This window comes from Camelus dromedarius, chromosome 3 (assembly GCF_036321535.1).
Source record: "Camelus dromedarius isolate mCamDro1 chromosome 3, mCamDro1.pat, whole genome shotgun sequence".
In the NCBI taxonomy this organism is placed as follows: domain Eukaryota; kingdom Metazoa; phylum Chordata; class Mammalia; order Artiodactyla; family Camelidae; genus Camelus; species Camelus dromedarius.
The window spans coordinates 39924158-40067407 of record NC_087438.1 but is presented as its reverse complement, the minus strand read 5'-3'; the positions used below and the strand labels follow the sequence as shown (position 1 = coordinate 40067407).

Genomic DNA, 143250 nt, shown 5'->3' with positions numbered 1-143250 from the left:
TTATATATATGAATATAGCTTATATACATGACAAGGAATATAATTTATATATATGAAAAGAAATATATATACTTTTTTTCATTATAGGTTATTATAAGATGTTGAATATAGTTTCCTGTGCTGTATAGCGGGAACTTGCTGCTTATCTATCTTATATATAGTAGTTAGTATCTGCAAATCCTGAACGCCCAAGTTTATCCCTCTGCACTCCCTTTCCCCCAGTAACCATAAGTTTGTTTTGTATGTCTGTGAGTCTGTTCCTGTTTTGTAAATAAGTTCATTTGTGTCTTTTCTTTTTTTTTTAGATTCCACGTATAAGTGATATCATATAGTATTTTTCTTTCTCTTTCTGGCTTACTTAGTATGATAATCTCTAGGTCCATCTGTGTTGCTGTGAAGGCATTTAAATTTGAGTCATGTGCTTAAGATACACAGAATATCAAAGTGGGTGATGGATTAGTGGGCAAGTGGTCTAAGTGGAAATAAATAATAAATTGAAGCCCAGGGGAAGCCTTGCTTTAGGAGTGTTTAGAGAATGGCCAACAGACCAAATGAAAGTGAGGCATCCTGTAGGTGATACAGAGAGATGAGACCAGGAAGGGAGGAGGGCTCTAACAAGGGGACGTGCTGCTGCTGCATCCAGCCTTGATTCCCCAGGCAAATGGGAGCATTCAAAGGTTTGGGGGAGAGGAGAGGTATGACCAAAGTGGTACCTGAAGAAGAGTCACCTGGTGGGGTGGGGTGGGGTGGGATGGGGGCATGAGACCCTAAAGGCAGAGATAAATGAGTTAATTAGTGAGGTGAAGGGAGCCAGAGTGTGTGACTGACTGGAAAGAAAGAGGCTGATGTGCGAGAGCTTCTGATGGAAGGGTCCAATCTGGCTACTGATTGACCAAGGATGAGATGTGTTGCAGGATTCAGAGAAGCAGTGTGCTGGGGTGTGTAGGGGGAGAGGGGGGCATGGAAAGGAGGCTGAATCTGAAGCAGTGAGGCATGGATATTAGATGCCAGGTGACCTTGGACAAGCCAGGTAACTTCTCTCAGAGTTGGTTTCTTCATCTATAAAATGAGAGTAAGAGTACAAGTTCTCCTTGCTGGATTGTTGTATGGCTTAAATGAGGTAACGTATTTAAAAGCCTTTTGTAGTAACTGGTTAAAATGTGAAATAACATAAGCACAGAGAATACAGACATCAGATTGGAGTAGGGTGGAAAAGAAGGTGGCTCCCTAGTCCAAGAGAGAGAGAAAGGGCTGTTTCTTTCTACTTTACATGGAGTAAGGTATGTGTTGATTGGGAAGGGGGTGGGGACAAAAGCTCCTGTAGACGTTTGCAGCAGGTGCAATCACAATGGAACAGGCTCACCACATCCTGTTATACCAGGCTGCCCCAGAGAGAGGGCCAGAGGACTCTTATTTTTATGCGGCTAGCTGAGTGTGGCCATGGCTTTCACTGACAGCTGGGACTGGTTCAGGCAGTACATGCACATATAACCCATCATCTTTACAAACTGCAACACCCTTAAAGAGTATTTGTACCTAGAGTCAAGCTGTAGCATTTTGAAAATATCGCCGTACCTTGTGTCAGCAGGTAAAGCCAATAGGATTCAGTTAATTTAGGTGAGGGTCTGATTGCTAAAGAGAAAAGACTTAGTGCAAGATAGTATTGGCTTCCAGTGCCCAGGGGACGTTATGTACTCAGTACTTATAATTTCAAGAGGCATGATGTAAGCATTTGACTACCAGATCGTGAAAGCCGGGGGCTCGGATCTGCTGCCTTCTCTCTTAAAAGCTGCACGAATCCTTGTCAGCATGTCCCGTGCCTCCTTTGTGTTATCTTGCCCATGAATCCGCTCCTTTCTTATTTTTCTTGTGCCAAACATTCTACTTCAAGGCCAAATAGTTTTGGCCCAGCTTAGAGAATTATTCTTGGTCTTCTCACATTTTTACCTAATGTTAAGAACCTTTTATCCACGACGCTGCTCTAATGGAGGGAAGCTTGGTGCAGTGGTTGACAGCACCGACTCCGGAACCAGCCAGCCTGGTTGGGTCCTGGCTCTGTCACTTATGAGCTGGATGACCCGGACAACCTCTCTGAGTCTTAATGTCCCCACTGAAAGTGGGAACAAAGGCACTACATCCCTCCTCAGTTTAGTGTAGAGATTTGATGACTTAATACAGGGAAGTCTTTTAGGGCAGCGCCTTCCTTCCAGTTCAGGCCCCAAACCATCGACTCATCCCCAACTCCTCTCTCTCACTCAGCATCAAAGTCTTCCTCTGAAAGTATCACCGGAATCTGACCACTTCTGGGCCCTCATGTCAGCCTGGATTTCTGGAATCACTTTCTATAGGACTCCCTGTTTCTGCCCTTGCCTCCTACAAGGCATTGTCTATGTAGTACCCAAAGTCATCTCTTAACACAAGTTGATCACATCACATTTTGACTCAAAACCCACCAATGGCATGTGACTTCACCCAGAGAAAAAGCCAGAATCTCTATCATAATCTCCAAAGCCTCCCATGGCCTGTCTCCACCTGCCATTGCCCCTCTGTCCTCATCTCCTAAGACTCCCCATGTGGCTTCCTCTGCCCCAGCCACACTGGCCTCCTTGTGTTGTGTTCATTGGACCATGCAAAGCACATGCCCATCTTAGGCCCCATGGTTTAGCTTTTGCCTCTGCCTGGGTGGGGCTCTTCCCCAAGTAACTGCTTATCTAAACCCCTCATTTCCCTCCAGTCTTTGCTCAGATCTCACTTTCATAATGAGAACAACCCTGTCCACCCCCTTCACTACTGCAACCTTTTCCTCTCTTTGCTTTGCTCTTTCTTTTTTCCATACAGCTCTTACTACCTTCTAACATGCTATACAATGTACTTAGTTATTCTTTATGTTGTTTATTGTTTATATTGTTTATTTATTATCTTTCTCATTAGAAAGTAACCTTCTCAGGGGTATACATTTTGTCTGTTTTGTTCACTGCTGTTGCCTGAAAATTGCTGGCATATTGCGGGAGCTCAGTAAATACGTGTTGAATGAATTCGTGAAGCACCATATAGATATTTGCTATTGTTACAGGTTCTGTTCCTCTGCTCATTCTTTTACTGATTTAGTCATTCATTAAACAACAGTTTGTTAAACACCTACTATGTCCCAGATTCTGTGCTGGACCCCGAGTATAAAAAACAAGTCAAATCATAGCAATCCCCACAGAAATTTACACTTCGATGGACGGAGACAAACATGTAAACAAGTCAAGTGTTCCAGCTGTTAAAACGGTGATTTTTAATCTGCATACTGCAGGGATACAAAGGAAAAATAGTTTCCCTGGCGGAGGGCAGGACTTCACAAAAGCTTGAAAGAAGAGGTAATACCAGCTGACTCATGAGACATGAGGGCCTGTTTGTCAGGCAAAAAATGAAGACAGAGTGTGCCCAACAGATAATTCCAGGTGAGAAAAGGAAAGGAACATCCTGGCATGAGCTTGAGGGAAATGTGTAAGGTGGACGCAGTGTTTCACAGTCAGGGGTGCAGGCTGGGGACCAGGACTGACTGGGATGCAGGAGGGAGGAACACATGGTGTGCAGGTTTTGAACATGCTGATTTTGATGGTCATCCCTCCAACAAATCTGCTCCTTTCCCTTAGGCAGTAGTGTGATGACTATTCTTTTAAGGAGCTGGGACGAGAAGAGAAGGATTAAGGGTACTAGGTAAAGAAATAATGGGACTGAGGGAAAATTTTTTTTTTCTTTTAAAGAAGCAGCAGCATAAGCATGTTTATTTACTCTAGGGATGGCTTGAGGAGAAGAGTGAAAAGTTGCATAAACACAGGGGGAATGGATGTGCCCAGGGACAGACACAGATTTCAAATATTTCCCAGCCTCCAGCAGGGTCCTACTGAGGCTGGAGACCATACATTTGTAATGGTCCCTATGTACATAATTGTGTTCATCCATGATTGTGTGGGCATGGAAAAGACTTGCATTGACCAAGGTGGGGATTTGCAAGAAAGACAAAGCAGCAGGACAAGGAAACGAGGATGCTGAGAATGAGGATGCCAGTTAGAATGGGTGAAGTGATGCATTATGGGAGCTGAAATCAAGACTCTCAAAGGACAGTAATGCTTACTAAATTCCTTATATATCTCATGCAGTAAAATCCTCACAACATCCCATAAGGTAGGTACAATGAGGAAGGTATAGATAAGGAAATTAATGCTTATAGCATTTAGGTAAATTGCCCGAGATTAGGCAGTTATTAGGTGGTAGAGGTAGATATTGAATCAAATCTCTCTAATGTCAAACCTCTTACTCTTTAACCATTTTGCTATACTGCTGGTATAGTGAGGGGTTGATGGAATCAGGGAGTGAACTGATTTGTAAGTTCAACTAGGAATGATGAAAACCCAAAATAAGTTATTTAAACAAGACTGAAATTCTTTCTCATGTAAAGTTCCAGAGAGATGCAGTCAGACCTGGGTTGGTTACACTTTAGTATTAAGACCTAGGAACTTTCTATCTTGTACCTCTGCCATATATCACTTCCATTCCCATAGTTACCTCATGATCCAAAATGGGTGTTGGAACTCCAGCCATTGCATACATGTTTCAACAAGCATGAAGGAGGAAGAGGACAAGACAAGGACTTGATCTGTCCATTAAGGATACATAACAAAAGTGATAAATCATTGGCCAGAATTTAGTCATATGGGCCACATGTAGCAGAAAGTAATCTGGGAAGTGTAGTCTTTGTTTTAGGTCACTCTGTATTAAGCTAAAACCAGGGATTCTATGACTATGGAAGAAGGAGGTGAATGGGGATATTAGAGGGTATAGGCTGTGGTCAGAAATTCAAACTATGGATATAGCACTGTATGGCTCTGGAAGCGAGAGGCTGATGTAGAAATTGCACTATGGTCATTAGAATTAAACATGTTGAGGAAGTGTTAGGCATGGTGTTGGATTTGCGGGGTTGTCCCCGTAAATGTTGAAGATCCTTAAGGTGATGAAGAATCTTGGAATGAAGACTAGCCAGGTGAGAGAGTGCTCTGAATAGGGGTGTGTGGCCAAGAAGACAGTAGATGACAATAATGAGAAATGCAAAGTAACACAAGCCTCAAAGGCTGGGATGTGCTTTTTAAAAATAAACTTTACTTTTGAACAGTTTTAGATTTACCAAGTGAGTACAGAGAGCGCCATAAATGCATACCCAGTTTTCCCTATTATTAACATCTTATATAAGTATGGTACATTTGTTATAATTAATGAGCCAATATTGACACATTATTATTAACTAAAGTCCATACTTTATTCAGACAGCTTTCCTTAGTTTTTGCCTAATGTTCTTTTCTGTTCCAGGATCCCATCCAAGATACCACTACATTTAGTTGCCATGTCTCCCTAGGCTCCTCTTGGCTGTGATAGTATCTCAGACTTTCTTTGATGACTTTGACTGTTTTGAAGAGTACTGATCAGGTTTGTAGAAGGTCCCTCAATTAGAATTTGTCTGATGGTTTTCCCATGATTAGGTGGGTTATTAGTTTTCAGGAGGAAGACAATAGAGGTAAAGTATCATTGTTACAGCAAATCAAGGGTATGTGCTGTCAATGTGACTTTTCTCTGCTGATATTAACCCTGATCACCTGGTTGAGATAATGTTACTCTTTTTTTTTCCTTTTATACTTTATTCTTTGGAAGGGAGTCACTACATACAGTCACACGTAAGGATACCCCCTTGGGGGCAAAGTTATCTACGTAAATTATTTGGAATTCTTCTGCTTGGGTAAGTTGCCTGTTCTCTCTCATTTATTCATTTTCTCATTTATGTATACTAGTATGGACTCATGAATATCTATTTTATATGTTGAGTTAAAATCTAATACCACCTCATTCATTTTGCTGCTCAAATTCTTCCAACTTCTGTCATTGGGAGCTCTTCCAGAGGGCCTCTGTGTCACTCTGACATGTCTCAACTTACTGACTTTTTGGCACTGCAAGATGCTCCAGACTCATCTTCATATTCAGCCCTAGAATCAATGAATTCTCCAAGAGGATTTGACTGGAGAATGGTGTTAGAGACCAAAAGCTGGCGCTAGGTGTGCTCATTGCTACTGGGGTGTTATTGGATATAGGCCTTCTCAGCTGGCAGAGCAAGGAAGTATATGTTTGTATACTATCCAGTATATATGCATACGTCTATCAATGTTTCTATGTGTAACCATCTGCAGCTATATTAAGATAAACATAAGTTCACGTTGATTTATTCAATTTTAATCCATTAGTAAATGGATCATTTTAGCCTTTGCCCCTTGCTTATCTGTAACTCCATGAGAAACCTGGCCCCGGCATCTGCCGTCTATTTACTTAGCAGTTCAATTCTCATACACATGAATAGTAGTTTCAGAACTGTTAACCCACATCCCACTTGGTCAACTAGTGTTGCTTTTGTTTTTCATTTACAGACTCCACCCATTTCCACAACCACTTAGGCCAGCACCTTCCCCCTTCATTGTCTTCAACGAGGTTGTTTCACGTATTTGTAATGCAGTTAGACTGTTTTGTCACATTCTACCTTCCATCCTGGGACCCTCGCCACTGCTGAAAATTTTTTTTTAATTTGCATCCTTTAAGCTTAACTTTTTGTGCTTTAAAAGCTCTTTGAGTTTTGCCAAACGTGTGATGTCATATATCCATCATTACACTCCCACACAGGATAGTTTCACTGCCCTAAAAAATCCTCTGTGTTTCAGTGGTTCAACCCTTCCCCATCCTGAACCCCTGGCTTCAACTGATCTATTTACTATCTCTATAGTTTTGCTTTTTCCAGAATGTCATATAAATGGAATTATGCAGTGTGTAGCCTTTTTAGATTAGATAGTTTCATTTAGAAAGATGCATTTAGGATACTCTGTGTCTTTGTGTGGTTTAATAGCTCATTCCTTTTTATTGCTCAATAATAATCCATTGTCTGGATGTACCAAAGTTCTTTACTCATTCACCTATTGAAGGACATCTTGGTTGCTTCCAGTGTGGGAGGATTATGAATAAAACTGCTATAAACATTGACATGCTGGTTTTTGTGAGGACATAGGCTTTCAAATCAGATAGATAAATACCTGGAAGCACAACTGTATGGTAAGACTATGTGTAGCTTTTTTAAAACTGCCAAAATGTCTTCCAAAGTGACTGTACCACTTTGCATTTCCACCAGCAAGGAAGGAGAGTTTCCTGTTGCTCCACATTCTCACCAGAATTTGATATTTTCAGATTTCTGGATTTTAGACATTCTAATAGATACATAGTATCATCTCAGTATTGCTATAGTTTGCAGTTTCCTCATGTCAGATGATATTTAGTATAGTTAAGTTCTTTTTATTCCTCACATGGGATGCCTTTTATTTTCTGATCTTTGCAAATTTCCACACGTTATCCAGCCTTTGTTCAAGTGCTTTATCCTCGTGAAATCTCTATAAATCTTATGAGACCTTAGCAGCACCTTCCTCTTTTGACTTTCTATTGCACTGTAGTGGAGTTACATCATACTTATATCTAATTTGCTCAAATTCAACTGCAGAGCCACAATCTTTTCCTGTGATTATGAAACCCAAAGTTTTAAGTTTGCAGCACGTGTATCTGGTGGCCAAACCTGACTTGGGCATTGAGAGACTATCCCTTTATTCATCCACATAGGGTCAATATTCATATATTTTACTGCAGAAACATTAATGTGTTTGCCCAAACCTCTACTGCGATGTTAAATAAATACACTGTATATGTGCAACATATTCCCCTGAAAATCATCCTAGGTTTAGTAATCCTTAGGGAAGTGGCAGTATTTTAATTTTCTAGGGACAGGGAGGAAATGGCTCTGAAGAGGTTGAGAGATCTCTTTGCCTTCTGAGAGCAGAGGGGACTTTCACCTTCCTTTGATAGTGTCTCTGGAGAGAAACGGCTTCAGGGGGCATTTGGTTAGACAGGTTCAGAAAGAGCCTAGTAAAGATTTCTGGGCCTTGAGGCTGGTCCTAATGTAGAAAGGAGCTGTTGTATCTATGGGGAGAGGGAGGGAAGGTCAGTGAGCATCACAAGGGTCATCTCTTAGGTAAGGAGACAAAAGTCATGCTCCCTCACCCACTCCTTCCCAGACCTTGAGAAAACCGTGGAAAGAACTGAGGGTATATTTTTATCTGTTAAATGGGACCAAACAAGTAAGAATAAAGGTCAGGTTAGAAATCAAGTTGGACTATGAAAAACAGAAGAGGCTCTATTTCTTAGAGTCGTGAGTTTGGGGGCTAAGAGTCCTACCTGGCACACAGAGGTAAAATGACACCTAGTCTTCACACAGAGGACTAGATATCCATATTATTGAAATAAACTGCCCAACGCACATCTGGGAGGTCTTTGAATCAGCAATCAAACCTGACTAGTGATTCACAGGTCAATGTAGTTTCCTCTGGTTTTCATTTGTTGATAGCCCTGTGGTGTCCTGTGGACTGATTGCTTACATTATGGTATTTATCCATATATTTCCCCCACCTGTGTGCTCCATCACTTTCCAGCTTTCTTCCTGGTACCATTTTGTGAAGTGAATCAAGATAAATGCTTTTCACAATTCCCCTACGCATCGTAAGAGTAATCACAGTTGCCAAGAGAGAAGTTTTAAGACTGTGATTTGTAAGAATATAAATCAGTTTTATACCTACAGGCAAAGCAGCCTAGCATGGCAATTCCTCATTTAAAATACATTACCTTTGTCATTATTTACTTCTTTCACTGGAGAGCACTTTTGTATGAATGTGCCGTATATTTTGTCCTAGTTGAATCAAACAAAGAGTTAATTTAAAGGAGTAGTATCTAATTTCTTGTCCCTGGCTATAAGAGGGAAGGGAGCATCTGTTTCTTCTTGATGGTGGTGGTGATAGTGGTAGTGGTGGTGCTGGGTGATTGTGGTGGTGATGGTGGTGGTAGTGATGGTGCTGGGTGATACTGATGGTGATGGTGGTGGTGATGGTGGTGGTGATGATGGGTGGTGGTGTGGTATGTGTAAAGCATTTTGTTTTTTAAGCCATTAGTGTAAGTAATTTAATTCATACTATCCAGTTATAAGTTTTTAAAAAAAACAATTCTTGAAAGGAAGCTGATTCCCTTTGTTTGACATCATATAGTAACTATCTACCCAATGTTTTCTTTTTGTTCAGTTTGACAGGTAAAATAAACAAAATCCATTTTTCTCTAGGCAGAAAGAAAACTTCAGACATTTGTTATCAAATAAACAATATAGATACATTTAAGTATTTCTAGCTACTTTGCTCTGAACTTTTAATAAAAAGTCATGTCTCTGACACAGAGATTGTAAAATGGAAGAATAAAAGCTGCTAGTGTAAAACATTTCAGTAACATCAGATTACGGTATGTTTTCTGACACTAATTTTTTCAAATGTGCCCTTGTTGGAGCTGTGTTTTAATGGCAGTACATATCCAGTTGGCAAACACATAAAAGACACAGCTTTTTTACAGTCGAAGACAATCTGGGATAATATATGGAAAAAGACATGGACTGTGTTGATAAATAACTTTTTATACTGATATATAAAATAAGAAAATGGGGCAGAGTATTACCATGGCTTATTAACAGACAGATGGTGGGGTGCTTCAATATTGCAAGAGCTACATTTCAATTCTTTCCCCCTAATTAGTTGGTAATTGAATAACATATTGATTCTTTAGTTTCTCCTTCCCTTATTTTTATAATTAAAAAAAGGGAAAGGTTTGTTAGAATAAGGTAGAAGTGTTTGGTTCATGTGTTTAGAGGCCGTGGAGGAAAGAAGGTCTGTGCATCTGTGTTCATTAGGGAGGCCTTCCAGGAGAAGAGCACCAACACAAGCCCATAATGATTTTGTTGTTAAGAAGTCATATTTTTTTTTACAATGCTTACAATGTGAAACTTTCAATGCTTAGTTGATTGTAACCTTAAATGCACTGCAGAAGAGAAACAATTTTATTCCAGTTTAAGTATAAAGTTAGGAAGAAGAAACAACTTCATTATTTCTATTGTTTTTGTTTTCTCTCCTAATTCTTCTTTTCAAATATGTTCGTTTTCTCCCTCTAATTTAAAAGATAGTATAGGTTAAAAGTAAAAATGTGGAAAACACAAAAAGTAGAGTTGGAAAATGAAAAATCTACCATATTCCTGCCATCCAAAGAGATCCACTGTTAACATTTTGTTACAGGTTTCAGGTAACTCTTGGCAAATAATACTGCTTAACTAACAACCTCAAAACTTTCTGTGGTTTACAACAACAAATATTTATTTTCCATTCATGGGTCTATGGGTCTGTGGGTTGGTTAGGTTGATTTTGGCTAGACTTAGTTTGGTTTGGCTCTAAGTAACAGGTCCCGGTTGAGCCCATGTCATGTGACTTATTTGGGGCCCCCAGTTTAAGAGACAGAACTACAACTGTCCAGTGAAATGACATGAAGGGGGTATAAGCTAGGCTGGGAAAGAGTGGGTGAGACTGTAGATGAAATAGCGTTGGCCATTGATTGCTAATTACTAACATTATGGATTTGCTATACTATTCTTTCCACTCTTATGTTTAAATTTTTACGTAGTGGGGAAGGTTATAGCTCAGTAGTAGAGTGCCTACTTAGCATGCATGAGGTCCTGGGTTCAATCCCCAGTACCTCCATTAAATAAATAAATAAACAAACCTAATTACTACCTCCCACAAAACAAAATTTTACATAATAAAGAGGTAAATTTGTAGCTAGAATAGTGCTCTTACGATTAGAAAAATTCTTTAATACCTGTCCTTTAATATCTACATACTACATTATTATTAATTTATTTGGTAGCGAATTCTGCACATTCAGTGTCTAACCTGTGATCTGGTAATGGTCATGAGCTAGTCTTAAGATCCTTCCAAAGGCCCATTAATTTTTATTACTCCTGACTTCTTATTTGATTTACTATGTTTTCAATAACAGATCCAGACAAAACTGGAAAATGTTTTAATAATGGATCCACCAGGATTACCATCCCCTCCTTCCATCCCTGGCCAGGAATAGTCATATCCAAAGTACTTATAAAGTTTGTTTATCCATAGACCATCTGACACCCTATGTATTTGCTGTAGGTTCCCAGGGTTTATCAGCTGCATTCCTCCATTAAACTGTGAGAGGGCTCCTTTCAGTGGGGACTGAGCAGAAGGGCTCTCTATTCTGACCCCACCCAGCTTCGTCTACCCCTGCATTTAAGAAGGTAAGACATCCTCAATGAGGGGCTAGCTCATCATACTCTCCTTCAGACTGAGGTCGAGGAAGCTCACAGCCACTAGGACCAAATCTCCTTTTCCCACAGGGGGACTAATACAGGACATCCTCTCTGTCATCAAATGCAACTGTAAACCCCCCACAGTCATAGGACACGTCCACTGATGGGAAACTGAGAATGATCTATCTGCACAGCCCTATCAGGAGTTTCACCTATAAGAATAATCTATCTGTGGAATAAGGACAGCATTCCCAGGAAGTCATCACTTGCTGAATATTCTGAGTTCTTTGATTTTTAAGCACCTATAATGCCACTAATTCTTCTACTAGACACAGGTGAATCAACAGTCTTAACTGGTAGTTGGAGTTACTTTCTTTGTAGTGCTAGGAATTTCACTATTTGATTTCGTTATCTACTGTTGCACAACAAATCACCCCAACAAATCAAACTTAGTGGTATTTAAAAGACCAACAACTGCAGGTTCTGTGAATCAGGAATTCAGATAGGACACAGCACATATGTTGGTCTCTGTTCCATGATGCCTGGGGCCTCTTATTCTGAAGATTCAAAAGGCTGGGAATGTCTTGAAAGGCTGAGGGCTGAAATCACCTGGAGGCATCTTTATTCACATGTCTGGCAGCTGGGCTGGGATGGCTCCAAGGCTGGGCTCAGCTGGGCTGTCAGCCACACTAACACTTGGCCTCTTCCAAGCTTGGCTTTTCACAGCATGATCGCTGGGTTCCTAGAGCGAGGACCCAGTGAAGCAACTCCTGTAGAGTGAGCAGTCCAAGAAAACTGGGGGGAAGCTGCATGGCCTTTCAGGACCAATTTCCAGAAACCACAAAGCATCACTTCTGCCAGACTCTATCAGCCGAAAACAGTTACAAGACCACTGGATTCATCAGGGAGACAGAGCCCACCTCTTAACGGGAGGTATTTCAAAGCATTTGGGGGGCATGTTTTAAAACCGTCACACAGCTCCAGATTCCAGGGGGAGCTGCCGTGCCTTCAGAATCCCCAGGTGAGGGGCTTTGCTGTCGGCATGATAACCAACATGAGTGCAGGGTAAGTGCTGTCTGGCTTTGCAGTCTGAACAGAGTGCTTTCATATTCTTGCTTCTTTTCCAAAATGCTTTCCCAGCATTCTTATCTCTGAAACAAACTGTGTAAGTTTGACTGTTTCACTTGTGTTTTTAGAGCTTTTTAAAGGCTCAATTCTTTTCTGTATCTTCTGAGGAGCTTTCCAAATAGATCATTGGTTTTGGTGTTAGGGAAAGAAATGTTTCCTCTGGCTGTGCAGCCTCTGGTTTCTTGAATTCAATGGATAAACCAGTTGAGGTCACAGTCCTTGCAGGGCAGGGTGTTTTTGACACCCCTCCAGCTGTAGTAGCTGCAAGAGGCCCCTTCACCCTGTGTCCTCACCAGTTGGAAGTTGCGAGAGAATTAGGCAGGCTTCCACCCTTATCTCCTCAACACCCGATACCAACCGTTTCACATAATTATTGGCTACTTGTTTTATCCCTGGCAAAATTCATGTGCTGTCCTTTGCTCATTTTTCTATTAATTAATCTCTTTGCATTTTTGAAACAAGTTTTTTTTATGTTTACAGAGCAACCCTATGCTTTTTCATTTTAAAATGAAACATTTAAAGATAGTTTTATTTTTGCTTTTTCTTTCATTTCTTTTTATTCTGTACTCTAATTACTGCAACAAACATATGTCCTTAAAAAAAACCGAAACACAAACACCCCTTAGGATGGCTACCATTTAAAAAAACAAACAGGGATTACCAAAGGTTGGTAAATTGGAGAAATCGAAATCCTTTTGCAGCTGCAATGGAGAAAAGTTTGGTAGTTCTGCAAAAAAAAAAAAAAAAATTAAAAATACAATTACCATATGAACCAGCAATCCCACCTTTGGGTATATATGCAAAAGAATTGAAGCAGGGGCTCAAAGAGCTATTTGTACATGCATGTTCATAGCATTCTTCACATTAGCCAAAAAGTGGAAGTAACTCAAGTGTCCATTAAGGACAAATGGATAGGCAAACAGACAATGGAATATTATTCAGCCTTAAAAAGGAAGGATATTCTGACCTATGGTACACCATGGATGGACCTTAAAGACATTATGGTAAATAAAAGAAGCCAGATACAAAAAGACAAATACAGTATGATTCCACTTACATGAGGTACTTAGAGTAGTCGAAGTAGAGGGGTGGTTGCCAGGGGCTGGAGGAAGAGAGGGGTGGGGAGTGGTTTAATGGGTACAGAGTTTCAGTTTCACAAGATGGAAAGAGTTCTGGAGATTGGTTATACAACAATGTACATGTGCTTAGCACTACTTGAACTGTACACTTGAAAATAGTTAAGATGGTAACTTTTATGTTACTCCTTCCTCTTTCCATTTACTGTGTCTGTCAGACTTGGTGTCAGTTTTGCTAACATTGTAAAAGGGATTGGGAAGCTTTAACTTTTTTTTTTTTAGAATACTTTCACTTGGCTTACAAATTGTATGCAGCTTTAAGGAGTCACTGAGGTTATTCTTTGGACTGCCTTCCTCCCAGCTATCACTGCTAAAATTCTCCACCTCTCCATGGCTGGCACAGACCAGGTTTTTGGTGGTGCTACCTCTTATGAGGGCAAAAGGTCAGATCTTCTGGAGTAAAGGGAGGGCGAAGGTCAGCTCTGTGCTCACACACTTCCCTCCCTTAAGGTCTCGCCCATCCTTTCTTCCTTCCTGGCAAAGATCCAAACAAATTTCCAGCTCTTATCCCATCTCTTGCTCTTGCTCCAAAGACCTCCACCCTGCCTTTGAAGGCTTTTGAAGCATGTTTGTCTGTTGGTCTTGTGTACCCATGTGTTCCTAAACTCTCACCATTATCAACTCCCATCTCACTTTTATGTTTCCCTTCTTAATATCAAAGAAAAAAGGGGAAGAGAGCATGGGAGTTGAGGGCGGAGGGTGGGGGAATTCAGAGAGGAGCCCATTAACTAGGCTTCTTGTTGTCTGTAGCAGTTTTTAGAGAGCCACAAAATGGGTGGGTGCTAGCTTCAGCAACAGGAAGTGACAGTGATATTTCACAGCCCCTACCCTAGGACGTTTTTCTTGCCTGCTCTCTGTGCACTACTGCAAAGGCCTTCCAGCTGGAGTGTTATCATGCACACTTATCCCAGCCAATCTTGTCTACCTTCGTCAATATTCATTTTAAAATATAGATCTTATTCTGCCTCTCTCCTGCTTAAGCCCTTTAAGGGCTTCCCATGACTTGGATGATGAAGACTAAAACCCTTGACATTCTCTTAAGGACCTATGGAGTCAGCATATGCCCAGCTTTCCAGCTACCCCATCCATAGTCCCTCACCCTAGCTTATGACTGAATAAAGAACTCACGTTCTTTTGCTTTCTCAAATGTTCCAAGTTCCTCTCCAAGTTCCTGTCTAGAACCTGCCAGACTCACTACTCCCATACTCTCTGCCACCACCACCACTTCCCCCAACACACACAAACCCCTTCCCCTTGACCTGAGTAATTCCTATCCATTTTTCAGATCTTAGATCTCAGTTCCTCTTTTAAGGAAATCTTTCCCAACCCGGAGTATATCACACTGCCTGTTGTATGCCTAGAATTCAGTGTGCATATTTTTAGACCACTTACAGTATTTTTGTTAAATATTGTATGGTCATCTGATTCATATTTGCCCTCTCCACTAGACTGGAAGCACAGGAAGGCCATGGCTATGCTTGTCTTGCTTCAAATCTTATCCGGGTTGTTTAGCAGAGTAAGCATTCAAAAAATATTTGTTAATCCCACATATAAGTGATATGATATTTGTCTTTCTCTGTCTGACTTATTTCGCTTAATATGATAATCTCTAGGTCCATCTATGTTGCTGCAAACTGCATTATTTCATTCTTTTTTATGGCTGAGTGGTATTCCATTGCTGAATAAGAATATATATGCATAATTGAATCATGTGTCCACCAGAAACTAACACAACATTGTAAATCAACTATGATTCAATAAATTTTCTTTTAATTTGTTGGGTCAATATAGATATGTAAAGATGTAACCCTATTCTATATTATGCTGGGTCAGGTATTGAAGAGTAGAGGGGTTAATACCTAAGACCTTATTTTTCACCTGCCCAAGTTTGGAACGAACTTGGAGATAGATTCAGGAGTCAGGCAGATAAAGATAAAAAGCTTCACTGTTAAGTTTTGAAGAGAAATGATGTGACAAATACCATCTGCAATTAAAAGGAATGGGTACTCCTTGGAGAAATTGTTGATTCCAGGTCTTGAGAAGGAAATATATTAGATGAGCTTAAACCATCTTGTAGCAGAAATAAACACACTATTTAAAGACTAATGGGGATATATGGAAACAACACAAGAGCTGGTTTCAAGAAGACAAATGACAGTAATGGGCCATAATTCATTAAATAAAGGAATCCATGAGTCCATAATGATATTCAAAAAAAGCAGGCAGTGAGGGGAAGGGAGGAAAGCTCTTCTTTACAAAAGAATTCCAGATTAAAAATGCAGAAGGAATAATAGAATTAGAAAATCACTTTTTGCAAGCATCATTGTAATAACTGATTTTCCATAGATGCTAAAACCAATGAGTGTAAGTTTGTTGGGGAACAGGATATTCATATAAGCTCACAGTGTCAGCTGACAGGTTATGTATTAAGTACAAAGGGAAAAGATACCTTTAAAATGAAGAGATCTGGTGGGCACTACCTTAACCCAAGTGGTTAAATCTGGCATCAGAGATAATGGAACAAGCTGACATTATGTTCTTCCTGATGTGATGCAATTGGAAGCACATAACATCATGGACATGGTATTCTTGCTTAATATCCAACATGAATTAATCATAAGGAAGCATCATTATGGCATATTCTATGATACAGATGGTCTGGCCTCTTCAAACTTGTCATGTCTTCTTAAAAGGAGGGAGATTATTCTAGATTATGGTGAGTAAAGAGACAAGACAGTTAAACGCAGTGTATGGTTCTAAAACAGGTGCTGAAAGAGTAAGAAAACTAACAAAATTGCTCTTTGAGTTGTTCAGGCTTGTACTTCTAGCTAAACTGATCTTATGATGAACAGGCCCCCCTCCCTGTGTACTGTTTTCTTAGAATAACTTATCCTTTTACCCCAGAGGTCTTGAAAGAAGGTCATGGACTGAACCTCAAGAAAATAGGCAGACCCCCCTCAATTCCTCCATAACAACAGCAAGTTCTTATCAAGATGTAGAGAATGTAACACCCTGTAAAATGCCCTGATTGTTATCACCTTTTCTGTTCCATCCAGTTTTTCTATAAAACCTCAAGACCCCAACTCCAAGACTGGCTCACCATCTCTAAGGCATCAGCCTGCTGTGACTCCCTTTACCAGGCAAAGCAAGAAAGGTGTTCTTTTATATCCTCCCAAAACTCTACCTGTAATTCTCAATTTGGCTCTCGGAGTACAGAGGCTGATATTTTTGGTGACAATACAAAAGAAATTTTGAGATAAATGGGAGAAAGTTAAATATGGATTGTATATTAGATAGTAATGTATCAATGTTAAATTTCCTGAGGGTAAAAATTATATTGTGGTTAAGTGAAAAATGCCCTTGTTCTTGAGATACCTATTGAACTATATACGTTCAGCCAAAAAAAAAAAAAAAAGAAAAGAAAAGAAAAGAAAAAAGAGAAAGATGGCAAACGAAGTACAATGCTAACAAGTGATGAATGTATTGAATGTATGTGGCAAGTATATAGGTGTCACTATTCTTTGAACTCTTTCCAAATAAAAGTTGGGGAAGTAGGTAGTTCAGAGTAGGTGGCTTTAAGTCTGTTGACTAAGTGGACTTGCTGATACTCCCCTGTATCTAAATTAGCTAGACTCACCTTGTTATAATCACTCCTGGAAAACCATAGGCTTCTCCCACCTCCTGCTGCCTCTGCCCCTTGCCACAGGGCCTGCTATCACACAATTTATGGCTCAGAGTAGCAGAACAGAATTGGTAAACTTTGGAGGTAGGGAGATCCCACAGAAAATCCAGTAAAGCCTGAGTCATGCTTGCCCAGTTTTACCTTCTAAACTCACTATTCAGAGAAGTTACCAGGCCAGAAATATTCCTATAGGGCAATGGTTCTCACAGTAGGTTGTGCATTAGAATTGGAAATCCTATACCCAGGCCATACCCCAATGCAATTAAATCACAATCTGTGAAGGTGGAACCCAGGCATCAGTAGTTTTTGAAGCTCCTCAAGTGGCTCCAATGTGCAGTTTGAGAACCGCTACTCTAAGGAAGTCTCTCCTTGCAGAAATATGATTAAACAAGGTATCAGTATTTACTTCCAGTATGAGCCAGGGAAGACCCCAGGGTGTGAGAGGATGCAGACCCAGAAGTGAAAAAGGCTCCTAGAGGCTTTACAGAATAAAGATACAGAGTCCTTCCACACAGCATCCAGCTCCTTCCCAGCTGTAGTGTCTAGTCTTGCCCACAGCACTGCAGAAATTTCTTATTAGTTCTAGGTATTTTGTAGACCTCATAGGAGTTTTTACATAGGCTATCATGTTGTCTGCAAATAAAGGCAGTTTTACTTACTCTTTCCAACCTAGGTTCTTTTTCTTGCCTCATTGTGCTAGCTAGATCCTCCAGTACGACGTCAAATAGAAATGGTGAGAGCAGATATCCTTGTCTTGTTGCTGATCTTAGGAAGAAAGCATTCAGGCTTGCACCATTAAGTATGCTGTTACCTGAGGATTTTCATAGATCCTTATTATTAGGGTGAGGAAGCTACCTTGCATTCTCTAGTTTGTTGAGAGACTTTTTCTTTTGTAATAAGGAATGGATATTGGATAATGACAAATGCTTTTTCTATTTTTTCTTTTCCCTTATCCTAAAAAAACTTTAAAAAGTGGGAATTTCAAACATAACAAAAAAAGAGAATAGTAAGAAAGAACCCTCGTGCACCCATCATGTAGCTTGTTAGAAATGGAAATTTTCAATCTCCAACAAAGTTGTACAGATTAGACACTCTTAGTGTAAGGCATAGCAATCTGTGTTTTAACAAGTTCTCCAGGTGACTCTGAAGCAGGCTAAATTTCTAAAACCCCTGCCCTCAAAGATTGAGTCTTTTAAAAGATAACTAGAATACAACTTTTAAGCTGTAATTCTTGATTATCATCAAATATCTGTTCAGTATTCCAACTTCCAATTGTCTCCCAATTGCTTTTTAAAATGTTTAGATTTTATAATTTTTACAGAATGGTGATCCAGGTAATGTTTACATGCTGTGATTAGTTGATTTGTCTCTCAAATCTCTTTCTCTCCATCCTCCACTATCACCATCCTTCCTTGTAATTGCAAATACCTGGTCATTTATAGATGCTCCCACATTCCAGGTGTTGCTGGTTGCAAACCCGTATTTTTCCATCCTCTGCATTTCTTGTACATTGGTAGTTGCATCATAAAAATAAGTATGGTCAAGTTTAGTTTCAATTTGGGGGCAAGAATCCTTAGTAGATGGAGCTGAGGTCTTTACCTCTTTAAAAGCTCCTGGCTAAAATTGGTTCTAGCTATTTGCGCTGCAGCTCTCTGCTTACTCCAGGTTCTGCCTCAAGCCTCCTGTCTCATTGTTCCTCCCCTGTTCCCATCTTCTTGGGCTCTGTACTTTTCCTGGCCCAGTTTGGAGACCTGACTTTACTCTCCTCATGGCCTTTAATTAACATTCCTTCAGATGCTATTTTTGGTAACTTCATCATCAAGCAAAGAGGAACTGGTAAGAGGCGCTCTCTCCCAGGATGCTGCCCAGGTCCTCAGGACACATCCTGGCAGGGCCTGCAGAACCCCACCTCTAGCCCTTAGCTTGTCTGATCAGATAATACTAGCTTTCCGTGGTCACTCCTCTGTGCCCCTACACTCCAAAGGAGCTACCTTCAGGAGACCTGGAGTCAGGTCTGGCATCTGTTTTTAAATAAGCGTCTCTGAGGTCCTGGTATGTAAACAGGCTTCACTTCAAATAGAACTCTGAGGAGCTACTCTCCCTCCTAATCCCTTATTGGAGCTGGACTCAAAGCACTGCTCTGTCATTAATTCCAGGAGCAACCCAATCGGAGACTTTTCAGAGACAGCTGGATAAGAAAATGCAGTCAAGCAGGTTTGAATGTCAAGAAAGTCTCTCTAATATTAAATGAAAGGGGAAAATCCACCAATGGTATATCTGATCAAGCTTGAAACCGAATGCTCTATGTGTTTTGTCCACTAAATATAATCCTTTTATCCCCTCCCCTCCACTTTTTACAGTTGGTTTTTGGGTTACAATGTAGATGGACTAAATTCCCAGTAATTTGTGAGTCGGCTCTTGTTCCCTCTTGGTCTGGGGTAAACTCTTTCTTGTTTCTTTTTTAATCTTACATGGTAGAAGATCTGCACCAGTCATCTTTGCGGGGGTGGAGACTGGAGGTCTGCTCAGGTGCTGGTCATATTTTGTTTCTTGATCTACGTGCCGGTTACAAGGATATGTTCAGTCAGTGAAAATTCTCAAACTCTATAGAGATAATCTGTATGCTTTTCTCCATATATTATAATCCACTAAAAAATTGAAAGAAAAGAAAAAGAAAGGAAAAAGATCTGTGTGAGAAATAAACAAAAGGAAAATACAAGATGTAAAGGAATCAGCAGTCAGGACAAATGCTTAAAATAACTTTGTTTTTTATGTCCAAGCCAGTTTCAGCTACTTGGCTCTGAAAGAAAAATAAGAGTGGCCGTGTTGTAAGCGAACACAATAACCATTGTTGCCTTTGTTAGCCCTTCAAGAGAGCCCAACACGTACAGACACCCTGCCCCAAGCCCGGCGCACAAACCTTCCTTGTTCCCCAACTGCTTCCGCCTCACAATCTCATTTTTATCCTGCTCTGGCTTGGTGCTGCCCACCACTGTCTCACTTCTGACTCTCTGGGATCCAGTATTTGTTTGTAGTCCATGGGTCTTGACTCCCAGGATCCTCTGCTGCTGTGACCAAGAGTAAGAAATTGCCTGTTAAATATCTTGCCTCTCAGGATGCAACCCCAGCCCGGGGCACCTTACTACCTACCAGTATCTGGCTGTGAGACCTGGCAGCAGTGCTTTCTAAAAGTTCTACACATTACTCCTCTCCCCCATTTCTTTTTCTTTCTTTCTTTTCTTTCTTTCTTCTTCTTTTTTTTTTTTTTGTAAATTGAATTCCTTTGGGCTGTATTAAGTATATTTGCTATTTCAGGAACCATTCGTGATGAATCTTTTGAAAGTGCAGATAATTTTATCCTACCTTTTAGATTTTTCTTAAAACTGAGCTTAGGGGCTATGGGTCAGACAGCTGGTGTACTAATACTGGAGCTTATCATCTGACTATTTGCTACCTGAGAGTTCTGTACCATGTAATGATCTGTAATTCTGATGAGGTGAAAACTTGACTCTTAAGCCCTTGATAGTGAAATAGGAGAGAAAGTCTTTAATGGATGCCCAGAGTTTAAGCCTCCAGGAAGGGAAACAAGAGAGTGGGATAATCCCCTAACTGAGCTACCCCCAGCCCAGGACAGGCTGAGGAATTGCAGTAGGTGGAGAGCCAGGAGAGGGCAGATAAGCCAAGACTCAGGTATGAAGCAACAGGATTGAGGGCCAGAGAAACAGGTCAGTCAGGGTAATAAGCTAAAGCACTGAAATGGGACAGTAAGGGCCTCTGTTCGTCTGTCTATATTCCTCCTTCCTCAAAGTCCTCATTTATCTGTGCAACTTCAACTTCCCCAAATCCACCCTGACCTCATGATCTAATATTTTCAACCATGGGTCATCTCTATTTGGATGTTTCACTGTGAATCAAATGCTGCATGTCCAAATCCCAACTTCTTTTGTCTTTTGGCATTTATGAGGACTAATTCCACTGACCTGGGTAATTCTGAAACATGAGTATAGCATAATATTGTCCCCATAAGATGCATAAACATGAGGAGTAGAGACTATCAAAGCCATATTGAGCAGGAAATCCTAGGGGCTGGCCAGGCTCATGTACAAGCTGGATGACTTCTCTTGCATACCAGCCTCATCAAAATTTGAGAAATATGTACATGGATCTTTGGAGTTGCTGGTAAGGAGTCAAAACCATAAATCACCAGTGGAACCTAGGCACCTCTGTGTGGAATCCACAAAACTGAATTTTAGACAAGCTACCTTGGTGGTTCTTGTGTATAATAAAGTCCGTTCTCTATGCTCCTTCCTGCCTGCCCAGACAGTTCCTGTTTCATTGTGGCTTATGGTGCAAGCTGTCTGCCAGCCTTCCAGACACATTTGGAGTCATCTTTGGCTATTTTTTCTCTCTCATCCTTTACAGTTACCCATTCACTAAATGTTGATATTCCTTCTATCTCTTCTACTGCCATGTAGTGGCTAGATCTTAAACAGATTTTTAAGCATCACTCTCGTCACTGTGTGGATAACGGACTGGGATGGGTGTAGGTGTGAAGTGGAAGCAGGAAAACCTGTGAGGGATACTGTTGCAATACTCTAGCAGGAAAAAAATAAGAATTTATTGATGGCTTATATATGCAAGATGTATCAGTTTTCTATTGTCACATAAGAAGTTACTATAAACTTAGTGTTTAAAAACAGCATGCATTTATTAGCTCACACTGGTCAAAAGTCTGGCACAGGGTGGCTGTGTGCTCGGCTCAGTATACCAGGTGTCAGAAGGCAGAAATCAAGGCAGCAGCCAGGCTGTGTTCCTCTGTGGAGGCTCTGGTGAAAAATCTGCTTCCAAGCTCATGCAGGGTGGCAGAATTCAGTTCCTCTTTGAATCTCTGACATCTACAGCCAGCTGGAGAAAACACTCTCCTCTTAAAAAGCTCATGTGATTAAGTCAGAAAAATCTCCCCATTCCAAGGTCAACTGGTTTTGAGTCCTTAAATACAGGTGCAAAATCCCTTTAGTAGATTTACTCAATTAGTGTTTGACTGAATAAGTGGAGAAAAATGTATGTACAGCCAGGCTGGAATCTTACAGACAAATTCAGAATACCGCCTATCATATAAAAGAAGCAGAATTATAAGAAATTTGCATGTATTTCCCTCAGTTAAGTTTTTCAGTAACCCTATGAAGTGGATATCATCATTATTTCCATTTTATTGATTAGGAAACTGAGACACAAGAGAAGTTAAGGGTCTTGTCCAAGGTTACACAGGTATTTTCATAACACTTCATTGATCTTAGAATTCCATGTCTGTATTAATTCAACTACCTTCTGAATGGCTTTCCTATCTCCAGGATTTTCCTCCTCCAATCCACCCTATGTTCCTTGGTCAGACCAATGTTATTTAAAAATTTTTTCTTCCCATCAGGTCACTTTCCTAGATAGAAAGAATTATACTTAGATATAGTAACACAGAGGCATGGCTATTATATGCCAGAAACTGAACTTATACCCAAATATGAGAATTCATTCAGCGAGACCCTTGGTAAAGATTTTCTTATGCTAACTTGTAATAGTGTGATTGTGAGGTGGCAGGAAGTGTGTGTGTGTGTTTGTGTGTGAGCGATTATAACACAAGGCATGGGGTGTGGATTATATGTTTCCAAACTCAAAAGGGCGGAGCAAGTACAGATAATCTTTTAACAATAAGTAGTAGGTTCGGAAGCAAATTTTATAGGTTAACCTGAAAATATAAAAGTTGGATATTATATTGTAGAATACATGCATTTAAGAAATACACATTTAGAGAAGATGAATTGAATTGATTTTAGGAGATGCATAACTTTTGAAGCTTAGTTTCACTTGCTCATTCACTCCACAAATATTTGTTGAATGTCATTATATGCCAATGAAATGTATTTATTTTTTCCTACTAGAGTATTGCAACAGTATCCCTAACTGGTTTTCCTGCTTCCACTCCACACCTACACCCATCCCAGTCCATTATCCTTTTTTTTTTTTTTCAGATTTCAGTCTATGTTTTACTATGATTTAGATTTTTTTCCAAAAAGGACAAAATTATATAGCATAAAAATTCAGGTATCAGAAAGACTCAATAGGCTGTTTTTCACTTTGTTCAAGTTTTGCTTCCAGGCATTAAGTGTGTCATAGAGCTGTTGCCACTGTTGTTTTCCAAATGTCCGGTGTGTGCTATGGCTGACAACTACTTTTCTCTGGGTCTGATCAATTTTGCAATAGACCATTTTAGTTCTTACCGCATCAGTAACAAATGCCTCAACATCATCAGCTCCGATCTGTAGTTCCTGCTGCATTGTGTCAAAAGAAATTTCTTTGTTTTCCACTGCCATTCCCATAAAAGTAAGTAGTCTCATTTTTGCCATATTCTGTTCATGTAGGAGACCAAGTGAATCAATGAAGTCCTTATTATTCTGATAAAACTTGACATATGATGCCAATTTAGCACTCACAAAAATGGTTAAAAGATCATGAATAAGCTCGCCTTCCAAAAAGTTGACTGGTTTTAAAGTAAGAAGATGGTCAAAGAGAAATGCATTTGGATTGCTTAAAAATCTGTTTAAGATCTTGACACTTTCAGAACTTTCTAATACATTTTCAACTAATTCGGAATAAAACCCATATCCCATGGCCCATAATGTGGCCTAGAAAGCCCCTCTTCACTCTGTATCCAACCCCATCTCCTCCACTCTCCCTTTCACTCACTCCACTCCAGCAACTATGGCTCCCTTCCCATTTTCCCTGGATGTGGTAAGTATATGTCCACCTCAGGCTTTCACATGGGCCGGTACTCCATCAGCTTGGAAGGTCTTCCTTTAGACAGTTACACCTTGGTTCCACTCAGATTGTCTCCTCCAATGTAACTTTATCAGAGAGTCCTTTCCTGACTTCCTGAGCCATAATAGCACTCACCTCCTCCACCACCCTCCCCTCTTTTTCCTCCTTTTCTTGCCAGCACTCAATTACCACCTAATATATTACTTAATTTTATGTATTATAGTTGGCTTGCCATCCCCTCCCCCATGAGGACGTCAGCTTCTGGAGATGGGGACTTTGTTTAATCTACTGCAGTATTCCAGTGATTGGCACAGTGCCTGGCACATAGTAGGTCTTCATACATGCTTGTTGAATAAACGAATGAATGAATGTAAATCCTCTATTTCTTTGGGGCATTTATTTTTTTTTAAATACTGAAATACAAATATTATTCCACAATTTCAATGAAACAGTATGGTTTTATATTTTTAGCCTTTCTTCTTTATCCATACCCCAAGAACATGATACCCCTGTTAGTGAACAGTACTAACACAGCTCCAGGGGATAACTAACAGGAAAGCGATAGTGCAGACTTATAGCAGCGGAAATAAAGTCACAGATTTTACAACTTTTAAGAACCTTGGCAAATGGACAGTCTTGTTGGCTTAGGTGCCAAAAAACACCACTACTGAACGCAGTTGCAGTACAATCTGAAAGGCTGTAGTTGAATGTAAGCTTTGAGTGGCTTGGGTTTCAGCAGACTTGGTTTTCAGCAGTTCTTTCAAAATGACCCATCCAACCGGCTCGGAGACCTCTCAGGCAGGATCAGGACTGCATATAGCAGTCAGGAATCCCCTAGGGACTGAAGGCATGGCTCCCAACCGCTCCCTACTCAGCATGATTGAGAAGCACAGTTTCCAACCCCACAACATACTTGATGCCTATGTTGCTTTTTACTCCACAGCTTGTAATTTCCTGATCTGAGTGACAAGTTAGGTGGTGATGGTGAAACTGCCCGTTCTGAATGTGCTAATGCCCCCTTATAAAGATGTTCTGAGGGTGAGTCAAAGCTTCTACAGGATTTGATGGCCTCACACTTAAATATGCCAAGAAGAGTATGCACAGCAATATATTAAAAGTGGAACATGGACATGAATTTTAATTTTTGGAGGCATAATTGAGAGTTCAGCTTTTTTAGGGGGTAGTAATCTGATTAAGTATATATTTCATATGCAATCAATCCCAATTAATACAAACATAATAACAAGCCAAGCCATAATCAGAGGGTTGAAAAGAACTCAAGTGTGTTAACATTTATGGAACTCATTCCTAGGAAGGGTTGTTTGGATAAACTTATGAAATGTTTTTATCCTTTCCCCTCTTCCGAAATATGTCTGCATAAATATGTATGTGAAATTCTACTTCATATTTGAAAATTATCCTTTTTGATTCCCAAAAGCATTAGTAAAAACCAACCAACCAAGCAACCAAACCAAAGCAAACCAAACTCCACAGCAGAAGGTCTGGGTTCAAATCCAAATCCTGTCAATTACTGGCTATGGAACACTTAACCTCTTTGGTTAAGCAAATCACTTAGCCTCTCTGAAGCTTATTTCTCTCAACAGTAAGGAGGAATTATTCATATTTACATATCTGAATAGTTCTGAGGATCTAACAAGATGGTGTGACAAAGCCTTGAAAGCAGCTTTACAAATATAAGGATTGTAATTTATTTCTTATAAGTAGTGGGTAACTCTTTCCAAAAAGGAATTGAGCTAGCTTATGATATATTTATATAATATTATAGAATAAGTAGAAAATAAAGGTAGAAAAATAACTCACTGTTACATTCTTTATAGTTGTTAGGAATTAGCCACAAATTTGGATAACTTTCCTAGTTGATAAGTCAGAGATAATTATTCAGTTACAATAGTCATAAGTCTATTGGACAAAAAAAATAAACTGGCATTTTTTGTGCTCATTCAACTGGCGTACCTATGGATCTGGAGCAAAGACTGTGGTATGCTCAGGCATGGAAAGACAGGATAAACTTTAGAATCTCTCTCCTGCTTCAATTTTACATGAGTAAGTTAAAACATTTTTACATTAAAACAAAGATATATCATATATTAAAAAAATTTTTTTTGAGGATTTACTGTGTATCAGATACTGTTCTAGGAACTGGGGTACAGCAGGAAACAAGAGGTCCTTGATCTCATGGAGTTTATGTTCTAGACCAGAGCAGTGGTTCACAACTAAGTCAGAGCCAACACTCTTTTTACTCTGCTGAAATGAAATTCACAGATAATCAACCTACAGATAATTAAAATGAACATAATATTCTTTTGTATAAAGGTGAAATAAAAGGAAGTAATTTATATTAAAGCAATATTCATTTTAAAATTTAAATAAATACCTAAGCATGATTACATCAGAAAGATATAATGAAAAAGGTAAATACTTGCATCTACTTACAAAAATTAGTTTGGATTAAAGAGAGGTAAAGACAAAGTCATCTGAGTATTGTAATTTTTCTTTTATATTGGACATCTTGAAATAAGAACTAAAGTGTATAGCATCTTTATGTATAATTCCCAAGAATTCAACAAAGATACAGAATGATACAGATATGTATTTCAAACATCACGAACTGTGTAGCTATTACTGATGATTTTCTGACATGGTGAGTAACTTTTGGTACTGTATCAAACAAGACAGAGTATAATATTCCTGGAAACTTCAGTGTGTATTCAAACTGGCCAAAAGTATTTATTTTATATGTAAAATAGAGTTAGGTTTTAGGCTCTAATAATTACAAATAGGTTTTTCATTTACCTGAAAGTCCAGTGGACACTAAAAAGTCATGCAGAACATGGGCTGAATGTTGGCTGTGTGGCCTGTCGTAAGTATTGCAGGACATCTAGCTCCCCTGCCCACAAAATACCAGTAGTGGCCCTCCTATCTTTTTGAAAACCTCACAGATGCCCAAAATGCTCCCAGAAAGTGGAACCTCTTTATTTGATAATCATTTTTGTAGAAGTAGAAGATAAAAAAATTCTAGATACAGGTAAGCTAAGAAGAAAATAAATCAGTGCAAAAGTGGGGTAGGTGTGTGAGGCTTCTCTGCAAGAAGGGTTTTCTAAGGTTGGCAGCATATGAACTGAGATCTGAATGATGAGATGGAGATGGCCTTGCAAAGAGCTGGGGCAAGAACATTTCTGGTAGGAGAATGTTGCAAAGACTGTGAGGTGTTAACAGAAAGAAGGAACAGAAAGAGGACCATCGTGGCTGGAGCATAAGTCAGAAAGATAGAAAGCATTGGCATTTTAGGGCAGAGAGACAGAAGCTTCTCAACTGTTTTATGTGATGCTGAAAGACTGGTAGATGATCAGCTGCCCAATTTAAACTAAATTTACAAAAACTGTCTCTGATATGTAGATCATTGGGAGATACACCTATCCAGGAAAAGGAACTATCTTGTCTATGACTCATGATGGATTCTTGGGAAGATGCTCGGGAAGCAGGGCATGATGTTTTGTATCTGATCCCAGTTCCACCATCGATGGCAGTTCTCAGATAGACAATGCTCTGAAATTAATTCCTTTTCTCCTTCTGTCTCTTGTGCCCCATTGGTGGCCCTTGCCAAGGACAAGCAATCTATCTTCCAAGGAGTTTGGAGATACCAAAATGTTTTGTTTGTCAAACAAAACAAAACAAAACAAAACAAAAACACCAAAAAAGTTCTCATAAGGATTGGAAGTAAAAATTATCTTTAATGCTCTTTTCTGTTTACAAAAGCAATACATACGTATCATCCCAGGAATTTTCTGGACTTTATAAAATGCAGCTAAATACAGACCTAAAGCAGCAAATAGAGGAAGGATGTTAATGGAGGGTGGAAGTCTGATCCTTTGCTCATCTCTTTCTTATTATATCTCATCCTGAATACTCACTGAGGGGACCAGATTTGAACTTCGAACTTGAGTCATAGGTATAGAGTGCTGACGTCATTTCTCCCTTTGAACAATTGCAAATCAGACAACCAATTCCTAGGGCGAAATTCTGAGCAGCAAAAAAGAACACAAAGCCCTGTGGCAAAACTCTGAAAATTTAAGTCTTATTCAAAACAAAACTCAAATTCCAGGGAAAGACTACCAAAAGAACAATATAGGAAGCTGAGTCAGGCTCTTTTCCAGCTCTTTATTGTTCTTACACGCTGACGACACGCCCTGTGACCAAGTGCTCTTATCTAGTTTTTAAACGTCCCTCCACTTGAAGAGGCTGTCCACTCGCTGCATTTCACCACCCACTTCTCCCAAGCTTAGCCGCACCGCCAGGCTCACGGCGCACTTGGAGGGGCGGACAGGGATTTATCTATGTAGTCCAGCCGTGCTTCCGTCACCGAATCACACACGTTCATCGACCTTTCTGCAGAGACAGCTTGCGTGTGAGCGGGCGGGCGAGGGTGGGCTATGCACTCGAGGCCGGGCGACTGTGAGCCTGGGCTCCCTGGGCTGCGGGGGGCCTGGGAGGAGGCGCCCACCGCCCTCTCCTCGCTGAGCGCGCGGCTCCGGCCTCAGTTCCCGTCACGTGCCTCCGCGCCACCCAATCAGCGCCTGCAGCGCGCGGGCTCGGGATTCAAACTGCGGCGTCTCGAGCTCTCGGGGCTCAGCTCTGGGGCGGCCGCAGCCGCCGCTGCGTGCGGGCGATGGAGCACCGCATCGTGGGGCCCGGGCCATACCGGGCCACCAGGCTGGTGAGTGTGCGTGCGGGGGTCCGCGCTAAGTCACCGGCTCCGCGATTCCGGGTCTGAACGCCGACCGCATCTACTCAGTCCTTCCTTCTCCAGGGCAGGCCGGGTCTGGAAGCCGGATGTGTTTCTGCTCCGGTGGCCGTATTGTGGACGACGCTCAAAGAAAGGCCAACGCGGCCGGGGGCCCAGAGCGTCGGGGGGTGGGCGCAGCTTCAATCCTGAGACGTTTGCTGGGTTCTCGCCAATCAACTGCGCCTCCGGATTTAAAGCGCCGGGAAGACCAGGGTGACACCCGCCTCTCTCTCCTCCTTACCCTCGGGAATCCAGCGCCAGCAGCTGGCAGAGGAAAGACCCAGTCCCTAACTGTAGGGCCGCACACCGCCTGTAACGCTCACCCTTCGCCGCCGTCCGGGCAGGGCGTGTCTTCGTCCTGAGTGTCACTTGTGGTGACACTTGAGGTTCTTTCTAACGGTGCCCAGAGCAGAGGTGGGTGGCCCTGGCTACGTTTCCTCCTTCTGGCGTTTCTGTTTCTGCCAGCACCGACCTAGATGAGAAGGGTGGGCCCGGAAGGAAGGTTTGAAAGAGCCTTTGCAGACCCTGATGGTCCAGAGTGCGGCCTTTTCTCCTGGGAGAAGAGTTTGGTGATCAGAGTGCGGAGGCGTACTTGATTTCTTTGTGACCTGGAGCAAGTGATTTCAGTGATTTCTGTTTCAAAGGATTAGCGTAATGGAATTAGTGGTGATGATTTGGTAATGTCCTTGGCAAGTTTTAAACGACTTTTTATGAAAGCCTAATGGTGATTTGGGAGGAAGGGATCGCTTTCCTTGGTCTGTCACCACTTCTGGTCACAGCTAACTTGGGAATTAGTCTCATTGTTCTGTGCACCCTAATGGATATCTAGGAAAAGATGAGAACAGGATAGGAGGAGTTATTGCATCTTTGGAAACAATCTATTACAGATACCCACAATGATTCATTAAAAAAAATCAGCACATGTAAATTTAGGTTTTCCTTTGGGCTAGCCTCTAAAAGGTAAGGTGGTGGCAGGGAACAAATCGGGTTTTTAAAAATAGTCTGCTTCCACTTCACAGTTGCCTCTAACCATTTGAAACCATCTGGGGTCAAGGCTACTGGTAGGTCCATCCTTAGGGATCAGATACAGATTGTGCTTTATCAGGTACTTTGAAAAAATTTACTCTCCTTTGTGCAGGGAAAAGAACACTCCCCTACCCCCAATTTATTCACAGCACTTATGCAAGGGAAACAGAGAGAGGCTCTGGATCTTGGGGTAACTAGTTCTCATTCTTCCTGCTTTAGACTAAAAAAAAAATCAATTACATCATAGTTGGAAATGTTTTTTAATCTCATAGTCACAGAATTGTATAAAGTACCACTTTTCATAGATGCAGAGTGCCTGTGTGAAAGACACTGTTGATTCTGAGTCACATTAAAATATTATCGAAGGAATTTACAAAGAAAAGTACTCTGTTCTTCAGAAGTCTTCAGTCCCCAAGAAGTGATACTCAAGTCAAATTTAGCCAAGACTAGCCAAGTTAAGCAGGAAGTTAAATTATGTGAATAATGAATGAAAACACCTCAATTTCACCAGAATTTCCCAGGTAGTCAATTCATCTCTCAGCTTTATTCTATTTGAGAACCTTGATCTTAAACTAAGATCTTTGACAACACAGAAAACAATAGCTAGTTTTTTTTGTTTTTTGTTTTTAAAGTGAGACTTCCTGATTTATAGTGATCTCAGTCATCAGTATAGGTGCTTTTCCTCCACTGTGAAATCTGTTTGCCCGAGCATAATTCAGTTGTGCTTTAAAGCTTTTATCAGGTAAATCATGAAGTTTGTGATTAGTTTTCTCTTTACTTATCTGTCCCAGCTTGTGTTTCGTCCCCCAACCCCTACCTTCCAGTTTACCTTTTCCCTCTTCTCCTAACATCACCCTCAACCTGATCTTCAGAAAGAGCTTGGGAAAAAATCTGTTGGCATGCAAAGAGCTCCATTTACTAAAGCACCAAAGTCTAATCTGAAAATAACATTTTATGGACTGGGTAAATTTCTGTACCCAAAATCAAATTACAGACTCTGTAAGTCAATTCATTCTGAATATAGAAGCTAATTAGCAACTTAGTCATCTTCACTGAAATAGCTTTCATTTTTGTAACCCACATGTAAATAGATCATTATTTAAAAAGAAATAATGAGAAAGAAAATGGCTTTTTCTGAAAACTACTTAAATCTGCTGAACTTTTCTATGACTTAATTCTGAGTTAGTGGTATCATCTGAGACAACTGGTAAACTTTAGAAGACATAGCCATTCTTGTGTCTGAGAGCTTGAATGGACTCTAAAGATGATCTAGTCCAGTTCCCTTATTTTATCAAGTTCACACTGCTAGTATGTGGCAAGTACATCTAGATCTCGTGTTTATTTGTCTCTGAACTCCCTGGCCACATGCTATATTACAGCACCACTATCATAATATTTTTAATACTAAGAAGTAAGGAAATGGAATAAATATTCAGGACAAAAGAGCAGGAAGCACATGTCAACACTCAGTGTTGTATTTTGTAGTTTGGCTCATGATGTTAAGCAAAAGCAGTTGTGTTGTTTGATTCTTTATCCCTTAACTAGGGGCCTGAAATAAATAAAACAAAAAATGTTGTTTTAATCACAAAGCAAATCTTTCCTGTCCCCTTGGCTGTTAAAATTGCCCCTTAATATGACACGGAAAAAATCACGTTCTCAAGCTCTATCTTGTTCTTTGTTGACATAGGATATTTTCTTTCCAAATGTGACTGAGAATGATGGATATTTTAAAGGTAACTCTTTTTCTTTCTTGGCAGAGTATCCAATAGCCACTGAATTATATTTGGAAATACCTGGGAGCAGAGACCGTAATCCTTGCTAGGTTTTGAAAATCTAAAATGTCTCATGGATTGAGTAAATATAATCCTAATGGTAAATGCCACTACCAATCAAAATAAATAAACTCAAAATTCTTTCTATAAATTTTTTGAAAAGGACTATGAGTCTGATAAGGATATCTTCTTAGAAAATTTCTAGCGTAAATGAAAACCAGATGTCAACAGAATAGCTAAAAAATCAATCAGAATCCTAATAGGTTTTTCCCCCCCTTCTATGTGGGGATACATTGAGTAGAAAGCTTTTACAGAAGAGCAAAAGTGAGGGAATTCAAAGGTTTTTTAAAAAGATGACCATAGATGACCTTGAAATACCAGAGATTTAAATTTAGTATTAATTGCCTAATTACAACAGTATAGTATTGCACAAGAATAAACAGATAGCTTAGTGGATAAAAAAGAGTTTAGAAACAGAATCAAGAAAGGTAATATGTAAGGTATATGTAAAATAGCATAATTGGCTTTCCATTTGGGAGAAAGTGAAGTTAGAGATCTCCCTCATATCATAAAAATTCCAGTTGAAGATTCAAATTTTAAATTTCTCTAAAATAGTAAAAGCAAAATATGATAAATATTTTTAATACCTAAGGATGGGGAAACTTTCTTAATTGAGGGAGTAAACACGGGAGCTATAAAGAAAAAAAGATGTATTTGTTTCCTTACAGCGATATCATAATCAACAACAAAACTTTGTATAGCTAGAGACCACCTAAAAATTGGTAAATCAGGAGAAAAGATTTCTAATATATTTGAAAAAGGATTAATATTCCATATTTATTCATTCAATCCTTATTTATTAAACACATGGACTGTATGGCAGGCACTGTTCTTGGTTGTGGGGATACTAAACTAAGCAAAATAGAGTAACTTTTCTGACTTCTATGCACTAAGATTCAAATTCTAGATTTAAACAGTTCTTGACATTGATTAAAAAAAAAAGAGAGAAAGACAACCCAGAAAAAAAATGGCGGGTCTCAAATGAAGAAACGAAAATGACTAAAGATAACAGCAGGAAAATGCAAACAAAATATGGAGATATCATTTCTTACACATAGATTGACAGGCACAAGGAAAACGATAATATCTAGGAATGGCCAAAGATAAGGCAGTAGGCTCATACAGCGAGGGTGGGAGTAGGATGGCTACAACTGGTTTAAATACACTGATATTCTTTAGAAATCTCTTCTATCAAAAATAAATAAATAAAGTATTGGTACCTTAGGAAATAAATAAATAAAAGCATTGGTATGTTAGGTTATATAAACAAGGATGTGCTTGTGAAACAACGAACTGGAAACAGCTGCATGCCCATCAATTAGAAAATGGCTGGATAAATTATGTTCATTTGTTTTTTGTGGGGGGAGATAATGAGGTTTATTTTTAGAGGAGGTCCTGGACTGAAGTCAGGGCCTCCTGCATGCTAGCCATCTGCTCTACCACTTGAGCTATACCCTCCCCCTTGAATAAATCATGGAATTCATTCATTCATACAAATGGGCATATATTTGGAGGAAACTCTAGTTTGAAAAGATACATGCACCCCAGTGTTCATAGCAGGACTTTTTACAATAGCCAAGACATGGAAACAATCTAAATGTCCATTGACAGATGACTGGATAAAGAAGTTGTGATATATATACAATAGAATACTACTCTGCCATAAAAAGTATAATTTAATGCCATTTGCAGCAACATGGATGAACCTGGAGATTGTTGGTCTAAGTGAAGTAAGCCAGAAAGAGGAAGAAAAATACCATATGATATCACTCATATGTGGAATCTTAAAAAAAAGACACAAATGAACTTATTTACAAAACAGAAACCGACTCACAAGACATAGAAAACAAACTTACAGTTACCAGAGGGAAAAAAGGGTAGGAGGTGAAGGGATAAATTGGGAATTCGGGATTTGCAGAGGCTAACTACTATATAGATAAACAACAATGTCCTACTGTATAGCACAGGGAACTATAGTCAATATCTTCTAATAGCGTATAATGAAAAAGAATATGAAAAGGAATATATATGTGTGTGTGTATTATATATATATATAAACACAGTCATTATGCTATATACCAATAATTAACACATTGTAAACTGACTATACTTCAATCAAAAAAAAAAAATAGAATGGGCTAGGTCGACAGGTATTGACACAGATATCCTGGTATGTTCAGAGCAAAAGCAACTTGTAGGATAATGTGTATAATATGGTTGATCTCATTTCTTAAAAAAGGAAGCAAGCAGCAACAGTAATAATAAACAACACATACATACAAAGGAAAGAATTCTATGTATGTGTGTATATGAGTGACAGCTGTGTGAGATTGGAGAGAGACAGGGCAGATTGTTGTATGTACTTTTGCATTTAATATGTTACAGTGTACATTATTCTGTAATTAAAGGTACAAATAGAGGAACTGCTAACCAGCCTGAGTCAAATAATACTCGTATTTACTTATATTTTGAAATACTGAGCCCCAGAGAGCCATGTCTTCATTCTTTTATAAAGTAATGCATAAAGTACTATGTATTAAGTTTACTGGATAATGATTATGATAACCCAATCAACATAAAATAAATAAAAATCTTTTTTTATTACCTCTTTTTTCTTCTTCACCTCTCAACATACGTAGTCAAGACTGAAATGAAAGCTAAGTGTTAACAGAGAATTTTTAAAAAGCCCAAACAACCAATGATTAAAAATAGGTGGAAATTGTTTAAATCCATGTTAATGTTCATAGGCTCTTGGTCTAATGAAATGACCATTTGACAAGGAGAGCTTAGAACAGGATTCCAGATCTTATTCTAACACTAAGTACCTGACTTGTGCGAACTTGCGAGTCCTCCTTGGATCTTGATTTTGACCCCGCACTTCCTTCCAGCTCCAGAATAGACTGAAACCATAATTTGTTTTAAGAGCTTATGCTGGAAATTTTATATATATTATCCTTTATGTTTGAGGAATGCTTTATCTTTTACAAAGGGCTTTTGTATTCATGGTCTTGTGAAACTTCATCGTAACCTGGTGAGGGAGAAGGGTGGAGAGTGAAGTTAAATCAACGTTCATGGACTCTTCATGGGCTCTCTTTCTACTGTTCATCATTTCATTCTAGCCCATTTGCCCTGCTTTTCTTCTGTTTACATTCAGTCCCTCTTTCATCAACTCTTCTGATTTCTTCTCCAGCTTCCCTCCCCACTCTCTTCCACATTTATCAGCACCATCAGCTAGTTCATACTTCCCAACTTTCAGGTTGGTAATTAGAATTGTGGATTGCTCCCATGGAGGATTTCAATATATGAGCATATGAGTGTATATGTGTTTGTGTGTTTTGGTTTTAGCCCTTTATTCAGCATAACATGTACAGAAAAGTGCACAAATTATGTGTATGACTCAGTGAGTTTTCAGTGTGACCACCCCATGTAACAAAGCCCAGATCAAGAAAGATGCCATTACTGCACCCTAGAAGTACCTCCTTGCCCCTCCCGGTCTCTAATTCCTTACAGATCAACCACTATTATGATTTCTAATGCCATGATTAGTTTTGCCTGCTTTTAACCTGTATGTAAATATAATCATATAGTGTTTTTTTTGTATCTGGCCTTCTTACATCAATATTACATTTTATCTTTGTTGTTCATCTGTGTTATTGCATGTAGCAATAGTTCATTCATTCTCATTTCTGCACAGCATTCCATTGCATGAATAAATCACAGTTTGTTTATCTGTCTTCATGTTGGTTGACTTGGGTTGTTTTTGTCTGTTAAGAAGTGCTATTGTGAACAGTGTGGTTTTTTGGTGCACATCTTTCTGTTGGATATATACCTAAGAATGGAATTGCTGGGTTATATGGTGCTCATATAGTTAGCTTTTGTAGGTACTGCTAACCTGTGTTGCAAAGTGGTTGTACCGATTTATATCCTTTCCAGCAATGTATGAGATTCCCAGTTGCTCCGCATACCCACTAGCTCGTAGTGTTGCCTATCTTTTCATTTTAGCCATTCTGTAGACATGGAGTGGTAGTGCACTGTAGATTCCTTTTGCATTTCATTGCTAATTAATGAGATTGAACATCTTTGCATATGTTGTGGTAAATTTGGAGATCCATTTATGTGAAGTGCCTGTTTAAGTCTTTTTCCATTTTTCTTTTGGAATGTCTGTCCTTTGTTTCTTGATTTGAATTTTTTGTATTGTTTTAGAAATTCTGTTTATATGTTATCCTACTGTATGGTTTCTTTTGTTTTTGTAGGTGGTTTCAAGAAGTTAAAAAAGAAAAACCTTTTAATTCTAGACCAGCTCAATTTGGAGCATGGCTTATTACAGTGTCAAATGAAGTAGAAAGGGTTATATGCGTAAGGCAAAAAGGTATTTGAATTTGTCCAGGAAGAAGACATGATTGGGAGTCAGACCAGGGTTAAATTGCATGAAGTGAGAACGTGGTTAAGAAAAGTAGGAAAAGTGAAAGACCAGGTCAGCATTTGCTTATTGAGCACCTCCTGTGTGTTGTGCCTGGTGCCGCCTATCCAGGGTGCATACCCTACGTGGGCCCTTGAAGCACCTGGTGTTGTATACTCAGGGATGATCACTGTGGCTGAGAAAGTTAGCCATCGAAAGTAGGAGAGAACTGCAGAGGTGGTCGGGCAGTAGAGAGTATGAAGAGAAACCTGAAAGAAGAAGCCTGATCAGAGGAGAAAACAAGGAACTAGTGTTGGGCAAAATAAAAAGAAAATGGTGAGGTCAGAACTATCGTGGAAAGAAAAAGGTGAAATCTGAAGAGCTGATTGCAGTAGGAAGGGAAGTGAAAAATAAAAGATGTAGAGTCTGTCAAGTGATGCCCTTGAAAGAGAAGCGTGAGAGAGACAAAGGTTATAAGAGTGAGTCTGAGTTTTCAGGACTTCTAGGAGGACTGGCGGGAAGCCAAGGGTCCTAAGAAGAGGTTGGGTAATTATGTAGGAAGAACACCATCTGTGAACCTTTCCTTTCATGCAGGGATGGCTGATGATGACGTGGGTGTCTAGTTTTGTTTGTTTGTTTTTTTCAATAGGAAAAAATTCTGTAGAATTTTTAAACATGCTTTGACATGAGGCACTATATCTTATGCTTCACTCATTTCCTCTCCCCATACAGTGCCTTTCATGTAATAAACAGTAAAACATTGCTGAATGAAGTTAAGTCACATTAAATGTAAGGCTCCAAGAAATGAATTTTGCACATTGGGCTCAGTTTTATTCAGTTTTATTTTTGATCATGTGTTTCTCATTAATGTAAAATTCCATTTAGTTCCCATAATAGGACAACCTGATGGCAGTATCTCCAGTAAATATTTACTGGATGAATAAATGCATTTTTGAAAGTTACTTCAGAGTGTAAAATTTGTAAATAAAAAAAGATTCAAGCCTTCGTCTTTTAAGTGGAAAAATTGCATTCATCGTCGTCAATATTTGGGTTGTAATAACCTTTAAAAAAATCTCCATTGATTACTCAATGCCTTTGTCTCTTTTTTTCCCCTAGTGGAATGAAACAGTTGAGCTTTTTCGCACTAGGATGCCATTACGGAAACATCGCTGTCGTTTCAAAAGTTACGAACATTGCTTCACAGCGGCCGAAGCTGTGGACTGGCTGCACGAGCTGCTGAGGTGCAGCCAAAACTTTGGCCCCGAAGTGACCCGCAAACAAACAGTCCAGCTGCTAAAAAAATTCCTGAAGAATCACGTTATCGAAGACATCAAGGGAAAATGGGGCCAGGAAGACTTTGAAGACAACCGTCACCTGTACCGGTAATGACAGCAAGTCAGCCCTGAAGGGGAGGAGAATAGGGAGGATGCGTGGGCTGGCTCAGTCTTTTGAAGGTTCCACCTGTGCAAGACTTGACCTTGTCCCTTGGAGCAATGCTTCTACTTGAGAGTTGTTGAGTGGGGAGAGAACTGAATCTGTTGTTACAGTAAAACTGATTGCAGTGTTTCTTGGCTTCATAGAGTACCCCATTAGTAGGCACCTGTTGCAGTGACTTTTCAGTAAGGAAACTTTTTTGTGCCTTTTGCTACTACTTTGGCTGTAATAGTTCTGTACCTGTCCTGGAGAATCTGGAAGGGTGAAACAGAAGAGAAGCTCTGACTTGCAGCTCTCTGAACAATGTGAAGGTGTGTACTCAGGGGGTTAGTGACAGAGACGTCTCATCTTTAAGCGGAGCTCAGGGCCTGTAACGAATTGTACTAGAATTCGCTGATGTCTCCGATCAACCCTGCAATGCACGTCTGCTTTCCCGCAAACGTTTTTGCTCATGTTTCTGTGCTGTTTTATGATTGATCACTCACTACCAGATAATTTGAGGGCAAGGATGTCTCTCTGCTGACACTGCCCTTCTCCCTGGGTCTAGGCTGTTTTATTTCTGGAGATGAAGGGGACCTGCCTCAGGTTCAGGGAATGGGAGGAGACAAAAGAGGAATGAAATCACACAGGTCCAGAAAAGAATTGCTGAGTTATCTGCCAAGAGGCCTACCAAAGTGTCATGAACACATATATATGCACTCTTAATATTTGCTGTCTTTCACTCCAACAGAAGAATAAGGAATGCTCTTACCACCTATTTTGTGAGGGCATTTGGAGGCTGCCAGAATACCTAGCCTTGAGCAGAGAAAACCCGACTACTTCCTACCTGAATCATTCCTTTCTTCGTGGAAGGAACCCCCCCCCCGCCTTTTTCTATATTGAAACTTTATTACAAAATGATAAAGCAGAGCTCTGTAACAAAAAATACACATTTGGGTTTGGTTTAACACCCAAGTAAGTCTGAGAAAATCCTAACTTAAGCCACTTAAAATAACACATTCACATCCAAAAGATTTCAGCAGATTTATACAGTATCTGTGGAGCACCAATTCCTGTATGGCTTATCCTGACTGGTTTGGATCCAGCTATTCCAATGTGTTGGTTCCTTTGTGGACTAGCTGCTAAGAATGGTTGCAGAGCCCGGGGAGGGGGTCACCAGCACCGAGGCTGAGACCAGGTGAGGCTGGACGTCTAGGATCTGACTTCCTCCTGAATTTCATCAGCAGCCTTCATCTTCTAGATAGTAAGATTGTCTTTCCCTTTGGCAGTTATTTCTGGCTTGCTGATCCAACTTTAAATTAGGATCTTGGGTGATTTTAGTCTATTCTGAGACCATAGTGCTTGTTAGTATCAGGCAGTGGAAATGCTAGCTCTTGTTCCACACACCACACATTATTGGAGATTCTTGGTTTTTTTTTTAATTGAATTGTAGTCAGTTACAATGTGTCAGTTTCTGGTGTACAGCACAATGTCCCAGACATGCATATAGATACATATATTTGTTTTCATATTCTTTCACTGGGGATTCTTAAGTGATTATTTCTTCTGGGAAACTAATTGCTTGTACCCCATCAAGATTTAGCTAGTACTCTTCTAAAAGACTATCTGGATGAGTAACTTGCAATCTGTTCTGTTGTGACCTTAAACTGGGTACCATCCACTGAGTCCTACGAGGCTTTAGGAGTTGTCAGGAGAGTTAAATAGCAGCCTGCTCCGGGAGCCAACCACCCAGGCCTGACTGTCAGAGCCTGTTTCACTTCAATATGAAGAGTTCATCACTCGTCCCCCTTTAAAAAAATAAAGTTCACAGATAGATGAAATTCATCCATGAAATAACAATTTTTTTTCACCCCCATTTTCTCTTATAAAGAGATCTCTTACTTGTGAGTCGGAAAGGGAGCTGTATTTTCCTTGATTGTTTTACCACCTGAAAACTCACAGCTTTTCATTTTCCTGAGTGCAAGTTCTGTAAGTAAACAACCGATGTTTGATGTCCTCAGTTTAATCTGGGATGAAATCTGTTTAGATACCTGAGTTGTTTGTCAGGGAGCGTGTGCCTTGAGCTGAGAGTAAGCTAGTGAGTGTGGAGGCCGCTGCTGCAATGTGGGCAGCTTCGGGGATGGAGCGTACTGCTCGGGATCAGCCAGTTCCCTGCCAGCGCCCTTGGGGAAGTGTGGGGGCAGGTTGCCCTACCTGCTCCACATCCACCTGTTTTTCGTACTGGAGTAGTACCACTGCCAAATTATGAAGAAAGCAGATGAGGGAGATGAGGAGCTAGAGGCAGATTACTTTTGAAAATAGATGGAGAGTCAATAAGGTGGAGAAACTCCCGAAATGCTTCTAAATATCAAGCTTCCTGGAAGAGGAACCTTTATAAGTAGTGTCAAAGAGGTTGGAATGGACAGCTGAGAGTTCTTGCTGGGAAAGGAGGAACTAAAATTTTCTAGCACCTGTGATGCACCTGACACTGCATAATCATCACTTTACTCAACACTTGCAGATGTGGGTGTGGGTGGTAATATCCTAATCTTAAAGATTAGGAAATTGATGGGGCCAAAGTTACTGACTTGTCCGAAGTCACTCAGCTAGTAGTAAAAGGGTCAGGATTCAAACAGAGATCTCTCTCTCTGAAGCCTGTGTTCTTGTGGTATGTCAGAATGCCTCCATTTCCACAGCGTGAGGTTGATGTAGTTTATTAAATTAGTGACTGAATGATTAAACATACGATAATAAGCAAGAAACTTTTGGTGTAGTCAGATTCACAGAATTCTTGTAATGTATTAAGTATTATCTAGTACATATTAAGTGATGAGCTGTCTTCTCAAATAAAGGAGGTAAGTTAAACATAATCAGCTTAAATACTTATAAATATAGCAGGGGCTAGGTGGTTTTCTGGGACTATGAGTTACAGAAAGGCATAGTTAGAGAAAGCAACATGAAATATAAAGACTCAGTATTTTTTAACAACGGGAATTATACAAACACACATGCACACACACACTCACGCACACAAACACACATGCACACACAGGAGAATTTTATAACAGAAATGATGAGTTAAGCTTTTATTTTGGAATGTGTCCAATCTTATTTCTTTTTCTTTCTTTTTTTTTTTTTTAAAGTCAACAACATAATTTTTACTGGCTGCCTAGTATTCCTTTGCATGTCTGTATTAGTCTTTTTTTTTTGAAGTTGCATCTGGGTCTTTATTATCCTTCCAAATGGTTTCCTTAGGGAGCTGTGCTCTTAGGTCAATGATGTGGCCGTTGTTTACATGTTTGTCTTTCTTTGGGATTACCTTCAGAAAACATTTAGGAGCCACAGAAGTCAGTCCTATTTCTTTTTTTTTTTTAACTTTTTTTTATTGAGTTATAGTCATTTTACAATGTTGTGTTAAATTCCAGTGTACAGCACAAATTTTCAGTTATAAATGAACATATATATATATTCATTGTCACATTGTTTTTCACTGTGAGCTACCATAAGATCTTGTATATATTTCCCTATGCTATACAGTATAGTCTTGTTTATCTATTCTGCATTTTAAACTCCCAGTCTGTCCCTTCCCACCCCCCGCCCCCTTGGCAACCACAAATTTGTATTCTATGTCTATGAGTCTGTTTCTCTTTTGTATGTATGTATGTATGTATGTATGTATGTATGTATTTATTTATTTATTTATTTAAGATTCCACATATGAGCGATCTCATATGGTATTTTTCTTTCTCTTTCTGGCTTACTTCACTTAGAATGACATTCTCCAGGAGCATCCATGTTGCTGCAAATGGTGTTGCTGGTAGTGAAGACAGTTTTAGATTTCACTTTGAAAGGGTCCTCATAGCCCAGCCAGATGCTGTCATCTGTGTCTAACAAAGCTTCCTGGCCCTAGACTTCTAATAAAGAGAACCAGTTGCACTTCCTTGTGTTTTGGTAAGAAATTTCGGTTTATGAAGCATGTTCCCTTTATGATCTCATTTGATCTTTTTTTTTTTCATTTTTATTGAAGTATAGTCCGTTTACAATGTTGTGTCAATTTCTGGTGTACAGCACAATGCTTCAGTCATACATGAATTACATAGATTTGTTTTCATATTCTTTTTCACCATAGGTTGCTACAAGATAATGAATATAGTTCTCTGTGCTATACAGTATGAACTTGTTGTTTATCTATTTTATATATTTGTATCTGCAAATCTCAAACTCCCAATTTATCCCTTCCCCATCCCTAGTAACAATAAGTTTGTTTTCTGTCTGTGAGTCTGTGTCTGTTTTGTAAATAAGTTCATTTGTCTTTTTTTTTTCTCAAGATTCCACATATCAGTGATATCATATGGTATTTTACTGGTTTGATAATTTTCTTTTGTATTAGCTTGGTATCTTTTTGGTTTTTGTGACTGTATTGTATGCTTTTGACTTGTGGTTACCTTGTTTTTCAAGTATGTTAATCTGTTACTATATCTGTTTGCTTTAGACTGGTAGTCATGTAGGCTCAAACACATCCTAAAAAGAATGAAGAAAGAAAACAAAAAAAAAGTGAGAGGAAAAGAAATCTATATTTTCTTGCTCCCCTTTCCCACCTTTTAGGATTTTGATGTCCTTTTTTTTTTTCTAAACATCTTTATGTTTATTCTCTTGCAGCTCATTGTAGTTATTACATTTCCAATTATGTTTTTCTCATTTCTATGTCTTCCTGCTTCTTTTCTATTTAGAATAGACCTTCCAACATTTCTTTTAGCATAGGTTTAATATTGCTGAACTCTTAGTTTCTGCTTGTCTGTGAAATTCTTTATCTCTCTTTCTACTCTAAAGGATAGCCTTGCCGGATAGAGTATCCTAGGTTGCAGCTTTTTCTCATTCAGGACTTTGAATATATCTTGCCAATCCTTTCTGGCCTGCAGTGTTTGTGTAGAGAAATCAGCTGAAAGCCTTATGGGTGTTCGCCTGGAACTAACTCTTTGTTTTTCTCTTGCTGCCTTTAGAATCATTTCTTTATCTTTAACTTTGGCCATCTTAATTATAATATATCTTGGTGTAGGTCTATTAGGGTTCTTCTTGTTTGGGACCCTCTGTGCTTTCTGTGCTTGAATATCTATTTCCTTTAAGTTTGGAAAGTTTTCAGTCATGATTTCTTCAAATACCTTTTCAGTTCCCTTTTCTCTTCTCCTTCTGGGACCCCTATTATGCATAGGTTGGCATGCTTTATATTATCCCATAGGTCCCTCATGTTGCTTTCATTGGTTTTTACTTGCTTTTCTGTCTGCTTTTGTGATTGGGTGACTTCTCTTATCCTGTCTTCTAAGTTATGTATTCGCTCTTCTGCATTATCTGGTCTCTTTTTGACTGCCCTTAGCTTGGCTATTGTCTCAGCCATTGACTTTTCCATTCTTAATTGGCCCTCTTTATAGTTTCTACTTCCTTTTTAAAGTATTCTCTGCTGCTATTTACAGCCTCAGTTATTTTCTTCTGTAGTCTTTTTACCTCTTTTTGGAAGTCATGATCTAGTAGATTGTCGAGGTCTATCTCATTGTTCATTCTTCCAGGGGATTGCTCTTGTTCCTTTAATTGGGAGTGGTTGCTCTGCATCTTCATTTTACTTGTATTTCTCTGGCTGTATGATTTAGGAATATCAGTTATCTACTGTGGTCTTGAAAGGCTGTTTTTTGTTTGTTTTTATTTAAAGTGGGAGGCTTCCTGTGTAGACTGTTTGTCTAATAGTTTTGTTGCAAGGCCTTTTCTTAGTATGGATGGTTGCCACGTCTTTCTTCCGTGTGTGTTGGCTGTTATCCCTTTGATTGGGGTGCGGCTGGTGTTGGGATCAGAGCATGCCCTGATTGTTGTTGTTGACCGTGGCCTCCTTTTTTGTTCTGTGGTTGTCACAGCCCTGACAGGTTCCAGGTCTGTTCCCTTGTTGCTGGAAGAGAGGCTTCTAGACCCGTTTTTGAGCTGTGGTGTGTGGTAGGCAGGGTTGGAGTGCTTCAACTGGGAAGAAGAGTCACTGAGTGTACTTCTGCAGGAGATGTCCACTGGAAAGTGTTCTCATAGCTAACTGGTTTAAAACTAGGTCCAATGGCAGGAATAAGTAAGACGTCCCACAGCTCTGGATGTTGAAGAACAGGAAAACTTAATCCATTAAACTGCTTCTGAAATTCATCAAATAACATTTTTCACACACTGTACTGAGGCTAGATGAGTATTTACTCTGATAGCTGTGAATGATGGAGGGCGTGACAAGGGACGAAACAGTTTCAAACTTCCTTTCTGCTTGTTTACTTTAGCGCTGGCTCGGGGTCATCTCTGCCAGCTGTCATGCCAGCAGTCACTCTGCCCCAGAGCTCCGCCCACTCGCTGGCTGGAGCCTGGGAGGTGGGAGAGCGCTGGCGCCCTGGGTCTCCCTGAACGGGACATTCTCCGCTGGCGGCTGGACGCTTACAAGTGGCTCAGGGCTCTGGTCCCACAGGCGGAGTGGGGCTGAGCCAGGGGAGGCGGAGTGCGAGCCAGCCAGGCGCTGCAGGTCGGCCAGGCGCGGAGCCAGGCAGGGCGGTATGGTGAGTCGCGAAGGAGCCCGGAACGTCGCGGGGCCGCGGGCCGCCGGCCGGCCCTCGCAGCAGGTGCGGCGGGCAGGTGCGGGGGTGGGGGTGGGGGTGGGGCAGGGGCTTTCCAGCCCTCGGGCCTGCGTGGCTGGCCCTGGAGCAGCCTGGTGGCGGCAGCCGATCTCATTTGATCTTCATGACAACCCTGTGAGGTTCACAGGATGAGTAGTTCATCCTCAGAGAACTAGACACCTATCTGAAACATCTCAACAGAGCACGAAGAATGCTCTAAAGAAGTGCCGTACTGACCACTGAATCAGCCCTTTTATGTATGTGAACAGACAGTTGTGATGGATTGTTTAAACCTAATGTCATGGGTTATATAAAGATTGAAGTATGGATTATGATCACTGCTTATTTTGGACTATTTACTGAAGAAAGTGTTTGGCCTATTTATTTATTTAATTTTATTTTTTAAATTGCAGTATAGTCAGTTTATAATGCTGTGTCAATTTCTGGTGTACAGCATAATGTTTCAATCTTACATCTACATACATATAATCCTTTTCATAGTCTTTGTCATAATAGGTTACTATAAGATCTTGAATATAATTCCTTGTGCTATACAATATAAACTTTCAAAAAAATCTGTCTTATGTATAGTAGTTAATATCTGCAAATCTCAAACTCCCAATTTATCCCTTCCCTCCCCATTTCCCCTCTGGTAACCATACATTTATTTTCTATGTCTGTGAGTCTGTTTCTGTTTTGTAAATAAGTTCATTTGTGTTCTTTTTTTAGATTCCACATGCAAGTGATATCATATGGTATTTTTCTTTCTGTTTCTGCTAACTTCACTTAGAACAGCGATGTCCACGTCCATCCATGTTGCTGCAAATTGTTTGGCCTAGTTTAGATCTTTAGCAGATGGGTCCCTGGGTCTGGAGCCTTGACCTGGTCATTGACCTGGCCCTTGACCTGTTCTCATTACTGACGCCCGCTCTGGTATGTTGTTGTAACCAGGAAGGCGTGCAAGGTTTACAGAGAAGAGTTCACGGGCCCGGAGGTAGTGGTTGAGATCTAATTGCAGGGAACCATTTTCTTTCTATTCTTCTGCTTCTCCCTGTTCCTTTTTTCTCTCCTTCTTTTTCTGTCTGTCTTTCTACCTCTCGTGTGCACCACTCTCATGTTCCCACTTCCTTCCCTTTTTGTTTTTCTTCTACTTCATTTCTCTCTTCTTTCTCTCTTCTCCTGCATATTTGCTTTTTTTATTCTGACTTATTTCCAAAATGTTTATTTTAATTTGAGCCTAAAATTTGTTATATAGATTTTGTCAGCTTTATTGAATGTTATTTTCACAGTTCTTAATTTAAAAACCGGGAATCATGCTACTTACACAATTTTAAGACTTTCTGTGTAAAGCCGCAGTAATGTAGACTGTGGTATTTGTGAAGGGAAAGATGAATACTCGGAGCAGTGGAACAGAGTCCACAAACACAAGTATGGCCAATTGATTTTTGACAAAGATGTAAAAGCAATTTAAAGGAAAAAGGTGAGGCAATTGTTAGAACAATTGGGCATCCATTCATCTACATGCAAAGAAATGAACCTCAACCTAAACCTAATTCTTTATACAAAAATAGGTTAATTAAAAGTGAATCATAGATTTAAATGTAAAACTATACAAATTTTAGAAAAATGGGAGAAAACTTTACTCGCTGCGGGTAGGCAAAGAGTTTTTAGATGTGACACCAAAAGCATGATATAAAAGAAAAAAACATGATGAATTAGACTTCATCACAATTAAAAACTTTGGCTGTGTGAAAGACACTATTAAGAGGATGAGAAGACAAGCTGCAGGTGGGGAGAAAATATTTGTAAACCACATATGTGACAATGTACTGGCTGGCATCAAGAATATGTAAAGAACTCATAAAGCTCAACTGTAGGAAAACAAACAACTCAATTAAAAAATGGTAGATTTGAATAGGCACTTAATCAGAGGCTTACAGATAGCAAATAAGCACTTGAAAAGATGTTTAATATCATTAAGACTAGAGAAATGCAAATTAAAACCATGATGAGATACCACTACGTATCTGGTAGAATGACTAAAATAAGAACACTGGTAATGCCAAAATCAAGTAAGGATGCAGAGCAATTGAAAAATCCCATCCACTGATGGTGGGAAGCCTAGATTGGTAGTCACATTGGCAAACAGTTCGGCAGTTTCTTTTAAAGTTAAACATGTACTTACATTATGACTCCGTATTCCTGTTCCTGGAAATTTACCCCAGAGAAATGAAAACTTACGTTCACACAAAAACTTGTACATAAATATTTATAGCAGCTCTATTCATAATTGCCAGTAGCTGAAAACAACTCAGTGTTTCTCTTTGAGGGAATGGATAAACACTGAACATCTATATGGAATGCTTCTGTGTGTAGGGGAAGGTGTGATTATAAAATCAGAGCAGCAGGGAGGTTTTTTTTGAATAGCAGAACTATTCTATTTCCTGATTGTGATGGTGTCTATACAAGTGTATCTGTGTGTTAAAGTTGACACACACACACAAAAAGAGAAAGATCAATTTTACTAGAGGCTAATAACATTTTTTTAAGGCCAGAGATTTGCAAAGTCTCTGTTGGTACCTCTAGTGAAAGAAACCCCAATTTATGTTGTTTGAGGTACATGGCCCTTGAGTCATTTTCTGTGACCCTGGGAAGAATTTCTTCATTATTACCCTATAGGTCTTTTTTTTTTTTTTTTTTTAATTTTATTGAGTTATAGTCAGTATACAATGTTGTGTCAATTTCCAGTGTAGCACACAATTTTTCAGTCATACATGAGCATACATATATTCATTGTCACATTTTTTTTTCCGCTGTGAGCTATCACATCTTGTGGTAACCTTATAGGTCTTTTGAAGGGGATGATTTTTAGGAACTTCTTCAAGCTAATGGACTATTGGCTCCCTCTAGTGGATGTCTTTTGTTTTATAGTAAAGCTCAGAATTGTGATTGTGATTTTGCTTTTCTTTTGTTTTTACGTTTCCTCAGGTCCTGAGTTCTTGTCCTGTGATAGTTGGATACATTTCTTACTCTTCCTATGCATCAGTTTTTTCATCTATAAAATGACAGGGATAGACTAGATCTTTAAGGTCTTTTTTTCATTCTTAGCTTTTATGATTCCAAATATTGAGTACTTACCAAAAGTGTTTCCCAAGTTCAAGGCAATGAAGGAGATAAAGAACTACAACATGATTCTTTTCTTCTTTAACTTTGCAGTCTCTCTTGAGAGCTAGAGTATATCTATATGAAAAAGATAAGTAGCAGAACCAAGGCAGCATTGAATTAATTAACCTAAATGAACCTGTGACACTGGCAGCCCTTGGGTTGATACAGCTGTTTTGTTTGACTGGCATAGTGTTTTTAGTCACTGAATTTTTTCTTTCTGTTTCATTTTTATTTTTCAATTTTGTGTATTCTGTGAAGGTAATACATTCATGTGGTTCAAAATTCGCAAAGTACAAAAGAGTATATATAGTGAAGAATCTCCCTTCCACCTTGCCGCCCTGGTGGAGTTCAGGCCTTGAATTGAATCTTTTTTTTAAAATTACATTTATTCTAAGGTTATGTTAATTTTTTTATACCTTAAATGCCAGTTTGTCCTGGCTGAGAAGAAGATAAATAACTTCCAAATGCACAATAAAAATAGAGTGGGAAGTTACAGGGGGAGGAGCAGGATAGAAAATACTGTATTTTTACTTTTTCCCATGTAAAGTCTTAACCAGAAAAAAAAAAAAAAGAAATGTAATTACTTGTGGATAGAGTGTTTAAAGACAGTGTAAATTATTTTCTCTCGTGTTAATTTTACACATTGAATATATATTGCTTTTATTTTCAGATTTTTAAATCATTTCAGTAAGAAGAGGGTAAGTGTATTGTTTGAAGGTTTACAGTGGCAGGATGAGTCCTTTTCGGCACCTCTATCCCATACCACTGTCCCCCTCGCTTTCTGGGTACCAAAAATTCATACAGAAGAGAGAAGGCACAAAAGTAGCCAAAAAATCTTGGACAATGATTTCTTTTGCTTTATCAGAAACTAAAAGACCATAGGGCTATAATTTGATCAGTGTGATAATAGACCTAGAATAAGTAAATGTGGAACTGGATAGAGTATAGAAAAAGCAAGCAAACTCTCTACCCAGTTCCCTTCCCCACAGGCACCTAATATTATGAGCCTCTAACACAGAGTCTGAAAAATTTGGGAACCTGAAAGTCTTTTGATGGAACAAATCCCTCCAGTTGCCACACCTGCCACCACTTCCCTACATTCTACCAGACTGTGTCACCAGTATGCTGTCTGTCTGGCAGGTGTAGAAACTGTTTGTGACCCAGTTGGTGTGGACTAGAGTGCTGTGAGACCTCCTGGAGGAGGAGGTAGAGGACGTCCCTCTGAGTCCTGAGAATAGGGTAGGATCTGGATAAGATGGGATGGGAAGGGAGAGGACATTTTGTGTAACCAGGATGGCAAGACCCTGGCTCTCAGTCAGAAATGCAGAAGTCAGCTTTGCTGAGAAGAGGGGGAGACTGACCTGGCTGGAGAGGAAGTTTTAGGTCAGGAAGTCATAGGGAAAGGAAAAGGCAACCAAAGTCCGTGTTTTGAGTAGGAATGAAGTCTGTGTTCTAGGGTAGAGTTCACTGAATAGTAGTCATAGAATAGATTTTAAGGCTGAGAAACTGGTGAGGTATTTAAGGTAACTGGTGGGGGTGATACTGGCGGGGGTGATGCTGCCTGGGAGCGAATGCCAGCCAGGAGGTCGAAACAGAGGGAAGGGCCTGCATTGTATAGCCAGATTCCAGGCTAGGCCCTAACTGCTCTGTAGGCCTCAAGGTTTGTCTGAAGTCTGGTATTTTTTAAATGTATTATTCATTAATCTGCAATTACTATTTCCATTTAGAATCTTTGTTACTGTTTAGAATTTTTGTTGTTGTTGAAGCCTGGAATGTAACTGAAGGCTTTTTTGAGTCGACTGTCCATCCATAAGACCTTGCTGTTCTTCAAAAACATCTGTAGCGTCTAATGGGTGTCTGTCTTGGGAATGGCTTTGTTCCTATTGAATGTCTCAAGGAGTTTAGAGCCTTCGAGGTAGGAGAGTGTCACAGGGTGTCTGCCCCAATACCTCCCACGAGGGTCAAGAATGAGCGTCCAGGTTGCAGCGTCGTAGTGGTGGGGTACTGATGGAAAAGTATATAGAATGCTGCCACGCATTCTAAACTTTTCTACTTGGTGCGATTCCTTGTTTGAGTGAGCCCTGGTGGGAGGCGCCGCCCCTCCTCTAAGCCCCCCAGAAGCCTAATAAGGGGAGCTGCTCTCTTCCTACCCGGAGCCATTTGAGTTCTTAGGGTGCAGGCAGAGGTCTACCCTTTGGCTGTTGGGTTGGAAAGTTCCTACCTAGGATTTTGAATCTTAAGTGAGGGAGGCAAAGAGGAAGGGATGGCTTAGAATTTCTTGTGATAGCCGTGGGGCCTGCAGCCTGCGGGAGTGAGGCGAGGACGCAAAGACAGAGGCATTGGGAGGCCGTGGAGTCGGCTTGTGGGTCCGGCTGTGGGTGCTGCCCTGGCTTCCTTTTTTCCCTTGTCCTAGCTTTTTTTTTTTTTTTTTTTTTTAAACTTTCTTTTCTGATTCTGGTTCTCCAGCTCTCTCCTACTGATTTTGTGACCTACTTGGATATCTTCAAATTCCTTTCTGGTCAAATTAGCCAGAATTTGTTATTGCAACCAAGAACTCAGACTGCTATAACCAGCAATGCCTGTAGAGGGAGCAAAATTCAGGCAACTTTTTGGGGCCTAGGAGCTAGTGCTGCAATTTCTCTGTATATTTGAACTTCAAGAAAGGTAGGTGACAGATCAGACTGGCCCGGAGCAATCAGAGATATGGGGATGGATTTGAACTCAGGACCCCTGAGGCACAGGAACAGAGTCCTTAAGAATAATGGTCTCACATGGCTCCGGGGCTGAAAGTCTGATTGAGGTTGCTTATCACTGCCTTACTGCTGTCTTTGGCTGTAAAAGATGCCACTAGGTGTAGGTGTGTTAACCAAAAGTTGTTAAGTAAACTGTCCTGACTCACAAAAGGCAGTTCCTGATTACTGATAAACTTCTTTAACATCCATTTTTAGGCTTTTTGGTGGTTAACTCGTGAAAATTTCAAACCCACGACTTACCTTTCTATCTTGGCCCTTCATTTGTGGCCATAGTTCCTGGGTTTCTTGTTCCCTGTCAGGTTCCTTTATCCCTTCTCTTTATATTTGTTTGTTTTATTCACTTGGTCTTCACTAGCTTGCACTTGGAATTCATTTTCCCCTTAATCCTTACCAAGGTTTCTTTCCTATGAATTCATGATGCCTGGTTATTATTATTAATAGGGAATGGCATGTCATCAGTAGGGAATGGAACGGTGGAATTCAGGAAAATCAAAGGAGCACGACTTGCTTAATGCTCCCATTTTAGACGGAGAGAAAGCTCTTTTGGCCAGAGACGGTGGACTGAGCAGGAATAGTTCTCAAATACTGTTGACCTTGAAACAAAATATAGTTGACCCCTGAGCAACGCAGGGAATAGGAGCACCAACCCTCTGCATTGTCAAAAATCTGAGTATAGCTTTTGGCTCTCACCCAAATTTAAGTGCTGATAGTCTACTGTTGACTGGAAGCCTTATCAAAAAGTCGATTAACACATATGATTAATAGTTAAAAACACATTTTGTATGTTATATGTATCATATACTGTATATACTTCATATTGCAATGAAGTAAGTTAGAAAAAGAAGAATAATAAAATCATAAGGAAAAGAAAGTACATTTACAGTACTATACTATATTTATTTATTTGTTGTATTCATTTTTTTTTTAAGATTCCACATGTAAGTGATAATAAACAGTATTTGCCTTTCTCTGTCTGATTTATTTCACTAAGCATAATACCCTACAGGTCCCTGCATGTTGCTGCAGATGGCAAAATTTCATTCTTTTTATGGCTGAGTAATATTCCATTGTATATTTCTACTGTGTCTTCTTTATCCATTCATCTGTTGATGGACACTTAGATTGCTTCCATATCTTGGCTATTGTAAATAATGCTGCTATGTACATTTGGGTGCATGTGTCTTTTCAAATTAGTGTTTTTCTTTTTTTTTTTTGGATATATACACTGGAGTAGAATTGCTGGGTTATATGGTAGTTCCATTTTTAGTTTTCTGAGGACCCTCCATACTGTTTTCCATAGTGGCTGCACCACTTTACATTCCCACCAACAGTTTGCTAGGGTTCCTTTTTCTCCACATCCTCACCAGCATTTATTGTTTGTTGCCTTTTTGACGATAGCCATTTTGATAGGTGTGAGATGATATCTCATTGTGGTTTTGATTTGCCATTTCCCTGATGATTAGCAACGTTGAGCATCTCTTCATGTGCTTGTTGGCCATAAAACTCTTAGAAGAAAACATAGGTAGTCCGCTCTTTGACACAAGTTTTAGCATTATTTTTTTGGATCTGTCTCCTCAGGCAAGGGAAACAAAATAAGAAATAAACAAATGGGACCTAATTAAGCTTTTGCACAGCAAAAGAAACCACTAAAATGAAAAGATATCCTATTGAATGGGAGAAAATATTTGCAAGTGATATGTATGATAAAGTGTTAATATACAAAATATATAAACAGTTCACACAACCCAATATCAAAAAAAGAAAACCTGATTTAAAAATAGACAGAAGACCTGAATAGCCATTTTCCAAAGAAGACACACAAATGTATTTATTGATACTATAAATTATGGTATCTGTTTGCAAGATGAATCAATTGTAGATGAGTTACTGTCAGTACCTACATCAATATTGTCTTATATGATACAAACCACTGTAGATGTTATATGCATCACTAACACTAGACATCAAAAATGAAAATGTAAGGTGAAAAAGAAATTCACATTTATCTGCATGTATAACGATTCACGCATTGATGACAAAGAAGCAGCAACGTGATTGCTTCACCGTAGCTTAGTGCAGTTGATACTGTTTCTTCACTGTGGCCTAGCCTATACACTAATGAATGAAATATGACAACATTTTTATGGCGTACAGTATTACAGCTATAGTCTTAATACAGTATTGGAAACACTGTAATGTTTCTTTAAAAAACCACTTACCTGTGATGATAGGCTGATATGCAGTTTCTCCAATGATGAGAGAGAGACCCATACTGTGTACAGTAATATAACTCTTTGAAAGCAAAGTTATAAAACAGTAAGAGAACTAATACATTATTAGTTTGAGATTAAATATCCCTCACCTTACGCCTGAGTGGGGATAGGGTATCCACTCTATGGAAGTCTTGCACACAGTGTTCTACATGATGAAGACTTAGGTGATGATGATGGTGACATGAGAGTGTCTCCTACAGTTCCTCCTGTACAGTTACTAGATTTTCACAAGAGACACTCACACACGTATACATTAGGTAAGTTGATTAACTATACCATACGATGATTATCTACTGTTCACCAAGTGCAAGCAAAGGATTATGAAGGTCTTTGTCCTCATCGTCTTCACACTGAATAGGCTGAAGAGGAAGAGGACGAGGGAGTGAGTGCTGCTGTCTCAGGTGGCAGAGGTGGGGGAGGTGGGGGAGCTGGCAGGGGAGGCGGGCACTCTCAGTGAACTTCACAGAAATGCATCATAATTTCTGTTTGACTTTTTTGCTTTTCCATTTCTCTGAAAATGTTTCTATGTGATACCAGTCCTTCTTCCACCATTTGCTTTAGTTTTAGTGCCTGTATCATGGGAGGGCCCATGTCATAAAAGAAGTCAAAAAGCAGTCTTTGAATAATCAGAACTTTTCTGCCAGATTGTCTGATTTCAGTTTGTTTCCTGGCACTGCTGCTTCTGTGTCTTCTTCCTTGTGGTCTGGCACTGGTTCAGAAGGACTCATCTCCAGCAAGTAATCTTATGTTATCTCTGGCGTGGTGTCTATATTAGCGTCTGGGTTTCTCCAAGAGCCATATCTTGAAACCCTTCAGTCTCCACCTTTTTTTGGGGGGAGGGGGTCATATCCATAATCTCTTTCATGATTTCCTTGCTGGCTCTGTTGTAAATCATTTGAAGTCACGCACAATATCTGGACACAGTTTTCTCCAGCAGGAATTTATTGTTTTGGGCTTGATGGCTCTCACAGCCTTTTCTGTGACAACGATGGCATCTTCAGTGGCGTAATCCTTCCAGACTTTCATGATGTTGTACCGGGGTTCTCTTCCAGAGCACTGACAGTCCTTTTAATAAAAGTCCTCTGTGGCATTTTTAAAATCCAGAATAGGGCACTTTCGTCTGCATTAAAAACCTGCTCAAAAAACCCCCCAAACAAACAAACAAACAAAAAAACCTGCTCAAGCAGATATCTAAGTTTCTCCTCAACGATTTTCCTAATGCTGTTGGGGAAGTTGTCTGGTGCCTCTTGGTCAGCAGAAGCTGTTTCTCCTGTTATCTTGGAATTTTTTAAACCGAACTTTTTTCTAAAATTATCAAACCACCCTTTGCTGGCATTAAATTCTCCAGCTTGAGATCCTTCACTTTCCTTTTGCTTTGAGTTGTCATAAAATGGCTTTGCTTTTCCTCAAATCATATCAGGGTCTGCAAGTATGCCTTTCTTATAGCAATCCTGCACCCACATAAAAGCTGCATTGTCAATATGAGATAAAAGGTATTTTGTAGAACGTGCAAGGTTTTTGTGCCTGCGAGATAGCTGCAGCAACAGCTTCATGAATTTCCTTTCGCTTTTCACCCTGGTCCTTACACTGGGTTCATTTATCCTGAAATGGTGGGCAACCATAGCTGCAGACTCCAATCTACGGTACACATCAAGCAGTTCGGCTTTTTCTTGTCATGTCATGACTTTTCCCTGCTTCTTGGGATCACGTCCAGCATCACTAGTGGTACTTCGTATGGGACCTGTGGTGTTATGCCAGGTTTACGGCACTAAAAACGATGAAAAATACATGAGAACTGTGAGAGATCACTTTTTACTTTGAAACACAATTGACTGAAGAGACAAACTGCTCGTGCAGAGATGATTAGCATCACGGGGCATTTTCAGCAGATACTGGCAACACTTGAGTTCACTGTTATAGCAACAGGAAGTAGCTATGAAATTATTACAGTAGGACAGTGTGTATGAGTTAGTTTTATGCAGTTTTGGTTTAATTCTGCATCTTTGTTTCTTCATGTTTCTCTCAACTGCAAACAACATCATGTACAGTCTATAAGAGTGCGTGTGTAAGTTTGGATAAATTTTAACTTTTTATAATAGATTTGTGTATATTTTATGGTAGTCAGTGATAAAATAGACTATTTTCTGCATATATTTTATGCATTCAAGATACACCTGACTTTTTCTTAAATTTTTTTGATATTTCTAGGCTACATGGTTCGTCTGCAAGTTTTTTCCAAATTGTTGCAAATCTCCAAAAAATGTTTCCAATGTATTTGTTGAAAAAAATCCACGTATATGTGGATGCACGCAGTTCAAACCTGTGTTTTGCAAGGATCAACTGTGATAAAGATCGTGTGGGGACAAGTCAGTTCTTGTCAGTTAATCCTAAAACTGTAACTTTCTGAGGAAAGTGGGAACTTGCCTTGAGATGCATGTTATTGTTATTATTTTTTATTGAAATATATCTGCAAATCTCAAACTCCCAATTTATCCCTTCCTAGCCCACTTCTCCCCTAATAAGTTTGTTTTCTATGTCTGTGAGTCTGTTTCTGTTTTGTAAATAAGTTCATTTGTCTTTTTTTTAGATTCCACATATGAGTGATACCATACGTTATTTTTCTTTCTCTGTCTGGCTTGTTTCACTTAGAATGACAATCTCCAGGGCCGCCCATGTTGCTGCAAGTGGCATTATTTTATTCTTTTTTATGGCTGAGTAGTATTACTTTGTATGAATATACCACCACTTCTTTATCCAGTTGAGACGCATGTTATAAGACTAGATTTATAAAAGTCTTTGAAAGCGGGGTGTACCATCTCTCTGATCTCAGATACGCTTGCACACAAGGAGAGGGAGAGGCCAGACAAATGCTTTATTTTTTAATTAAAACAATTTTTGTGGCTTTATTTATTTGCTTATTTATTGAAGTAGTCAGTTGACAATGTTGTGTCAGTTTCTACTGTACAGCACAATGCTTCAGTCATACATGTACATACATATACTCGTTTTCATATTCTTTTTCATTATAGGTTACTATAAGATATGAATGTAGTTTCCTGTGCTGTACAGCATAAGCTTGTTGTTTATTTTATATATAGTAGTTAATATCTGCAAGTCTCAAACTCCCAATTTATCCCTTCCCATCCTCTTTACCCCAGGAGCATAAATTTGTTTTCTTTGTCTGTGAGTCTGTTTTGAAAATAAGTTCATTTGTCTTTTTTTTTTAATTCCACATGTAAGTGATATCATATGGTATTTTTCTTTCTCCAGACAAATGTTTTATGTGGGTATCAGACAGCATAGTCCACTTAAGCATTTTTATGCAACTGGCATCTAGTAGGCATTTCCCATTTGCTTGATAAATGCCTGGGTTCTGGCCTCTTCTGAGCACGGTTCAGTGTGTTTTGGGGTCAGTGTTAATTAGGTCCTCACATGCTGTTCTTCCCTGTCCTCCTCCCTTCCCGCCTCCCTTTCCTTCCTCAAGCATCACAAAGTGCCTACCACACCTGTACCTGGCATATTTGGATGAATGGCCCTGTCTTCAAAGAGTTACATTTCAGTTAGGAAGACACATAAATCAGAATTCATTGTCACAAATGCCATTATAAGGATGTGACCTCAGCGCTCTAGGAGGACCAAGGAGTCACCTCTGCTTGAGTCAATCAGAGGTGACATTTGAGTTGTGTCTTGGTGCATCAACAGATGTTTGCCAGGCAAGGAAGGGAGAGAGGTCAATCAAAGTGGAGGGAATTGCTTACGAAAGTAGTCATCATACGTGAGCTGGGAGGACGTAAGAATAGGTTGAGTGTCATACCCAAGGAGTGGTGGAACATAAGGCGGGGAAAGAATTTGCTTTTATCTGTGTACCCCACACCCAGCCCAGGGCCTCGTGTTCATTGAGAAGCAAGTTCAAAGGCTAGTAAGTGGGGAGTTCCCTTTCTGCCGGGAAGGTGTTAAGCAGTAATCCTCTCCTCCTGGGTGAAGGTGGCTCAGTCCTCTCCCACCCAGTGAGCTGTGGTGACATGTACCGCACGCTCGGTCACGGGCTCTAACAACACAGGGTTGGGAGTGAGCAGGCCTGGCTCGAATCCCAGCTCTCCCACTACCCGTGTGATCTTAGGCAAATTGCTTACAGGCGCTGAACCTCTGTATCCTCATCGTCAAAGGATGGATGCTGACATGCCTGTCTTGAGGATCTACTGGTTACCTAGATGGGACTTAGGTATACATCTTAGATTTGCTAGGTCTCCGGCAACTTCTAGCATGAAAACTGAATGTGCCACTTGTGGGAGAGACAGTGGGAACACGACAGACAAGCTCCTCGCCCCGGTGGACCCTACGTAGCGGACAGGTACATGTTCTCATATCTTGGGTCCCACTGGACTGATGTCAGCAGACTTGTCCTGTACACGGCCAGATGGTCAGTGTTTGTGGGTCAGACAACCTTGGTCACGTCTGCCTGCCTGCTGTTGGAGAGGAAAAGCAGGCATAGACCATCAGTGAATGGCCTGGCTGTGTTCCAGAAGAACTTCATTTATTAGAGCAAGTGGTGGGATGTGGCCCTCAGGGCACAGTTGCTCACTCTTGCACTAGACAAAGTTTCTTGAGGGCAAGAACTGTTACTAGTTCTTATGTCTCTGTTACCTAGTTACTTCTGTTACCTAGTGGTGACTCAAGTGTAGCAGGCACTTAAATTGTTTGAACTGATTTGAAGTCATCACAGAGAGAGTGCAAATTAGTAGAAGATTCTGTTTGGATCCTCTGAGAAGAGAAGATGCCAGGATGGGACTAGATGTGCACGCATTATGATGCCAGGGTTGGGGGCATCCCGAAAGGATAAAGGGAAGGGAACATGAGCTGGGGGTAGCCTTCAGCCTGTGATGTAGGTCTGACCTCTTTGAAAGCAGAGTCGGAAAGAGGAATTGGATAGGAAGGGCTGAAAACCACGGGGTGCAGGTCTGAGAAGGTCTTGGCCAGGCTGATGCAATGGGGAGTCCCTGGGCAAAGGTTGCCTGCTGGAGGCGTCCCATGTCTTCTGGTGGGACTGGCCTTGCTCCGGTAAGCCCACCATGCTCACCAGTGTGCTGAAGAAGCCCCAGGGAAGCGGGAAAAGGCCAGCAGCTAGAGGCCGGAGGCTGTCCTGGAAGCTGCCGCTTTGCAGGGAGGTGTGAGCCGTGCGCCTCCTTGGCCGGCACGATCCCTTCCTTACTCTGCACAGATCTGCTTCTCCGCATGTGTTCATGGGCCTTCCTGAAGCCAAATCTAGGAGGTGGAAATTACTAGGAGGAACACAGCCTCTGCCTCTGTAGCTGGCCTCATGGCTGCACCTGGTGCTGATTCTCTCCTTTCTCCGCTCTCCAGGGTAGATTCCCCCACCCTCAGCTGTCACCTTGGCAGGCTTTCAGTTGCTGGCCTAGACGTTGCCCCAGAAGTTCATTCTGAGAGTCTGGACCCTTAATAACCATGCATCCCCAGGCGTGATGCTTGTGCGCATGCCCACTCAGTTACGGCGGGACGAGGGAGTACAAGAGGTGCACGGGTGTCCTGTCTCCCTGTCCCTGGTCTGGATCAGTTACCCCTGCCATGCAGGGGTTCCTCTTCTTGCCTGCTGCTCCCTGCCACTTTTGCCAGAAGTCCAAAGTGCCCCGCTCGGTCCCCTGGCAAGAGCACTTCTCTTTTGGGGACGGGGCTTATAGCTGCAGAGCCCAGGGCTGTGGGTCATTGGGGAGGATGGTTAAGTAAGGCTATTCCTGCCTCTGCCCCTTGGTTCCTGGGACACATATTCATTTGAATTCATGTGACACATGTTCATGTGGACGCAGCAATGTATAAAGCCCTCCGACTTAATTCATATACTATCCCACTGTCCTGTATGTCCAGGTATTGTGTCTTCCAACTTGTTTTTCAAAATTGTTTTGGCTATTCTAGTTCTTTAGCTTTTTCCTATAAATTTTAGAATTAATTAATTAATTAACTTACTTATTTATTTCTATAAAAATTTCTCTTGAGGTTTTGAAGGAAATTGTGTGAGATCCATAGATCAGTTTGGGGAGATTTGATAAATTAATGAAACTGGGTCTTCCAAATCATGAACACGGTGTACCTCTCAGTTTATTTAAGGTTTTAATCTCTCAGAAATGTTTGTAGCTTTAAGTATATGTACGCTGCTCGTTTTTTTTTTTTTTAGATTTAGATCTATGTAGTTTATGTTTTTTTCGTGCAGTTATTGTAAAGAGTGGTAATTTTCCGTGATCTTAGATCTTGTGCGTTTCTTTTTATTTTTTTTGTTATGTGTATTTAATATATTTTATTCTATTGCAAATGGAATTTATTTTCTAAATACTTATTGCTGATCTAAAGTAGGAGTGTCTTTCAGGTAAGATCATACATCTCCCGTAGTTAAAAATACTCATTTGATCCTTTACTCATAATGGAATCTTTCTTGATACAGAATATGGAATGATTTCTGACCTTGTAGTTCAAAGAGTTCCTTAGTTTGTCAGGTAGCTGCTTCTACCTCATCTCTCATTCTCCTTCCCTCAAATACTTTAAGTTCCTGATACACCTTTAAGCAGTATTGTGAGGTGTAATCATTAGTTTTTCAGCATTTAAGTGATACAGTACTATATACCACTATTGGGATTGAAAAGTATGTTGAATGGGCATATGTTACAGAGCATAGTGAAGCCCAGCAAAATACTGTGAATTTGCCTGACCCATGAGTTTCTGAGAAATAGCCATCTCAGAGAGATCAGCTCCTGTAATCATTACTGGGCTGTTTTTTTTTTTTTTTTAATTTAAAGGCGTTAGGCTACTAAGGCAAAGAAGCAGGCTGGTAAAAGCTGTAGATGCCAGTTTCTGCAGATGCTAAAGGAAAATTTCTAGCATACATTGTGGAAAGGACTTTAAGTCACGTGTCCTCTGTCATTTGAGTCAAATTTATTAAGATTTATAAGCTGTATTTTCCTTGGGGTTTAGATGCCCTAGAATATTTTTATTGATTGATTAGGTAATAATTTCTAGTTTGTATCAAGTATATTCATTAAAGGATAGTAGTTCTGGTATAGATTATTTTTTAATTGCAGTTTTCCAACCAGTGTTTGGCAGCAGAGGTGGCAATAGGAGACCTGGGTGGTTTTGTCAGATGATTAGCTGTGGCCAGTTCCTTTTATGGCCTCAAATTTTTCACTGTGCAAGTGTAGAGTTTGTGCTAGGTCATTTTTAAGCGGATTTTATAATTTTGGAATTCACGATCGTGTTAGGTAGGATTACATTTGTAATTTTAAAGCAAAGACAAAGTTGCCCACTAGAGGGAGCTCTGCTCCAGTTACTATAAGCTGTGCTGCCTAGAACATTTATTGACATGTCTTCTTCGCGCACGTATTGTTTCTTTAGGTTACCCAGTTACCAAGGAGTGGAATTAGTTTACGGAATACGTGCATGTTGATATGCACATGTTCAGCTTTACATGCCAACTGTTTCCCATAGCGAATATGCTAATTTTTCAGTGATAGAAAATATTTGGTACCAACTGACATAAAGTTTTGACAATCTGTTAAGTGTGAAATGCTGTCTCATTGTAATGTTATTTTGAATTTCCTTGATTACTGATGAGATTAAGTATCTTTTATTACTGATTCCATAGCTGGATGTCTTTGGCCTTTCTCTATAAGATTTTTAAAAAAAAATAAATCCTTAGGCGTTTTAGAAAGTATATTCTGGATATTAATTCTTAGTCAATTATATGGATTATAAAAGCTCTTATTTCTTTCACTTTATGGTGTCCTAATGAACAGAAAAAACTTTAATTGTAATGTCAGTGAATGTATCAGGTATTTTCTCTATACTGTGTGGTTTTTATATCTTGCTTAAAAAGAATTCCTTTATTTTCCAAGGTCAGAGAGATATTTTCTTATATTGTACCCTAGTTTTATGGTTTTGCCTATGATTCTTGTTCATGGTGTGAACTTGGGATTTTTTTTTGTTTTTTTCTTGCTGAAAAACAAATTACCCCTAGCTTTAGTGGCTGGAAGCAACCATATTTTACCTAGCTTATGGTTCCTGTGTTAAGCATTTAGAAAGAACTTAGCTGGCAGTTTGCCCCTTACCCACATGGCATTATTTAGGCTAGAAAATTCACTTCCAAGATGTCTTCTTTCTCTGCTCACAGACGTGGTGCCTTTGTGCCCCTTGGCCCCTTTCTCCTCTACATGAGCTTCTACCCTCTAGGGCATGTCCGCATGGGTTGTGCTTCTTGCAGCACGATGGTCTTAGGGTAGTTGCTGTTATGGGTTGTTGGCTTCTATGTCCCAAGAATGAGCATCCCAAAAGGAAAGTATTTCCAGTAGGCAAGAAGAGGAAACAGCCAGGCGGCTAAGATCTGTAGACCTCTGCCTGGAATTGCTGAAGTATCACTTCTGCCGTGTTCTATTTGTTAAAGCAATCGCGGGGCTCACGCACATGCAAAGGAATGGAGAAATTACCTCCTCCCGTTGATGAGGAGTGTCAGAGTCACATTGTGGAAGAAGCATAAAGAGTGGGAGATATTGCTGTGGCCATCGTTAGAAAATTCAGTCTGACTACATCAGCAGTTGTTTGCAAACTACATTCACCTCCTCTGTCAAGACTCCCAAAACTCATCCCACAATGGCATCGCATATAGCAATTCGTTGCCCATACATAGCACTTCTAAAATGCAGTTGAACATAAGTCTGTCACTGATTAGGGCACATTCTGCTTCCTGGGAGTGATTCTGTGTGGTTCCTGGCTGTACCTCTGAACTCCTGGCTCTGTATTTGGAGTCATTCTGGCCCATGATTGCAGTGGCATAGCTTCTTCCGACGCATCCTGCTTATAGAAGCCTGGGATTCTTGACTGTTCTTTTAATTTTAAATTGTGTTTTAGTAGGAGTGGATGGTGATTCTGTTATTACTGTTATCTTCAAAGTGCTGTGGCTGTGAATCTTATTGTGCTTCAATCCATCAGACAGAAGTCGCACTCATAAATCTCTTTGAGACAGGATCTCCTCTGCCTTGGGCTGCTTATAAGCCGGCTATGGTGCAACACTCCTAAGATTCTTAAAGAACTGTCTTCAAGAAAGTTACTCTGTTAAATCTTTATGAGGTTATAGCAAAACTTTTATAGCCACACACTTGTGACAATCTCGAGACAATAGTTTACTAGAAACATCATGAATTTGGTATTTGTTATAAGGCCCTTTTTAACTCTGAGAACCCTTTGCTGGGAGAGATTAACAATGAGAAATTGTTTTGTTTTTTAATTATCAGGTCATGGCTCCTTTGTATTTCTTCTAAATTCTGCTTAAAAACTGAAAAGTTCCTTTTTAGTTATTTCCCTCTGTCTATATCTTGTTATTGAGACTAAAAGAGACGAGTTGGCACTTTCAGCATTCACCCTGGAAAACCCCTTAGCCAGATCCACCTTTTGTATTTTCCTTGTTAGTGCAGGTGACAGTTGTAACCGAGCTTTATGCCACTATGTGCCATACATCTTGTCCCCAACCTCCAGTGACAGCTTCCTCACTGTTCTTCCAGCCTCCACTACAAAGTCTCCCTGAGGCCCGTCGGGCCTGCACGCACTGCGGGTTCCTGATGCCACACGTTTTCCTTCCGGTTACCTGTTGTTGTATCACAAAACTACGCCCAAACGTAGTGCCTTAAAACAATTGTTGTAGTTCTTACATAATTTTATGGGTTGGGAATTTGGAAGGGCTCAGCTGGACGTTAGCTGGGGCTGCTGAGGCTCAGAGATCCGCCTCTGCCATGACTTCTTCATCCAGAAGTCTGGAACGTCGGTGGAGCTTGACCTCAATTTCTTTCCACGCAGGGTCTCATCTTCTGGGGCCTCTTTTTGTCATTTAGGGGCCTCACAGCATGCTGGGCTCAGGGCAGTCACACTTACATGATGGCTGGTTTCCAAGAGGGAGCTTGGCAAGAATGAGTGATACGAGAGCCAGAGTTCCAAGAGGTGGGAAGGAAGTTGCGGGCCAGCTCGAGGCTAGTGCCCAGAACTGCCACACTGCCCCCCTGCCGTCTTCTGTTCACCATGTCAGCCAGAGAGCGCTCACTTTGGCTCAGGTGCACCCTCCCTCTTGTTAGGGTAGCGGCAAGATCACGTTGCAGGAGTACATGTGGGTGGGAGGTAACGTTGCAAAACATCTTTGGAAGTGCAGGCGGCCACAGGGATGCAATTGCATTTTTTCCCAAATGGGTAACCAACTGGACCAGAACTCTTCATTAAACAGTCTGTACACTATCCTTGATCTGTAATGTCTGTTCTGTCATAAATCAGGTTTCTAAACGTGTGTGTATTTGTTTTAGATCGCCTGTTTCCACTGATGGTTTTCACCCGGGGGCCATTCTGCAGGAGACATATCTGGAGACGGTTTTGGTTGTCACGCTTGGGAGGGGCTGCTGTGAGCATCTGGTGGGTAGAGGCCAGGGACAGCCCTAAACTTCTGACGCTGTGCATGAGTGCCCTCCATGGGAAAATTATCCAGCCCGAGCGTCAGCGACGCTGAGGCTGAGAAGCTGTGGTCCATGCCGTCAGTCTTTTCCTACCAACTTACTTAGCCTTGATGTCTGGTAGAGCATATCTTCTTTCAAGAATGTCCTGATTACGTTAGATCACTTGCATTTCCACATAACTTTTAGAATCAGTTGATCATGTTTCATGAAAAACTTTGTATTTTGACTGGAATTTCATTGTAACTATAGCTCTTCCTGAGGAAAATTGACATTTTATGATATTGAATCATCTTATTCACTAACATGATATCTCTATCAATTTAATTCTTTGATGTCTTTTAATAAAATTTCATAATTTTCTCCATAATTTTCTTGTAAATCTTTTGTTCAAGATTTGCCCTCTTGGCCAGTTAGCTATGACAATTTTAATAAGCTGTGTTTATTAAATTAGGCCCCTCTTTGGGGCCTAATTCCCCTAAGCGAAAAATGTGACATTTGGACTAGATTATCTCTAACAGACTTTCAGGGCCAAGGTGACATGATTAAATGTTAGAATTAAATGGAAAACTTTCAGTGCACAACATACAGGCGGTCCACTAGAGGGAGTGCTTCTTCCTTTCATCTCGGGCCAGGTTACCGTCTGCTGGGAAGACACCACATCAGCTGCTGACCCGGCCGGTGCTATGTAATAAAGACCGTATCTTCTCGGGGCCCAGGGAAGTAGAGGCTCCCTGGTGTCTCTTCAGTCGCAGTTCTCCGCATATGAAATTCTGCTTTGGTCTGGGGGATATTGCTTGTTTCTGGTTGTGGGACTACAAGAAACATATTTTGAACCTAGGAAGAAATTTATAGATCATCCAATTTAATTCCTTCATTTGACAAGGGAATAAATTGTGATTTTGAGACACTTTCACTTTCCTGAGGACATACAGACAATTTGTGAGTGAGCCAAGGATGGAACTCAGGTTCATACTTTTCACACCATAGTTGAGGGATCAGGAAGGGAAGTAAGCAGTAGGGCGGGGTGGGGGCAAGGGTTGTGTTTAAGTTTTAAAGGACTGAGAAGCAGGTGGTCTGTGAATTCCCTGCAGTTGTATGCAATATTATGTGAATGTGCGTGTGCGTGTGTGTGTGTGTGTGTGTGTATGTGTCTGTTTGCATACATATGCTATAGTCTGGCTGGAAATAGGACTTTTGCTGTGACTATTGGCTTCTAAGAAATCAGATTGAACTTCAGTAAGCCAGCCTTTACTTACAAAGTAGAATAATTTTCACTGGCTTTAGAGATTCATTTAATTTATATTTTGGAATCACCTGGAAATACCTGCCTTGGTAACTTAATTACCGAAAATTTAAGCAATCTATCAGTTTATCTTTAATTTGATTTAATGATTTCTAGACTGCATTTTTTTCTTACTGACTCAAAACTGACTTTTCCAATAAAATGCAGTTATTGGATGTTCTTGTCAGAGAAAATGAAATTTAGCTTTTCTCTGTTAGTCATCCTTGTCAAGTCTATTGTGCCTGTTTTTAAAATGTCTCTCCATAGTACTCTCATTGTTTATCATTCTCCTGGTTCACCCTGACACAGACTTTCCTTGTAAACTGTAGACATTTTAAGATTCTTTATTTCTCGTATTGCCTTATGAATAAGGTCCTTATAGCTTATGGGTATCACAGACAAGATTTTAAGCCTTGATTTTGGCCTAAATAAATAAAAAGTGAAAATAAAAAGTCACTATCTATTGAATTTCGTGTCAATTTTAAGAACTAGAGTTCTTGCATCTTTTTGTTTTTGTTTTTTTTTCCCAACGCAGTGCAATGTATCCCTTTGCAGCAAGCGAACAGAAACAGACCCTCTGAGGAAAATGTATTTAGTGACCTCTGTTGTTCTTTATCAGGTATGGTCTAGACCAGTTCAAAGAGAGTTAGATTGTAGCTTTGGCTTCTATGTGTTTGTCCAAGGAGGGATGATGTTGATACCAAGGGGAGATGAAATCAGAGAAGAAGCACCAGAAGGCAGAATAAGAACACTGGGAAGCATTCTGTCTCCTCCAAGATGGATTTTTACACCGAAGCTTCAGTCTCAGTGTGGCTGTTCAAGGGAAGGAGGATTAATCTTTATGAGGAATAGTTATGAACATGAACATTAGGCCAAATGGCTTTTGTGCTAATGTTTGTTTCCTCAGCAAGTTTTACTGAAGATTTCTCTATCGGTAATTTCTGTTTGCATTCTTAGCATCTATAAACTTCAGCTGGAGTTATGAGGCAGTGAGGATTTGAGCTGGGTGGAAGAAGTGGCTTCCCCTAGCATCCCATTAAGGACATCTTTAATCACGAAAATTGAATGATAGGACAAGGTTTGCTTACTTATCTATTAAAAAATGTGTCACATATTTGATTCCTGTTTCTCTTCATAAATGTTATTTGATGAGCATAATGAATGAAGGTTTTAAAAAATCATATATTATTGGGTCCATTTAGATGTGTGTAATGATTTAAGTATGAATTCATTATCTGAAGTTTGGAATTACATAAATTCTCAAGAATACAAGAAGTGGGGGCTGTTGTTAAAATAGGTGTGTCTCCCACTGACTGCAATAATAGAGATTTTCTTCTTGATTTTTAGATTTCCTCCTTCCTCACCCCTGAAACCATATCCAAAGAGGCCCCCATATCAAAAGGAGGCTATTAAATTTCCAGAATGGAATGACCCCCCACCAGGCACTTCACAAGAGAACATCCCGGTGAGGCCGGTTGTGATGGTAAGTGTCATTATAAGAGAGGAGGACAGGCAGCAGGAGAGATAAGAATTAGTCTGTGAACCAGCAGGCTTAGTCCACTTCTTTCTGTGGTCCCCTGCGAGCAGTGGCCTGAAGACAATATCTTACGTGTCAGTAGCTGAGAATAACAAAGGAAGACTGGCTTTTGCATTTCTTCTCACTTTCCTACTGACACTTTGAATATATGGTAGCTGTTTTCATATGTTTAGACTGAGCAGTTTTCTGTTAAAACTCCCTTATAATTTCCTTTTCCTTTCTGTTCTGTAATTTGCTCTTCTCCCTCTTGGTCTCCTCTTCCTGAACTTTGTTATAATTATTACCAGTTGAAAGTAAGGAGACTGGGGCACGGGGTATTGTGGAGTGAGCCCTGGCACAGTATATGAACAAAGGGAGAGTCTGCTAATCTGGGGAAATCTAAGCTCATTGTAGAATAAACTGCCTTTTTTGGAGTGTACTTTTTCCTTGAAATGTCTCCGGTAGAAGACTACCAAGATTGAGATAATGCAAAAAAATAAAACGCAGACAAAAACTTTTATATGGCAGTTTTTAAGAATTGTACCAACATCAGTGTTTTAAGTTAATCTATTCTTATAGAGTGAGCTATCCAGTTCATATGTTTGCAAAGATATGATGTAAACATTTTTAGGCAATGTAATTGAAAGAAAAAAATTTTTTTTTTTACTGAGGTATAGTTGATTTACAATGTTGTGTTAATTTCAGGTCTACAGCAAAATGGTTCAGTTATATATATTCTTTTTCAAATTTTTTTCCATTATAGTGTATTATAAGGTATTGAGTATAGTTCCCTGTGCTATACAGTAGGGCCTTATTGTTTATCTGTTTTATATATAGTAGTGTTTATCTGTTAATCCCGAACTCCTAATGTATCCCTCCCCCTGAATTTTTTTTTTTAAAAGAGGTTGTATTGTATCTCAGTTTGGAGAGAGTAATTAACTAGTTTAGGTTTTATCAAAGATAATTGAAGAAAAAGAGTGATGCCAGTAACAGAAATGGAGGATTTCATATGAACTTACAGATTTGTGAGGGACAATGATGAGTTTAGTTTTAAACATGTTTGATGATAAAGGTAGATTGTATTAAATGAAAGTGTCCACCAAGTGGATGGAGATAATAGATGTGGAACTTAGATGAGAGGTCACATTTAAATGGCATGAACATGTTCATTCGATAAAGGTCTACTGAGTGTCTGCCGTGTGCCACGCAGCGTGCTGGGTGCTACAGGTGCAGTTGTAAGTGGTACAGTTTTTCCTCCAAAAGGGCTCATGGTCTAGTGAAGTCTGTACAGTGAGGTTATTAGAAATCAAAAGTGGAACCACCCTGAAAGAGTGAGCACAAAGAGTATTGGAGGATCATTTAATTCATTACAAATGAGGAGAACTTAGTTAAGGTCTAGCTGATAGTTCCCATGTTCAAGAAAATTAAGATATAAGCTCCATGAGGTCAGGTTCATATTTTTGAAAATCTGTGTTTAAACTCCTAATATGACCCCATCAGGAGAGTGGTGATTCAACAGACATGTTTTCATTATAAGGTCACCCAGTGTTTTTTATACAACAGAGATAAAGTCCCATATTAAACTAATGTGTATACATCGTTGGTATAATCACTTCCCTTTTCTGTTCTCTTTGGCCCTGGGCAGTTGTAATATTCCCGGTGTCACTCCGGGAAGACCGGGTGCTCGTTGGCACACTTTCACGCACCAGTGAAGACGACGCTGTCTTCTCTCTTCTGTCTTCCATTTTCAGTCTCTGATTTTTCAAGAGCCCTGCAGTGATATGCCAGCATCTCAGATTCATCAGCCATTTCCCCCAAAGCTTGTCACGTCCCTGGTCATCTGTCTGTGTGCATATTTCTGGTAACATTGCTCTCACCTTAGCTTGTACTTCCCCTTCAATTAAGTGGTGGAGATTTGAGCTCCTCACTTGTTCTAATTCCGCTAAAGCTTGGGCTGCTGCTTCTTGAGGACTGTCCCAAGGAAGAGCGACGGTGCAGGACCTGTTTGCCCCACTGGACCTTGATGCGGGTTTTGGATTGAGGAGGCTGAGTGTGCACGTGCATTGATGGAGACGTTACTAGACAAGCAGTCCATCTTCCTTGGGGAACTGGAGCGCATCTTTATTTCTTCCACCTGCTTCCCCTCTTTCTACCTCTGCCTCCACTCGGCTTGTGGGTTTTTGTTTTGGTTTGGTCCTATCTTCTCTCTTGCCTAGACGTTATATAAAGTAAAATGAAGTACAGCAAAAAAAAAAAAAAAAAAGTATTGCGTTTGCTGAGGGGTGGGGTAACACGGGGAGTCCCAGCATGGCCTCTGGAGACTGACTGCTGAATCTTGGCTCCTCCCTTTACTACCGGGCAAACTTGTTTCTCAGTTTCATTCACTGTGTTTGTGTCACGGTTTTCTTTTTGGTGAAAGTGGGACGATAACTCCCCGCTGGGGTAAGGTAGTTGTGAGAATCGAGTGACTTCATATCTGTGAAGTGTTGGGAATGATGTCTGACACGGATTTTCGGTAAATGTTAACTACTATTACTGTTATTAATGAATTTAAGATAATTGTTTACAGTCAGAGACAAAAGAGAAAAATTACTCATAAGATCATCAACAGAGAATTAATATTAACATTTTTGTTGTGTTTTCTTTTTCCCATGCATATTTTTAACACCAAAATGAGATCATGCTGAACTGTTATGTAGCCTAAATTCTTTACTTAGAATGTTGTACTACTGTGTCCATTTTTTCATGGTATTAAACATTCAACACCATTTTTAATATCTGCATCATGTCTATAAAGTATCCATTTTATTTATCCAGTACTTTACTGTTAGATATGTACCAGATTTCTAATTTTTTGGTTTGTGTATAAACAATATAGCAAGAAGTATCTTTACAGATAAATAGTTGAACATATTCATGAGTATTTCTTTAAGATAACTTTTAGAAGTGAATTTGTTTGGCAAATGCAACAGCTGGTATTCCTGCCTTCAAAAATGGAAACCTAATTTAGATACTTAAAACAAATTCACAGAGCCATGTGGCCTTCAAATTTCTTTTGCAATTCAGTAAGTCTCCAAAAAAACAAAGCCAAAAACCACATCAGAAAACAACTTTCCAGCTCATTTTTTCCCCAAATTTATTTTTCTGCATTCACACTTGTGCAAAAAACTATTATAGAAACTCTTCATAGATGACTTCTTATATGTTTTGCCCTTAAAAGTTCGAAGTTCTTTTCTGTGATAACCAAAAGGAAGTTTAAAGACTTGTGTGTAGAAAGAAGGGAGACGCTAAGAATGTCGAATTGGTAAAGCTCTGTGACTCTGAGCAAATTACTTAACCACTCTGGGCTTTAGTTCTTCTTCCTGCCATCCCCAGCTGTCTGTGGAGCTCTTGTTTCCCTGCCTTCTTCAGATGCCTAAGATCTGGGGGCTGCTATCTAACATTGTGCTTACTTGATCTTTCCTCATGAAAAATAGAGAATTCTTGAAAATAATAGACTTCATTGCTATTTTAAATGATTACTTAATTTGGACAGTGTGTGAATTTGGATAGATATTCCTCAAGTTAATTTTGAATTAATAAAATTTTACTTCACTGCTACTTCGCTGATTAGGTGGAACTCCCACTAATGTCATGCTTATTGCCTTTGCTCTTTTGCAATTCTTGAATTTTCATTTAAGATATGACTTGATTTTTAAGAGCCGTGCTTTATTACTCTGTGGTCTATGCAAAGAAAGTTAGTTTATATTTCAAATTCTTATTTTAAATCAAGTTAAAAATAGCCAAATCAAGGAATTTGTCATAAAATCATACCACTATTGAAATATTCATTCTCTCTCTCTCTCTCTCTCTATCTCTCTCTCTCTCTCATCCCCGCCCTCCCCATTAGAATTCTGAGTTGTGGTTCAAGCGTCACAGTATTGCCATTGGAGAGGTACCGGCTTGCCGCCTTATCCACCGTAGGCAGCTGACAGAGGCCAACGTGGAAGAGATATGGAAGTCTGCGACTTTATCCTAGTATGTGCATTTGACATGAATGAGGTCTTTTAGCATTTTTTTGTTTTCTATTTTGCTTCTCCACGACTCTCTACATATTTAGTTTCCTGAAATTATGTATAAAAATCTCAGCTTTGCATTACTTGGAGCTATGCTGCTTAGCAAACATAATTAAACTGAATTCTGGGAATTTTCTATTGTCATCTATATAACAGTTAAGAATAGAGCTTTAAAAGTTCTTAAACTTTTGGTTACACTGAAATCTTAAACTTAATAAAACTTATAATGGAAAATTTGGTGTCCTAGATATTTGATGTACTACTATAGGTAATTAAAGTTAACAGTGTTAGAGCAAGTTTTTTTTTTCCTCACAAAGATGTACTAGTGTCAGTTTCTCACTGTTGGATAACTAGTTCTTGTTATTATAATATTTTACTTAGAAAGTCATTTTCTTTACATTCAAGGTGTTACGTTTTTAAATTAGTGAAGCAATACATTAATGACAAAAGGATCTCTTTTAAATTTGTTTTATATAACTCAATTTCTAGCTTTTTTACCCCATGAAGATTGGGTGAAATGCACGAAAACAGTGCATTTTAAAGACAGATCTTTTAAGATAAACAGGTTTATACTGTATAGCACAGGGAAGTATACCCAATATCTTTTAGTAGCTTATGGTGGAAAAGAATATGAAAATGAATATATGTATATCCACGTATGACACTGTGCTGTACGCCAGAAATTGACACAACATTGTAAACTGACTAAACCTCAATTTAAAAAACAAACAGAAAGATTGATCTTTTACAGTGTCAGTTCTTGGGCAGATAATTTTTTTTTAAACATTTTTTTGTTGAGTTATAGTCATTTTACAATGTTGTGTCAAATTCCAGTGTAGAGCACAATTTTTCAGTTATACATGAACATAGTAATTTTTTAAAAGTAACCAGTTTAATGATTATTTATCTTTTCAGTTTACAGAAAATTCTTGGCCTGGATTCCTTAGAAGAAGTGTTAGATGTTAAACTTGTCAACTCCAAGTTCATCATCCATAACGTGTACAGTGTGAGCAAGCAGGGAGTTGTTATCCTTGATGACAAGTCAAGTAAGTGCAAAAAAGCCACTTGGCTCCCGGCTGACCAATACATTGGCTGCACAGGTCCACCAGCTTCTGTTTGACAAGCCCTACATAAGTTTAGTCCTCATTACATATAGCCTTCTCTCACTTCCTCAGACCTTTGAACTAGTTGTTTGGATTCAGGAAATGCCATAGAAAGATGAATGTCCAGGAGCGAAAGCCTCAGCAAGGTGCATCCAGGGGCTGGTTCAGTGTTAGCCACACCAGGCATTAGGTGGTTCTGTATCATCACCAGAAAAATCCCTTAATACCTAACAGATAGCTGTCCTCATACTAATGGCCTGTATTAATATGTCAGCAGAACTTTCTTGCCTTAAAACATTTTGAAAATTGAAACGTGTAAAATACTACTTATATTAGACATTAGACGTAACAGAATTTAGCTTTTTTTTTTTCCTTAAGGTATTTGGTGAACTTGTTTCACAGATGCATGTGATGACTCATATTTCTGCTTTTTCTATTTTTTTCTTTTCCTTCTATAATTCTTAGGATAATTGGCTTGTTAGTTTCTTTCTTTGGAACCAGCGATCAAAATTCTTCTTTTCCCTAAAGCTTTAAAAAGTGCATCCTGTCTTTAGAGAAATTTACAGGCATGATTTATATAAGCACGTGTTGTAACATTACTGCTAAGGAAACATTTTCATCTTTTAAATGTTCTGATACAGAAGTAGGTGATTTGTGATTAGCAGGTATGTTTCCTATTACTTGGGCAAGTATCATTCTTATGATACCAACTGTGTCTGTAATGCCTTGAGTTATATGCAGTTGAGTAAAACATCTTTTTATTTCTCTTTTTTTTCTGCAGAAGAACTTCCTCATTGGGTACTGTCAGCTATGAAGTGTTTGGCAAATTGTAAGTACTAATTATCGGTCAGTTTTATGAAATTAACAGAAATCAGTGCCCTGAATTATGAAATATTTTTGCTCAATGGCCTGAACATTGATTTGACCCCTGTGAGACTGGCAGTTAATTGTCTGGGGACTGCTGTGCCTTTAGTGATAAATTTGACTTAAATTTGACTGACTTAGTGAAAAGGCTGAGTTATAGAACATTTTAAAAGAAATTTCGTGCTTCTGTTTTCTACTGGATGTAATCACACTGCAGATAAAGTCCACACTACTTCTGACTGCTTCATCATAGGAAAGAATAATTAGTAATATTGGACATAATGTTGTAATAGATAACTGCTTGTTAACAGTTTGTAGGCTTTTATTCCTAAAACCTGTATTTTTATTCCTAAACATGTATTCCTAAGTATGCCTTATATTTACATCATCCGTTTACTCAGCAGGTCCTGTCTCCTACTGGCTTTTTATAGGACATTAGTTTAAGTTGGAGAGAGATGTTTTTAGAAGACTAATCTAATTGGTTTGCAGTATGGTTTGGAAGGAGGAGAGCCTGCGTGCAGAGAAACCAGAAAGGCTGTTTTAGCAATTCGGCTGTAAGATGAGGGGGCCTGGACCAGGGTGGTCCCCCTGAGGTCTTTCACAGGCAGATGAAATCTACTTCATTGGGTATCATAGACACAGTGAAAAAATGAGTTATTATGGTACCTTATTAGCATTACCATTTTTCTGAGGTTTTCAGAAGGTTTAACCTAAAGAAGGGATTCTAATGGTTAATGGCTTAACCCAAACAAGTGGGTTTAAGGAGAAGAATTCTAGTTATTCTGATAATGGTGATATTTGGTCTGTGGGGTCTTTTGAATCTCAAAGGTCACCACAGAGAGGTAGTTTCTTTCTTCCTTTTTGGGTAAGACTAGCATGTGCAGATATAGGTGTATAAACCCTTGAATTAGTAGGCTATGAATTATTAATTTAACTGATAGTTTTGTCTGACTATAGAATGAAGCTAAAATAACTGTTCAGCTCACTGTGGGTGGTCTCAGTGGTAATATATGGAAAATGATTACGTACTGTCATCCTGAATACAATAGCAGTATTAGGATGTGTGAAGCCCAAAGTTCTCTGTGTTTAATTATTAAGATTTTCATTGGTTTTGGGTTAATATTTTGGAACCACTGAGATGTATAGTCCTATGGTTTTAGGTCAGGGGAGTGCTTTTTATTCTTGATCAGTCATTTGAAGTAAATTAATTTAAATTATATCTTTGGCCAGAGTTGGCAATGACAAAATAGAAAGTATAAATGACCCAGTTATGAATTTTTGGAAAACCAAGGATTTGGAAGTTGATTAGCTGGGAATGAGTGGAGGAAGCCAGTATAACAAATCTAGGCTATAATATGTTGTTAAATATATATTAAGGTGTGGTTATGATGATGAATTTTAATGGTGATCAAAATGTAATGAAGAATATAATTTTCCCTCACACAAGATGTATACATAATGCCACAAAACTTCTGCAGAAAGGTTAGAATAACTGGAATTGCTAAGCAATAGAGAGGGAAGATGTGAGGACTGACTTAGTAATGTTGTCCATGTATGAGGTGGTATACGTTAGGTGAAAGTCCTTGGGAACAGGTACCCATCTCCCATGTATCAAGTACAGTGCTGTCCAGATGATTGACACACCCACAGAGATGCTTGTTTATATGTCAAAGAAAAAAAGGTGGCCACAGGGCAAGGTCAGCCTTTTGAATAGTTTTATAAAATTAATTTTTCCAGATTGTCATTGGACTCCCCAGATTTACTTTGGATCTGTCAAAGTCATGGCCTGTTCCTTATCTTCCTTATCCTTAATGCGTCTGGGTTCCATTACAGTTGTCCAGTATGAAACAGAAAGGATAGGCTGATTATATGAGATTTTGAAGGCCTCTTGCTGCTATTTGTATTCGTTTACTGCTCGTCTCTTTCCTTTGGGCCCATCTGCATTTATTGCAGACCACAGGCCTGGGTACTTTCATTGATGGCCAGCCTCAGAGTTGGCCACAGAATGAGGAACTGATGCTAAATAAATACCAAACCAGTGTTTTTTTCTTCTTTGTGAAAAAATCCAATAAAGAATGGATGCAAATAGTTCTTTTCTAGAATTTTTCAGGAATACCATTTATAAAAACTAGATTTAAAAAATATTCTGGGATGGACCTAGAGATTATCATATTAAAAAACTAAGTCAGACAGAGAAAGACAAATATCATATGATATCACTTATATATGGAATCTAATATAAAAAATATGAATTCTGTTTACAAACCCCAGACTCACAGACAGAGAACAAACTATGATTACCAAAGGTGAAAGGGCAGGGAGGGATAAATTAGGGACTGGGATGAATAGACACACAGTACTACATATAAAATAGATAAACAAGGACCTACTGTATAGCACAGGGAGCTATATTCAATTTCTTATAATAACATATAATGGAAAAGAATCTGAAAAGACAAAAATACGTGTATGTATATGTATAACTGAATCACTTTGCTGTACACCTGAAAATAACATTGTAAATCAACTACATTTCAATAGAACAATTTCTGAAATTCAAGATGATTGAGAAACAAAAGATCTTAGAAATATGGCCTCCTCTCATAGGGCTCTCTATCCACTGGCATTTTTAGTGAAACCTTTTTTTGTTTTTGCATATTTTTAAGAAGAATGATGAAATGTTCACAAAGGGGTCTGACTGCTTAGAATGAACTGCATACTTATCCTTGGATGGAGTAATCCAAGGCTATGTGTATTGCTTACTGAGACATAGTAAACTAATTATTTCCACTGACTAAGTTTGGGGTATTTCAGAGGAGGAAGTGAGTAAAAATGTTTGCAGTTAGGTTAACAAGGTACCACACAAGATGTTTCATAAATTTCATTATTTTAGTCAATCAAGTTAAGTTATTTTATAAGAAGTATATAGAACATTAAAAGGTCAGAGAATTTTTAAGGAGATCAACAAAAAGCCATTTCACAGCATCCCAGTGGCTTGGAAATTTGCAGGCCCAGAATGCTTAACTGTTCTTTGTTGGATCCTTTCTCTTTAGTTACAGTGATTATGCAGGGAAAATTTCCTTTAGGTTTTCCCTCCTGCTTCATTTGCTCTCCCGAGGGTGGAGATCTGTTCGGGTACAGTTGCTGGTCCTGTGCGCTGCGGGCCCAGAACTGGCCAGTATGGTTGTACCGTTTTCCTTCCATGCTGTGATGGAAGGAGGCGGGGCTGGCTCTGAGTTCCTCAGGGGGCCACTCGCCAGTTCCCTCTGGCACTGGCAGCTCCAGGTCGTCTCCCCATTGGTATTGTGGATCCTGTGGTCTGTGTCTGGATTGTTGGGGACGTTGGCTGCCAGCTCTGCAGAGGGCTAAGTGTATCTTGTTTCTCTTTGGTCCCAGATACAAATGGACCTTTTCCTTACTTTTTCTGGGCTTTTTTGGTTCCTTGGTTTTTCCAGGCTTCTTAGAGTTACTTTGCAATATAACTCTGCTTGATACACTATCCTTTTTTTTTTTTAACTTTTTTTTTTTAGCAGAAGCATCAGTTTGTTTTTGCTTTAGTGTTATTTTAGATTATCATTCTGTTTAATAAAAATTTATTAAATGCCACTCTTCACTCAAAAGCACTGTTGACTCAATGAAACCTAGAATCATAGATCAAAGAATTGAATAGGAACTTAGAGATCATCTTATCCAGTTTCCCATAGTCTCTGTTTAAGTAGCTTTTTTCCCCCTTTTTTCTTTTCTTTTTTTTTGGAGATAAACTATCTTTTGATGGTTGGGGATCAAATGGAGAGTTTTTAAACAGAATGAATTATAAGACAACAATGTAAAATTTTCAGAATATCTTTAGGAAAAAGTATACATTCTTATGAGTCTGAAATAGTTTAGAGGCCGAAGGTGATTATTGTGCTCAACTCTGATTCTAGGATTTTATAATATAGTAATGATGAAATAATGACAATCTTTAAAATTTGTTTTATAGCTTATCTATTACTTATATAATTTAATTATATTGGTTGACTGTGTCAAGACTAGGAAAATACTGAGTATTTTAAAGAAAATCATCATGGTTTACACTTAATAATAATGCCTTTCAGAAGGACATAAAAGAAAGAGGGAAATGGAAGTAAGCCAGTGATTTTCCTCATTGTTTTGTAATAGATTTCAGTTTAGATGTAAAGCATATCTGTGTAAGCAAAATGTATGTCCGTTTTCCCCATGAAAACTTTTCTGATCTTGACTCTGTGTATACCACACATGTGCACAGAGACTAATACCTAGAGGTAATTGTCCTATTAATGTTTCTCTCTCTTTTTTAACAGGGCCTAATTGTTCAGATTTGAGGCAGCCTATGTACTTAGGATTTGAAAAAGATGTCTTTAAAACAATAGCAGATTACTACGGTCACTTGAAAGAGCCTCTGCTTACGTTTCACCTTTTCGATGCCTTTGTCAGTGTATTAGGTAGGTTGGAATATAACGAGTGCGTATCTTCAGTATTGATATTGAATCTTTTCATTTTTCACCATCTTGAGACTTCCATTAGCCTAACTTCCATAGTGTTTTTGAAATAAAAACTGATGGGTTGCTTGCCTCGTTGGAGTCCTGGTGTGTGAAGGAGGGAAAGAAAATGGCTAAACTCCTGTTATGAAACTCCAATACAGACCAATAATTTTTATTTCTTAAGAAAGAAGTATGTTCTATGTCATTTTTGTTCCAAAAAGTGTAACTTCATCGGTAGAGAAGAATGTAAATTTGACAATTACTGTTTATGAGTAAATCTACTACTGTGGCTATGACTTCATGAAGAGTCAAGTGTGAGAGATGTATTTTCATTTAGAAGTCTAATTTCTTTTTATAAAAGGAACACGTTTTTGTAGGACTGTCTGTTATTTGTGACATGTAAAATAAATATTGTAACTATTGTTGTCTAAAACTTGTTGCTGTTTCTCACAGACTTCTACTGCATAATTTACACTGTCAAAGAAACATGGTAAAAAGGGAAAAAAAATCAAGATTATTGCTATAGGTCTTTCTGATATTGTCCCTTTCTTCCTGGAAATCAGATTCTACTGTTGCTGTCGTGACTGATCCGTTAAGTGTTATTGTTTTCTTGTCAAAAGGTTTGCTTTAGTGACCAGATCACTGTGTGGGTTTCAGGCTCTGTTATGTAAGTTTCTAGGAATTAGTATACTCTTGGTTTTGAGTATTGTGGGGTCCAGCAGTCCTTGCCTTCCCATCTCTTCATTTCTATCCCTCCTCTTCCCCATCTCCTTTCTTATTTTCTTCTAACAAAATCAAGTATCAGCAATATGTGAGGAAGGTACCTGCTCTCTTAGCACATCCTTACGTTTTTAAGATTTCATAGGGTTTCTGATAATAAGAAGCAAAATAGAACAATTATAAATCCTGTGCATAAGAGTGCGTTTGTTTTCAGAGAGACCGGTGTCGGGAGCAGATGAAAGCCTGTTACTGTGTTTTGAGACCACTGGGTCTGCTTGGTATTTTGTTTTCCGCCAGGGAGGACTGGGGGCTTATGTACTTGGGAGCATCCTGCCTAATGATGAGGACTTGCTGTTGTGTAATGTGCATGAGGACTAGTTGAGTAGGTTCTCATTATAGCTGCTTAATGCCATTATGCCACTGGTAAAAGAAGAATTCTAAAGACAGAATTAAAAACCATTTCTTAGATATTCTTCTCATTTTTCATTTTCATGTTTTATGGTAAAATGATCTGATTTGGAAACAAAAGAACTTAGAACTTAAAAAAAAAACCCAAAATCCAAATTCCAACTTGAATCAATTATATTTGTAATGTCACTTGTCTGTTCTGGCCTAATTGTTCATTTTGATCTCAGCTAGGAATTAAAGCTGGCTATTTCCAAGTTGATGTTAGAGTCAGCCACCCTCTAGAATATTATCTGTAAAAGGTTTAAGGTGGAAAATGATGGATAGAATGGAGAATTTATTGCACATAGGTATCAGCAATAATAGACAAATGTGCGTAGATGGTGGCATATATTAACCTTCCCTGATCCAGTCCTTCTCAAGTGAATGTATTTGACACACCCTGTATGGAAAAACCATAGTTTTTAGATCTTTATGTAAAGAAAGAAGAAAGAAGAAATTATTCTAGATTATGGAAGGCTATAATTTATTTATATGAATGAAAAAGATTATCTAATATTGAAGCCCTGTTAGAATCTGTGGGAAAGGGTATCATACCTAGATATGTGAAAACTAGATGTGTGGGTTGAATCCCAGGAGGAGATTGACTCATTCCTTAAACCTTTTGACAACTTTGATTGGAATAGGATAACCTTAGATAAAGCACTTCACAGAAGGTCATCGGTCTGCTTTGTGTGGAAGGTAACTCTGTAGCAATTTGAATGGAAATGATTTTCAATTTAGTTAATGAATTTCTTTTGAGGGTTATTCCTTTGCTTCTAGCATGAAATATTGCTAGCTCGATGCCAAAGCTGTGACCCTGAGAGCAGTTAGTCACTGATACAGGAAACAGGGTATCAAAGAGTTCTTGAAGAAAAAAAATGAAAGAAAGACATTTTTGGAGGTTTAAGACGTATTCTCTATTTACAGTTTAAGAAATGGTTTACTTCGGCTCAGCAGTCTGACCTAGCAGCGTAACTGCCCATAGTAATGAATCTTTATTTCCAAAACGGCAGTTCCTTGTGTTTGGATCAGAGTCTGGCTGATTCTGGAATGCAGAGAAGGAGATAGTGTAGCATCTCTTCCTCACACTTCACACACGCACCCTGGAATCCATTGAGCCGCGTAGCTTGTGGTAGGTGGGCATAGTGAGGAAACGAGGAGGCAGATAAGCACAAAAGGGCGTGGCAGCAGGGAAGAGTGTTCTGGAAATTTGGGTGGCTTGTGTGTTGATTTATAATGTTGGAATCTGAGATCCTGGACTGGTGATCTGTGGGCCAAATGTGGCTCATAGATACACCTGGTTTAACTTGTGTGCTTTAAAAAGAAAATTTAATTGTCAGACTTTAAGAAGCAGGAAGTTCACATAAGAATTTATAGTTTTGGCTTCTTTAAAAATTAGAAAATGTGGCAGTTCTGGGCTTGAGTTTCCAGTGCTGTGGCTGTGTAATAAGTGCCTCCACGTGAAGGAGCCAGTGCTTCAGGGACGTGAACTCCAAGCTGCCTGGTCTCCAGTTCGCCCCGTTGTTCCCAGACACTGACGCCAGCTTCACTCGGCCCCCTTTGCTCACTTACTCCACTTACCTGCTCCTATAGGAAGTGGGCTTGCGGCTCCTGGTTTATGTGCTAATGGGCTGGGAGACTGACACAGCTGCTCTTTGCTGTTCCCTTTCTCCTAGATGTTTAGAAAACACCCTTGCAAGTCACTAGACTCGTTATACACTGGATCATCTAAGTCAATAGGTTGAGAGCTCCTCCTGGGTTTTTTAACCTAGAAATATCCGTAAGGTTAGGTTTTCCATTCTTGGGATCTTTTGTACAATGAGAAGAGATCCTCTGGGGCTGTGTGCATCTTTGCCTTGTTACCTCTCTGCCCTCCTGTGCTGCAGGCTTTCTCAGGGTCCTTTATCCCATGGCAGCTCTTGGGGGAAAACAGTTCTTTATTTCAGAGGCTGCCTAGTTGGTGCACTTGACCAGACAGAGGGCTCTTGCCCCCATTAGTCCACAGTTCTTGCTTGTGGTGCTCTCTGCTCTCAGGGCCCAGGGCTTATGGCCTGAGCTTTTAAAGATACAGATGGGCCAAGGTAAGGATAGGGAATCACCTCCAAATGTACTGACTACTGTCATGTCAAAATTGTTGGAATAAAGTAGAGCTATATACTTCTTAAAGATGGAAGCTTGGGGAAATGTCTAGGTATTCCCGGCTATAACTAAATGCATAAGGTATTTATAAGTGTGCTAGTAATCACTAGGATAACTGACAAAACTTGGGAAAAAATGTAAGCCCTTTCTCATACTGTTAAGTAGGATAAATTCCAGGTGGATTAGAGAATTACATTTAAAAAGTGCAAATAAAAAATAGTTGATATTTATCTGATGTCAGGGTGGTTGAAGGACTTTCTAAGCATAAAAGCAAAAGAACTCATAAAAATGCTATAGCAGTTTGGGACTCTTCATGTAGGAAAGGCCATCTTCTTGTGCATGGGTGAATCTATATCTGCCTTTAAGCGATTCACAAAGGCAGCTTGTTGTCTCTCTTTAGGCAAGGAGTTCTTACCAATTGATTTCTTTTGGCTTAGTATAAACCTTTTCCTTTTTATACCTCTTCTCAGTGAAAATGAAACTGTGATACATATTTTTTATTCCTTGGTTGTTTGAAAACTACAGTGAACCCTTCTTGAGTCTCTTATTCTCTGATTGAACAGACATGGTCCCATTGGCCTTTCTGGGAACTCCAGGCCCTCTCAAATGTCTTCATATTTCACTTCCATTTTGAAGCTCCCACAAGGAATAGCTTATTGTTCACATTGTATACATTAGTAGAAGGATCAGATCTACTTCGCAGAAATGAATATTTGTGTTCCTAACGATCTGAAAATAGAAATCTGATGTCACCTTTGGAGAATGGGAAGGGGGTGACAAAAGTAGATGTCACACAAAACACTGAAGAACCTGTGGTCATTATGGCCATAGTGTCACCTAACGTCTAAAGTATACAACATTACACATTTCCATTGATTTTTATTTTATTTATTATTTTCTTAAGAAACAGTTGGGTTTGAGTATTAGGTTATTTATTCACTTATTCTTCCTTGATCCAGCTAAATAACGAAATGTTTCCCTGAGTGAAAAAAAAAAGTCTCATAGATGAATTGCTTAAATAATTTGGTAGATAGTTTATTATCTTTTCATTATCTTATTATTTCACCGATGGAAACATCACCAAGCTCAGGTAACTTGGTTTGTTGACTTAGTTGTACCCACTCTGATAAATTGCTTTGCCCTTCTGGGCCTGTTTTCTCATTGATAAATGGCAGTAAAGCCTGTCATAATTATGGATATGAAAACATGAAACTGAAAGCAATGGGTAACACTTCTTTCCTAGCTTTTTTGTTTTGTTTTGAAAAGTACAAAAAATGGAAACAGTGTGTAAGTTGAAATAGGATAGTCATTTGTTGCTATCTAGCCAGTTTTTCTCTCAAATGGTAGGAAGTTTTTTTATGTAACACTGTTTGCGATAGAGCTTTATACTCTATAATTAGGATAAGCACTATTATATTATCTGAAATGCAAGAAGCAGGTTATCTCTGAAGCCACAGAAGGTCCTTGTCATTTTCTCGAGATGAGGACAATTCAGTACTTTTATGATGTAGAGATTGTAGAAATGATGAAAGATGAAAAAGTTACCCTTTTAGCTTTTGTTTAGCAAAATGAAATGAATCCAAAATATAAAATAGTTAAAACATTGAATCTCTATGGTTATAAAATAAGGCTAGAATGCTGCTGATGTCCTTCAGGAGTTCTTAGCATAGAATCTTAAAGATAACCAAGAAGCTCTTTAAAATCTGTAATACTTTTTGGTCTTGAAGAATCTACAAGTACTTGTTGAAGATGTTTCTGGAGTTCAACTGTAGACTGTCATGTGTCTTTGAAAGCTAAATTCTCTCGGAATCATTTTTTCCTGAATCCTGTAGTGTGCTATTGTCACTAAGCTTTTAATAAAGGGGGGAAAAAAGATCAGGCAATGGTCAGCAATGAAAAAGCTAGGAAATAGAAACAGCTCAAATTAAACTGTTTTGAGAATTCAAGTATTCTTACATGTATTTGAACTGAGGAAAGCTATCTATTAGCACTTCAAGATTCAAAGGCAGAACTAAAAATGAGTACTGCTATGACATTTGAACAGATTGAAAAATAACATCCTTGGGACTGGATGCCAAGGACTTAGCGTTATAGATGGAGCAGATCTTCTCTTTGATCACATCCATACCATTCCATGGGTCACCCACTTGTTGACGATTTTCAGTTCTTATCTTCACCTCAACTCTGTCTCCTAAACTCAAGACTAGCACATCTGCCTGATTTCTGGCTGTATATTCTTGGATGTTCAATATATGAGAGCCTCGGTTCCAATTTATTGGTCCCCAAGCCATTGTTTCAGAAAGTATGTGTTGGATGTGAATTCTGTGTAGTTAAACAGCGTTAAACAAACAAACAAACCCACAGAATACTGTACAAAATATCAGAGTGCATTATAAATAATCAGTAGATATTTTTATGAACTATTTGTTTTCAATGCCTATGTAAATTCATATGTATTATTGTGATAAAAATATATTTCTGAATTTTAGTTGTAGTAAAAATTAAAAAAAAAAACCTGCTCTAAATTTCTTCTCTACCTACCTACATAGTGAGATGATTGTGAGGATTTAATGAATGTGAAGTCTTCTCAGAAAGTATAATATTGCTCAAATATTACTAGTGATAATAGGTAATTGGGAAAGATGCTTATATTACACATGGTTTATCCTTTACATATAATTAAAAATCACATGATTTGTCCTTTGCATTTAGGTAAAAATACCTTTTACCTTTGGTTCATATTTTATAGAGTTATATTTAGTTTTTCATTCCTAATTGTCTTGGAATTAGCATTTTAAAGTGTTTTGAGAGTTTCTTCAGGGATAATCTATGTTCTGTTTTGTTCTTTTTTTAACTTTTTTTTATTGAGTTATAGTCATTTTACAATGTTGTGTCGAATTCCAGTGTAGAGCACAATTTTTCAGTTATACATGAACATACATATATTCATTGTCACACTTTTTTTTCGCTGTGAGTTACCACAAGATCTTGTATATATTTCCCTGTGCTATACAGTGTAATATTATTTATCTATTCTGTTTTTATAACAAGGAAACTGGCAGTAGTTTTCATTTTGAAACCTGGCTTTCATTTCGAACTCTCAGAAAAATGGTTTTGTGTGCCCTTGTCGATGTAAAAGACCTAGTTTCAAATTTAGCTACATTGAGAAATTCTCTGTTCTTTTTACTCTCTAATCCTTGCCTCAAGTTGAAGAATGCAGAATGATATTTTATTTGACTGTCTGCTTGTTGAGTGTTTGGGCATACTCTTGGAGCCAACATTTCTACTTCTATGAATTCATCCTTAGGAAATAATTGTCCACTTGGTAATATAGCATGGTATTTAGGGAGTACATGCCCTAGACTGGGTGGGCTCAAATGCCACTCTGCCACTGACTAGCTGTGTGATTTCGGCAAAGGATACAATCTCTTTAAGCTTCACTTTTCTTTATTTGTAAATGGGAATGATAGTTTTGTCTATTTCGTAGAGATTCTTGTAAAGGTTAAATGAGATACCATTACTGCTTAACCCACTATTAGATACATAACAAAATGCTTAATAAGTGTTAGCTGTTTTTTCCCTTTTTTAGGGGGGGCATTATTAGGTTTATTTATTTATTTAGATAAAAATACCTTTTTCTTCCTTCCTTCCTTCCTTCCTTCCTTCCTTCCTTCCTTCCTTCCTTCCTTCCTTCCTTCCTTTCCTTCATGGAGGAACTGGAGATTGAACCCAGGACCTTGTGTATGCTAAGCCCAGGGCCTCGTGCAGGCTAAGCATGCATTCTACCACTGAGCTATACCCTCCCCGCTAATGTTAGCTACTTTCATAATCATTATACATTAGGTTTATTGTTATAAGTGTTAGCTGCTATTATTAGTTTTAAATTCTAAAGAAGGAAAAATAAGCTCCAAAACCACTATCAAGCTTAAAATTCTCTTCTGCTGCTATAGTGGAAGATCTTCTACTCAGATTCTAAAATATTTTGTGAAATCCACGTGCTTTTACAAGTGGTAGAAATCAGTCTGCTCCCATCGAGATTAATAGCACAGAAGTGCTGCAAATCTCTATTTCCTGCAAACATAGCTTCTATTTTACTTGCAATCTCTTCTAGTTTTATTTGGGATGTTTAATGATGTGATAAGCTAGAGCACAGTTAAGTATCCTTATGGCCTGATTTCCCCACTTGTCTGCAGCATCTGTGGTTCTAATACCAACGGAATTCTAGCATTGTGACTTTTTATACTATTGCCTCTTTAAACGTTCAAAAACATGAAAACAGAATGATTTATATTCACTTGCAAATTTTCTAAGTTTTCTACCAATTAATAGTTTTATGACTTCAAATTGCAGCCTTGATGTAGTTGAAAAATGCTATTAGTTTATATCCTACGTTCAATCTCTTTAAAAATATATATTTATTTAATGGTCACTAGATTTTTAAGAGTTTTTTTGGATTCCTGGACATTTTGCCAAAGGGTTACTTAAGATATAATACAATGATGATAGGTGGCTGATGGATGAACTTCCTAAACAAAATCCAAAATTAAAATGTTTTTCATCTAGAACACATATTGTAGCCAAGAAAAGTATGCCTATGAGTGTTAATACGTATACAGAGTATGGTATTAAGTAGAGAGTGTAATCTTTTAATTGATAATTAATAATTACTGACCACTTACTTTTAATACCAAATTAAAACCAAGTAGGTTTTATTGAGAGAGGATTGCTAATTATGTGTTGTTAATTATGTATGTAATGGATTCATAGGTTTGAATCTCAGCTAAAAGAAAAGTCAAAGTCTTTTAACTACTTTGGGCTTTGGTTTCTTTGTCTATAAAATGGAGCAGTATTTCCTACTCTATAGGATAGTCAAAATGATTAAATGTGAACAGATAGAATTGTTTAATATATAGTAATGGGCCAAGAAGGCACTTGGTAATGTTGTTCAGACTTCCAAGTTGGGGTGGGGGGCAGGATTTTCAAAATCTCATTTGATTCATAAGCAAACAAAATAGTGATATTACGGATCTAAGTCTTTTCAGTCACTCGTGACATTTATTTAGCATCTGTAGTGTTCCAGGCACCAGAGCAGGAAATAAAAAGTATATGCTTGCCAAAATCAAGATTTGCAGTATATAAAATCTTCCTGTGTGAATTATGTATTTTTATATTTCCAAGATCTAGCATTGCTCCTGGCATATCATACATGCCACTAAATATTTACTGAATGTTAAAGATGATTTTTGTCCCCAAGTCAGAGACTAGTTGGAACTTGAAAGGGTTGGATATGGACCAATAAATGGGTGAAAGCAGTTTCATCCATTTAGGAAGCTTGAAGATGGTTGTACCCAGAGACAAATACAGTCGAAGAGAGCACAGTTTTAGAATAGCCAAGTCATACTGGGTGGGGAGGCAGGTCATGTAACATGACTGAATCAGCACACTTAGCCAAAAAAAAAAAATAGCTTAAGTGAGAGGAACAGTTATTTGACAGGTGTTATTTAGAAAGAAGCACCATTTGGCAGTGAAATGACTCTTCAGAGCATTAGTCCTGTTATTTAGAGAGTCATGAGAGTTGTGACTATGAGGTCATGCAAGGCAGTGCCCCTACTCATCCTGAGGAAATAGTACAAAGGGGAGACTTCAGGGCAGCGATGGCACATTCGTGTTCACGCTCTTGTTCTCTTGCTCTCTTGGACCTGTTAACACTGTGAGTGTTGAGGGTTAAGTTAGACTTAACCTGACAGCTCTTGGTTCACTGGGAAAGAATGCTATGAAAATTTATTTATATCTGTCAAGGGTAAGGGAGGGGGAAATGGCTGTAGTTCTTTTATATAATTGCCATCCCTAGTTGATGGTTTGTATTTCCTGTCACTTTGTGAGTGACAGTGGATCTATAAGCAGTTGGCCCAGTATGGTTGAACATATGAACATGCTTTATATAATTTTAGAAGTATATATTTTGTAAAAATATGAACATAATACAGTCAAGTAGGCTATAGGTTTTAAAAGATTAAAACCTTTTTTTTTTTTTCCTAAATCAGGTTTGTTACAGAAAGAGAACATGGCCATTGAAGCATTTCAGATTTGCTGCCTCCTCCTGCCCCCTGAAAATAGGAGAAAGTTACAGTTGTTGATGAGGATGATGGCAAGGATCTGCTTAAATAAGGAGATGCCACCACTCTGTGATGGCGTTGGCACCCGAACACTGGTAGGTTGATTTCTAACACCTAACAGGACTTGAGTTTTGGGGATAAAATTCACTTGAGTAAAGTTTACTAGCATGGCAACCAGAGGAAGGTACAAGGTAGGCTTACTTAAAGAGCCACCCAGACTGGTATTGTGCTTTTGGACTTAGTGACTTAAAGACCATAGTGAAAAGTGAAGAGTGAGTCAGGGTGGACTCTGAGAGTAGAGGTATCTGCTGCTTCCTGCTCACTGTACATGCAAAGAGAAGGAAGTGTGGGCAGAAAGGGAAATTGGGCTCCCAAGAAACAGCATTCTCTCCTCCAGGACAAAAAGGATGGCCCAGACTTGGTGACTATAACCAGTAGGAGAGATGCTGTATATATCATGGATTAGAGAGGGAAAAAGTGAAATATAGAGTTGGACCAGACAACTTGGAAGGAGAGAAAGAACTTTTGTTTCTCGGAGTGCGATCTAAGGGTCCATGAGTGAGGATATTTCTGAATATATTCTCAATTTTGCTTAAAAATCTAGGCTGATTTTGAATTCTACTTTGTCATGTCAGCAAGTGTTTTAAAATAGGGTTTATGTTTAATGTTACTTACTTGCAAAATTTCTTAATTTTCCTAAAAAAAATCTTAGAGCAAAGCTGATATTTCATTGGGATGTACATCCTTTCCATATGCTGGTGAACCACGGTGTATGCCTAAGAGTCCACTGGCCGCTTTTAGAGGTGTGGCGTAAGATCAGAGGACCAATCAGCGCCCGGTAGAGTGATCTTGACCTTTTTTTTGGGTGGGTGGATAGGTAGCGGGGCTAATGGACCTTTTTGAAAAGCTGAAGAAAACTTGGCACCTGTTCCCCAGAAGAATGCATTTATAAAGTTGTGCATACAATTTCAAGGCAATCACAGATCTCTTGGGGTCCATAAGTCTCCAGAAAAGAGTCTTTATGTGTTTATGTGTCTTTCTCTCTACGTATATGTGAGTGAAGATAAAGTATCATCTACAGTATGCTGATGAAATGAAGTCTTATTAAACAGAATTACATGATATCATACTTGCAGGGTTTTTTTTTTAAATTGAAGTATAGTTGATATACAATACTACGTAAGTTGTAGGTGTACAATATAGTAATCCATAATTTTTAAAGGTTATACTTAATTTATAGTTACTATAAACATGGGCTATATTCCCTGTGCTGTGCAATATATCCTTGTAGCTTATTTGATACGTGATAGTTTGTACCTCTTAATCATGGGGGTACTTCCCATCCCCTTTCCTTTCCCCGCTCATAGCTACTAGTTTGTTCTCTATATTTGTGAGACTGTTTCTTTTTTGTTATATTCACTAGTTTCTTATATTTTTTAGATTCCACATATAAGTGATATCATATAGTATTTGTCTTTCTCTGCCTGACTTATTTTATTTAAGTGCTTTTAAGTTTTGAAATAAGATATCATCAATAAAATCAATTAGAAAAGGAAAAAAAAAAGTCCATTCAAAGGATAGTATTAAGAATGGAGTGGAAAAAAAAAGAATGGAGTAGCTAAAATGAACTCTATGGAGGCGACTGTTATAATATTTTTTATATTTCATCACTTAGTACACTTCTTGTAGTGTCTCATGGTTTTTGGTTCAAAGATGATTGTCAAATGTACATAAAAAATCCTAGAGAAAACAGTAGTTAACTAGGAAAAACTATAATGGTTGAAGCATGCAGACTGTACTAGCAGATTTTTTTTTTTCAAAAAAAAAAAGAATAATGAACTTAGGATATTGTTAGACTAAATGGCTATAAAGTACTTTGAACTTAAAAGTTCTGCATGATTGAAGTTGTGGTGGTGATAATAATTTTCAGAATTTGTTTAAATATGTATTTAAAACCGTCTACAACAGGGAGTGCCTTTTAAAACCTCTCAGACAGCATCTCTGCTAAGTCTCTGAGAGATGACACGCACATTTTGTTCATGCTGGTTGATGAGAAAATCAGCCTATCTGAGATGACCAGGTGTGGTCAGGAGCCAGGTAAGATGTGCCCCCTGTGCTGTGGGTCATTTCTCACTGACTAGTCACATTTGCTTTTTGCAAATTAGATTTCAGTCAGTTCAGAATAGGGAAAAAACTTTACGTGTGTTTATTTAAAAATTCAACCCCCCTCTTTTTTTTTTTTTTTTTTTAAGATGGTTCAGACATTTTCCCGTTGCATCTTGTGTTCCAAGGGTGAGGTGGACTTGGATGATTTATTAGCTGCTAGGCTGGTGACATTTCTGATGGACAATTTCGAGGAGATTCTGAAAGTCCCTTTGGCCTTGCAGACCTCCATAGAGGAGCGTGTAGCCCATCTACGAAGAGTCCAGGTAAAGGAAGAGATATTATCAGTCCTATACAATTGCTGGCAGAAAGTCCTGTCAGTTTGCTAGCCTTCTTGGGACTTTTTGTTACAAGTATTAAGTGAATTAATATGTACAAAGTGCTTACAACAGGGCTTGGCACATAGTAAGAACCACATGAGTTTATTATTATCTTTGAAAATTTATGGAATGGCCACTAGGTTTTGTTGTGTCAGCTAACACTACGGACTTTTGATTGTTCAGAATCTACATATACTTCCTGATGGAAAGGATTTAAATGCAGTAATGTTTTGATTCATAATAGCCCTGCGACTTAGATACATTTTTTGGGTAAGAAGGCTGAGGCACAGAGAACTTGAGTAATTTGTTCAAGGTCACAGAGCCAGCATACAGACTGATGTGGTCATTCTCCAGAATTAGTGCTCTTAACTACCTTGCCAGACTGCATTACTGTAAAACATGATGTAGTAGGGCACGGCTTTAGAGCCGTAAGGATCTGGGCCAAACTCCTGGCTCCCCTCTTTCCTGGTTGTATGGCTCTGGGAAAGTCCTTTAACCCCTCTGGATTTTAGTTTCTCTAAGTGTTAAAATGGGCCATACCTATTCTGTGAAGAGTTGTGAAGAGTAGAATACTACATTGTAAAACCGCTAGCATAAATATCTGGCATGTGGCAGATGCTTTTTGAAAGGTAGCTATTTTTATTGTTGTTTTTTTAACTTTTTTTTATTGATTTATAATCATTTTACAATGTTGTGTCAAATTCCAGTGTAGAGCACAATTTTTCAGTTATACATGAACATATATATATTCATTGTCACATTCCTTTCTCTGTGAGCTACTATAAGATCTTGTATATATTTCCCTGTGCTATACAGTATAATCTTTTTTATCTATTCTGCAATTTTGAAATCCCAGTCTATCTCTTCCCACCCCCACCCCCTTGGCAACCACACGTCTGTATTCTGTGTCTATGAGTCTATTTCTGTTCTTTATTTATGCTTTGTTTGTTTTTTTAGATTTCACATATGAGCGATCTCATATGGTAACTTTCTTTCTCTTTCTGGCTTACTTCACTTAGAATGTTGTTGTTATTGTTATATTAAAGTGATGCAAAAGAAATGTGATGCATTACTATCATGTGAGCCCCAAAGTGGTGTTTGTATGTCAGCCTGTGGGAGCAGTGGGAGCAGAAACTTTTGGTAAAGGCAGGCAGAAGCTCTGTTTGGCTCCTTTGAATGATTGGACCTCTTTTCCCTTTTTTTTTTTTTTTTTGAGTGGCTCACACATTTTCTGAGGCTCCACAATTAAGGACCAATGAACTACTACCTCCTAAAGTATTAAAGTAAATAACTGTACAACTGCTTTCAGTGTACAATTTCCAAATGAAAATAAATTTTTTCTTCCTAATTTTTGATAATTACTAACCTAATACATTAAAGGAATTTGGAAAATATAGAAAATAACACACCAGAAAATATCAGAGTAACACCAAATGTTCAGTTGGTGTCATCGTCTTTTAGCTGTTTTTCTGTTTCCCTCTGCCTCCTCCTCTCTCCCACCCTCGTTCCCTCCCTGCCTCCCTTCCTTCCTTCCCTTCTTCTTTTGTTTCTCTTTTATAACTTTCTTTTTCTTAACAACACAACAAGAAAACTTTCCCACATCATTAAATATTCTTGATTGACACAGAATGGCCACGAGCATTCTGGAGCTAAATGGTGTTTGAATTTCTGACATGCCCTTTATTGCTGTGTGACCTTGGCCTGTTATGTAACGTCTCTCTGCTTTAGCACCTGCCCCAGCATTTCCTTTCTCATCTGTACAATGGGCTAAAAATAGTTAATACTTACCTCCTAGGGCTATTTTGGGGATTGAATGTTAAGTGCTTAGAATAGTGTTTATCATGTAGTCAGTCTTCATCTGGTAGCCACTGTTGTTATTCTTATCATCATTGTTATATTATTCCACAATATCAGTATTATTGGTAACATAATATTTCATAATATGGATATACCATAATTTATATAAATAGGTTTTTTGGTTGATGTTTAGATTGTATCTGTTTTTTAAAATTATTTTGCAGGCATTATAACAGTAAATATTTTTTACAGTTTTTTTTTGGTTGATCTGTGATTATTTTCTAAGAATAAATTCTTAGGAGTGGCATTGCATGATCAAAGACCACAAATGTGTGCCAAGCATTGATTGCATATTGTCAGATTTCCCTTTAGAGTGATTGTCCTAATTTACATTCCCATCAGTCGTATCAGAAAGTGTTCATTTCTTTACACTTTTGCCTCCTTTGGTATTACTACTGACATACATACCTTCGCCATACTAATGAGTGAGAAGTATAATCTTACTGCTGTTTTGGTTTACTCTCCCACCTTCCTCTGATATTTTTATAAGCCAAACTTAAAAAATAAAAACATAAAAAAGAAAAGAAATACTTCACTGAATCTTGGCAAGGAAGTGCTGGCCATGACTCCATCACCCTACATCCTTGCTGGGTTTATGTGTGCATGTAGCAGGAGCGTAGCCCCATGAGCCCTTCGCTGGCGGCTGAAGAGCAGAAGGCTGAGCGATGATGATTAATTCAACTACAGGGTCACTGATCCTGTGCTGGGGAACTGCAAGGGCCCTGGTAAAATCAGTAACTACCCCATTGTCTGGTTACGTTTTCTCTTAGAAGTACATACTCGGTAGAATTGCCAAACAGTTCTTTGTTTTAGCGCTCAGAGCTTTTAGATCTCTGTTCTGTCACACAGGCCACTCAGCATCCCTTCCCTCCTGTATATGACATTTGGGGTGTCTCCTCTCTGAAAACCAAGTGTTACTTGGACTGTCCTAGTGAATTGTCTGGGGGCAGGTTCAGGGCTGACCCTGGCGTAGATGAACAGTGAGGTCAGCCTGGTTTTCGACACCAACCTTTTATTGACCTTGTCTGCAGCCCTCTTCCTCTTATGCCCTTTAATCATAGGTATCTAGTGTTTTTCTTGTGTCCCAGGCTTCGAGCTGTCACATTTTACCTGGGCCTCACCCTTTATTCTGGCCCTTTTCTGCTTTTTTCAGACTTCTTGCTTCAAATAAGAAAGGAAGTGTCCTGTGTATGCCCCTTTTCCTAATGGTTCTGGTCTGTCTCTCTTAGGTTGTCTCTACTTGATCTGGTAAACTTGAGGCATGGAATTTCCTTCATGTTAATAACCCTTCTTGGCAATATATTTATTTTTAACTGTGGATTCAGGAAAAAAAACATTGAAACCAAAGACATGAATGTAATAGTAGGAATTTTATCCACTGCAAAAGAACAGTAGGTGCTCTGTTTTTGAGAAGATGAACCTCTTGGACTCTGAAATTAAATATTTTTAATGGATGCTTTTATTTACAGATCTCGGTATTTTTTCCTTCCCATTTCTCCAGTCTGCCTTTTGCCCTGTGCAGTATCTGCACATTTGTTTTCTCATGTTTCACATTATTACCCAGTTTAGAGATGGGTTCAGTAAGTACTTCTCTCCACATAACAAGATGAGTTAAATTTGTGCCTCGGTCCATCCCCCAGGGAGGGAAGGTCAGATCCTCCAGATGTGAGAAGAACCCAGAGAGTTCATATTGTGTATTTTGAATTGTTTTAGCCCACATGTTTAGTTTATGTGTAAATTTTAGCTCTGATTAGAAGAGGGTACAAAGTTTTTTGCTAATTGAAATGGCTCTTGGGTTAAAAGGGTAAAAACTCATATTTAAAATTGCAGCTTTATGTGATTTTTTTTTAACCTGAAGTTATTGAAGCACTTTTACTTTTCAATGTAGAGTTTTTCCCAAATTGAGGAACGTCATAGCATCCCTACGAGGAGATACGCTCTACTTGACCTGAACTGATTTTAGGGATTTATTTGAAAATGCGCTTTCACTAATAATCCCTTTGCCTCAGATAAAATACCCGGGAGCTGACATGGATATCACTCCGTCTGCTCCATCATTTTGCCGTCAAATTAGCCCAGAGGAATTTGAATACCAGAGAGCCTACGGCTCTCAGGAACCTCTAGCAGCCTTGTTGGAGGAAGTCGTAACAGATGCCAAACTCTCCAGCAAAGAAAAGAAGAAAAAATTGAAGCAGGTAAAAAGGATATTCTTTATAAGTCATTTCTGTTCCCTACCGTTCTTACGTTGCTTTTTTTTTTATTTTTTTATTTTTTACTCTCTGTTTCAATAGATTTCATTCGAAACTCATCTGAGACACAGCAGTTTTGAAAGTACATTATTCAATTCGTGTATTAACAACTGACCGTTGTGGTCGGTTTTCGAGATCTTTATTCTCCAGTGTGGATCTTATTATTGAACCATTATTGAACTCTTCCTTCGTGGGGCTATTCTCTCATATTTGTCCTTGGTTTTGACAAGTGGTATGATGTGAGTTAGTGGAGCAATTACTTTAAATTCAGAGAAGCTATCAAATGAGGACAGTTTCTTTTGATTTTTTTTTTTGAAAGGCAAATCAGACTGAATCCAAGTGTAAAATGTGTAGAATTTAAAAGCCTTTGGTTTTAGATAGCCAATTTCAAATTGGTATCTTGCCTCAGGCACCACTAAAAGTTTTTAGTTCCTGTTAGGCAACTGGGCTTAGGATTTCAGATAATAGTTTTCAACTCAGAATAGGTTTGTTTATCTTGACCATTTTTGAAGTATTGATTCAAGAGCAAGTGAATGGTTTCTATTTTTAAAGACTGAATCCTGCCTACCTTGATTTGTGATCCCTCCATATATGCAAGATTATACACGGAGCCCGAGAGGTCTAGACTCCCAATCATATTTTTCTCAGAGTAATTCTGGAGAAAAGTTCAGTGGTGAGGATCACAGGAAAAACATACTGCTTCTTTGTAAGCTTTGCATAAGGTAGTGCGTGTGAGAATGTTTTCTCTTCCACGTGGACAGAAGCAGGTAGGGCTGAGTTGGAGAAGCAGGGAGATGGAGAAATGCAGTTAGGCCCAAATTTTCTTTAACTGTGTAAAGTATAAGTCAGACTCCCTTGTGCATATTTAAGAAGTGAGTTCTATTTATAGTTGGCAGGGGAGAAATTTTAAGCAATGTGACTCAAATGAGAGGTTTATTTGAAGATTAGATCAAATTAAAGCTGAATTAGAGCTGTAGAAAGTGGAATCAAATGATTTAAGAAAAAGAAATGGATTCGTGTTGCAGTGAATTTATGATGTTTTCTTCTTATTCTCTTTTCTGATGGAAAGCAGTAAACATTAAAACAAAACAGAAATAGGAAAGCTTTGGAACAGAAACTCTTATTTGAAAATTAGAATGCCCAATTTTGTTGGCTCTTATCTGTTTTTTTGACCCTTCTTGGATTTTTTAATTTTATTTTTTAGTTTCAAAAATCCTATCCTGAAGTCTACCAAGAACGATTTCCTACACCAGAGAGTGAAGCGCTTCTGTTTCCTGAAAAACCTAAACCGAAACCACAGCTGCTAATGTGGGCACTAAAAAACCCCTTTCAGCCATTTCAAAGAACTAGAAGTTTCCGGATGTAATACTTCCGTGGCTGTTAGAGACCTTGGTCATTCCTGTTGTTGTGAGTAAACAGTGATGAGAGGACTATGGTTGTGGAAGAAAGTGGAGCATAAAATACAGACTACCGAATTACAGAGATTACCTGACATCAAAAAATATCGAGCCATTATAAATATTTTCATAATACTCAGTGCTACTTTTAAAGGGTGCAAATCAATTAAAAATAATGAGACAGATATACAGTGGTGATGTTAACATGTTTATAATTATTACAGAATTTAAGGGTATTTCCATTTTTTTATTTGTTGTTTCTCATGCTGTTTATAAAATATTTGTGTGTGTGCATTCTAGTTACTGATGTCTTTGCAATTACCGAGACTTAAAAATAGTGTATATACTTGAGTAAGAAAGACACTAGGTACTGTTATTGTGATGTTATTGGCTTAATAGCCCATTGTGATTTCTCCTTTGTAAATCACTTTTCATCACTGCACAGATTCTTAATGTTATATATTACCATGGCTATTTCTTTTATTGTGGATTTGTTGGATGCTGTGACCGATTTTACTAAAGCTGGTTCTTTTATGACATATATGTTGTTAGTTGGTGCTTACTTATAAGTGAACTTGATTTTCACCTGCCTGTGGTATAATTTCAGTCTTGGCTAAAGATGGAAAATTGAACTAGATAAATTCTTTTGGTACCTTTAGCCCTGTGATTCTAAGTCAAATCTTTTGTTGTTTCATGAAAAACACAAATGGGTTAAGGGAGAGTGCTTCCTTTATAAATATATTTTCCCCAGCTTCCTCACTCTTTTGAAAGTAAATGGAATGTAAATAAATACCATTTTTTAAGACTGTACATGGTGTTTCTTTTTTGACATTTATTTAGGTCACTTAGAGAGCATCCTCAAGTGCTAAACGTCAGTGCCTTGGCCTGTGTTCCCAGTGTTCTCATATCAATCATTTATTTTTATGATAAAATAAGAAGTGAGATTTGGGTTTTTGTACTGGACTTTAGGAGGTACTTTGCCCATGTCTTTTGCTTTGCTTTGCCCTCTTGCAAATAATGGTCCACTTAAATTATGGAGCAGCTGGAAGGCTTCTGAGAGTGATTACCCAAAAAGCTAAGAGCAACACTCACTCATTGGCTTGCTCTGCCCTTGGGACTGATTTTTCCTTGCACTTGAGATCTGCCCCTGCTCTTTTGTAGCAGAATGCCTCCTGCAATTGAGTCTGATTTTTGCTTCCTCAAAGATGAAATGAAGTATTCCTATCGGTTTGGGTACCACCTTGTCTTGCAAAAATAGAAAGTAATTGGAGATTTTTATTTCAGGACTTATTCTCAGCCTTGGAATTCTATTTAGAGCAAAGAATAAGTCTGCTTTCTGCTCTGTTTGTTGCCCAAGGTAGAATTTACTTCCCAGAGTCTCATTTTCTATTGCTTATTTTTGGAAATAGATGTTAATTTTTTTCTTTATTTTTTTCCCTCTAAGTTTCCTTTTTTAAGTATAGCGTATTTATGGAGATATAAAACATAACCACCACCTACATGTGAAGCTGAGGAGTGGTTAATACCAATTTTGCAAAGTGGTTGTGCCAGTTAACAGCCCACCAGCAGGGTAAAGAGTTCCTTTTGCTTAGCACCCTTCACCGAAACTCGTTATTGTCAGGGTGTGAACTGTCCGTGTGGTGCATGTATCTCATTATGGTTTTACTGTGCATTATTAATATGGCTGAAGACTTTTCCCACTTTTTTTTTTTAACTTTTGTTCAAATCTTAATACCCACTTGTCAAGGCACACACACAGTTCAGATTTTTATTTTGCTTGTATTGAACCTATAAATCTATTTGGAGAGAATTGCTGTTTTTACAATATTAAGTCTTCTAGTCCTTGAACATGGTTTATGCTTCCATTTATTTAGAAAATGAGAAAAAATGTAAATTTCTCTGTAAAGTTTTGTAAATCCTTTATTAAATCTTAAGTTTGTTTCCAGGTATTTGATACTTAAAAAAAAATGTTACTATCAAAAATTTCAAATACATGAAAAAGTAAAGATAATAGTACCCACTGCTGTTCAATAGTTATTCAACTGATAAATACCTTGATGTTTGATCCTATTGTAAATGGGGTTATTTTTAAATTTCCATTTTCTATTTGTTGCTTATCCATAGTATAAGCTGGTTTTTTTGTGCACTGATTTTTAGACAACCTTGCTAGACTTTCCCATTCATTCTAAAAATCTTGTGTTACTCTTCTGGGTTTTCTCCATTCACCGTGTAATAAGAAAATGATGACACTTTTTGTTTTTCATTTCTAGGGGTGACAGCATCTATAATGTCCCCAGTGATCCCTGCCTCTTGGTATTTATGCCTTGTGTAATCTCCTCTCCTTGAGTGTGGCTTGGATCTCGTGACACACTTCTAACAAAAAGAATATGGCAAAAGGGACGGGAGGGGCTATCGCCTTTGAGGTTAGATTCCAAAGACTCCGGCTTCCATCTTGCTTGCCCTCTCTCTCTCTCCCTCTCTCCTTGGCTTGCTCTGAAGGAGGCCAGCTGCCCTCTTGTGAACTGCTCCATGGAGAGACCCATCAGACAAGGAACTGACACCTCTGCCGAATAGCCAGTGAGGCCGTGAGGTCTGCCAACAGCTGCATGAGGGATCTCGGGAGTGGAGCTTCTGACGCCAACAGCCACGTGAGGGATGTTCCAAGCGGATTCTCCCTTAGTCTAGCCTGGAGATTGAGGCAGCCTCAGCTGACACCTTGACTGCAGCCTGCCAGACCTCATTAAAGCTGTGCCTGGATTCTGGACTCACAGAAAGTATGAGGTAATAATATTTGTTGTTTTAAGCCATATAATTCTGGGGTAATTTTTTATAAAGCAATAGATTCAATACACTTTGTTCTTCCCATTTCCTCTCTCCCTCCCTGCCTCCCTCCCCACCTTCCCCCCTTTTTTCTTAACCATTGTGAAATGTCACTGTTTATCTCTACTGATGCATTTGCTTCCAATCTTTCTGTGTTCTTATATTTTAGTTTTGTTCGTTATAAACAACATATAGTTGGATTATTTATTTATTTTGAATTTTTTTTGAAAAAACGCAGTTCTGCTCATTGAGAGCTCATTACGTATTAGGCAATATGTTGAGCATTTTATACATGTGATCTCATTTAGTCTTTATGATAACCCTTATGATGTCGGCATCACAAATCTCATTTTACAGAAACAAAATTAAGTGTAAACAGTTGAGGAACTTGCCCAAGTTCACACAGAAAGTAGAGAGGGTCTGTCTGGTTGCAAAGTGTGTGCCCTTAACAAAATGTCATACGGAGGATGAACATGTGGTACAAAAGAAACATTAGAAAGGAAGTGACCAGCACATCAGTGTTTTGACTCATTCCTGCCTGGGTTTTCACCTGATCTGTTCTGGCTTCTCTGAATTCCCCCCAGATCCCGAGTTGCCATGGAAGCCACCCCATTGTGGATCTTTGTGTGCAGTGGTCTCCAAACTGACATGTGGGATGTTTATTTAAACATTATATACATATTCCACTGGATGGCATATTTCATGTGTTTTAAAACATAAGTAAAATCTAAAAAAATTTTTTAAAGAATAAGATAAACATACACGTTCTCAGGTTTTCTCACGCATCACCCCCTGGGGGAATGCATCCATTTTGGGGACTACCACTCTAGACATTTCCTAATGCTTCCTTTATCTGTACCAAGAGATCCTTTATTTTACTTTTTACTTTTTATTTTAAAAACTTTTGGCTTTAATTTTTATTTAATTTTTTATTTTTATTGAATGAAAGATCTTTAGATTCTATAGTGCTTTACAGTTTTCAAAAAGTTTCACAGACATGATTTCATATAATCCCATAACCCTCTTCTCCCCCTCCCCCTATATTGCCCCTCCTCCCTTCCCTCTCCTATTTGGTAACCATTACTTTGTTCTCTGTATCTGTGAGTCTGCTTTTTTGTTATATTCACTAGTTTGTTGTATTTTTTAGATTCTATACATAAGTGATATACAGTATTTGTCATTCTCTGTCTGACTTACTTTGCTTAGCATCATGCCTTCCAGCTCCACCCATGCTGCTGCAAATGGCAAAATTTCATTCTTTTTTTGTGGCTGAGTAGTACTCTATGATGTATGTACCACATCTTCTTTATCCATTCATCTATTGATGGACACTAGGTTGCTTCTGTATCTTGGCAATTATAAACAATGTGGTTATGAACATTGAAGTGCATGTATCTTTTTGAATTAGCACTCTTATTATTATTTTTCTGGACACATACTCAGGAGTGGAGTTGCTGGATCATTTGGTAGTTCTATTTTTAGTTTTTTGAGAAACCTCCATAATGTTTTCCACAGTGGCTGCACCAATTTACATTCCCACCAGTGGTGTACTAGGATTCCCTTTTCTCCACATTCTCACTGACGTTTGTTATTTGTGTTCTTTTTGATGATAGCCATTCTGATGGGGTGATGTGATATCTCATTGGAGTTTTGATTTGCATTTCCCTGGTGATTAGTAATGTTGAGCGTCTTTTCAGGTGCCAATTGGACGTCTACTTTTCCTCTTTGGAAAAATGTGTATTCATTTCTCTAGTCAGTTTTAAATTGGATTGTTTGCTTTTTTGATGTTGAGTTGTATGAGCTGTTTATATATGTTGGATATTAATCCCTTATCAGTCATATCATTTGCAAATATTTTCTCTCATTCAGCAGTTTTTTCCTTTTTGCCAATGGTTTCTTTTGCTGTGCAAAAGCTTTTAAGTTTAATTAGGTCCCATTTGTTTATTTTTGCTTTTATTTCCTTTGCTTTAGGAGACAAGTCCAAAAAAATATTGCTGTGATTTATGTCAAAGAGTGTTCTGTCTATGTTTTTCTCTTGGGGTTTTATAGGCTTGTGTCTTACATTTAGATCTTTAATTCATTTTGAGTTTATTTTTATCTATGGTATTAGACAATGTTCCAATTTCATTCTTTTATATGTAGCTGTCCAGTTTTCCCAGCACCGCTTATTGAAGAGACTGTCTTTTCTTCATTGTATATTCTTGCCTCCTTTGTTGTAGATTAATTGATTATAAGTGTGTGGGTTTATTTCTTGGCTTTCCATTCTGTTCCATTGATCTATGTATCTGTTTTTGTGCCAGTAACCACATTGTTTTGATTACTATGGCTTTGTAGCATAGTTTGAAGTCAGGGAGCATGATTCCTCCCATTCTGTGGGGTTTTTTTCCTCAAGATTTTTTGTCTGTTCAACTCTGCTTTTGAATCTCTAATTAAACATATTTTAGATCTTTTCTATCCTCTGTCTCTTAATTTCTAGCTTCCATATTTTTGTCTTTCTGTGATACATTCTGGATAATTTCTTCATTCTTTCATTCATTTCAGCACTTCTCCCTCTAGGTATGTCTAGTCTCCTGTTAAATGCCTATATCCACTATTATGCAATTTTCGTCCGTTTTACAGCTCAGGAAACAGAGACTCAGTAAGACTGGGTAACTTCCAATTTTGTAAGTAACATATAGTGGCCATCACAACCAGCTCTGTCTGACTGCACAGCCCAGCTCCTGATCAAGATGTTGCTATGTAAATTTCATCATTTCCTAGTGAATCTAAGATTTAGTTAAAAATCTATTTACAATTTTTGCGGATTCCATCTTGGAGGCTTGCTAAATGAATTGTTTGCTTTGAGGATCTAGAATATATTTTGTTTTTCATAAACTGTGCCTGTTTCAGAACAAAAAATAATATGTGTATTTGGCTAGGTTTACCCACTTTATAAAACCTCTTGGGGCTCGTCTGTCAAAACTGAGAAGATTCATAGTACTCAGAGCCTTTTCTAGAGAATGTAACACAAGTTACTCTCCCCTCCTCCAGCCCTGCCATCCCGCAACATTTTACATACTGCTGCCAGCGTCTCTCTGATAGTAATGACCTGGTCGTCTTCTTGAGTAGTCTAGTAAAACAGAGACTTTTTTTTTTTTTTTAAAGCAGAGGACTAAAGATTATTTTGTTTTCAGAAGAAATAACTAAACTAAACTGTAATTGATTTTTAAAAATTGAAGTACTTTTATTTTGATCAGTTGTAAGGCTAACCCAACATGGGAATAAAGAGGCCTTTTGCTCACTATTTCCACTAAGAACTTGTGACCTTTTGAAGGATATTGGCAACAAACATTTCAGTGATAACTTACCAGGATTAGAGAACAATTTACTGCTAAAAATACTTTGCCGGGATAAAGTGTAATCTCTGACATTCTGAGAGCCCAGATTATCTCCAGTTACTGATATCTATATTTATGTTGCTATGTTTTAGAATCAGGTATGTTTTAGACTTAGTTATTAAAAAAAAAAAATCAAACCACGGGAGAGCTGTTTTGAAGATTAGAACCATGTGACTGAAAGCTACTTCACATGAGACCTTAAAACAGACTATAATAGGAGGCACAGAGGAAAATGACAATAAAATCAGCCTTCTTGCTTACTGATTCTGCATAATTTATTGATTCTGGGTTTTTGTCCATATGCACTTTTGGCTTAGAAGACTCCAATCTTTTAAAAGCTTTCTGATACTTAGAAAAAAATGTAAAACTTAAAAATAGACAATACAGAGTGGTCAAATCTGATTGGATAATACTGCTTCAGTGTTCTAACTCTTATCATTTTTTTAAACTTTTTTTTATTGAGTTATACTCATTTTACAATGTTGTGTCAAATTCCAGTGTAGAGCACAATTTTTCAGTTATACATAAACATACATATATTCATTTGAAGCAATAGTTAACATTTAAAACATATACTGATTATCATCTATAAATTTCTTAAAACTTTCTACTTATTAAAATACAAGTATAATTAGACACAATAACTGCTTAAAGATGATGAAGTTTTAATTTTGAAGAGCTCTTCTCTTACTCTTTCACAGAAAATGGAATTCAGTGATTTGTGAAGGCCCTAAGATGTGTCTGGTTTAAACAATTTGGCTTTTCCCAAGTCATGGTCTGTTTAACAAGGATGGATGTTCCCAGTAGGGGTCAGTCTTGTGTTGGTAATTATTGTTCCAAAAGGAAAAACTAAGAATTTTATTTAAAAGTCAACTATATTCTGTATAAAGTAAGCCATTAACTGTGGAAAGAAGAAACTTAAAAAATCAATCATCTCTGTTGCAACAAAGGTAACTGTGAGTAATATTATGACTCCTCTATTACCATGTTTTCCCCCAGAAGCTTCAGAAGGCTCTATTGCTTGCTAAGTACTCTCCAAAAATTGGCTATAAATGGTACAAATGAGCAGTTATCTAAATACAGCAGCAGATATTTAGGGATAAATGACAGATTATTAGACTTTATTTTATTTTTTACAAAAGGTAGGTTATGTTTATTTGGAGTCACAATCAGTTGACTGACTCAGTGTGACTCAAACTACAAAGAAACCATTTCTCCTTCACTCCATTCAGAGTGGGCTGTGGCCCAGTCTGGCAGGAGTGCTGCCTGGGGCCCATTCACAGGTTTACAAGTTTGTCATTGAGGGCAATTTGTGACTGCGTGAGATTGGCCAGGTAGGTCACCATCAGCAAGTCGTTGATGTTGCTATTGAGCATGGTCTCAAAGTCCTTGTGAGCTATTTTGGGGACCTGGTTAACCAGACTCATCAAGAAGCGGCCCACGGTATTGTAAGCAGACACTTTTCCAGACTGCACGTCCTTGCATACTGCAGCACCGTGCTGTGGGCGTCCTGGATGCGGGCCGACGCCCCGCCCACCTGTTGCAAGTCACTGGAGAGGCCCATCACCCGGTTGGGGCTAAAGCAGGTCTTAATGATCAGGTCAACTCCGATGCATTCAGTGTCATAATACGCATATTTCACTATCAGCGGTGTGAACATCACCCCCATGGTCCTCCCAGGAACACCCATTAAAGTGCTGACGTAGGCCTTGATGCTCATGCGGCCGTTCTGGAGGCTCGTGTCCACGGTGAGGTGGATGGGGTTGGGGGCTTCCCGGCTGTAGTACTCGTGGATCAGCACAGAGTGCTCTGTGATATCATGACCTGTGGCATACCAGCCCAGGATGAGCTCATTTGGAGAGACTTTCTTGTGCAATTCATACATGTTCTTAGTAAATTTCATGTCAACAGCCACCTCATCTTCTGACTCATGATGCGGCACTGAAAAGCAATTGGTGACTTCCACTGAGTGCTTGTCGACGGTTCCCAGCAGGGTCCCCATAACTCGGACCACGCGGCCGCCGGGGAAGGGGCCTGGGAGAGCAGGACTAGGCAGCGACTGTGCTGGGGTCTGCGCTGGCACTGAGGCCGGGGGTCTAGCCCGGAGCCGCGGTCCCAGACGGTGCTGCCGCGGGGTCAGAGGCTAAGGCTGGAATCGGCGCTGGAGCGTGAACAGAGGCTGGGGCTGGGGCTGGGGCTGGGGCCTGGGCCGGAGTCGGGACCAGACTTGGGGCCGCAGCGGGGGCTAGGGCTGGACTGGCGGGAGGAGCGCTCGCCGGTACTGCCGGTGTGGCCATCTTGTCGAGAAAGCTATTAGACTTTAAAGTGAAAAAAATTGCCTGCAAAATCGAGGTCAAGGAGACAAAAACCCCACAGAGGTAGGATAACTTTGTGCAAGTCGGCCACTTGCCTTAGCTACCTTCTGCAGTGTGGGGATAATTATGCTTATTCCCTTTTCCTTAAAATAAATCGTATTTTACTATTATTACTCAGACTAAGCTAACCTTTTGATCTCTAGACAAGCACTTTCTAATAAATGCAGAGATGAAAGTCTGGGATAAAACATGTGTTTTCAAATAATGCCTTTGGGGTTGTTGATGTCAGCATACTATACACAGCCAAACAAGCACAACCCAGAAACATCTTTGAGGATACTGAGATGACCAGTGTCTTGGCAACAGCAGTGATGCCACGACCACTTGGAGGGGCTTTCATCAAACATGATTAAGCAAATACTGTGTTTGCTATGCAAATACAACCTCAAGGCAAGACTTAGTCCCGTCTTTCCAACCAGATTATTACCTGAGGGTCCTTCCTAGCATCAGTATTTGTTAGAAATGAGAATATTTGCATTTTAAGTTCTAGCACTACTGAGGTGGTAAGCCCCATAAAAAGACAGGCAGGACCCCCAGGCAGCGCCACTACTCTCCTGCCAGCACTATCTGGTTCCCTGGCCCAGAGGCTCTATCTCACTTTTTGTTTCTGAACCGGCTTGCTTACCCCTAAAATTCTGTTGGTTCCCTGGGCTCACTTCTGATTGGTTATTTCCTTCACTCCTGATTGGTTATTTCTCTCCCTCCTGATTGGTCCATTTCTACAAAGCTTGTTCCTAATTAGTCAACTTTCATTATACCTCATTTGCATATGATGTTGCAAATTGTAAACTGGCAGCTTATAAAAGCCGGTGTAAAGCTACAGACGGGGTCCAGAGCTTAGAGTGTTAACTCTTTTGGGACTGCTGGTGTAATAAACCTGAGTTCAATTCTCTGAGTGCTGCTTGGTCTCTTGCCCGGATCCAGGTTGCTGTCACAACTGAGTTGTAACACTGAGCTATAACATTGAGATGTAACACATTTTCCCGCAACATTTCCAGTAAACAATTGGACAGGTGGCCCTGAGCAAATCACAACCTTTCTGAGCTTTGGTTTGATCCTCAGTAAAGGGAAGGGATTGCATTTCAGTGGTCACAGTCTCTGGCGTCTTCCAGGGAGGATAAAAATTACTGAGAGTGGAGAGGCCAGTGGAGTATGCAGGTCCGACAACAGAGTATTGGGTAACCAAAAACTAAAAAAGTCCAATGCCCCATGTTGGTCAAACTACGTGTAGAGACACCCATCTCTGGATTAGGTGATTTGTAAGATAGCTTACAGCTCTAGTGTTTTGTGGTTTTTTAAAACCATTTCCCACACTTCTCCTCTTATTGCCTTGTGCTTAATTTCCTATCGACATCTCTTCTTTTTGTGAGTGGAATAGCTTCTAGTATCTGCAAGCTCAGTTCTGAATCAAATAGGAGAAAGCTGATCAGGGTAGGTGTAACGTCAATGCTAATGCATCGTGAAATAGCTTGTCATAATGTGCCTAACTTAACTTGAGCTGCCATTTGCCTCTGTTTGGATTATTATATCAGTTGGTTTAATCCACAATAGCTAATAGAAGTTTTCCTTCATTAGTGTCAATATTTGTATGCTATGTGCCTGTACCCATTTCATCAAAAGTTGATAAAATACCCAAGAATTTTTGGTAGTCATTGTGCCACCTAAATTGCTGCAGTCAACTTTTAGTCTCCTTACGTAAGTTTATTTTCACTAGCAGGTAGCATTTTACCTACATCCTCCTGTTGGTTAGACGAAAACGAATAATACTTTTCATTCCAAAAATACTTTGTAAAGTGATTTCATTGTATCCTCTGACTTTCAAATCCCAGTGGGCAGACAGACAGAGATGAGGAAGCTGAGGTCCAGAGAGGTACCCAGTTACAAATGCAAAACTTTAACTCTGTTCTTTTCTCTGATGATCTGGTGCCATTCCACTTCACCACACTAAATCCTGTCACTGTCAGGTGAGGTATGTGGGCTTCGTCCAAGCAAATCTGTGAAAGAGATATGGTTCCCCATATCCTTCATCTGTGCCTCTTCTTTCTTATTGGGGTCCTTTCTCTTCATCCCTCACCTCCTGGGCTGTGCATATGTGTTTACTGAGCATCAGTTTTGTATGAGACACCTTTTAGGAGCTGGTGAAACAGTTCAGTGCTTGCGTAGGACTGCCCCTCACGTCGGGGTCACCACTATGACGGTGACTTTTGCCTTCAGCATAACTTATCTGGTTCTGCACTACATTTCTTTGTGAAGAGTGGGTAGCCACCCAAATAGTTAAAGCTCTTTCACTTATTAATTTTTTTTTTCTTTTAGAACAGTAATATGGCAGGCCCTAGGTTGAGCAATGATGGAGGAAGAAAGATGGCTTCAACTCTGAAAAGATCTTAGCCCAGTGAGGAAGATGCCTACATGTAACTCTCGATGATGACCTCAGAACCACAGAGCCCGGCAGAATGTAAGGGGCCCAGAGGAGAGAAAGGGCAATTTCTCCAGGGCACTTGGAAGGATATGGACAGTGTCCCTCGGCAGCTAATATTTAAGCTGAGTCTTGAAGAACCTGTCCACCAGCGAGGAAGTCAGGGCAGAAGACATTTCCTCAGTGAGCAGCATGAAATTAGGCTGTAGTGGCAACTATAAATAATTCCATACTGTCCAGATAGCACTGATATTTGAACAGAGAGTCTTAAATGGCTTTATCTAAAGGAATGAATAATAAGGAGATTTATGAATGTGCAGATGGCTAGGGAAATTATTTCAAGTGAGGAGTATTATGGCATCTCTCAAATAACATCTCCAAGGTAGCTCCTCTTCTTATTCTAGCCCAGTGGGTCCGGATTCCAGTGCTCTTTGGAATCAACTTTTCTCCTTTTTCAGTTACTGCTACATGATGGTGTCTTTTTCCCCAATGTCACAGGGCAAGCCAGTGTTCGTTTGTACCGATGCATATCCAAAGGCTGCAAAAAATCGTTGGTGTTGATGAACCTTCCTTGTGCTTTATTTAAAAGGGTGGTCCTTTTTATTTGCCCATTTCTATTTTTCCATCAACAGCCTGTTAGTCCATGCCTCTGGGTCTATTCTGTTCCATTTCATAACATTTGATGAATGTTAGAACTGGCTCTGCAAATGCATTGCCTTATTCTTGTTGCCTGCAGTGAGATGCTTTTAATATTTTCTCCACATGTGAACTCAGGGTTTTCCTTTAGCTTTTGTTTAATTTCCATGCGGTTAATCCCCTACTACTGCAGGGAGCCTGAGTATTTATAGATTTCTTCCTTTCACTCTATCTTCAGTAATTTGCTTTTTACATTCATTGAACACATCCATCACAATAAATGGTCCTTTCCCTATTTGTATTGACTTGCATTTATATGAACCAGACTCCCTTTTTATATCATTATTAATGTTCACGGTAATTTTCAGTAGCTTGAGAAGCTGGATATTAAAGCTGGCACAGAGCTTCAAGTTGTCTTGTTAGATCAAGTGACTCATTTCATGACGCCTGGTTTCAAATTTTATCATTAAGTCAAAACCAAGGTTATGTGGTTTTTTTTTCTTAATTGACAGTATAAAATGAGAGTATTAAATAAGCATCTCTGAATTATTCCTCATTTCATTAAAATGTTCTCGGCTTGATAGCCTTGTGTGTACCAAAAGATGCACAATGTTCCCTTTACCAATGTGGAATATTTTTAAAATCAAAAGCCCAATTTTGGGAGGGTATAGTTCAAGTGGTAGAGCACATGCCTAGCTTGCACAAGGTTCACTCCCCAGTACCTCCTCTACAAACACATAAAAGCCCAATTTTATTAGCTTTTATAGCCACTAGTAGATAGAAATAGGGGTGTGAGTTATAAGCAGCTTACAATGGTCATACTTAGGTGCTATGGCATTCTGATAGCTCAATTTATTTTGACAGAGTCTAGAATGATGTAGTTCTATAACTTACTATTCTTCTAATATAAGGTAATTTTTTTCTATCACTATGCACGTCATGGGTTTGCAGATGGTAGGAACGGTTATAATTGGCAGAGCTTACATTGCTGTTCCTTAGGCAACACCAAACTGCGTTCTAGAGATCATCAAACTTTCTGTAGCTTGTGCAGTTTTCTCAAAAAACATCCTAAGAACCCCCTGAACCAGCCATTCTGCTGTAAGACAGAATCTTGTGCCTTCCTTTTACCAAACGTTTTGATTGTTGAGCCACCTCTTCTGGTATCAATAGAATTTCCATGATTCAGTTTCTCTGAAACTAGGGTACATCTTGCAAATGATTATGTGTCACAGTTTAGTTGGTAGCATTTAAAAAATTTTTAGTGGCACAAAATTAATGGTATCCTACACTCGACAAAATGTGGCATTTTATTTCTCTCTCCTTTAAGTGGTTTGTTGAGTTATGATTGACATATAAAAAGCTGTACAGTTTTAATGCATATAATTTTATGGGTTTGGAGATAAGGGTACATTCATGAAACCAGCGCCACATCTATGCCGTAAACACCCATCACCTGTGAAGCTTTCCTCCTGCCCTCTTTATTTAATGTTCTGTGTGTATGATAAGAACACTTAACATCAGCTCTGCCCTCTTAGCAAGTATTTAAGTGTAGAATACAGTATTACCTATCGGCCCTGTGCTGTCCAGTAGCTAAGACTTACTCAGCTTGCATAACTGAAACTTTGTACCCTTTGACTAATGCCTCCCCATTTTCTCCTCCCCTGACCTGAGCCCCTGATAACCACCATTCTACTCCCTGCTTCTTCTGAGTTTGACTTGTAGATTTCACATCTGAGTGGTATCATATGGGATTTGTCCTTCTGTGTCTGGCTTATTTCACACCATGTCCTCCAGGTTTATCCATGTTGTCACAAATGGCAAGATTTCCTTCTTTTAAGGCTGAACACTATTCCATTGTATGTTTATACTGCATCTTCATCCATTCTTCCATCAGTGGACACTTAGATTGTTCCCATATCTTGGCCATTGTGAATAATGCTTCAGTGAACAAGGGAGTGCAGCTATCTATTTGAGATCCTGAATTCAATTCCTTTGGATATATTTGTATTTTCTAAGGAAAGATATTTATGGTCTCAGTGACTTTGTCTGTTTATTGAGTAAGCATTCCTCAGTATTCTCTGAGAGATTGCTTCTTTTTTGTTCCAATCTTTCTTATACAAGTTTATCTTCCAACTTGTTCATTTATTCATTCATTCTCTTCAGTTAATGAAAGTTAAGCATTTAAAAAGGTAAAATATTTTGAAGTATGCTATGTACTCCTCTCTCCTGAATTTCTATGTATGTGACTTTATTCCTGGTCAGGTTGAGACATCTTTTTGTAGTGGGGTGTGGGGAAATGAGAAATTACAGCACAAAGAGTGGGATTAGGGTTTTGATAACAAGAATGCAAAGAAAAGGGTCAGCATTCGGCTTTTAATTACAATGGGATGTTTTTAAGTAGTGCTGGCAGCGTGAAAATCTTGACTGTTAAGAGAAGAATTTTTTGAATTTCTTTAAGGCCCTGAAACATACTAAAAGACAGATTTGGTAGGGCTAGGTCAGAGACCTTCTTTCAGAGTCCAGAGGATTTGGTTCCTCTAGAAAGAAGCAAGTAGAGGCTTTCCCCTTTTGGTCCCATGGGATAATTGTTCCTGTTTTTTTCCTTAAGGTCCTTTCTTTCTCCCTTCTCAGGACTGTGAGTCAAATGGAGAGCGTATGGAAACATCAGGAAAGGCATGGAGGAATCTGAGAACATTTGAGCCAGTGCTCTGCTCCCGTCAAAGCATGAAGGAGGCCAAGGACTCTAGTTCTCGGTCACTCTGGGCATGACCAGTGCGGTGTGGGAGTCACCTCGGCGAAAGCTGGGGGTGAGAGGCTGTGCTCCTGGCTCCAGGGCCTGTGCTTGGTGTGCAGGGGATCATGCTGGGAGCCTTCCAGCCTCAGAGATGCTGTAGGGGCCAGTGGACCAGAACAGGTCTGCTCCAAGTGAAGAGACTACAGTGGGAGGAGCCTTTAAGAGCAGAGACCAGGATTACAGTTTCTGGCATAGAAACTACCTGCTTACAGAGAGAATTGAATAGTTGCAACAATGATCATATGTGTGTGTATATGTATAACTGAATCACTTTGCTGTACACCTGCAACTAAACATTGTAAATCAATTACACTTCAATAATTTTTTTTTCCAAAATGACCTCAAAAACAAAACAAAACAAAACAAAAACAAAAATAAAATCAAATGGCCTACGAGACCTAAAATATTAATAGTCTGGTCCTTCACAGAAAAATTCCAATTCCTGCTGTAGGAAATTCTGAATTTTAAAATTATAGTCATAAATATGCTTTAGTGCTTGATCTCAGACAGTTCAAGGTACTAATGACTTATAGGAAGACATAGAAGAATGCATCATTTAATTTGATGATTTATTAGAAAAAAAATTGAATATTCTTATTTTGGCTGCTGTAACAAATTACCATAGATTCAGGTGACTTAAAGAGAAAAAATTTATCTCTCATAGTTCAGGAGGCTGGGAAGTACAAGATGAAGGTTCTGGCAGATCTGGTGTCTGGTGAGAGCTTCCAGGCTTGCAGACTGCCAACTTCCCGTATCCTCACATGGGAAAAAGAAAGTTAGCCCGCTCTCTGGCCTTTTCTTATAAGGGCACTAATTGCATTCACGAGGGTGGAGCCTCCCCCAGTTAATAACCTTCCAGAGGCCTACCTCCTAATACAGTCACATTGGAATTAGGGTTTCAACATATGGATTTTGTTGGGGGACACAAAAATTCAGTCTGCAACATGAATAATGTAGAAATCACATATACTCTGAATTAAACTGATTAATCTCAATTTGGAAAAGAGGAGAAGCAAAGAGACAGAATCAAATCCAGAGCTAACAGTGACCAGAAAAGCCCTACATTTTATCATTTATTGAGTTCCAGACTGAATCAGTATTATTGCAATGAAAAAATGGAAGGGCTATATTGTGAAAAAGCATATATCATTGTGACAGTTAAAAGGATTCATTTTATTAAATGTATGTATATATGGTTTAAATGAAAATGTGGTAGGTATTTGTTTTTTTTAATATATATATATTTTTTTAATTTTGTGAGGTTTTTTTGGGGGGGTGGTACTTAGGTTTATTTATTTATTTCTTAGTGGGGATGCTAGGAATTGAACCCAGGACCTTGTGCATGCTGCTAAGCAGGCACTCTACCACCAAGCTATACCCTCCCCCCTTATTTGTTATGTATTTTATGATTCCTCACTTTGACTTTTAGATCAAACATCATTCTCGATTGCATCAGATAAGAAGGCATCTGATATACTTAAATTTTGTTAATTGGCAAATCCTGACTTTCTGAGCCCAGCAGGTAGAGCCTTGTTAGGAAATAGATTGGACCAACTACCATCAATAAATCACTTTGTTTTGCCTTCCCTTCCCTCCCACGTCCTGCCATCTCCACATAGGGTTGATGAATTTGCCACCTTAAAGCTATATACAATGTATTAAGCAAAATAACCACAAAATGAACTTGTATATAACTTAAGAAGGACTTCCTCTTCTGTCCCTTCTTCCTTTGGCTAATGATGCCTCTTAAAACAGATCTCAGCTGTGATGGGTGAACAAATGTGACTGTACCAAAACCATTGAATTTTACCCTTAAGTGGGTGAACTGTATGCTATGTGAAACATATCTCAATAAAATCAGTACCCCCCAAAAAAAAATTCACAGGAGAAAATAAGAAAACTTAGTGTGCAGTTCATGGAATAGATACAAAAAGAAAAACATATTCAGCCCCTCCCACTACATGCTAGAAACGTTCAAATGGATAGATAAGAGTATCTAAAGTGCACAGCAACTTAAAGCAAGGTAACTCAAACATTTGCTTCTTTTGAACATAATATACTACACAGTGTTTTTATTTATGTAGGTATACTGTCAGGACAAGGCTAATTTGTTATTATGATAGTGTAGAGAATGTAATACTAGGCAGAACAGAAAAGAGTTGTATTTTCTGAGTTTAAAGTCATTAAATTATGGATCTGGGAGCCTGATTTTGCCCTATCAATTATGAAGTATTTCTAGGGTCTTCGTGAGGTCCTGTTACGCCTGGGCTCCTGTAAGCTGCACACTAAGTAGGCAGTAATGAGACTGGTCTTAATTTATAAGTACAGGAATAAACATTCAGATTAGTTCTATCATTTTAAAGAATGAGATTAAGAAATGTTAAAATGCATTCATTTTAACAATGTTTCCATTGTTCAAAACATTTTTGGCACCATCTTCTTTGTCTTTTTCAGGCAGGAAGATGTCAAAGCTTTAGAATCATACCTCATTGTGTGTGTGTGAGTGTGTCCATATATAGTATGAATTAGTATCATCACTTGTTTCCAAATGCCTTTTGGCTATTTTAAAACTCAAATCTACCCTTAAAGGAAAAAAATTTGCTGCTATTGAGAATATTCCAAAGTATGGGCTGAATGGGGCTCACAGGACTGGCTGGGAGATTAAGACTGAAGAACTTCACTCAGAAATTTGGCAGGGATCTTAGCAGTGGAGGAACAGTGGAGGTCACACCACAAAGCTATGTGGTTTAGCAGGTCCCTACTCGCATGTCCACTGGTAGACTTTACCTCCACTGGTGCCAATTGGCCATGGAGTCTTTTTCTGTGTGTGTGTGTGTGTGTGTGTGTGTGTGTGTGTGTGTGTGTATTTATTTATTGAAGTATAGTCAGTTTACAATGTTGTGTCAATTTCTGGTGTATAGCTGGCCGTGGAGTCTTGTATCACTTCTTTTAGGTATAATAGTCCCAGGTAGGAGTGTTGGTGCAAGCTGTGTTTATGTGCCCTGCACCAGATACCAGTGAGTCGGGGTGGATGAGTCCTTTATCTTGCTCTTTGACTCTGTTCTCACCTAAATTCACACAATGGAAGATTTCCCCACAAATGTTCAGTGCAAAGTTGTTTACATCACACATTACTGATATTACAGATGCATCTTTGGATTCTTTTATGAGTTAAAAGGAGCATGTATTATGTTTGTAATTTAAAAAGGAGAATATGAAATAATTAACAAAAAAGAGAGAGATGTTTTTCTAGTTCCAGGCAGAGTCAGCACCTGTGCTGTGAGGGAGACTCGACAGAGGGCTGCGACACCCTCAGCTCACTGCTCTTCCGTTCCCCTGGAGCGAGGACTGAGCCTTGACCTTTAGAAAAGTTCTACTTAGTGGTGCAATAACCTGGACACAGGGAGAAATCAGGTAAAGAGGAGAGTGTAGTGGAAAACGTGCATGCGTTCCTTTATCGCCCCTGCTCCAGTTATCAGTGGTGTTTCACTCAGAACTTCAGTTTAATCTCTTGTCTGATTTGGAAAGGAGGAAGTCTGTTAAAAAAAAAAATTACAAGAAAACAGCTGGAAAGGCAAGGGTTCAGTTCTCTGTTTAGAGTCTGAGGTTCCTAAACTCCCAAGGAGACTCCTGGCTGTTGTGACCTTTTTTTTTTCTTTTTAGTTGAAAAAGTGTGAGCTTAGGGAAACTCAGAGGAAACATTTTTCTTCATTTTATTCTCAGAATAGAGGCAGGAGTAAGGCAGGGGAGAGTATAGCTGAGTAATATAGTCACTGTCTCCTTAGGATAATTGGTGATAAAGTGCTGGTGCAACTTATATTCATTCTATGGCGTCATTTTTAAATTGGCTGTCCTGAAGGAGTGTTTTTTTTTCCCGGCTTGCTTCTTTACTTTTATTTTCCCGTTATTGTCCTTTTCGGGGGGCGGGGCAACTCTACTCTGGTGAATGATCAAATGTTCAGGCAAGTATATCGAAGTGTTGTAAGCTCATTAATTTCTTGCAGCACGCTGGGAAGTGCTGTTTACTGCCCCTTCTGGTGGTATAAAACCTGTCTCTGTTGATAATTAGTATTGTGCTTTAGTCAGTGCCGTGAAGAACTCTGTATACGCTACTAACACTTGTGGATGTGCAGAGCTCTGTGAGCTTCCTGTAGCTACTGCTGCTGGTGACATTTTGAGATGCTTCTGGAAGTCTTTCTCAACTTACCTTGGCACAGTGGTGTTCGAACATCAGCACGCATTAGAATCACCTGGAGGGCTTGTTCAAACAGGGTGCAGGGCTCCACCTGGAGAGGTTGATTCAGTAGGTCTGGGATGCAGCCTGAGAATTTGCATATCTAATAAATTCCCAGGTGATACTTACGCTGCTGGTCCTGAGACCACATTCCGAGATCCGCGGAGATTTATGGCTCAAATGGTTATGTAAACACCCTAAGTAAAATGGAGAAACCAGTGCAGTGAATCTTTGAATTACTGTTTGTTAAGCATCGCAGAGTTCCGAGCATTAAGTGAGGAGTTTGGGGGAACATTTCAGGTATGTGCATACAATTCATGCTGCCTAGGATTTTAACAGTAACTATAAAAAAGTGTTTTTGTTTTCCAAGTAACGTTATTAATCTCATAGAGAATGTTATTTAACGAAAGTCTTCTCCTTTTAATATAAGATAGTAATCTGATAGCTTCTTGTTCAATATAAAATGAAATAATATTTTGCATAAGCAGTAATTGAATTCGTTTAGGTTTTTTTCCTATATAATAATAACTTGAGACAATTACTTAAACATTGGAAAGATGTGAACTTCAAAATCATGTTGCAAACATGTTGCAACAACAGGAATGGTTTCACTGTTGAATGCATTTGTAAAAGCGGACTTCACTTACATTTTTGGTCCTACCTTCAGTAAATGATCAGAGTTGCTTTTAAGATTATGTGCTTCAGAGACCTCTGGACCAGATGGTGGTTATGAGTTGCTCTCTAGACCACAGCCTAAGAGCTTGGCTTAGGGCTGGAATCTGGTTCTGTTATTTAGGCAAGTTATGTATCCCTGTGAAGAGGCGATCGCAGGCTTTGCCAAACTATTGTGTATTTGTTTTCTGTTTCTTTACCTTATGTTCCTGTCTTTATTTCTTTCACTCTGTTTCTATGACTTGAAGTTGCTGTTCTTTTAACTTTGTGATATAAATGCTTAGATCATTCATTAGCAGATTTTTGTCTTTTCTACTGTATACATAAAAGGCTATAAATTTTCCTTTAAGCACAAATTTAGTCGCACCTTTCCTTCCGAAGGTTTTATGATACATTGTTATCATTAAACTTTGTTTCAATGGGTCTCAAAATTCTGTGGCAGATTTTTGGTCAAGTTGTTTCCATTAAAAAGTACTGACTTTAAAAACTAATAACTTAAAACTGCCACACACACAAAACAAATGGTCCACAAAACAGTTTCCTTTCCTTCTGAAGGTTTTATGATGCATTGTTATCATTAACCAGTCTTTTACTGTTAAACTTAAATGGCCAATGAAGACAAACAGTTCAGAGATGGTTCTTCCACCACTGATTAAGACTGGGTTGGTAGATATTAGGAATAATGTTCATTTGGTCTTCTGAGCTTTCTGGGCAGACGTGGTGCCACATGAGTTTTGATGTGTATTATTTTCATTATAAGGCATTTAAAAGTGTATTCTAATTTCTTTTGTAGTTTCTTGTGTCTACGAGGTATGGAAGTGTATTTTAAAATTTGTAAAAATAGAGGGATTATTTAATGTCTTTAAGCCTAAGGTTCTTTATCTTTAAAATATAATCAAGTTGTGGGGAGGACTAAAGAGCTAAAGTAACCAATATGCTTACACACACACACACACACACACACACACACACACACACACACACACACACACACACACACACACACACACACACACACTCTTATATGCTCCAAGAATCCAAGGTAGAAAACTTAGCTTACCTACTTATAAATAGTTTGAGCTGGGAAAAAACCCAATTTCCATTCACAGCATATATGAAACACCCACAGTATTTATATTTTACAGATTCACTCTATGGAAATTTTCTGACGAACGCTTTTAGCTATTCTTTTTCAGGGCTCACTCTTCTGCTGATTTTATTGTATAGTAAAGGCCATGAGGAAGTCTGATTTCTAGTCTTTATTTATGTGACTTTATATCCTAGAGTCTAAAATATACAATTTTGCTGTTTAAAAAGTAAGATGCATCTACGTTCTTAGGTATATTTAATGTAATATTATTTTAACTCACAAAACTTTGATAAATTAATGTTGTAACTGAACATTTGTTGGTGTCTTGTGATTAAGAAAATATAATTTTTTTTGGTTTTGTTGATTTTGACCCGCCAAATTGATTTTGTGACCGTTAAGTTTGTCATAATCCGTATCTTGGAAAATGCTGACTTACATATGTCATAATTCATTTCCTGGGACTGGCAGATTGCTATATAGAGTTCCTGAGCTAGGAATGTGGACGGATGGTTATCAGGCATATATTCAGTGATACCCCACGACCAGTCTTGGTGCTTTAAGGTGGCTTGTCCTTGGCCTCTCTCTGCTTTTCTCTTGGTTACTCCCTCCTACCACCTTCTTCCATCTCATGCCCCCTGCTCTTATAAGAGCCCCATTATGGATGTTATTCAGCAATTATAGTTTTACTTATAAAACCTACCTATATTATTTACTTTTTTTTCCTATTGTGTGCTGTTTATTATTTTTAGTAGCTTTAATTACACATACCAATTAGAATCCTCATCTCTTAAAAACCTTAATCTCTAGTGAATGTTTTAGGATCTTATTTTGTTAGGGAATAACCTACATGTTTAACTATTCAATAAATTTCCATCCTTTAACTTAATTTAGCACAACTCTAAAATTTCAAGTTACCATATACCTGGAGAGATCATTTTTAGGTAGAAAGTCCTAAAACATAATTATTTCTAAAGAGTTCACCCAAAAGCTTAAGAAATGCTTATTTTCATTTAATTAGCTTATAATTTCATCAGACCAAGTTAATTTTTTTCTTTCTGCTGACAAACTGCAACAGAAACAATATGAACTTACTGACCTTCAGTAAACCTAGGTGTAATAAAAGACGTGGCTGTATTGATTATACCAACAAGCTTAAACTAGCTTTAATATCAGATATCAATTCAACATTGAATATTCCTTAGATCACATGAGCCTGAAATTTGTCTGTCGAGCTTCTTTTATACTTAGAAGTATTCAAAGGTTTATGGCATGCTCACAGGGATGAGCAATTCAAATGGTTCTGAGTTGTTTCAAATACTTTTCTTCAGGACTGTCTCATGTACCATCTCCCCAAAGCTGGAGGAGCTATTCCATGCAGGGTAGGGTGCTACCAACTACCAGGGCTTTGTCTGGTTGGTCCAACTTCACCTGAACATTTTGGTGGAGATGTTTGGTAGAGTAACCTGTTTCTCAAGGGTTTTTTTTTTTTTTTTTAAACTTTCAATCAAGTTTTCCCAGAATGTTTAATTGCCACTTGGAAAAAAATTTACCCAGGTAATTCTAATGTGCAGCCAGGTTTGAAAGCCTCTGGGAAGTTCCATTTTCCCTTCCAGGACTTTCTTAGCCAGCCTCTTCCCTCAAATAACTCTACCCCGTATGATCAAATGAAGAAAAATTGCTTTTTATTCTGCACTTGGAGACAAGGTTTAAATTGCAACCCCCTGAGAGGTCCTCAAAAAGTTAAACGTAAACTTACCATTGAACAAGCAGTTCTACTCCTAGTTATATACCAAACAAACTGAAAAGTGTTCAAACAAAAACGTGTACACAATGTGATGTTGTCATTTGTTATAAGAAATATGTATTTGGTTTTCATCCCATTTGTGTCAAGGAGCTCCTAAAACTTTTGAAATTTCTTAAATGATGAACGAGGTAAATGTGGCTTTTGCTATGTTACTACAGTGAATTTCGTAAAGCATCTGAGGAGGCTGAGGAGTGGGGCTGGAGGTGGAACAGTAGCCAGTGGGCAGTAATTTACACAATCATGTCTGCATAATGGAGCCTCCATAAAAGCCCACAATGGGAGGGTTTGGAGAGCTTCCAGGATGGTGAGCACACGGAGGTTTGGGGAGAGCGGTGTGCTAGGAGAGGGCATGGGAGCTCCTGCCCCTCCCCCATCCCTTGTCCTACGTGTCTTTTCCATCTGGCTGTTCCTGAGTTATGTTCTAATATAATAAGCAGATCATCTAGTGAGTAAAATGCCTCTTTGAGTTCTGTGAACCACTCTAGCAAATTAATTGAACTCAAGGAGGGGGTCATTGGAACTGTTCATCTGTAGTCAGAAGCACAGGTGACAACCTGGACTTGAGATTGGTATCTAAAGTGGTGGAGAGCGATCTTGTAGGACTGAACCCTTAACCTGTGGAATCTGATGACATCTCCAGGTAGGTAGTGTCAGAATTGAGGTTGAATTATAGGACAACCAACTGGTGGAGAATCGCTTGGTGGTATAGGGGAAAAACACACACACAGCGGAATTGGGCACAGAACCCTTACGTTCTAACAGCTTTACTCACAGTAGCCAACAGGTGGAAACAATTCCAATGTCTGATGAACGGATAAACACATGTAGTATAGCCATACAATGGAATAGGATTCAGCCACAAAAAGGAATGGAGTGATGCATGCTATAACATGGATGAACCCTGAAAACATGATGCTAAGTGAAAGAAGCCAAACACCAAAAGTCACACAGCATATGATTCCATTTTGTAAAATATCCAGAATAGATAAATCCATAGAGATGAAAACAGATGAATGGTTTCCAGGGGGAAATGGTGAATGACTTCTTAAAGAGTACAGAATTCTGTTTTGGGGTGATGAAAATGTTTTTGGATCTAGATAGAGGTGATGTTTGTGTAACACTGTAGATGTACTCAAGGGGACTGAATTGTACATGTTAAAATGGTTAATTTTAGGTTAAATGAATTTTATCTCAATTTAAAAGAATGAAGCAAACAAACCAAGATAAACAAGATAGTACTGGAAAATCTGCATAGAGATGCCATTGACCACTAATGCAATCTCTCTCATTTACTGCCAAGAAAACAAAAACAAAAACAAGATTACACTGTATAGCACAGGGAAGTGTGTACAAGATCTTGTGGTAGCGCACAGTGAAAAAAAAAGTGACAATAAATATATGTATGTTCATGCATGACTGAAAAATTGTGTTCTTCACTAGAATTTGACACAACATTGTAAAATGACTATAATTCAATAAAAAAATGTTAAAAAAAAAATCCCCAAACCTCAGGAGAGGTAAATAGTGGGTTAGAGGAGGATTTACCTGAAACGACTGAAGCTTTAGTCAGAGTCCCTTGTTTGGGTGGTCCCATTTCAAGTTCCTGTTTGGGGCTCTTGCACTGTCTTTGAAACTAAGGTACTACATCTATAAAACCTCAGAGAGTTGTGAGGACTGAGCTGATATAATAAAGTCCTAGTTTTTGTAAAACTTACAAAAATAACATTTCAAATTTCAATTACTTGAACCTACCCTTTCTACTTAGAGTTTTAGGTCATATTTCTCTTTGGGTTATGGTGGTAAAGTGGCCACAGGCACTTTTGGAATCAAGCTGACAGGAGGTTGAATTGGACAAACAATCAGTTTGGGTTATGTGTGAGATGATATGTTACATTTATAAAAACTTGGTGTGATAGCTGTATAGACAAAGAGATTGGATCCAGTTTAAATGACTGTGCTGCCCCTTTTCACATCAAAGAATGGTGGACTACTAGGCAGGTTGGGTGTAGCTCAGTGGTGGAATGCATACTTAGCATGCACAAGGTCCTGAGTTCAATCCCAAGCACCTCCATTAAAAGAAAAAAGAAAGAAATTTTTTTTTAAAAAAGAAGGAGGGTATAGCTCAGTGGTAGGATGCTTGCTTAGCATGTACAAGGTCTTGGATTCAAGCCCCAGTACCTCCATTAAAAAAAAATAAATAAATGAATAAATAAAACCTAATTCTGCCTGTCTCCCCACCAAGGGAAGTCTAAAAAAAAGTTTCAGCAAGAATGGTGAACTACTGACAATGTAGGCCACACCTGCCTCTCCAATCTGCCTGTCTGGCTGGCAGGGAAGGAAAACTTGCATGTTGATGAAGGAGGAACCTTGGTGGATTGGCAGTGAAATCTAGAGTAAAAAGCAGCCTGGTCCAAGGTGTCCTACAGGCTGTAAAATGAAGTTTAATGAGGGTGCCATTTTTTTTTTTTGTTGTTGTTGTTCAAATGATTTTAATTATTGGAAAGCACAACTTTCAAATATGCAAATAAAAATTTTAAAACCAGAAAAAGAAATTTTTGTTCAACAACAACAAAAAAAAACCATATTTAATCACACATAATCAAACTTAGTAATGGAACACATAGTGGAGGAGGAGTTGTTTTTAGCTCTAAGGGAAAACCCACAGATATGCCTGCTATGTCTATAATGTGTGTATTTATCCTGTAGAAGTACTGGGTCAGGGCAGCTGCTCAACAATGCAGTTGGGAAGCACAGTTTCATGTATTCTTACAGCTGCACTATTGTATCTGTAGGGGTGGAAGCAGAAACAGAATCATGAGAAGCATTAAGAACGAGGTCGGACCCAGTGATATCTAGGTCCTAATCCTGGGAACTGTGAATATTACCTTACGTGACAAAGGAGACTGTAGATGTGATTCAAAGTATTGAGATGGGGAGATTATCTGGGTATGTCTGTACAGCTATCACACTGTCTAAAAGCAATCACAAGTGTCCCTGTGAGAAGGAGAGAGGAAGATTTGACACACAAAAAAAGGCAAAGTGACCACTGAAGCAAGATGCTCCAAGATGCTGATTTGAAGATGGAGGAAAAGTCCCACAGGCCAAGGAATGCTGGAAAGGCAAGAAAACATTCTCTCTTACAGCCACTGGAGTGAGTGTGGCCTGCTGACACCTTGAATTTGGATCAGTGAAACTGACTTTACATTTCTGACCTCCAGATCTGTAAGAGAATAAATATGTGTTGTGTTAAGCCACCAAGTATGTGGTAATTTGTTACAGCAGCCATAGAAAACTAACACAGATAGAGAGCTAAGTTACTGCTAGCTGTACTGTGTCAAAACGGCTTCCAGTAATATTCTTGCTACCCACGTGTCAATCCACCCAACACAGTGACAGGAAAGGACAGAGGCAGACTTTTATCATGATGGAAATGTTTCATGTGGAGTCTTAACACCAGAAGCGTATATGTCCAGTAGTAAGATTTGAAATGTAGAGAACCAAAAGTTAGTCTGGGAGAACTATTCCAATTACCAGGCTTATGAAATTGTTTTCATTGATTTCTAGTCAAAGTGAAAATTCTGACAGTAATATATTTGATAACACCTCCTGTCAGTTGCAAATGCGTTTCTTCTTTTTTGTTGGGAATGTGCAAAATAGAACTTACCAGAATTTCCGTGTAAGACCCAAACCTGTTGCCATTCTACAAACAGTGTGTGTGTGAAGTCATGTGCTTTTCGCCTCCCAGTGTGTTGGATTATTTTAGCATTTCAGATGCACCTTGTCCTGCAAAAATCCTGGGATTCCAGATGAAATGCACACCCTGTTGCCAGCTGCAGTAAAACAACCAGAAGAGGGATGTGTTCAAGTGACCAAACTCCTAACATTCACTAGTAAGTCAATGTGTGCAGTGTGTGGGAGTTATATAACAGTAAGTACTATGAGTAAATGTGGAGCTCAGTACAAGATAGCAGCACTTGAAAAATGCATTTGGATTGCTCTTGGGCAGGGGTTGGCAAACTATGGCCCAGGGACCAAATCCAGCTTGCTGCCTTACTTGTCAGTAAGTTTTACTTGGAACACAGTCATGCCCATTTATTTACATAGTGTCTATGGCTATTTTAGTGCTAGAAAAGCAGAGTTGTGTAGCTGAGACAGACTGTCAGGCCCCCTGTGCCAAAAGTGTTTGACCCTTCATTACAGAGCTTCCCAAGTCCTGCTGTCATATGCCTTGATTTCAGGTAAGTTATGTTGTATACATTATATGATGTATTACATGTTAATCACATAAGTTATCTTAAAGAATCGCTTACTATACCAAAATATAGATATGAAAGCTGTATTCCTAGGGAAGCCAAGAACAAAAATTAAAAAAAAATAAAAGAAAGCTGGCAGAAGCTTTAGAATATCAAAACCTCTCTTATTTGTGTCACAAGATAAATGCAAAGCCCTGATGCTCAAAATCCTGAGGATTAGGAAAAGAATCAAGATAACCAAGGATCATAGTTAATAAAAATGGAGACAGAAGACATAAAGATATTTATGAGGACTGGGACCTTCTCAAGCAGGAAGCGATAAAGCAGCAGGAAGGTGAACGTGACAGTCAAGAAAAACTCACTTGACATCAGCAGACGGGCATGAAGATGAGCCACAGCCGCGTCATGACCAGGTCATTGCTTCTGATAAATGCTCTCATCTTTCGTCATGACTTGCTATGGTGAGCACTCCCTCATCCCACAATGTTTAATGACTTTTTTCAGAATCACGATCCCATAATATTTATGAAGAACCAAATGGAACATGAATGGACAAAAGAGATGATGCTTCTTTATTAGATATTTTGGGGAAAAAAATCATTGTCATATGACAAGGCAACCAAAGATAATTCAGCTAAAACTATAGGAAAACGAGTATCCTTGGAGCGTGTCAGGCAGCTAATTAATAAAAACGTTGTCTATTTTTTTCTGGATTTTGTAACACTTGTGATCTTTATCACTTTTTAAAAGCTCACAGAAAAAAAAAATGTGACAATGAATATATATATGTTCATGTGTAACTGACAAATTGTGCTCTACACGGAATTTGACACAACATTGTAAAATGATAAATAAATAAATAAAATAAAAGTTTGTACTTTGTTGTAATTTCCTTTTTATTTTAAATAAATATTTACTTTGTATTTAATATTTTGTATCTGTAATAGCATTTAATATTCTGTATCAAATATTCTGTATATACTTTTATATTCATGTTATAAAGATACATATTTATGTTTTAAAATTTTATTCATTTTATATTTATGTACATTTGATGTGACTGATGAAGGCTAAGTGCCTAGTTTCCTTTTTATTTTGTAGGTAGAAGACTTTCATTCACTGAACCTCTGCCATTTTACATACATAGTCAAATAAGTGAGGTGAAATTTGAGGGAACAAAATTAAATTTTAAAAATCCTTTAGCAACATGTAGCTCATTCAAGTAATTCATTCAAGTAAACAGATATTGCTTAAGCAATTTTCAAAGCCTTGATAAGATGTCGTCAACATGATTTAAATGTGAGATTAGCTAATATAAGTAGCAATTAGAATTAGAGCTCGTACATTTGGAGTTATGATGGAAAGCTCTTATGGATACTCTTTTATTGCCCATAAAAAGAAATACAAGAAACAAAAAGGAATTGTGTTTGCCTGTATTTTTCCTGAGGTGTGTTGCTTTGCAAGATCCTCAGGGAGCAAAAGGATAGATGAGTTATATGAAGGAAGACTATATAGAGGATTTAATTATTTCAAAATTGCCTATTTTTTTTGAAACCAGGAATAACTACAGAGGCCTTTATTTAAAAAAAAAAAAAGGAATGTCTATTTTACCTAGGGAAAATGGCAATAAATATACCATATGACTATAATAAGTAATTTTGTAACCTCATTCCAAGGTCTTCATTCTGAAGAGTCAGATTATTTTTTAATTCCCATCTGGCCTCTGATTTGTTGTTTGGTTCCCTAAAGCGTAGTAGCACTGAGACCCTGCAGGGACCAAGCTCCCAGGCATATCGGATGGTCCTTTTGGCCACCTCACTTCAGCATTCAGCATCAAAAATTCACTTCCATTGCCAAATTTGCTTAGATTTCACCCACGTTTGCCTTTGCCATCTCAGACTCCCAGAATGCCGGAGACTCAAAGACCCTCAGAGACCATCTCCTTCACACCCTCATTTTACAGATGAGGAGGGAGGCCCAGGGTAGTGGAGGTGCCTTCTGATGCTCTGGCCTTTATTTGTAGAGGTGGAACCAAAAAGAACCCTGTGGCATTTCCCATCACACTTTCATGCTTATTATCTTTTATGAGCTGGGCTGTAACGTGGATTTAGAATCATTACACATGAAACCACACTTATAAAGCTCACCCTTCAGGGCCTCTGATGAAACAGTTAGCCTATTATAAAACAGCTGAGAAAAAATCATCCACAATTCTCTCAGATGTTTCTCAAAACAATTTTTATTAAAAGCAAATAAAATGAGACAGAGACAGCCAGACCCACTTTTTCAAATAAGGATTTATGTGATTTATTGGGTTTAATTCTCGGTTTTATTTTAGCCCCACTTTGGTACATTTCATAGAGGATAGTGGCAGAGTGAAAGCCACTTTTAAAAGGCAAATTTTCAAAACAGCTTTATTAAACAGCTCACATTTAAATTTAAAGTGTACAGTTCACTTTTTTTAAAGTGTATTCACAGAATTGTGCAAACACCACCACAATCTAATTGTAGAACACGTTCATCACCCCGCAAAGAAACCCCATATCTATTAGCAGTCACTCCCCGTTCCTACCCACCCCCTTCCCCCAGCTGGAGACAACCACTAATGAACTTTCTGTAGGTATAGATTTGTCTGTTCTGGACATTTCATACAAATGGGCTCATACAATATGTGGTCTTTTATGACTCGCTCTGGTTTCTTTCACTCAGTATAACACTTTCACATTTCATCCGTGTTACGGCATATGTAAATACGTCATTCCCTTTTATGGCTAAATAATATTCCATTGTATGCATAGATCACATTTTATTCATACATTCTTCAGTTGGTGACTATTTGGCCAGTTTCTACCTTTTGGCTATTATGAATAATGCTGCTATGAACATTTGTGAACAGGTTTTTGTGTGGCGTATGTTTTCATTTCCCTTGGGTATTTACCTAAAAGTGGAACTGCTGGATCCCATGGTAACTGTACATTTAACATTTTGAGGAGCTGCCAGACTGCTTTCCAAAGTGACTGCACTGTTTTACAGTCTCACCAGCAGTGCATGAAGGTTCCAATTTCTCCACATCTCAAAAACAAATTTTACACTTTTAATTGGCAAACATTCAGTTATTTATGGAGCATCTCCCAGGTGAAAAGTTCTTTTGAGATGCTGTAATTTTTGAAATATTATCAATTCACTTGTGGAAAAACAGAACTTTTCAAAAGATTTCTTCCTGAAGGGAACTACATCAGTCAGTTCCCAGTGAGGAGACAGAAATTACACCAGAAACTTGAACAGAGAAAATTTAACATAAAGAATGATTAACTGGTAAAATATAATCAACTACAAAAGGGGTAAATTAAATGCAAAAGAACACAGGAGTAGCAAATGTAGGGAGCAAATACCCTTCCAGGGCCTAGGAAGAATACTCAAGGAAGGAATAAATTTGAGGAAGGGTCGCCCTGCCCTCAAGGCTGAGATCCAGACTTTGTTGGAGAGGGAGAGGCTATAGCCAGGGGTGGTGAGAAGTGAGCTGTGAGAGTGCCTACTAGGATCTGGCAAAACCTCTGGGAAGGTAGGTCCCATTGGCATGGTCCCCACCATGTACTGTTGGCAAGCAAGCTGCCTACTGGGCTGAAAGTGAAACTCAGTAAGAAGCCCTTACTGGGAGCTGGTGACACTCCCTGGTGGGGGGTGCCACTGGGTCTCTCACATACCACTGGTGGCATGCTACAGGAGCAAGAAGGACCAGGAAGAATGAAGAAGGAAGGTTCCTTCCTCTGCTATACCTTACAGCACCCCTCCAGCACTCTACCAGCAAAACATACCAGCTGGCAAAGAAGTGTTTGCAAAGTCCAGATTAGGGCGAAGAAAGGTGGATTTGGAGTTGAGAGGCGATAAACCAATAACTGGCAGTCAACTCCCGTGGCTACTTATTGTCCACACGCATCCTGTTACACATATTATTGGAATTTTCGTGTAACACACAAAGCTAACTATTCCCAAAGAAGTGCAGATGTTCTCCTCCGTCCCCACTAATGAGGAGACACATTTTGAACAGTCATTTATATCCTCTGATAGTGGTGTTACTTACTCTTCACATTTGGTCACAGTCCCATCGAATATTCTCTTCCTAAAGGCTAAATTGCATAGTTTGCATTCAGCAACTTACATGTAAAATAATGAAGGGAAGAAAGAGAGGAAAAAAAGAATATGGTTAATATGAACAAATACATTCATACACATAATATACAAAGATAAAATATGTAAAAAGACTGCAGTTCTCATTTCTGTAACTGACAAAGAGGCCGTAGTTGATACCTATGGCTTCCTCCTTCTACTTTCTATTCCACAGCCCTCTTGCCGATGGTCAGGGTTCTATACTGGTGGAGTGACCCAAATCTTCATTTCCAAGGGTCTGAATTCTCAATAATCCTGCCTTTAAAATTTTTTTGATTCCTAGTTCCATTAACCTTTACTATTTGTGCTCCCAAAGGATCCCCTGCATTTCAGACATTGTCCTCCCTGCCTCCATTGTGCAGGAGCACCCCAAAGTCCCCTTGGTAACCAGAATCAATCACTCCAGCCAAGAGTTACCCCTCTTGCTGTCTATTGGTTTAGTGGCATAAAGAGTACAGCATGGCCTGGTGGCATTCTCATCCTACCATTTAATGGAATCATTTTCTGTCCCTTGGTGGAAGTATTGCCTCATGAGAACTAAGACCTCCAAACCAACAGTGCTCAGAGTTGCTGGGAAGGGAAGCAAAAATTCTGCAAATAGATTCTCAATATTTACATAGTGAGAATAGCCACTTTTATTTCCACACTTGTATTCCCAGATTCCTGTATTATGGCTATGAAGGAGAGAGCACCGTATAAAGTCTCTGATTCAAGGCATGTACTTTATTCTATAAAACAGCACGCCATGTTTTCAGAGCCTTGTCTTCCAATTGGTGCTGTAACTGAGTCTTCAGTAAGCCACTCGACATTTCAATAGCCCAGTTGTTTCTGGGTGATGGGATGTGCAATAAAACAATTTTATTAGTCGAGCCTAAGCCCATTGCTGTGCTTTGTTTGCTATGAAATCAGTCCCTTGATCAGAAGCAATGCTGTGTGGAATATTATGATGATGGATGGGCATTCTTCGAGTCCGTGGATGGTGGTTCTGGCAGAGGCATTAGGGGCAGAAGGACTAATCCATATCCAGAGTATACATCTAGTACTGTGGGAAGAAATGCAAGAGGTTAACATGATCAAGCTGCCACCAGGTGGCTGGCTGGCTCCCCTGGTATACGGTGCCTTATCAGGGGCTCAGTGTTGGTCTCTGCTGTTGGCCAATTAGAAAATCAGCAGTAGTGGTAGCTGGGTCAGCCTCAGTGAAGAGAAATCTCTGTTGTTGAGACTTTGCAGAGCCTCTGTCCCTGACACTGTGGTTGCTATGCTCATGGGTCCTCTGGGTAGGGGTGGAGTGGCTGGGGAGAAGTCTCATATCAGAAAGCATGATCTTAGAGAGCCTCTTCTGTAGTAAATGCCCTTTAGTTATAAGCATCCATATGCAACACAAACATCTTCATACTGTGCTCATTCTGAGACGTCTATTCACAGACCTTTTCTCATTCTTTGTTGAAACTCAAGAGAAGTATTTGGCCACTAGGCCTAGAGTTTTTTCCTATTAAATCCTGTTTTCAGATCATCATTAGATCCCTGGAGCCCTTTATGGTAAATGTGTCTATCTGGCCTTTGGTGGTAAATGGCTGCTTGGTGGCTTCTGTTCCCCTGGAATCCCATCATCCCATGAAATCAGGGGTCTCATTTCAATGGCAGCTTCTTTCATGGTCACACTTGGTCTACAAAATGAGCGACCACAGAGCTTTTCAAGGATACAGATGCTCAACCCAGTTAAAGATTTATCAATGACTTAATGAAGGGAATATATTCTGGGCCTTCTTGGGGAATATAATTTGGAGGTAAGTGTACAGATCATACACAATAAATCTCCAACATTCATATCTCCCTTAGCTTTTGTATTCCCCTGCATCTGAGCCTCATTAAATGTAGACCAGTCTTGAGACCAAGTTTCAGTTAACCAGCCACAGAAATTGTTAAATCAACTTCTAGCTGCATAAGCCAACACATTAAATCCAGAATTGCTAGTAGATAGACCCATATCAATGAATTTGATTCAATCTAATTATATTCCATCTTCCTTGTTCTAACACCCTTATAATCTACTTCCACAGGTGTTCTCCAAGTTTATGCCAATATATTTAGCAAAATCTTGTAATTCTTTTGGAGAGTGAGCTATTTCCTTCTATTTTGAGCATGCTGAGAATTAGCCCTCGTTATGGGCCGGGTGGCTTCAAGAGGTAATTGTAGTGGTGGTGGGTCTAGAAGAGAATGACCATGCCTTTTCAAGCCATCTTCCCTAGAGAGATGTTATCATAGGCTTTTCAATAAAAGAAAGGCCAGTGTCCTCAGACAAAGGAGGGCACGCTACTTCTACTGGTAAGGAAGACCTGGGGCACTTGGGGTTTCAGGATTGTCAATTTCATATCAATACAACCAGATGTCCTCATTTCATATTTTAGGGCTCCATCCTTTCCAAATCAGTGCCCTCACTTTTACATGAGAAACACTGAGATTGTGAATTCAACTGATGTTAAAAATTCAACAACCCACACTATTAAATTTTTTGTTTGATTTTTAGCCATATCAGTCCAGTGGCTACAATAAGCAAGAAAAAGCAAATGTCTCTTGACTTTCTCATGCTATATGATTAAATAATACTTCTTTTGGCCATTTTGATGTCTTATGGTTTAGTGGTAAGAATACTTTCTGGAGGAACACAGGATTCATTAAAAAGTAAAACAACATTCAGTTCTGTCATAACCAATTTGCTTTGTTTTGATTTTTACGTCTTGGTGTTTTTATCTGCAAAATAAACTTTTCCTCCTGACCTCCAAGTCAGGGCATTGTGATTGTGTAAACATGTATAGATATTGTACGTCTTCACAATGCATCGGTTCCATAATGCAATAAAAATAGGTAAGCTCAATGAAATAAAGACCATAAACGTCTCTCTGCTTAGTTGAAAAGTATGCTGTGAAGATTAAGTACTTCCCTCACAGCGAGTATGACTCTCAATCCACAAATATTGGTGTTTTCCCTACATTCCGTCATAATTTCTATTATCAGCCCCCATTCGGCTAGTGTAGTGGAAACAATCTTGGTCAGGCCGGGGTCCGCTTTTCCTTCTCATCCTAGTCCAGGCTCCAGGGAGCGGCGCCCACGTCGAAGATGGTGCTTGCGCCCCGATGCGCCCGATGCAGCTGCTGGTGAGTGACTGTTCTGCCAGGTGGTCCCGGGTCCTTGAGCCTCCTCAGTTGCTGCTGGGTCATTCCTGGTACCTGCCTGCAAGGCATGTTCGTTTCTGGTGGTTCGTCCCACTGTGTTCATGCCACAATTCGGAGGACAGTGTCATCACAGTTTCCTGCTTCTCTGAAGTGCAGAGGGAGCCAGCATCCCTGCGCGACGTCAGGCGTAGTCTCTCTTTTCCTGCAGACTTATCACCCAGGGCCCCTCCTTTTTAGGTCACTCCTCTCCCCAGGCTCTGTTCCCCTCTAGTCCCCTTTTCTTCTGGTTTGGTGGTAGGATGAGGCACAAAATTGTTTTCCTTTTTCGTTTGTCTCAGATACTTTGTAAAGTCCTCAGTTCATTTTTCTCAGCCTTAAGGGCTTATTTCTCAAGCCACCGCCCCCACCCCTGCCCCTATGCAGAAATCGATTCCAAGAAGTCTCATAGGCCTTGTCTACTTTCTGCCTCAATTTACCCCTAATGAGCAAAGAGCTGACATTCTGCTTGTAAAGGGGAGGATAGTAAAAAATGAACAAAACGTCATTATCTCACAACTCTTTTCCCACCTTTTAATAACTATTGATAAATCCTAAAAATTGATGCCTATTTGAAAGTTCACCAAGTAATTAAATTCTAGCAATTATAAATTATACATTTATTACATGACATAATATGTGTATTATGAATGTCAACATCTGTGGCATAGATATACATTGTAACTGCTTCCTTTAAAGCCCTTTCTCTTGAACTTTCGACATTTGAATTGGGTTCAGGATATAGAACAAGCACATCTCTTAAAAGTGTCAGACTTGCTAGATTTCTTTCTCGGCTCCCATGTTAAAAGTAAACACAACATAAAACACCCATGAAATTTTAGACTTTAAGAATATGTTTTATATAGTTTATGTTAAAAAAATTCCTGAGTTATACAAACTTGTAGATAATAAACAAGTTATGGTCATTTGGGGAGGGGAGGAAAGCAACTGGCAGATTCAAGAATTTATACACAAAGTAGGTGTACACATAAAGTGTAGCCTTCCTGAAACAGCCAGAGTTTCAAGTCTAAACCTCCAGAGTAATTTATTTGAAAACTCTTCAAATATCATGCAGGAAGACATTCAGAATATGCAAAATGATCCAATCTGGTTTGATTATCTTGAATTGGCAGACAGGTCGAGAATTTAACAAAAGCCCAAACAGGAGGAAGTGAAGTGCACTCACTGTGAACGTGGCCTTTTCCCATTTAAAAAAATGATGATAGTTTCTGCTATTTTGAGAACTGTGGAGTGGGAGAAGCAGATCAATCTTCCATACTTTGAAAACAGGATTTTCCTGGCCCCACATCTCCCTCCCTACTTGCCCCTACATATCCCTCCCTACTCACCCCCAATTCTTTAAAAAGGAAGAAAAAAAAATCCCTTCCTACCTCTCTTCCAGAACAATTTCATAATTGTATTTGCCAAACATTTAAGCACGGATGTGATAAGCTGTGCAAATAACTTACTCTGTGGTGGCATGAAATGACTGAGAAAGTAGCTGTGTTTTCTAACGCTTGTTTGTTCCCCATCTTTATTCTCCATCCCTGCTAGTTGAGGGTAGCGAGAGGTTTCTGTGTGGATGTCTGAGTTCCCCTTTCTCCAGGAGAGAGTTAAGAGGCTTTTGTTGTTCTGCCTGTGCTCCTGGAGCTGCTGCACTGGACTCATGCTGGAGGAGAACTGGAAAGTTGAAGGGGAGAGACTGCACCACGGAGGATGTTAGAATACTGGGATTCGTGAGAGACCCTGGCTTCAGAGTTGGGGCAAAGACTTCAGTGGTGGGGTGGATCCTGCGAATCATGGAATAAACCAGTTTGGTTGCATAATGTACTCCAAGATGCTGCAATCGAGATAGAGGACCAGACCAGAGACCCTTCTCAAAATGGATTACAAAGCCCCAGTGTTCTTGTTTTGGTGGGTGGAAGTATATGGGGGCCTGAACATGACTGAGATTAAATTTCCTGTCAGTCCTAGTGGGAGAAGTCTCATCCACTTGGAATTAGATTTGGAAAAGTCAAGAAATATGACATTTCGTGGACCTGGGAGTTGTGGAACAAATCTATACCCATTACATTTGTTTCAGAAGCATAAGCAGTAGATCCTGCCTTCTCACTTTATTTACTCTACACGTGTAACCAATGCAAGGCCATGCCAGCTTCCCTCTTGGGCCAGAAGATTAGGTTCTATAAAGAGTTAAGGAATGTCAACAATTTAACACAAGAAATGTTTACTAACTACTTTGTTAGCCTAGTAGGTACTACCTGCTAGGTACTATGAGTATGAGGAAAAATGTGTGATATCTGCCCTTGAGGAAGAAAGAACAACCTAAAGCACTTATAAATTAAATCTATAAAGTATTAATGACATCAGTAAAAAATCTGTATTACTGGTGTGGCCAGGGCTGGGGCCGGGAGGTCCATCTCAGAAAGCAGTGCAAAACCATATGTCTTCACTCATGTTTCATGAGGAGGAAGGGACATCTTTAGACTCAAGAATTGTTTTTGTTTTTGTTTTCTCCAGGCAGTGGTAATTAGGTTTACTTATTTATTTATTTTTTTCATGGAGGTACTGGGGATTGAACCCAGGACCTCGTGCATGCTGGGTATTCACTCTACCACTTGAAATATACCCTCCCCATTAGACCCAAGGAATTGGAAGAGAATGGATAGAAATCTTGTTTCTGCTCATCTGCAATGTCAGTTTCCCCGTTATAAAATCTGTTCCTATAAAAAGCAGTTTAGTAGACAAGGAATCAGCAAGGTTGTTTATTATGAAAATCTGGAGACTTAGGTACAGATGAGGCCAATATTCTAAAGCTCATGGAATTTGTTAAAATATTACTTAGGAAAAGAAATAGAAGATCGTAACTTGAAGAAAAAATATAAATTACCCTAGGAAGAAAGAGAAATCAGAAATCTGGAAGGCTCCCTTGGAGAAAATCAGATCTGTAGTTCCAACCCAGTCAAACGATATTGGTTGAAAGCGTTCATGTGCTCTGTGCTAGAGAAACAAATGAATATCAGCCTTTCCAAGGACAATGGTAGGAAATAATCCTCTAATTATTTTCAACTAGAAAAAAAATAAATTCAACAGCCCACACCCCTCAACAGCCCACACTGTTCTTCAAGCCACTATCTCAAACCTTTTTCTCCCTCTTTTAGATTTAAATTATAAACTTCTAAAAAATGGCAAAGAGAGATTTTTTTCTGAAAGTTTTGTTAATGAATGGATTCCTTTTGATCTAAGTTCAGTCAGGAGAAAAGATAACGAGAGAAACTTAGTGGACAAGCAAAACAGAGACTACAATGTTTAAGAATTAGCTAGAAATAGTGTCTTTTTTTTTTTTTTAAATTGGAGTATAGTCAGTTATAATGTGTCAATTTCTTGTGTACAGCACAATGTCCTAGTCATGCATATACATGCATATATTTGTTTTCATATTCTTTTTTATTAAAGGTTATTACAAGATATTGAATATAGTTCCCTGTGCTATAGTGTGTTGGTGTCATTCTAATCCAAGACAGCCAGAGCACAACAGCAGGGGGATCTGTGCAGTGCATTTCGCAGCAGAGAATAGAACTCTGCAAAGCCTAGGGCAAGGAGCCTCTAGGAGAGGAGGAACGCATGGAAGGGCCCTCACTGCTGGGAGAGCCTGGTCTAGTCCTGGGACTGCAATTAGTTCCGTGAGACCTCGGGCAAATCATTTACCTCTCTGGGCCTTCACTCCCTCATCTAAAACTGAAGACCCTGGATTAGGCCCTCCCTCAAGTCCTAAGACTTTTAAAACTCAAGAGCAAGCACATATTAATATGGTACCAGGTAGCCTGTGTCCTACACTTTGCAGGTAGGACAGGTATGACTTACGCATGTTTGTCTCTAGTCCAGAAGTTTGCATGTTCACTAAGAAAGAACCAGTTCACTAAGAAAGAATTGGAAGGATTCAGAGCAATAGGATCTATTCTTTGTTACATGGCAACTCTTGGCCAGAAAGTAGAGAAGCTTACTTCAAAACTGCCATCTGGTGTTTGTGTGGGGGCAGGATGCTGGAGAGAGGAGGATGTCCCAGGAGATCAGGTGAGGGGGTTGCTGTGACATCTGAACCAACTGAGGAGGCTTAGAGGCATGAATGATGACTTACTCCTTCATGTGGCCATGATTTTCTCTTGGTTTTCAAAAAGTATGAATTGGATCATTGTTTTGTCCTGTGGAAAAAAGAAAATTAAGTGAAAGTGCTTCCCAACACTAATAGCAACACATATCTCAGGACTAACTACTATTTTTTAGAAAACTGAGAGAAAGAGGCCTTGCTGTATAAAGGATGGAAGATCCACGTATCACCTGGGGAGAGAAGAGGCTGTTATTCTGTCCTATCCACATACACAGTTTTGCTATAAAGATAACAGAAAAGTCAAGCCTTTCAAAAAAAGACTGCATGGGCACTGGAGGTAAGGGTACACATAAGCAAAATCTGAGTTTGTTTCAGCTACGTTGTCCCTATTGAGGTCAGAGGACAGTCAAGAGGGATTGGTGGGCAGAAAGCCAAATGATTGACAGGTGTAGAGTTACAGAAAGAGAGTGATGATCTGTGTCATGAGCTGCTGACATGACTGGGGATTGACCACTGGGTTGAGCAACGTGCGGGGCATCGTGACCTTGATACAAATTTTTCTCTGGTTAGAGTGGGTTGTAAAGAGAACAGACCAAGAAGTAGAGACACCAAGCGAAGACAACTCTTGGAAGATTTGTTAACCATTTGTTATTATACCAAGTGAATTATGAAGGAGAATTTTATGGCCAGAGGAAAGCCTTCTTTGAGCTCTGGTTGTACTTGCTTTGATGCCAGGGAAAGTCAAGGTCATTTGTGATAAAGTCAAAGTCGTTTGTGATACAATTATTCAGGAAAGTGGCTTCCTAGAAAGTTTACACTTTCTTCAAAGGTAGTCAGTTTCTCTCATTTGAGTGTCTCTCCTTTCTATAACAAGCTGGACTGCGATGCAAAAGCAACCTAATGAAAGTTCCTTTCCCTATGAACTTGAAATTTGTATATATTGAGTATACTTAACAAGTGCTGGTTGGCTTGATTTGGTGCTGGGCAGGCTCCCACAAAGAGAGCAATTCAGACTTATTACCTCACCACACTTGACTTTCTAGCATTAGTTTCTTGAGAGTTTCAGGGAGTGTCTGGGAACTCCTCTCGCTCCCCCCTTGCCATGTGGTGACCCTCGTCTTAGAACAAATTGACTTACTGCGTCGGGGGTGGGGGGCAGCAGAATGAAGTCATTGTTTTGCTTCAGTGTCTGCTTTTCTCGAAAGGAGGGAGTCTATATTTTTAGAATTAGCATGTGCTGCTTCAATGTTGTGAACATTCATTTTAAACCTACTATATTTAGTGAAGGTTTAATTATCCAAGTAGGGAAACTAGTTTCAAGCCATCACCTTTCATTCCTAGCTCATCAGAACAGTCCCCTGCAGCTGAGAACGGCAATTTCAGCTACACCTGCTGAGGACAGCGGACAAGAAAAGTTCCACTGCTGGAGTTCAAGGTGAGCAACTGGGGAAGCCAGTCATTGGTTCCTCCCACTCCTGTTCTAGCCCCACCACTCTCACTGGGACCTTCCTCCTGCAACACACCCTCTGTGGGCAGGTTCTGGTGGTGCTGGGTGTCAGCTCCAGTGCATAGGAAATGTTGTCCCCTCCTACGCAGCAATCATGATTGGATTTTCCAAAATAACACTCAGGTAACAGGATCTCTGTGCCATTTACAAGTACATAAGATGCTGGGGAACTGTGCTCTGGATGAGATTCTTGGATTTGTCGTGGATGCCATTTATTCTTTCCTCCCTTACTTCTTCTGACTGGGTCTTTTCCAAAGCCATGCCTGGGGATGAAGTTGGGCCAGTCAGAGGGCTGGGTTGAGGAGTTCCAGGCTGAGGCAGGCATGGATGAATTCGATGCAAGAAGGTGGCAGGTGGGAGACTGGGAAGGTACCAAGTGGCACAAAAAATGCCCCGAGACACAAACATTATATTTTGCACTTTCATTTACTCATTCAGCAAATATTTATTGACTGGTTGTGGGAAAGCCATGGAGCCTGGCACTACTGGGGAAGGATACAGATGAGTAGAAAAAATTATCCTAATAAATGTATCATTACAAAACGAGAGCTCAGAGAAAGAGGAATGTTTTATGAGTGTGTAACAAAGGGACCTGAGGTGACTGGGTCAGCAAAGGGAGGTGATGCTTGAGCTGAGATCTGCAGAGGAGCCTCCCACATCTCTGTGCATATGCATCACCTGGGGATCTTTTAATGTGGGGTCCTGTTGTGGGTCAGGAATCTGAGGCAGGGCAGGGCCTAAGATTCTGCATCTCTAGCCAGCTCCCACATGATGCTGACGCTGCTGGTCCAAGGATCCCGTTTTGCAGACCATGGACTCTAAGTGGTCCACTCTCTTCCATCCTTAGTTCTCAGCATGTGTGAGGACATTTTTCCCCTTTAAGGCTGCTCTTTATGTTTACTTTAAACTTCATCTTTCCTTCTGTAAATAATGGGGCTTCTATTGTAAAAGGGCAGACTAAAGATATTTCTTCTACCCTTCTCCTAAGAATTTGCCTGGAAAAAAAAGGAGAGAAATATGAATTTACCTTCATGAAAGTTGAACACTAACCCCCAGAAGATAATATGTGGGGAGTGCTGCCCATGCAGTAAGGTCAAACACTGGTGCAGAAAGACTCCCAGAGTGGGTGTTTGTGGACGCAGAGCTTAGACGAAGCTGGCAGGAAACTGTTTCCCTAAGTAGACGGCACTCTGAAAGGCAAATCCAATTGCCCCTTCTTTGGAATCACAGGAACAGCATCTACCCGTGATGAGGGTGGGAGGCTGGATTCCTGGACCCTATTTCATCCCACAGAGAAACGGAAAAACCAGAGGTGAGTTAAAAATAAAAACCATGTAGAAATGCCACCTTTGGTCTGTCTCCTGCTGAGGCAGGGTGCAGGAGAGGCTGAAATGAGTTCTGCTCTCTCGCCGCTAACATCTGTTGGCTGGAGAGGGGTAAAAGCTAAAAGAAGTCACGCGTGTAGCCTTGTCATAGTGAGATTCTCCCTGAATCGCTGAGAATTCCTGCTAGCCGGGAACTGCTCACTCCCTCCCCAATAAGTACCACCTCTAACGTCTAGGTAGGAAGCACTTAATTTAATGATGAGCAATAAGAGGCAACCAGCACAGCTCCATACAAAGACAGTACGAGACAAAAGGAGGGAGGGGGCAGGGGGTACATATAGCCGAAAAACACCTTCACAATAACAAGTGACCCCCAAGATGCTGAAAGTTACGTCCAAGTAAGTGGCTACGAACTAACAGAACTTAGTGGAACAATGAAGAGGCTCAAAGCAGAGCAACTGAGAGCTCAGAGAAACTGACAGGGGCACCACAGAGGAGATGAGCCAAGATCCTCAAGAGCTCAGGAAGGAGGCAGGAGAGAAAAATAAAGCCACCATGGAAATTCAGTCATACTGGTGTAAACACAAAGGAGAATTAAACACTGCTGACATCAGTGAAGATTAGGTGGGCAGGATTAAGAAAAGCAAGCAAAATAAACTAGAAATGAACAAAGTTAGAATGGATTAAAGAGAATATGGAAGACATGGCAGACAAAAGAATTGCAACATATGCCTCATTTGTATCCTCCAAGAGGAAGCCTGGAGATATTCAGTAAAATGCTTTAGAAAATTAAATCAGACTCAACTCTACACATGAAAAGGGCACACTGTAGTCCAGGAAAAACGAATACAGAATGATCAACATTGACACATATCCAGGTAAATTTACCAGCCTTCGAAGACAAATTCTTCTGTCATCTAGGCAAAAAATCAACCTATTGTAAGGGGTGGGGAAATCAAGCTGGTGTTATAACAACAACAACAACAACAAACTACACAGGGATATCAAAAAGCAAGAGAAGGAGTTATAAAATGTGAGTAACAAATTTTGACCAAACATATGACCATAACAATAAATTTAAATTATCTAACTCATCTATTAAAAGAGATTTTCAAATATATAAAAAGAGTGACATCCAATTATGTGGAATAATAAAATAATAATGATAAGATATAATAGTAAGATATACCTGAAACAGTGAAGCCCAGAAAAGGCTGAAGACAAAGATTTGGGTAGAGACATTGCTATGGGCTGAACTGTGTCCCCTCTTCAGATTCGCATGTTGAAGCCCTAACCCCCATGTGATTATATATTGGAGATGATTAAGGGGGCGAATTAAGGTTAAATAAGGTCATAAGGGTGGGGCCCTTCTAAGAACTGGAAGAGACACCAGAGCTTTCTCTTTGCCATGTGAAGACACAGCAAGAAGGCAGCAGTGTCCACGCCAGGAAGAGAGCTCTCACCAGGACCTGACCGTGCTGCCACCTTGGTTTTGGACTTGTCAGCGTTTAGAACTGTGAGAAAGTAGGGCTTTGTTGTTCGAGCCACCCAGTTTATGGTATTTTGTTAGAGCAGCCCAAACTGACTAACAGAAAGGGAGGGGGGAGGGCTGGGAGAAGGGACGGAAAAGCAGCATTTATAACTGTGTGGTGGTGTTCAAAACAAAAAGCATCCAGTTAGGCAAAAAGGGTACTTGATAATAGTAAAGGATGGAGCTCATGATGTAATTTAATGGGATGAATAAATTCTCATGGAAGACATGGTGCCAAAGTTATAGGAAATAGGAATAGACAGGAATGCTTTAATCGTAGGAAACTTCAATCCTTATCTCTTACCTACTGACAGATAAAGTAGAAAAAGCATGTGAAGATACAGATGGCCTAATGGACATAATCACTAAGATAGCTCTTAAACATACAGCAAGCTATTCACTCTGAAAACATATAGTTTCCTTTCAGGTATCAAGGGAGCAGTCACAAAAATTAACTACAAGTTAAACCACAAAGAAAACTGATAAATTCTCCCAAAAAGAAATAGACAATATTCTCTGATGACCATTTTCATAATGGTCATCAGAAAGTAATAATAAAAATAGAAAAAGAAAGCCTTCTTACCTCCTAGACGTTAAAGAACACACGTTAAATAATTATTGAAACTGAAACTGCAGACTACTTAGAAAGCAGCAAAAATTAAAACATGACACATTGGAGACTATGAGATCATGCTGAAGCAGTGCCTAGAGGAAAATTTGTAGCATTAAATACTTATAATTAAGAGTTACATTAAGTGAATTAAGCAAATACCAGAACTTATGAAATAGAGAAAAAAAGTTATAGAATAAAACGTTAACAAAGATAAAAGCAGAAATGAATAAATTTGAAAAAAATTTTAAATGGCAAAACTAAGACCATGAGTTGTGCCTGAATAAAACCTTAAATAAAACTATTTCCTATGGCCATGTTTTGGAAATGATCTTATTTTTATGGTGTAAAATATACATAACATAAATTTGCCATTTTAAAGTGTAAAATTCAGTGGTATTAATTATATTTACAATGTTGTGCAATCATTGCCACTATCTGTTTCCAAAAGTTTTCATCACCCTGAACAGACGCTCTGTGCCCATCAGGCAATAACTTCCCTTCTCCCCTTGCTCCAGCTCCTAGTCACCTTGAATCTACTTTCTGTTTGCATCAATTTATGTAATCTAGATATTCCATGTAAGTGGAAGCATACAATATTTGTCCATTTTTGTCTGGCTTATTTCACTTAGCATAATTTTTTCAAGGTTCATCCATACTGTAGCATGTGTCAGAACTTCTTTCCATTTTATGTCTGAGTAATACTTCTTGCATGTATAACCGCATTTTATTTATTCATTCATCTGTTGATGGACACTTGGATTGCTTCCACCTGCTGGCTATTGTGAATAATGCTGCAACAGGCTTACTTTTGTAAGGGAGAAAGCAGAAATCGATGAAAAAAGACAGCAAGAGCAGAGAAATAATCACAGATAAATTAACAAAGATTGTAGGAGACTTATTTGCTCAACCATAAGCAAATATATTTAAAACCTAGATAAAATATGTAATTTCCAGAAAAGCAAAAGTTCTAAGGCTGGCCCCAGGAGAGTTGGAAAATCTAAAGCACTCAATTACACTTGGAAAAACAGGAAAGTTGTTGAAAGTCTGCCCCTCGCCCTAACTACTTGGTGCCAATGCTTTCACAGGTGAACTCTCTATAACTTTAAACAAGCAATCACTCCATTGCTTTTTAAACTCTTCTAGAAAAAGAAGAAAAGCCTCTGATTTGTTTTTATAAAGTAAAGATTACGTTGCTGCCAAAGTCTGCCATGGAATATCCACAATAAAATGAAAGAAAACCACAGACTAGTGTCTCTTGTGACTATCAGTGCAAAAGTCTTCAATAAAATATTAGCAAACAGAATCCAAGGTGCCAGAAGAAGAAAAATAGAACACGACCAAGTGAGGTTTATTTCAGGATAGCTTAGTATTAGAAAACCTATCAATGTAACTCACCTTAATAATGTATTAAAACATGGGTGTTCATACCCTTGGTTGCTGAAGCTGTTTGCTATAAAAGTAAAATCCATGATGAATTATGGAAAAAAACATAAAACAGAACTCAATTCAAATTGCCTTAATATAACAGATTTAGCTTACCTCAAAAGGTGCAGCCACTGTGGAAAACAGTATGGAGATTCCTCAAAAGACTAGGAATAGAATTACCATATGACCCAGGAATCCCACTCCTGGCCATATATCCAGAAGGAACCCTACTTCAGGATGACACCTGCACCCCAATGTTCATAGCAGCACTATTAACAATAGCCAAGACATGGAAACAGCCTAAATGTCCATCAACAGGTGACTGGATAAAGAAGATGTGGTATATTTATACATGGAATACTATTCAGCCATAAAAACTGACCACATAATGCCATTTGCAGCAACATGGATGTTCCTAGAGAACTGGAGAATGTCATTCTAAGTGGTAAGCCAGAAAGAGAAAGAAAAATACCATATGAGATCACTTATATGTGGAATCTAAAAATAAAACAACAAAACAGAAACAGACTCATAGACATAGAATACAAACTTGTGGTTGCCAAGGGGGTAGGGTGTGGGAAGGGACAGACTGGGATTTCAGAATTGGTAGATACTGACAGGCATATGTAGACTAGATAAACAAGATCATACTGTATAGCACAGGGAAATATATATAAGATCTTGTGGTAGCTCACAGCAAAAAAAAAAGTGACAATGAATATATGTATGTTCACGTATAACTGAAAAACTGTGCTCTACACTGGAATTTGACACAACATTGTAAAATGACTATAACTCAATAAAAAATAATAAATAAATAAATAAATAACAGTTGGAATAAATTAAGTTTACTCAAAAAAAAAAAAGCTCATGCCTGATAGGTAAACAATTGAAGCGTTCACACTCAGGACAAGAATGTCACTATCATCACATTGGTGAACATTAATCTTGAAGTACTAGCCGACTTTTTAGCTAAGAGAAAATATGAGATGTACAAATGCAAAAGGAGGAGGTAAAATCATCATATTTACAAAGACTATGACTCTGCCTAGAAAACAAGGAAATTAACTGAATGATCACAGCCAATAATAAACAGTAAGAGAACTGAGTAGTGTGGCTTGATACAAAAATCAATAGTTTTATACATAGAAACAATTGGTGCCAAGATACAACTGAAGAAAGGAAAGAAGCTGATTCTAAAGATTTTATGGAAAAATAAGCACACAAGAATAGCCAGGAAAAACCATGACTCAGGAAAGCAATGAGAAGCATGAGTGATCTGAACACACATTACAAAGCTAAAATAATCATAGCTCTCTGGGGCACAGATAGCTACAACAATGGTACAAAAGAGAATGTTCACTTCTTTTTGTAGATCACAATAAAAAAGTTTGAAAACTCCTACATATGTCATACAAAAGTTTTCCATAAGAATACATGTACATGTGTACTTGGATATGCATAGAACAGCTTTGGACATATTGATGTATTCAAGAAACTGCCACAGTAGTTGAATGGCTGAGAGACAGAGGTGGGGAGGATATTTCACTCTACGTTCTTTTATGACTTGAATTTTGTACCATTTACATTATTATCTCTTCACAAAAGTAACTCATCTTTTCCCCAAGTCCAACATAGGATATGAATAAGGTAAAAAATACTGCAGATGGGTGTGGAATGATTTGCTTGGATCATTCCAATGAGGGCTTTGAATGTCTACTTGCCTGTGTCTGGAAGCTTTCCAGACCTAAGTTCCCCCAAGAGAGACTTCAGGGAATCGTACCAGAGTGGACACATTGACATTAGGTTTTCCCAATTTTTCCCACTCTAGCCTTTCCTCTCTTCTTTCAGTCTGCAGTGGGAGGCCAGGGTGTGGCTTGGATGTAGGGGCTTAATCATTAGCGCCATCACCTCCACTCAGCTGACACTGATAAAACCCAAGCAGCCTCGGGATAACACGCAATGCACGTGATAGACATGTGCTTGCAAACACAGCTTTAGGCAAAGTCCATAGCTTCCTCTTCTCAGTAGATTCCTGCTCCACTCCTTTCCTATGCAGAAACTCTGGAGTCTGCCACATGCCTGCCTATTTCCCACGTCTCCAAGAGAAAAGGGCTGTCCTCTTTTCTTCTGAGAAAACACCGCAATTTGCCGGTCAGCACGAAGAATGTTCCAAGTGTACTGAACTTCGGTTTCAGATGGCAACTCAAACATGGATGTGTTTATGTTACCCTTTATGAATATTCCCATCAGCAAAGCCTTCGGTAAGTAGTAGGGGAAGTGGCTAAGCAGAATAAATTCCAGTCTTGAAGCTTCTTTTTTATCCTGCCCTTTTGGGGAAGAGGCTATAAAAGCTCAGGGTGGTGGCTGAGTCTTGAAAGTCAGGGTCATTATCAAACATTTGCTGAGACTTTAACGAGAACGTATGTCTGTACTAGGTCAATATGCACAGTTGTGCCGGGAAGGAAGGCAGGGTTCTGATACAAGGACTCTCTCTGGAAAATACCCGGCCACCAGTTCTTTGAATTGAAAATGTCGTCCGAGGAGAACTCGGAACGTCTTAAGTTGTCAGAGCAAGAGGACACCTCTCAGGGAAGCAGGACTAAAACTTGGGTTTTGACTTGGGAAACACCCAAAAAAGGCCAAGCTCCTGTGTGCTCAGCGTGTAATTCTGTCTTAAAACAAATTTTGTTTTCTATTTTTTTTTAAGCTACTGAGCCCTTAAATTTGTTATAACCAACTGAGAAAAAAATCTCATTTTATCTTCATTCCTAAAATTGCTTAAACACCGGTTATAAATAGAAAAACTTCCTCAAATGAAAAACATTACACGTGGGTTTTACCTTTAAATGTATTTTGTTGATATTTCATCACGGGTTCTGGTAGCAAAAGCTGCCGAGGTAAGGAATCTGACATAGTTAATTTATTGTGCTCTGTATACAGCAGCGAGGATGCTTTTCCTAAAAAACATCATTTTGCTGAAGTCCCTTTCTTGCTGAAATCTAAGTTAGCTGCCCACATCATTTGATTTCCCACAGCAAGTTATTCTAAGCTCTCACTGTCATTTTTATTTCCTCTCCTCCTCTGAATCTTCCTCTCCATCTGCAGGATTCCTGTTTCTTTCCTTCGCCAAGTAGCTGTGTGGCTAAGAGCCAGTCACTAGAGTCTTAAGGTCCTTTGTCCTGGCCCCATATGGGATGTATCAGAGTCAGGGTGAAGGTGTCCTATGACTTTTGAAATTTGAAAGTAAAGCAGCCAAGAAGCTTGACATTGAGAATAACCTGCATCGGGCTCTGTTTCCCCCATTACTTAGGAAGGAAAGCTAGTGGTGAACAAGCAGATTCAGAGCTCACATTATTGCCACATGATCCAAGGAAGCAATGTGTATCTTTCAAGATCAAAATAAAAAAAAAAAAATTTCCCTCAAAGTTACCCATTGCATTCATCTTTTTTCCCTCTTGGTACTGAAGTTATTTCAAAATTCCAAATAACACTAAAGGATTTGTGGTTGTCCAAAACTGTGGGGTGTTTTTTTTTTTTTTTTTTTTCGGAGTGACTTAAGGATTTTTAAGTCACTTTTCAGCTCTGAAAATCATATGACTCTGAACATGTGCCCTTCCTCAGCTCAGGAAGCCGTTTAGAACAAACTGACTTATCTGCTTTATCCAGGCTGTGCTTCTTCCCTTCTTACAGCCATCTCCTCCATCTGAAATATTCTTCTTTGACCTTCTGACAAACCGTGAGCCTCCTAGCTTCCCTGCCTGAGGTGAATTATTCCATCTGGACTGGACCGCTGTGTGCAGCCTGGGAGCCTCCTTATCTTTAAGGTATGGGGCAAAATATAGATGAGAGAATCCACTGTGGCAGAAGCAGTAGTTATAATAAAAACAAAACCAGTCATTTTATGGTGATGATAGCAGCTAACATTTATTTGTTGGACTCCTTTTATGTGCTAAGCATTCTATGTTCATTATCTTACTACCTCTTCACAACAACCTGTTGGGTGGGTGGTGGTGTTAACCCAGCTTTCGGAAGGGGAAACTGAAACTTAGACGTTGTAGAACCTGCTTAAGGTGGCGACCGGTAGAGCCAGGCTGCAAACTAACATCGTGCGACTTCCATGACCCATGCTTTTACCTGTATGTATTCACATTGTTTTTATCTGCGTCTGCGCAATCTTTCTCATGAGACTCCTGGAAGGCAGGTCATGGTCCCTTTAATTCTTTTATATCTCATCAGAAGGCTGTAACAAAAGATGTCACAGAAAAACTTCTAACTGGCATTACTTCTTAGGGGAAAAGAATTCTCAAGCAAGCTATCACTGAGCCGGTTACCTGAATCAGAATGAATTTTCGCCAATAGCAGGATACATTCCACAGGCCTTCAGGTGACGTCAAAGGCTTTAAAGGTTTTGTTTAAGTTGTTCCTCTTTGTCATATCTTGACCCTCCTTCTGAGTGCTGGAGTTGCCTAATCGGGATTCTGAATACGAAAGATACAGACTGCTCACTTAGAAGTCATGTTAATGGCTAAAAAAGATTGTAAAGTCAGTTCCAACATGGTAAGGTTAGTCTCCTAGGACTGAGTTATTTTGGTGCATTAATTTAAACTTCTTTTAGTGACCTTTGGCTTTCTGCTTAATGCCAATTGAGGCAACAGATTAATTCCCTGTAAATAGTGGAATGTCTTGTTGCTTAATTCCGGATTTTATGAAGAACTAAGGTATTTATTGATTAAACAAATAACTGTGCTGCATCCTCAAAAGCTCCTGGGACAGTGTTTTACTCTAGCATCTCAAACTTTTTATGCAATTAAGTGACCAACAAATGTATCTTGATGATGAGACTGGTAATAATTCTGGAGTGTTCATTTTAGACGTCTTAAAAATTACATTCTCCAGAGCAGCTCAGTTCGTAAGTAATTTTGGGATTGTGTTATTTCAGAGGGAAATAAACAGAAAGGAAGATTTTTAATAGTGTAAATTTCTCTGAGATATTAAAAATAAAAGAATGCCATGGGCTGCCCACTCTTTTCTGTAAATTGAGGTGCAACTGGGCACTTTGTTTCTTACTGTCTATCTGGGTCAGGAAGAGGCCTCTGACTCCTATTTATTCTTCACCTCTCTTATTCTCATTTAGAAAAAATCTGACAATTTCTGGTTTTAGTTCTCTCTTTCAATCTTCTACCATTTTTCAAAGATGACTTTCTGCCTATCATCTTAGAATAAAGTCTCCAAAGGGAAGAAAGGACAAGCTAAGTGCGGGAGTTAGCCGGGGTTACTTGCTCCCCCTCGCCGTGTGCACTGCCTCACCACTCGTTCCTTCTCCTCTGCCCTGACCTTCTGTTGCACAGGTCTGTTGGATAGCGAGTG

At 39.1% G+C, this 143250-nt stretch overlaps 2 protein-coding genes and 1 pseudogene across 4 annotated transcripts; 1 reads left to right on the top strand and 2 right to left on the bottom strand.

Moving 5' to 3' along the window:
- Nucleotides 1–23223: 23223 nt before the first annotated feature.
- LOC105084854 (eukaryotic translation initiation factor 3 subunit M-like) lies at nucleotides 23224–23871 on the bottom strand. The gene has a single exon (XM_064478715.1). The coding sequence runs from the start codon at nucleotides 23869–23871 to the stop codon at nucleotides 23302–23304; it is 570 nt and encodes a 189-aa protein (XP_064334785.1). The 3' UTR covers nucleotides 23224–23301.
- Nucleotides 23872–28636: 4765 nt separating this feature from the next.
- On the top strand, nucleotides 28637–94334 carry DEPDC1B (DEP domain containing 1B). 3 transcript variants are annotated; one of them, XM_031445683.2, is made up of 11 exons: nucleotides 28637–28754; nucleotides 37197–37462; nucleotides 65424–65559; nucleotides 69482–69609; nucleotides 70563–70693; nucleotides 71532–71579; nucleotides 75937–76077; nucleotides 85467–85633; nucleotides 87791–87967; nucleotides 91888–92073; nucleotides 93332–94334. In XM_031445683.2, exons 1-11 carry the CDS (start codon nucleotides 28707–28709, stop codon nucleotides 93491–93493), a joined length of 1590 nt encoding a protein of 529 aa, XP_031301543.2. In that variant the 5' UTR covers nucleotides 28637–28706; the 3' UTR covers nucleotides 93494–94334. The 3 variants fall into 3 exon arrangements, with proteins under 3 accessions (XP_031301543.2, XP_064336926.1, XP_064336919.1); XM_064480849.1 differs by having other exon boundaries at nucleotides 28739–28754; nucleotides 37229–37462; XM_064480856.1 differs by lacking the exon at nucleotides 93332–94334 and having other exon boundaries at nucleotides 91767–91968.
- A 6647-nt stretch (nucleotides 94335–100981) lies between these two features.
- Nucleotides 100982–102024, bottom strand: LOC105084726 (eukaryotic translation initiation factor 3 subunit F-like; annotated as a pseudogene).
- Between the last annotated feature and the right edge of the window lie 41226 nt (nucleotides 102025–143250).

Coding starts and splice junctions, on each gene's coding strand:
- LOC105084854 (XM_064478715.1), bottom strand. CDS start 23,871: ATGGGATATGGGTTTTATTCCGAATTAGTTGAAAATGTATTAGAAAGT.
- DEPDC1B (XM_031445683.2), top strand. CDS start 28,707: ATGGAGCACCGCATCGTGGGGCCCGGGCCATACCGGGCCACCAGGCTG. Junction 71,580..75,936: donor TATGAAGTGTTTGGCAAATT/GTAAGTACTAAT, acceptor CTTTTTTAACAG/GGCCTAATTGTTCAGATTTG. Junction 87,968..91,887: donor CCCATCTACGAAGAGTCCAG/GTAAAGGAAGAG, acceptor CCTTTGCCTCAG/ATAAAATACCCGGGAGCTGA.